Source organism: Salmo salar, chromosome ssa25, assembly GCF_905237065.1.
Source record: "Salmo salar chromosome ssa25, Ssal_v3.1, whole genome shotgun sequence".
Lineage (NCBI taxonomy): Eukaryota > Metazoa > Chordata > Actinopteri > Salmoniformes > Salmonidae > Salmo > Salmo salar.
The window spans coordinates 18,040,136-18,173,403 of record NC_059466.1 but is presented as its reverse complement, the minus strand read 5'-3'; the positions used below and the strand labels follow the sequence as shown (position 1 = coordinate 18,173,403).

At 42.0% G+C, this 133,268-nt stretch overlaps 3 protein-coding genes across 8 annotated transcripts; 2 read left to right on the top strand and 1 right to left on the bottom strand.

The window, feature by feature from the left end:
- Nucleotides 1-11,933: 11,933 nt before the first annotated feature.
- On the bottom strand, nt 11,934-63,104 carry arhgap15 (Rho GTPase activating protein 15). Of its 3 annotated transcripts, XR_006761933.1 has the most exons (14): nt 62,801-63,103; nt 60,920-61,094; nt 57,831-57,896; nt 57,378-57,527; nt 53,957-54,046; nt 43,136-43,234; nt 42,669-42,831; nt 41,352-41,483; nt 39,480-39,578; nt 37,702-37,779; nt 30,850-30,984; nt 23,123-23,228; nt 12,012-12,602; nt 11,934-11,970 (listed from the first exon to the last, which is right to left on the bottom strand). XR_006761933.1 is itself a non-coding variant. In XM_014173506.2 (13 exons), exons 1-13 carry the CDS (start codon nt 62,812-62,814, stop codon nt 12,419-12,421), a joined length of 1,491 nt encoding a protein of 496 aa, XP_014028981.1. In that variant the 5' UTR covers nt 62,815-63,103; the 3' UTR covers nt 11,934-12,418. The 3 variants fall into 3 exon arrangements, 2 of the variants coding, with proteins under 2 accessions (XP_014028981.1, XP_045563359.1); XM_014173506.2 differs by having other exon boundaries at nt 11,934-12,602; XM_045707403.1 differs by lacking the exon at nt 30,850-30,984 and having other exon boundaries at nt 11,934-12,602; nt 62,801-63,104.
- A 3,642-nt stretch (nt 63,105-66,746) lies between these two features.
- On the top strand, nt 66,747-73,352 carry LOC106586332 (protein ADP-ribosylarginine hydrolase). 2 transcript variants are annotated; one of them, XM_014173511.2, is made up of 4 exons: nt 66,747-66,881; nt 67,108-67,461; nt 70,131-70,494; nt 70,982-73,352. In XM_014173511.2, the coding sequence occupies exons 2-4, from the start codon at nt 67,137-67,139 to the stop codon at nt 71,394-71,396; spliced, it is 1,104 nt and encodes a 367-aa protein (XP_014028986.1). In that variant the 5' UTR covers nt 66,747-66,881; nt 67,108-67,136; the 3' UTR covers nt 71,397-73,352. The 2 variants fall into 2 exon arrangements, with proteins under 2 accessions (XP_014028986.1, XP_045563524.1); XM_045707568.1 differs by lacking the exon at nt 66,747-66,881 and having other exon boundaries at nt 66,888-67,461.
- Nucleotides 73,353-87,991: 14,639 nt separating this feature from the next.
- Nucleotides 87,992-93,750, top strand: LOC100194575 (ADP-ribosylarginine hydrolase). 3 transcript variants are annotated; one of them, XM_045707213.1, is made up of 4 exons: nt 87,992-88,209; nt 88,792-89,145; nt 91,828-92,143; nt 92,627-93,750. In XM_045707213.1, the coding sequence occupies exons 2-4, from the start codon at nt 88,821-88,823 to the stop codon at nt 93,039-93,041; spliced, it is 1,056 nt and encodes a 351-aa protein (XP_045563169.1). In that variant the 5' UTR covers nt 87,992-88,209; nt 88,792-88,820; the 3' UTR covers nt 93,042-93,750. The 3 variants fall into 3 exon arrangements, with proteins under 3 accessions (XP_045563169.1, NP_001133133.1, XP_045563168.1); NM_001139661.2 differs by having other exon boundaries at nt 88,060-88,209; nt 91,828-92,191; nt 92,627-93,746; XM_045707212.1 differs by having other exon boundaries at nt 88,061-88,209; nt 88,795-89,145; nt 91,828-92,191.
- The last annotated feature ends 39,518 nt before the right edge of the window (nt 93,751-133,268 follow it).

Genomic DNA, 133,268 nt, shown 5'->3' with positions numbered 1-133,268 from the left:
GTAATTGTTCTGCTGGAGGTGTAAAACACAAAAGGGGACATATTTGCATGTAAGGTCTTGTGAAGGCTGGCTGAATTCTGGCAAAGAGTATGTTATTTTATCTCAGCATGTCTACAGATTCTCCCTTCTCCCTGTTTTTGTTTGCTTGGAAATGTTGATACTGGAAACTTATCAGAAGAAACGGTGTAACCTAGTATTAATAGTGGCTAAGAAACGCATTGCAATTATTTCAAAATCACATTTATTGGTCACATACACATATTTACAGATGCTATTGCAGGTGTAGTGAAATGCTTGTTGGAAGGTTGGTTATCCTCCCGCAATGGATGGAAGAAATGTCAAGTTATGTATCACTAGATTTGATTTATGACAAGATGAAGGGTATGCTGTGCAACTTTCATAAGGTCTGGATGCCTTATATGGAATAAATCAAATCAAATGTTATTGGTCACATACACGTGTTTAGCAGATGTTATTAAGGGTGTAGCGAAATGCTTGTGTTTCTAGCTCCAACAGTGCAGTAATATCTAACAACTACTATCTAACAATTTCACAACATATATACTCAATACACACAAATATAAGTAAATGAATGTAATTAAGATTATATAAATGTATGGACGAGCAATGTCAGAGCGGGATAGACTAAGATACAATAGTATAGAATACAGTATATACATATGAGATGAGTAATGCAAGGTATGTAAACATTATTAAAGTGACTAGTGTTCCATTTATTAAAGTGATTTAAAGTCTATGTATATGGGCAGCAGCCTCTATGTGCTAGTGATGGCTATTTAACAGTCTGATGGCCTTGGGATAGAAGCTGTTTTTCAGTCTCTCGGTCCCAGCTTTGATGCACTTGTTCTGACCTGGCCTTCTGGATGATAGCGGGGTGAACTGATGTAGTGGCTCGGCTGGTTGTTGTCCTGATCTTTTTGGCCTTCCTGTGACATTGGGTGCTGTAGGTGTCCTGAAGGGCAGGTAGTTTGCCCCCGGTAATGCGTTGGGCAGACTGCACTACCCTCTGGAGAGCCCTGCGGTTGCGGGCGGTGCAGTTGCCATACCAAGCGGTGATACAGCCCAATAGGATGCTCTCAATTGTGCATCTGTAAAAGTTTGTGAGGGTTTTAGGTGCCAAGCCAAATTTCTTCAGCCTCCTGAGGTTGAAGAGGCACTGTTGCGCCTTCTTCACCACACTGTCTGTGTGGGTGGACCATTTCAGTTTGTCAGTAATGTGTATGCCGAGGAACTTGAAGCTTTCCACCTCCTCCACTACGGTCCCATCGATTTGGATGGGGGGGTGAGGGTGCTCCCTCTGCTGTTTCCTGAAGTCCACGATCATCTCCTCTGTTTTGTTGACGTTGAGTGAGAGGTTATTTTTCTGGCACCACATTCCCAGAGCCCTCACCTACTCCCTGTAGGCTGTCGCATCATTGTTGGTAATCAAGCCTACTACTGTTGTGTCATCTGCAAACTTGATGATTGAGTTGGACACGTGCTTGGCCATGCAGTCTTGGGTACACAGGGAGTACAGGAGGGGGCTGAGCATGCACCATTGTGGGGCCCCAGTGTTGAGGATCAGCGAAGTGGAGGTGTTGTTTCCTACCTTCACCACCTGGAGGTGGCCCGTCAGGAAGTCCAGGACCCAGTTGCACAGGCCGGGGTTCAGACCCAAGGCCTCAAGCTTAATGATGAGCTTGGAGGGTACTATGGTGTTGAATGCTGAGCTATAATCAATGAAAAGCATTCTTACATACAAATTTCTCTTGTCCAGTGGGATGTTGATTGCGTCGTCTGTGGATCTATTGGGGCGGTAAGCAAATTGAAGTGGGTCTAGGTTGACAGATAAGGTAGAGGTGACATGATCCTTGACTAGTCTCTCAAAGCACTTCATGATGACAGAAGTGAGTGCTACGGGGCAATAGTCATTTAGTTCAGTTACCTTTGCTTTCTTGGGTACAGGAACAATGGTGGCCATCTTGAAGCATGTGGGGACAGCGGACTGGGATGGGGAGAGATTGAATATGTCCGTAAACACACCAACTAGCTGGTCTGCGCATGCTCTGAGGACGCGGCGAGGGATGCTGTCTGGGCCGGCAGCCTTGTGAGGGTTAACACACTTCAATGTCTTTGTCAAGTCGGCCATGGAGAAGGAGAGCCCCAGTCCTTGGTAGCGGGCCGCCAACCCACTCTGTTTTATCATGACACAAGGCGAGACCCAGATGCAGACACAGGAGGCTGATGGTTGGAGTTTAAGATCTTTAATAATCCAAAAAGGAGTAGCGTTGGATAGTCCTTAGCACAGGTACTTCCTGTTTGAGTTTCTGCCTATAGGAGGGAGGAGCAAAATAGAGTCGTGGTCAGATTTTCCGGAGGAGATTGGGGGAGGGCCTTATATGCATCCTGGAAGTTGGAGTAACAGAGGTTGAGTGTTTTACCAGCGTGAGCACTACAGTTGATATGTTGATAGAACTTTGGCAGCCTTTTCCTCAAGTTTGCTTTGTTAAAATCCCCAGCTACAATAAATGCAGCCTCATGATATGTGGTTTCCAGTTTGTATAAAGTCCAGTGAAGTTCTTTGAGGTCCGTAGTGGTATTGGCTTAAAACTCTTACATCTAGACGTTCCGCTAGCGGAACACCTGCTCCAATATCCAATGATGGGCGTGGCGCGAAATACAAATTCCTCTAAAATCCGAAAACTTCCATTTTTCAAACATATGACTATTTTACAGCATTTTAAAGACAAGACTCTCGTTAATCTAACCACACTGTCCGATTTCAAAAAGGCTTTACAACGAAAGCAAAACATTAGATTATGTCAGCAGAGTACCCAGCCAGAAATAATCAGACACCCATTTTTCAAGCTAGCATATAATGTCACAAAAAACAAAACCACAGCTAAATGCAGCACTAACCTTTGATGATCTTCATCAGATGACAACCCTAGGACATTATGTTATACAATGCATGCATGTTTTGTTCAATCAAGTTCATATTTATATCAAAAACCAGCTTTTTTACATTAGCATGTGACGTTCAGAACTAGCATACCCCCCGCAAACATCCGGTGAATTTACTAAATTACTCACGATAAACGTTCACAAAAAACATAACAGTTATTTTAAGAATTATAGATACAGAACTCCTCTATGCACTCGATATGTCCGATTTTTAAAATAGCTTTTCGGTGAAAGCACATTTTGCAATATTCTCAGTAGATAGCCCAGCCATCACGGCTAGCCATTTAGACACCGACCAAGTTTAGCCCTGATCAAACTCCGATTTACTATTACAAAAGTTTCATTACCTTTGTTGTCTTCGTCAGAATGCATTCCCAGGACTGCTACTTCAATAACAAATGTTGGTTTGGTCCAAAATAATCCATCATTATATCCAAATTGCGGCGTTTTGTTCGTGCGTTCCAAGACACTATCCGAAATGGTAAATCAGGGTCGCGAGCATGGCGCAATTCGTGACAAAAGATTTCTAAATATTCCATTACCGTACTTCGAAGCATGTCAACCGCTGTTTAAAATCCATTTTTATGCCATTTTTCTCGTAAAAAAGCAATAATATTCCGACCGGGAATCTGCGTTTAGCTAAACAGAGGAAAGAAAACAAAGCTTTCGGTCGACGCGGGAACGAGCCTGAGTCTCACAGTACTGTAACCAGCCACTATCCAAACGCGCTACTTTGTTTCAGCCAGAGCCTGCAAAGCCACGATTCAGCATTTTGCCGCCTTCTGAGAGTCCATGTGAGCCGTAGAAAGTGTCACGTAAGAGCAGAGATCCCCTGTAATAGATAGAGATAATCAACAAGGCCAAGAAATGGTCAGACAGGGTACTTCCTGTACAGAATCTTCTCAGGTTTTGGCCTGCCAAATGAGTTCTGTTATACTCACAGACACCATTCAAACAGTTTTAGAAACTTTGGAGTGTTTTCTATCCAAAGCTAATAATTATATGCATATTCTAGTTTCTGGGCAGGAGTACTAATCAGATTAAATCGGGTACGTTTTTTATCCGTCCGTGAAAATACTGCCCCCTAGCCATAACAGGTTAAGGGGGGATGTACATGGCCGTGACTATAACCGAAGAAAATTCTCTTGGGAGATAATACGGTCGGCATTTGATTGTGAGGTATTCTAGGTTGGGTGAACAAAAGGACTTGAGTTCCTGTATGTTATCACAATTACACCATGAGTCGTTAATCATGAAACATACACCCCCGCCCGTCTTCTTCCCGGAGAGATATTTATTCCTGTCTACTCGATGAACTGAGAACCCAATTGGCTGGAACGACTCAGACATTATTTATTTAAATTTTTTAATTTTTAATTTCGCCTTTATTTAACCAGGTAAGCTAGTTGAGAACGAGTTCTCATTTACAACTGCGACCTGGCCAAGATAAAGCAAAGCAGTGCGACAGACATAACAACACAGAGTTACATGGAATAAACAAGCGTACAGTCAATAACACAATAGTGTAACTAGTCGGGCGGGCGGGTGCGGGCAGCGAACGGTTGAAAAGCATGCATTTGGTTTTGCTAGCGTTTAAGAGCAGTTGGAGGCCACGGAAGGAGTGTTAAATGGCATTGAAGCTCGTCTGGAGGTTAGTTAACACAGTGTCCAAAGAAGGGCCAGATGTATACAGAATGGTGTCGTCTGCGTAGAGGTGGATCAGGGAATCACCCGCAGCAAGAGCGACATCGTTGATATATACAGAGAAAAGAGTCGGTCCGAGAACTGAACCCTGTAGTACCCCCATAGAGACTGCCAGAGGGCCGGACAACAGGCCCTCCAATTTTACACACTGAACTCTATCTGCAAAGTAGTTGGTGAACCAGGTGAGGCAGTCATTTGAGAAACCAAGGCTATTGAGTCTGCCGATAAGAATATGGTGATTGACAGAGTCGAAAGCCTTGGCCAGGTCGATGAAGACGGCTGCACAGTACTGTCTTTTATCACTGGCGGTAATGATATCGTTTAGTACCTTGAGCGTGGCTGAGGTGCACCCGTGACCAGCTCGGAAACCGGATTGCACAGCGGAGAAGGTACGGTAGGATTCGAAATGGTCAGTGATCTGTTTATTAACTTGGCTTTCGAAGACTTTAGATAGGCAGGGCAGGATGGATATAGGTCTGTAACAGTTTGGGTCTAGAGAAATGAAAGAGAGGTTGAACAGACTGGTAATAGAGGTTGCAACAATGGCGGCGGATAATTTTAGAAAGAGAGGGTCCAGATTGTCTAGCCCAGCTGATATGTACGGGTCCAGGTTTTGCAGCTCTTTCAGAACATCTGCGATCTGGATTTGGGTGAAGGAGAAGCTGGGGAGGCTCGGGCAAGTAGCTGCGAGGGGTGCGAAGCTGTTGGTCGGGGTTGGAGTAGCCAGGAGGAAAGCATGGCCAGCTGTAGAGAAATGCTTATTGAAATTCTCAATTATCATGGATTTATCGGTGGTGACCGTGTCGCCTAGCCTCAGTGCAGTCGGCAGCTGGGATGAGGTGCTCTTGTTCTCCATGGACTTTACAGTGTCCCAAAACTTTTTGGAGTTGGAGCTACAGGATGCAAATTTCTGTTTGAAAAAGCTAGCCTTTGATTTCCTGACTGACTGTGTGTATTGGTTCCTGACTTCCCTGAACAGTTGCATATCGCGGGGACTATTCGATGCTCTTGCAGTCCGCCACAGGATGTTTTTGTGCTGGTCAAGGGCAGTCAGGTCTGGAGTGAACCAAAGGCTATATCTGTTCTTAGTTCTGTCACGATTCTCTAAAGCAGAACCCAGAAGCCGACCAGGACAAGGTGAGTAAAATGAAGTTGAGTATTTATTTACAGAGTCAAGGTGGAAGCAGAATAATCCAGGAGACGGAGCGGCAGCGGAGGTGAGTTGATGAGAGTGAATAGGCAGAGCCAATGATGTCACAGAAGCCACCAATGACCAGGTAGGGGGGGTGAATGTTCCGGGAGAATGACTGTAGACAGAGTAAATGGAGGTGAGAAACCGGTAAAAAGTACAGAACCACAAAACTAACTCTAGTGACTTGAGGCTGATACGGTGACAAAACATACTGTTCATTGCTAACGATCCGGCAGGGAATGGATGTCAGGTCAGAGCTTATAAAGTGAAGAGGTGATGATCAGGACCAGGTGTGCAGATAGCTGATGAGATGCAAGTGCGTGTAATCGAGAAATCTCCCGCCTAGCTCCGTCGCCTGGCAACCAGACAGGGTGCGTTCAGGAACCTCAGGAAACAGACTCCAAAACAGAAAACAGTCAGCTCAGGCAGAAAACAGACTCAGGAAGCGGGATTCATGACAAGTTCTACATTTTTTGAAAGGGGCATGCTTATTTAAGATGGAGAGGAAATTACTTTTAAAGAATGACCAGGCATCCTCAACTGACGGGATGAGGTCAATATCCTTCCAGGATACCTGGGCCAGGTCCATTAGAAAGGCCTGCTCGCAGAAGTGTTTTAGGGAGCGTTTGACAGTGATGAGGGGTCGTCGTTTGACCGCGGACCCATAGCGGATGCAGGCAATGAGGCAGTGATCGCTGAGATCCTGATTGAAAACAGCAGAGGTGTATTTGCAGGGCAAGTTGGTCAGGATAATATCTATGAGGGTGCTCATGTTTACGGATTTAGGGTTGTACCTGGTGGTTTCCTTGATAATTTGTTTGAGATTGAGGGCATCTAGCTTAGATTGTAGGACTGCTGGGGTGTTAAGCAAATCCCAGTGTAGGTCACCTAACAGAACGAACTCTGAAGATAGATGGGGGGCAATCAATTCACATATGGTGTCCAGGGCACAGCTGGGAGCTGAGGGGGGCCTATAACAGGCGGCAACAGTGAGAGACTTATTTCTGGAGAGATTCATTTTTAAAATTAGAATCTCGAACTGTTTGGGCATAGACCTGGAAAGTATGACAGAACTTTGCAAGCTATCTCTGCATGCGATTGCAACTCCTCCCCCTTTGGCAGTTCTATCTTGATGGAAAATGTTGTAGTTGGGTATGGAAATCTCAGAATTTTTGGTGGTCTTTCTAAGCCAGGATTCAGACACGGCAAGGACATCGGGGTTGGCATCGGGGTATATCCCGAGAGAGCCATGTTTCCGTGAAACGGAGTATGTTACAATCCCTGATGTCTAGCTGGAAAGAAGCCCTTGCCCTGAGCTCGTCAACATTATCCAGAGACTGAACATTTGTGAGTAATATACTCGGAAGCGGTGGGTGGTGTGCGCGCCTCCTAAATTGGACTAGAAGACCACTCCGAGCACCTCTCCTCCGCAGGCATTGTTTTGGGTCGGCTTCTGGAATCAGTTCAATCGCCTTGGGGAGTGCAAACAAATGATCTGCTTCAATTCAGTATGACAAAAGGAGTCTGTATTGAAAACATTTCCACATCAGGGGAGATACCTATTTAGGCAATACCTAGCTGCTCGGCTACTCAGTCCTGGCCCTGGGGGTCTGCCTACTGTTGGTTGACACTCTGGCCCTGGCCTAACACACCTGAAACCAATAATGAGTGTTTCACTAAGATCCTAAAGCTGAGAGGGGTGTGTTGGGTTGGGGCGCTGCAGGGACGTGGACCCCTAGGGACAGGACGGGGTGATCCAGCTATATTGTGCAAGTAAAAACAGCTCTACAGTACTGTTAGGCCTGTGATATGAATTATATGGAGTGTGTACAGTTTCTGTGTGTTAATGTGTAGGTGTATGTGTGTTTTATTTCCAAACCTTTCCTTGAGACATTAAAAAAATGGGAAGGAAGTTGTGTTGGGCAGAGTTGAGTTATTGACTAGCCTGGTGGGGGTTGGGCGTGCAGGGGGCTCTGGCTGGCTGGGCGGTCTGGCTGAAATTTTATATAGAGGATGTCTGAATAAAGACAATCAAAAGTCTTTGTAGTTTTTAAAGAGTTGTTCCTTTGTTAGTATATTGGTTAAAGGTGCAACACAATAATGATCATTGATCTAGTTCAATCTTATCAATCACTTAAACATATTTAATAATGATCTCTTACCTAGCTTGATGACTGGACAGATTGTGTAGAAATGCAGGAAATTAGCTTTAGATGCAGGTTAGACCAGGTTAGGTCCCCCCCCCACTTCTAAAACCAAAGTTGCATTCCTGAACAGATGCATATCTGTATTCTAATACATTAGGGCCTAATGAATTTATTCCAATTGATTGATTTCCTTATAAGAACTGTAAAAGGGAAAATCTTTGAAATTGTTGCATATTGCCAGTAGAAACAGTGTCATAAGATAAAGTGCTACCCAGTTAACTGTATAGTAGCCTACATACAACACTAGTTCTCATCATGCTATGTTGCTGCATTTTTTCCTAGAACACGATAAAGGGAAAAGAAAATGCATAAATTCACAGCGACAAACTTGAAGTGGCATCTTCATTTACCACATCTGTAAACTGAATTTAGCAAATCAAGCCTTAACCCAAGCGGAGGCCTATCAGAGGACTTCTGAGACTGTCACAGAAACACGGGGAGATATTTAAAAATGCAACACTTGAGGAAAGAAAATACATTTTTAAATAAAGGCCAGCTTCAATTTTCCATGAGGCTTCTGATGAGCCCAGTCTCAGGAGAGGCAGCATTAAAGGTACAGTAATTAGCAGAGCCCGGCTAGCTCTGATTAGTCCACATTAGCTTTTTACCGTTGCCATATGGGCCATTTAATTTCTCTGTGACGGTGTTCCCTGATAGAAAATGTTTAAAGGGGGAGGAATGGAGAAAGGAGTTTGTCCTCAAGTGACACAGTCATATGCTATCAATATGCTGCCATGTTCTTTTGGAGCTGGGGTTGTGTTTTAATAGGCCTGGTGGTTAGAACGTGGCATGCGTTTCACAGGGACACTGTATTGTTATGCCTCCATTTCTTCTTTTTGAAGGATTTTAATATATTTTTTTACTAAAGAAGGCAGACGTCCGTTGCCATGAAGCTCTTCCAAAAAGGAACAAAGGGGGGCTATTTCCAAAACAGAGTGGTCGACAGTTATTATATGAAATCACCACACATAGAGAGGCTTGGCTGGGAGAAGGAAAACAAACCGGCCACATTCCCCCTGTACTGTAGCCTACTCTGACTCACATCTCGGTTATGGAGTTGGACAGAGGGGTCCCAAGCTGAACGTAGTGTCATATGGCAGCATTGTCATTCTTCTGTAACCTCTCCCTTATTCACAGACCACTCAGCAGTTAACCCTGCTCCTATTATTTATACTGCCCTATTTACATTACATATTTATGTTGCCAATTACTTTAAGCATATCCTTCCTACTCTCCGTCCAACACTTCGACAACCCCTTTTAACAAAACAAGCAAATGGATGAAACATTCCCATGCAGCAAAAACTCGGTTTCTTGGATCCAAGACCGCATTCATGTTTTTTGTCAAAAGTTGTGTAGAGAGTGAAATGTGGCGCTGAAATCATTGGTGGCCTGCCGGGCTCGTTTGGTCTTCGAAAGTGTCTCTGCGTGCCAGGAGGGAGGTCACCCAAAGCTGGAACTCGTTCTGTCTTTTATTCTCCGTGGAGATTTAGTGAAACACAACCACAAAGCTAGTTTAAGTATGTCACTCTCCCATCGTTCTCCCAGTTCTCTGCCAAGGCATGAGACATCTGATTTAGAGAATAATGAAATGCAGAAAAATGGCTTTCCCATAATTAGACTTTCTCTTATCTCTGCTGAGCTCTGTAGAAAAAAATTGCACATTCCATAATGGCATAGTCTTTGCATTGGCTTTTAAAAAGTGTATAAACAGAAACTTCTGTTAGGGGGTATGAAAGCAGTTGGCTGATTTGAAACTGATGTGAATGCTGTCGTACAGTACCACACAGCTACAATTGTATCTCTGGATTATTTGTACACTCAATCCATATGGAGATATGCTGACTGAGAAACGCTTTCTGACAGTATTTACACAAATCACGTTTCTCCTCAACAAATACAATAGTTGGTTGGTAGCCTACCAGAAGATGCAGTGATCTTGATTTAACTTGGAACATTTTGATTGGACGTGTGTTTGTCATACTAGACAGGGCTCCTGTTGCTGTAGCCTTATCTCTACATGCTCTTCCTCAAATAAGCTCTACAGGGAACTGATTAGTACATCCACAACGGATCTTCTACCCAGCTCTATAGTGCTGTTGAGGAGTATGAAAGCATGGCACCTTATTGCCTTTCAAACGACTCTCAACCTACTGGGAGTAAGACTAATTAATTATTTGATACAGGTTCTTTTGACATACTTTGACTTTGAAAGTGGCTTTAAAGTGGCAGCTTCAGAGTGAAGCTCTTTGGACTGGTAGTCTATGATACTATATGCTACAGATGCTGTAAGTGGTTGGTGCTTGAGGGTGTCTGGACCATCCTAAATTACATAGATCCATTAGTCCTCCTGGTATAATGATATTGATTTAGGACATGTTCTAGGACATCTGTTGTCATTGGTGCAGTATTGCAGAGTTGTCATCATACTGATATTTAGACATCGTAAAATGGATGACCACATTGACAAAAATGTATCTACACAGTCTATAACTTTCTTGGGGTTTCTGCATCCACAATGTAGACAAACTATTTTCCTTGAGGGCAAGTCTGCAGTGTTGGTAAACCTGCGACTCCTGCTGTATCTTAAAAGACAAGGGACTCCTATTACAGCCGAAAATACAAAAAAAGCACACAGCGCAACAAAGCTTTGCTCCCAGAGAGCAAATGGTCAGAGCAGACAGGGAGTGTGTTTCATGTGGTCTCTAGTCATATAAGTAGGAGTAGAGCAGCTGTGATCTGATAGTGATGGAGAACACCTTGTCTGAGTGACACTGCCCTGGCCACTAGTGACCAGCAGAGGGTGCTGATTCACCCCACCCTCCCTCTGGTCTGACGTAGAGCAATGAAGAAGTGGTGCTGCTGACCAGCTTTGGATCAGTCTGGATAAATCAAAGCAAACATATTGACAAAAGGCCTAAACAAAGTATTTTCCTAGATTAAAGCTTTTTCCCGATCTTCATCAAACATTCAGGAATTAGATTCACTCTTGAATTAAATGATCTGAAACAGATAGGTTTGTGTATATCAAACAGGACTTGCAGACTAACCGATACGGACAATATCCAGGATAGAGGTCAATACACCCACTAATAATCTGTGATTCTCTTGTCATGAATCTCTCAGGTGTTTCAGATCCCTGTAACTTCTTACAGTATACAGTGCTGTACAGAAAGTGATGTGAGAATAGAATAAGGGGTTCACTGTGTACAGTATTGGACATGATGGCAACTTTAAAAGTGACACATTTAAATGGCATTACATAAGTCTAGATTAGGGAGCCTGTTTTAATTGCGGCCGTGCTTTGAGGAGCAGGGCTGTGTAATAGGAGCTGACAGACATATGATATGAGTCCTGTGATCACTTATTAGACTATAAAGGCTGTGGCTGCTCCTCTCTGCTCTGCTCGCCCTCCCATTCATTTACACTGTGATTGACTGTTTTATTTCGGGGACAGCTCCATTAGTTATATTTCGATGAGTGGTCGTTCGTCAGAGAAAATTATTAAAAGTAATCATCTCATCCGGGTTGTCTCACTCACTCACTCTCACACACTCTCTCTCTCACACACTCTCTCTCTCTCACTCACACACACACACACACACACACACACACACACACACACACACACACACACACACACACACACACACACACACACACACACACACACACACACACACACACACACACACACTTTCTGTGTGTAGGTAGGTTCCTCTGATCACCCAGTGTTCATGTTCCATCATTGTATATGTTTGTTTAACCCCTAAAACAGACATTTGCAATTGGAGGAGGAAGGGAGACTTTTTCCAATGTGCTTGTGGTTTCATACAATGCATATGAAGAAAAAAAAACCCTCAGTGCTCGTATTCAAAGGATTATTTTTAATTTCCAAGTGTGTCTGAGACAGTCCCATTTGCATAGAGCCTGTCTCAGACACACTTGAGGATGATGCTCATTCACAGACTTGAATAAAGACAGATTTGAATGCATCACACTGGCACACACAGATAACTTAACATAGTATCATTACTTTTGTCAATACTTCTTTCATGATACTGTAGCTATGCAGTATAAGGCAATGGAAGAGCCAGACCACAAAATAAGCGATTTACTAGTATGCATTCACTATAGCACAATTCAGAAATCACAGTTTGGGTTCTCGGTTCAAGAAGTGTAACTAACGATATAGTAAAATATAAATGCTATTAAAACTTTAAGATAAGGTGTAAATCCTCACTATTAATAATATATTACAGTAATACTAGCAACTAACTCCAAGCTTTAGGCACAACAGGTCCTCTTGTCTGTTCATGAATCCATCCATTGCTGTAGATAAAATGTCCTTATCACTTCTTCTCCAGGCCGAAGATCTCTGGGCTCTCAATGAGGATGAACTCCACTATCTGGTTCTGATAAACCATGTTGACCGCCATGTTCCCACAGTCCAGCTCAGGCCACATGAGTGTCGGGCCAAACACGATGCTGATGCCTTGTGTCGACATCAGGTTTTTCCGTGAACACGTCAGAATCCTGCAGAGAGATAATGGTTAAATTATCTGGGAAAATAAGAGAGAGCTTGGATTTAGATGGTTGAGATGGAAACAATGGGATATTAACTCATGAGTCACGAAACAAGGTTTTTCAAGTCAACATCAATGATCATCACAAAAACAGACATCTCATTGCCACCGGAAAATGGTGGATCATTTCTGCACACATTCAGTAGATTTGTTAGCAAGGCTGATTTTTACCCTTGAATGGCCCCTGTTGAAAACATCTCTTATTTCAGTATTGGTAACTCTGTATATAATTTGTGCACCCAGCTTTGTGTATTCAAAGATCCAGGTTCAGCCACAACTAAACCTCTCACTTCATGCCACACATTCAGCACCGGCAGTCAACTGCGGAACATCTATTGACTAGAGGTCGACCGATTATGGTTTTCAACGCCGATACCGATTAATCGGGTGATTTTTTATTTATTTGTAATAATGACAATTACAACAATACTGAATGAACACTTATTTTAACTTAATATAATATATCAATAAAATCAATTGAGCCTTAAATAAATAATGAAACATGTTCAATTTGGTTTAAACAATGCAAAAACAAAGTGTTGGAGAAGAAAGTAAAAGTGCAATATGTGCCATGTAAGAAAGCTAACGTTTAAGTTCCTTGCTCAGAACATGAGAACATATGAAAGCTGGTGGTTCCTTTTAACATGAGTCTTCAATATTCCCAGGTAAGAAGTTTTAGGTTGTAGTTATTATAGGAATTGTAGGACTATTTCTCTCTATACGATTTGTATTTCATATACCTTTGACTATTGGATGTTCTTATAGGCACTTTAGTATTGCCAGTGTAACAGTATAGCTTCCGTCCCTCTCCTCGCTCCTACCTGGGCTCGAACCAGGAACACATCGACAACAGCCACCCTCGAAGCAGCGTTACCCATGCAGAGCAAGAGGAACAACTACTCCAAGTCTCAGAGCGAGTGACATTTCAAACGCTATTAGTGCGCACCACGCTAACTAGCTAGCCATTTCACATCGGTTACACCAGCCTAATCTTGGGAGTTGATAGGCTTGAAGTCATAAACAGCGCAATGCTTGAAGCATTGCGAAGAGCTGCTGGCAAAATGCACGAAAGTGCTGTTTGAATGAATGCTTATGAGCGTGCTGCTGCCTACCACCGCTCAGTCAGACTGCTCTATCAAATCATAGACTTAATTATAATATAATAAACACACAGAAATACGAGCCTTAGGTCATTAACCCCTCTTGGGTAGGGGGCAGTATTTTCACGTCCGGATAAAAAACGTACCCGATTTAATCTGGTTATTACTCCTGGCCAGAAACTAGAATATGCATATAATTGTTTGATTTGGATAGAAAACACCCTAAAGTTTCTAAAACTGTTTGAATGGTGTCTGTGAGTATAACAGAACTCATATGGCAGGCCAAAACCTGAGAAGATTCTATACAGGAAGTGCCCTCTCTGACCATTTCTTGGCCTTCTATAGCCTCTTTATCGAAAACAGAGGATCTCTGCTGTAACGTGACATTTTCTAAGGCTCCCATAGGCTCTCAGAAGGCGCCAGAATGGGGAATGATGACTCTGCAGTCCCTGGCTGAAAAACAGTAGCGCATTTGGAAAGTGGTCGATCTGAGAACAATGACACGGGTGCGCGCGTGCACGTGAAGACACCATTTTCTTCTTTCAGTCTTTGAACGAAAACAACGTCTCCCGGTCGGAATATTATCACTATTTTACGAGAAAAATCGCATAAAAATAGATTTTAAACAGCGTTTGACATGCTTCGAAGTACGGTAATGGAATATTTTGAATTTTTTTGTCACGACATGCGTCCGCGCGTCACCGTTCGGATAGGGACCTGAACGCACGGACAAAACAGAGGATATTTGAACATAACTATGTATTATTTTGAACCAAAACAACATGTGGTTGAAAATACTGCCCCCTAGCCATAACAGGTTAATCTAACCACATTGTCCGATTTCAAAAAGGCTTTACAGCGAAAGCAAAACATTAGATTATGTCAGGAGAGTACTTTGCCAAAAATAATCACAGAGCCATTTTCAAAGCAAGCATATATGTCACAAAAACCAAAACCACAGCTAAAAGCAGCACTAAACTTTGATGATCTTTATCAGATGACACTCGTAGGACATTATGTTACACAATACATGCATGTTTTGTTCAATCAAGTTCATATTTATATCAAAAACCATCTTTTTACATTAGCATGTGTTGTTCAGAACTAGCATACCCACCGAAAACTTCCGGTGAATTTACTAAATTACTCACGATAAACATTGACAAAATACATAACAATTATTTTAAGAATTATAGATACAGAACTCCTTTATGCAAACGCTATGTCAGATTTTAAAATAGCTTTTCGGCGAAAGCACATTTTGCTAAATTCTGAGTACATAGCTCGGCCATCACAGGCTAGCTAATTTGACACCCACCAAGTTTGGGGCAACCTAAACTCAGAATTACTATTACAAAAATTGGATTACCTTTGCTGTTCTTCGTCAGAATGCACTCCCAGGAATCCTACTTCAACAACAAATGTTGTTTTGGTTCCAAATAATCTATAGTTATATTCAAATAGCTCCGTTTTGTTCGTGCGTTCAGGTCACTATCCGAAGGGTGACGCGCGAGCGCATTTCATGACAAAACATTTGAAAATATTCCATTACCGTACTTAGAAGCATGTCAAATGCTGTTTAAAATCAATTTTTATGCTATTTTTCTCGTAAAATAGCGAAAAAAATATTCCAATCGGGCAACGTTGTATTCATTCAAAGGCTGAAAGAAGAAAAAAATGGAGTAGTCTCGTGAATGCGCATCTCAGTCTCACTGTCCCCAGGCTGACCACTCACAAACTCTGCTGCTGTTCTTTGCCCAGAGACAGCAGACACCCCATTCTACTTTCTGGCGGATTTATAGAGCCAATGGAAGCCTTAGAAAGTGTCACGTTACAGCACAGATGCTGTATTTTCGATAGAGATGCAACAGAAGGACAACAAATTGTCAGACAGGGCACTTCCTGTATGGAATCTTCAGACACCATTCAAACCGTTTTAGAAACTTTAGAGTGTTTTCTATCCATATCTACTAATTATATGCATATTCTCGTTTCTGGGCAAGAGTAGTAACCAGTTTAAATCGGGTACGTTTTTTATCCGGCCATGCAAATACTGCCCCCTAGCCCCAACAGGTTAAATCATCCCCCGTTTGGCGAAGTTGGCTGTCTTTGTTAGGAAGAAATAGTCTTCACACAGTTCGCAACGAGCCAGGCGGCCCAAACTGCTGCATATACCCTGACTCTGTTGCAAGAGGTGACACATTTTCCCTAGTTAAAAGAAATTCATGTTAGCAGGCAATATTAACTAAATATGCAGGTTTAAAAATATATACTTGTGTATTGATTTTAAGAAAGACATTGATGTTTATGGTTAGGTACACGTTGGAGCAATGACAGTCCTTTTTGCGAATGCGCACCGCATCGATTATATGCAACGCAGGACAGGCTAGATAAACTAGTAATATCATCAACCATGTGTAGTTAACTAGTGATTATGATTGATTGATTGATTGTTTTTTATAAGATAAGTTTAATGCTAGCTAGCAACTTACCTTGGCTTCTTACTGCATTCGCTTAACAGGCAATGTAAAGCAGGTGGTTAGACCATTGGACTAGTTAACCGTAAGGTTGCAAGATTGAATCCCCGAGCTGACAAGGTAAAAATCGGTCGTTCTGCCCCTGAACAAGGCAGTTAACCCACCGTTCCTAGGCTGTCATTGAAAATAAGAATGTGTTCTTAACTGACTTGCCTAGTTAGATAAAGGTGTACATTTAAAAAAAAAAAAAAAGATCGGCAAATCGGTGTCCAAAAATACCGATTACCGATTGTTATGAAAACTTGAAATCGTCCCTAATTAATCGGCCATTCCGATTAATCGGTCGACCTCTACTATTGAATCTAATGTATCTGAATAGGGAAAGTTATTAAATAAATCTGGATGGAGTTTCAGTGTAGAGAGGAGGTCTGGAGAAGGTTTGGGGACTGGATAAAACGGGGGCAGGAAATTAAGAAGCACATGCAACTCTTGTACATTACATACATGCTGTACGATTCTATGCCGCAGTGAGGAAACTGTAGATGATATTCTCTACTGTACGATCTGCAGTGACCTGCTTTTGTTTCACTGTACAGATTTCCTCGCCTTCTTCCTTAGCCATAATCCATTAGATATATATTCCATTATCTTGACATGAGCAGTATGCTATGCAGGGTGTATATGAGGACTCAGTGGTTGTACTTTCTGGAGAAAGCACAGAGAACGTGATACAGGGAGGCTTTTTGAGAAGTATTCTTCCTGAGCTGAGGCTTGGCTGTGGGACAAAGACCCAGGCAGGCCCAAGCAGTGGGACCCACTCCGCTCCAGTCTCTACTCCCTCTGTGGAGGAGGCTGCTGCCCACAGGCCTCTGGGCCCATTATGGAGTGAGGCCTGGAACGGGATGGAAGGGCTGTGGTGTGGGGCGCATCTCCAAGCTGTCAGTGGGATCTTGACGGAGCGTTCTGAGGTGGGATGGGGTCCCTCCGTGCCCAAAACGGATCCACACAGGGCCTCTCAGCAGATAATTGCATCCAAAAGGTATTGTCAGGGTGCCAGGCTTAGGCACTGCAGCGCTGCGGCATCTGAAGCTGGTCTTTTGGAAAGCCCTAAGTGATGTTATCTATGGCTTACATGTCATAAAACAAAAAGCAAAATAAAACAACAGTCTGCATATTTTTTCCATTGCCTAAATGTAGTGCACATGTATAGTAAGAAAACACACTAAAAAAGTTCAATTTTATTTCTTTACCTTTTTCCCTTTTTCCCCAAAGTATGGAGTTAGTATTCTTTGTGACAACTACTATAATAGTTAAGTCAACATTTTATTTATTTATTTCACCTTTATTTAACCAGGTAGGCAAGTTGAGAACAAGTTCTCATTTACAATTGCGACCTGGCCAAGATAAAGCAAAGCAGTTTGACACATACAACAACACAGAGTTACACATGGAGTAAAACAAACATACAGTCAATAATACAGTAGAAAAATAAGTCTATATACAAAGTGAGCAAATGAGGTGAATTAAGGGAGGTAAAGGCAAAAAAGGCCATGGTGGCGAAGTAAATACAACATAGCAAGTAAAACACTGGAATAGTAGATTTGCAGTGGAAGAAAGTGCAAAGTAGAAATAGAAATAATGGGGTGCAAAGGAGCAAAATAAATAAATAAATACAGTAGGGGAAGAGGTTGTTGTTTGGGCTAAATTATAGATGGGCTATGTACAGGTGCAGTAAGCTGCTCTGACAGCTGGTGCTTAAAGCTAGTGAGGGAGATAAGTGTTTCCAGTTTTAGAGATTTTTGTAGTTCGTTCCAGTCATTGGCAGCAGAGAACTGGAAGGAGAGGCGGCCGAAGGAGGAATTGGCTTTGGGGGTGACCAGAGAGATATACCTGCTGGAGCGCATGCTACAGGAGGGTGCTCTTATGGTGACCAGCGAGCTGAGATAAGGGGGAACTTTACCTAGCAGGGTCTTGTAGATGACCTGGAGCCAGTGGGTTTGGCGACGAGTATGAAGCAAGGGCCAGCCAACGAGAGCGTACAGGTTGCAGTGGTGGGTAGTATATGGGGCTTTGGTGACAAAACGGATGGCACTGTGATAGACTGCATCCAATTTATTGAGTAGGGTATTGGAGGCTATTTTGTAAATGACATCGCCGAAGTCGAGGATCGGTAGGATGGTCAGTTTTACCAGGGTATGTTTGGCGGCATGAGTGAAAGGTGCTTTGTTGCAAAATAGGAAGCCAATTTTTTATTTAACTTTGGATTGGAGATGTTTGATGTGAGTCTGGAAGGAGAGTTTACAGTCTAACCAGACACCTAGGTATTTGTAGTTGTCCACATATTCTAAGTCAGAACCGTCCAGAGTAGTGATGCTGGACGGGCGGGCAGGTGCAGGCAGCGATCGGTTGAAGAGCATGCATTTAGTTTTACTTGTATTTAAGAGCAGTTGGAGGCCACGGAAGGAGAGTTGTATGGCATTGAAGCTCGTCTGGAGGGTAGTTAACACAGTGTCCAAAGAAGGGCCAGAAGTATACAGAATGGTGTCGTCTGCGTAGAGGTGGATCAGAGACTCACCAGCAGCAAGAGCGACATCATTGATGTATACAGAGAAAAGAGTCAGCCCAAGAATTGAACCCTGTGGCACCCCCATAGAGACTGCCAGAGGCCCGGACAACAGGCCCTCCTTAACGTCTAGCTGATGTTAAGGCAGATATACAGGTATGCAAGAGCTCAATCAGGATAGACATCTAAGATGGACTGACACTCATATTAGGGATAGTCCGTCTAAACAGTTGATTTCAGTGCTACAGTATATGTCAATAAAACACGTGTCTGGAAAGGTCACGATCAGGCTGTATCTCTCACCAATGGAAATATGCCTCTAAATCGTTAATCATGTGGGATGGTCAACATCTTGCTCTGCCACATGTCATTATAATATCGACCCGGCGTGTTCATGCCATGCATATTTCTCAAGCTCATTACTAAGAGAAAGGCATGATGATGATCCAACCTGACATAATCATTATGAATAATTATCCTCATCTCACTTTAAGCCAAAAAATAATATTTTCCATAAAATATGCTATCATGCTACAGTGTCAGAGCGAATCTGTATCAATGTACTGTGGTAATTTATGTATAGTAATAATGCAATAGTGCTAGCTTTAGCAATACCAATGTAGCTAGTACTGAACAGTGTCTCCCTGTGCCATAATGCTAGTAAGGCACAGAACACTGGTGTCTTGGAAGGAACTATATTGTTAAAAGAGTGCCATAATTGATTCCAGACGAGAGCACTTACGTTCACAGGTGGGAGTGTAATTGCAGGAAGTGAAATTCACTGCCACCTATTTATCGGTGCTAGCAAAGCAGAATTAGAGATTTACTGTCACCGCATGCATGTGCTGTAAGAGTCTGGTAAAATATATATTTTAGGGGATGACTGGGAAAACAAAGTTTACTGAACGCACGTACTTGAGGTGGACAATATGATGTGCAAGTGCTTTTTATTTTATTTTTGACTTTCTAAATACAGTTGTACTCACCTGATGAATAGAGTTTCTATCCATGCATTTGCCATTACTGTAGGTCTGTGTCTTTGCATGCATGTATGTCCATGTGACTAAGTGTTTAGGAGTGTGTCTTGGAGTGAAACCTGATTAAAATGTGTACACGCTATAATTTCCTATTTATGTCTGCAATTAACCTCAGCCCTGTGCCTGTGTACAGTATATCACTGTTCTCTGCCTGTCTGACCATCAGCGTTTTAACTTAATTAGAACACTGCGATGATCTAAGGGTCTGGATTACCATGCCTAATGGTTCACTAATGATTTCAAATAAGGCGACTCAATTATTAAAGTAATTCCACTGTATATTATTATTATTCATTATTAAAGTAATTCCACTGTATATTCACAGAAGGAATACATCACCTTACTCAGTTCTCAGGATCATTCTGCCTCGGCACAATGGAGACTTGTATAACTTAGTGTAGACTAGCTATTCCTCATCTCCTCTTCCTCTGACTACAACGGCTACAACCTCTAACACTAGCTATACTTACAGGAAACAAAATCACACTTCAAATACTTAACACCCAAACTTGCAAGTAATGACTAGTCACCAACACCCTGGCACAGTGTTTCCAAAAAGCCATGGTGGCATACACAGCTCATATCAGCAATGTCCATCCTACCCTACCCAGAGAGCTGACCAGAGGGGACTCGTGATTTGATCTGACGAATCATTGATGTCTCCTACATGAGCTGACGTGCACGGCCCAAGATGCCAATGGTAATTAATTAGCATCTAGTTTCTCCAGGCGGGGCATGACAGAAAATGAGAGCTGGACCATGATGGGGTCCCCTCCTTCTTCTCCACCTCCTCCTCCTCCTCCCCTCCTTCCCTCCTCCTCGCCTGGAAGGCTCCTCCTAATTGGGTCAGGATCACTGACTCCTTCAGGATCATGGGACAGATAATAAATTGAGGTGGGGATGGGAAGAGAGAGAGGAAGGGGCAGGGAGCCGGAGGAGGTGGGGTGAGGAGGAGAGGGGATGGGGGGGTGCTCTAAAGCTCGAAGGTTGAAACTATAAGTGTCAGTCTCGTAAAGTGAACAGACAGCGCCCCATTTGATCTGAACTAAAAATACCCCATGGGACCAAACATTTGAGTTGAAGTGTTGAAAAGTTTCCAAGAAGCAAACATCTTCTTGGTGCACTATGGTTAAACAACACTGCATTGTATCATGGCAGTTGAGAGCCAATCATAACAGCTGTCCTAGACAGACCTATGTCATCCATTCTGGTTCAGCAGCACCCATTGATTTTGATTCCTCTCCTAGCCTCGGCTATGGCTACCTATCACACCTATAGAGGTTTGTTTTCCACTCTGTAGTAAGGTCAGCGGGAATTGAAAGCCCATGGATTTATTTTTAAAGCCCTTGTGGTAAATGGTACCATGAACAGCAGTGACAAAAACACTTACAAAAAGGAGAATAAATAGAATGGCTAAGTGAAGGTACACTTCAGAGAATCTGGTTTCCTTGACCACATCATCACAATGCAAGTACACAGCTCGATATTGAAGCCAGACCCTATGGATTGGGGGAAAAGGAACACTGGTTCCACACAGGCAGAGAATGAAGCCACAACAAAGCAGTCAGAAAACTTCATAGACTCCTACATTACTGAAGGCACAGCCAACCCAGCCAGGACCGAAATAAAACCGCTCAGTGAAGCCTGGGATCATAAACCACTCTTCCTTCTGGAATAAAAGTTGTTTAATATGGGAGGCAGGGACACACATTCACACACTCTGTAATCTCATTTGATATCCTCGATAAGGCAACATGCACCACTGATAAGCGTTTGTCAGCGTAAACTTCGTACTCTCATTCTTTACCTCTAATTGTCTTTATAAGATTTCCTCAGTGTTCCCCCTCTTTTTGCTCTCTGGCAATCTCTGAGAATGTTTTATACACTGTGCCTGTGTGCCCTCCAATGCTGCTATGCTCTTCTCTTTGGAGGAAAAAAGGCAAATAATAAATAAAAAAAATCACACATGATCCCAATTTACTGTGGTCTGGTGTGAAATTTAGATTAGGCAAACGCATCTAGCCTATGAGAAATAAAGAGTGGAACTGGAAGTGAACGCGGTATGGAGCGAGACAGAGAGCGAGAAAGAGCGAGAGAGAAATAAGTGAATTAGAGCTAAACCACATCAATAGGTAAGGGTGTGGTAGCCAAAGTCCTGGATCTGGTCCCTAGGGGCCCGTTCTCCTGCCATTCTGTCACATGAGACGTTCTGGCTTGATTATTTGCATGGTGAGAGGGCAGGGAGAAGTCATTTTGTGGTGGGGGCAGACTTGGAGGCACTGCCTGGGATTTACTCTGTCCCCACAATCCCCTCGCAATGAAACCGTGTGAGCAAAACAATGTGTCAGTAACATTACTTCACTCAGTCCATTGATAGTTTTTATGAGGATATTATTCAACATATTCTATTATGCAAAGCTGCATAAAGGAGCTGCAAAGAAGAGCTGAGAAGGACTGAGAAATAGGATAGAAATGCCGCTGTAACCATTCCTTGAACTAGGTGTGTCATTGCTGAAAGAGAGAGAGGGGGAACGAGAGGTAGAGATAGGAAGATAGAGCGAAAGGAGAGAAAAAGAAAGAGCCAGAGGAGGGTGGCAGAAAGAGAGAGAGAAAGAAAGAGAGAGATAAAGAGAGATGTTTTGGGGTTATCTCTGCCGGCAATTCTGCATGGGGATATGAATGGGGGATTTGGACTTATTGAGGGACCTGGCATTCGAAAGCAAACAGACAAACACACACACGTCCTCTGCTGTAGCCAAGGGGTATGTTCCAGTTAGGGAGGGGCTCATCAATCTAAAATGAGTCATTTGGCCTCCTGTGTGGGGTGGTAAATATGGAGAAGGGTAAGATGGATAGAACACCTCTCCTGGGACATGGGTTTAGCCATATGGCCCCTTTAGCCTGTCCAGGACAGCCAGAGTGGACCGGGGCCAGGCAACTTGCACACGCAGGCAGCACTGAGGTCATTTCCCCCTGTCCTGCACACATGGGGCCGGGATGCCACGGTCGGGTGGGGGGAAGGGGGATTGGAGGGTCATACGTAACTTTCTACAGAGCTTGATGTTTTAGTGTGACCTCTGAGTCACCCTTTACTGTACGTTTGACCCTCTGTTGTCACTCTACTTTTTAAAAACACTGGGCTAATAGAAAAAATACTATTTATGAGTTAGTAGTACTACTACTGTAGTACTGTAGCATTCGCCTACCGCATTCTACAATGCATCCGAATTCTGGACATTGAATACAACATGTTCTGGCGGTGCTCCAATGACATTAACAGGCTGTGAACTTACTTCTGCAGGTGTCTGAAGAGTACTCTCATGGTGTCCTGGTTGGGTTTAGGGAGCTGAAGTACTAGCTTCTTTATCGCCTGCACCTTCTGCTTGCCAGCCTTCGTCTCTGTTCAGAAGGAAGATTTGGAGGAATATCGTTAAGTGGCAACACTATAAAGATTGATTATCCAAATGTAGATTTTTGTCTGATTATTCACATTCAATTCAAGAGTAAGTGAGACTTTACTTAGTTTTTTTAATGGATGATCATTATTGTTATTACTGGAAACCATTAGAGCCTTTCTGTTACTGTAACACAACACTTGGCTGACCAATTAGCCATCCCAAGGGAACGTCCTAGTCTCCAAAGGGGAGTCAGATGGGCCCTTACCCATAATGCCTTATATAGATGGCAAACTGTTTGGCGACATTGTGTCTGACCTATGACCCTTAGAAATTGGTAGCATCCATCATGTTGTGCTAGCTGATGGGTAACACTTAAGACCGGACCTCCTCTCCCGATACACATGCCTGCAGTACACTGTTCTGTAATGGGTAAGAGGAATACACCAATGAAATCTCTCAAACAATGTGCATGTCTTCCAATTAGACTTTATTTGATTGTAATCAAACCAAATAGAAACCTAACACTATGGTCAGATGAGTTAGATTATCCCAGGGAGAAAATCCTCGATGATTTAGTCCTCATAGGGGCCAGGCCAGGCGAGGACGTCAATACAACCAGTCCAGGGATCAAGCTCCTTTTCCACCCTGAATTCCACCCCAAAACAACTTCGCGTGTTATTAATCTGAACAGATGTTTGCTTTCTGTATTGCTACTCCATTTAGGAAGAGTTGGGGAAACACATGTGAATGTGTGTGTTTGTGTTGATGTATTTGCTGAAGAGGGAGAGAGTGAAAATGACTTGTAAAATAGTTTTTGTTATAAAACAAGACAAATCCAGTCCTTAATCCCTGATAAATATGACAAGAAACTGCAACACTCAGTAACACATCTATAGTCCAAAAACTGTCCCACCCACTGTGGCACTATAGCCATGCAACACCTCCCATCCATCTGTTGAAACCTGCTACCTGTTTTTTTATATCGACATCCTGCAAAGAGGTGACAATAACCTCATGCTTGCTCTACCCTCCCCGTACTCACTGCTCAGCATCCTTCTCTGACCTCCAGAGGAACCCACAGGTTAGGTTAACACTAATGGCCTAATGGAGTCTACTCAGCTCTGCTTGTTCTCATTACCCCAGGTTGTTAGCAGACAGAGCCGCAGAGCGAGGCGAGGACAATGTTTGGCCCCCTGTCTGTCGTACCGTGGAGGCTCCCCTTGAGCACGGCCAGAGCAGATGTCTGCGTGTACACCGAGCTGGCACAGGCACAGGTGGCAGATGCCCACGTCGGGTGCCAACCCTGCCAGTTGGGCACAGATGGACAAACCCGTTCTGGGAGAGAGAGTAGGGCCCCTGACCTTCTGCTCTAGGTGAGCCTAGCCTGAGCTACGCTCTGCGCCGGCCCGGCAGGATGGAATGTGTGGCAGCTTTCCCTGCCCTGCCTGGCGGACAGGCTGTGACTCTGAACAGAGTTTTCCTGTTTAGTTTTTGTCCTCAGTATTAACTATGACTGGAAGTTATCACTGAGATTATTTGAATTGACTAGAGATGACTCACTCTGAAATAGATCAGGCGATAGATCTGTTAAGTGCAATGCAGAACTGTTTATAAGAGGCACCTGCTGCTACACAACTAATCAATAGTAGGCCTCACCCTAAAATATTTAATCTAGTCTACATTACTGGCACAAAGGACATGATTCATTCATTACTTTGCCGTTGGTGGCTGACATATTGGAGATGCCCCTCAGCTCACCATTGTGGACAGATGGCGAGGACAGTGTCATTAATTTAAAGCAGGCTGAAATGCCCTGTTAGGATTATAGCATCTACATTTGCTGATTCACTCCTATGTACCACACACTGAAACATACAACCTGACCCAAAAGTCACACAGGATCATATAATATGGCACTGGATGAGCAATGAAGCCAGATGAATACGGGTAATACTGCTCTTCACACAAGTACTCTAAACCAGAATATCATTTTCAGCCTTCTTATAAATGAAGCTCTGATTATTTAATTGACTGAGCTGACTTTTGGCAACCATAGCAAGCATAGAACATTAAGTGTGGTACCATTTCCTGGAAGACCCAATTTCCTTTTTTTGCAAATCCAATATTGTTATGAATCTGGCATGGACAGGAGTCAAGCCTCTCAATGATGGGAACCATCTCAAGGGATAGAGCGTACCCCACAGAAGACTAAACGAACATTAGTCATGTCAACTTTAGTCCCGGGCCGCAGCATTATGCAGCTTTCGGGCACCTACAGGGGATTGAGTGATTTATGAGCTGCTATGACAACAGACCATTACAACTCCCCATCCAGGTCTGTATACAACAACACAAACAAACACGGCTGTGCCAATGAAAATCAATACTGTGTATGGGGTGTAACCCATGGAATAGTCCTTTGATCCCAAACAAATATTTAAGAATTGCGGATCTGTATAGATTGGAACAAGAAGGTAAATGCCAAACAAATGCATACAAACTTTTTTTAAACCTGTAAGTCTGTAAGCCTACAAGCATTTCGCTGCACCTTTTATACCTGCTGTAAACTGTGTATGTGACAAATAACATTTGATTTGTTTTGTTTTGAGGTATCAAGTTGGGACAATAAGATTTATGGAATTGTAGACATTTTTGCATTTGTGCAAAGTTACTTTCCTAGTTATTAAACATTCGCAATGTAAATCTTAAAACCCAATGTTAGTAATTTGAGAATGTCAATAGCTGTATATTCATAGAGATTTCTGTGAGAACCAATTACTGTACAATAGCCTCAAGTTTTTCTTCTCTTTTTGATTTCTGATAAGTGTTTCAATCGGTGACACAGTGACTAGATACACATTCAGCATCTAAACCTCTGTGTATATAATCCCATTATAAACGGGGAAATGTATTTTGTTTCAGGAAATCTAGCTGTACAACCTCATCTCCAGGCTTAGTGTACTGCATGGCTCACTAAAGCCCCGTCAAGGCAAATATTAGCAGAAAGCAAATAATCCTGCAGGTTGTGATTAAGATTTTAAATGGATCCCAATTGTGTGCTTTTGGTTAATGAATAACAAAGTCTTGGAGGATGGTGTCTGTAATTTATTAAACATGAAAAGCTCCTTGATGAAATATAGAAACTAGATATTTTTGCATTTCAAACGATTTGCATGGCCAGCTTACTTCGCATGCAAATTTGTTTTAGAGCGTTATAAAAAGAAATGAACTAATAAGTACCATTGAATGCCCCCGTTTCATAAAAAGGTAGTATCTTCAAGTATCTTGATCAAAGGTAAAGCTTAATTATGAGGAATTATTCTTCTCAAACTGAAACATTACCTACCAACTTAAGAAGTCTCAGCACAGTAGCACAGAAGTGCAGAATTTCTAGATCGTTTTTTCAAATTTGTTCAATCTTTAATTGCATATTCATGAGTGCTTTGCACCACATTCCCCGTTACAGAAAATACACAAACATAATTAATACTCATTATGAACACAGGTCGTAAGTTAATAATCCATCTGTGATTATGATGAGTGCTCTGTATGCTCTCAATAAGTCAGAAATAGAAACAAACCAAACAATGTCAAACTAATAAAAACAACTCCTTTGTATGCTACAGGACTTGTTGGGCTCTGGGCTCTCTGCCTTTCTGTGATGTGCGCTTTGTATTTGAGGTAGACTATAGAATGCTATTCTTTCCTACTGTAATGGTGATTTTATCAACTAAACTACACCAGATCATAAATATGTGCAATTATTTACATGTAAATGACGTGTCTCTTTGAAGCTTGAGAAGTGGTGTGTAACCCAAGATGACCTGGAGATAGCGCTGGACTGTACCATTTTCCAAGAAAATATGCATCTGATGAACTGGCCCAATTGTAGTCTGGCCCTTCCTGTAGAATATCACCATTATAACCATTTACAAACGCATTTCAAACAGATACAAACACTATAGAGAAATGTGATTCTCTCTTACGTTTGTCATGTACAGGCATTTTGTCTTCCCTAATCTACAGTATTATCATAAATACTGAACCCACATTGGTAAAGTTATTGCTTAAGTGGGTGAATCAACCAACCCCAACTGAGACACAATAGATTCCCTCGATTCTCTCTGCAGTAATGTTTTTCTGCTGTGTTTCTGTTTCTGTGTCAGTATGGTGAATAAATAAGAGCCATGTATAAAACTGTGCTAGCTAGTTAATGAAGAGAAAGTCCCTGGCTTGGTGGAGATGCGGAGGGAGCAGTATTTAGACTTCTCTCCTCGTCTGTGTGGCCCAGTTACTAACTCACATGACTCCATTTCCATGGTTACTGAGGGCATAGACAAGGACCAAACAACTTGGGAAAATATGCATATTTTTCTAATTAGCATTTTAGAATTAACAGCAGAAGAATTTTAAGGATGCCAGCCAATCTGAAGTTCTGGGAGCCAAAATTTTTAATAAAATCACTTATGTTAAGAGAGTTCAAATCGTTGTAAATATCAACAGTTAAACACACACATGCATGCATACAGATAGCATCCACTGAGCCATGAACATGTGACATCTTAGTTCTTGTAACCAGTGTAAAAATGTCTCAACCCAAGACTCCGCTACTCCCCCGAAACATTTACACTTTTACGGCAACACTATCAATGCCGCCACCATCCTCTACAAAACTATAGAAGCAGTGCTCTAACAAGATCAAACTCAATTCATCAGTGTTTGCATTGATTTGCTTGCGAAACAAAAAGGAGCGTTTGTCTGCGAGACAGGTGGCTGGAGATTCCAGATACCCCTCTCTGATACTGAGGCCCACATGAATAATAGAACGTGGTAAGTTGGTGCCAGGATCACGGCCTGCAAACACAGCTGCTCCTCTCAGCCTTCCAAGAATGAACAGCTCACTTGGAAGGGAGACAGGGAGACAAGGCCTGCATGGACACCACCTGAGGACCTCAGACTGAACAACTAATCAAACCTACGGGGCTGAGAGGGAGGGAGGGGAGGGAGGGAAGGGGGCATCTGTTCATACAAAAGTAGAGAGAAAACAAATGAAACAGGAGACCAGAGAAAGAAAGAAAGAAAGAAAGAAAGAAAGAAAGAAAGAAAGAAAGAAAGAAAGAAAGAAAGAAAGAAAGAAAGAAAGAAAGAAAGAAAGAAAGAAAGAAAGAAAGAAAGAAAGAGAGGGAGGGGGGAGGTGTAGGACTGAAGATATGATGTGTTTGCATTGTGTTTAGGATATTTAGGAGATAACAATATCATGTCTCCATTATCCGTGGCAGAGAAAATCCTTTCATATGATGTGAATGGACTGGACTACATCCAATGCTACACTAACCATCATGTTGTAGTACTTGTAAGTCTCTTTGTCCAATGGGACCCAAGCGCTTGGCCCATGATTCCGGTAACGACACTGCCCATTCGTAACAACACATGCACACTGCCCATGGTTCCAGTAAGCTGCAACACTGTTGGCTCTTGGAACGGTGGTTTCAATTAGAGACCTGGTGATGTGTACTGAAACCTGCCTAATCAGCTCACCTCCCGTCCACACAAGCCACGGACCCATAGGATCTCCCCGTAATGCAACCCCATTACAGGGCCAGCCAGCACGGGCAACGCGACTCTAATGATGACGACCCATCATCTCCATCACCAGGAGACTCTCGCCCTGTCTCAAGGTCCTAAATGGGGCATGAAGTCAAACAACTGTTTACTAATAATGTGTTGGCTACAGATGAGGCCTTGCTCTCATGTTCTGGACAGTTCAACCAGCTCATTATCTTGGACTAGGACTAGGTCGTCTTAAATGACGTGGGCCAGGCGATTGCCATGTGCTGTCTTTTTTTTTCTCAGTATCTTTGCAATGTAAATGAATGGTGTACGTCACCATATGGTCACTAATGCATCTATTTAGCTGCACAACTACATTCACTTAGTGGCGAATCTGTAGTGACTCCACCCCTGGCCGTTTCATCTCTACAGCGGAGCATGGCGTACCAGGTTATCCTAATTACACCTCCTGCTATGAAGGGCTTCCTACACTGCTAATTAGTTGTCTAAACGCTGTCTGAGACTCATCAGCCGTGCACATACTTATCTGATTAACTGGATGTAACCACCTTGAGCGCCAGAGGGGATTCTGGCCTACATTCTGGAGCATGTAAATATTTATTGCCAAATTATAACACCACCTTGGGATTGTTTTCGCAATCTGTTTCCGGGGGCTTCGAGGGTCTCAGAGAGAATATTTGGGTATGGGATGGGACAGCATTGACAACAGCAGGCACTTTTGTACAAATGACACATATAGAACAAATGAAAAAATAAATAAGGGGTAGAAGAAAAAGCATTATTCAATATAATTTCCTTATGTTTCATCCATGGAGCTCAGGAGAGAGCTGATGGCCCCTGTATTCCAACCCTGAGGTGGGGTTACAGGGCCCAGGTAGCATTTCAACACAAGTGCACAACCTTTAACAGTATTGTTTACACAAGGTTAACACTGGCGTCAGTAGGACGGCAGCTAGGGTGGGAGCCGGAACAATGGCATGATGGGGGTTAATTGAGACGTGGGTTGGAGGCGTGTGTGTGTGTGTGTGTGTGTGTGTGTGTGTGTGTGTGTGTGTGTGTGTGTGTGTGTGTGTGTGTGTGTGTGTGTGTGTGTGTGTGTGTGTGTGTGTGTGTGTGTGTGTGTGTGTGTGTGTGTGTGTGTGTGTGTGTGTGTGTGGTGAAGTAGAGTGGAAGTATGTCGACACATGACTCAGTGTCAGATCTGATCTTGTGTTAGCTTCTGTCTGGACTTCCAGCCCTGGCTGCCGTGACCTTTGACCCGTGGAATTCCCCCCACTAACCACCACGGGATGTCAGGGGTGAGAGAGAGAGGTGACCCACCTCACAGTTCTACAGCGACCTCTTTTGACTGGACAGATTGAGAGAGGCAGAGAACTCTGCTACCTTTTTGAGACCACCTGGTGTAAGTGGAGTCAATGATACACTACACTGTACATACTGTGTAGATCTATCTGAATGTTTGAAGAGTTTATTCACCGCCTCCAAATGCAACCTAAAGTTCTAACTCTGAGGTTGTTCTCCTCTGGGCCCATACATACTGTATGTGCCAAGTGACCATGTGGAAATATGGCTATTGATTTCACCCCTGTTGCTTAGCAGAGAGTGGAGTATCAACTTAGCATACTGTACCACGGCTCAATCCTCAGTGGTCTTTCTCTCTCTCAGCCTCTCTGAATGAAAAATCGTTTAGTGTTTAAGTGAGCTGCCTTGAGGACAACGTTTCTAGAGGCAAATAAAAGCGCATGGAGTACAGTATAAACAGGATTAATGCTAACACACCACAGGGCCTGATGCATGTGTTACTATGTAAAACCCAGGAAAGCCTGCCCATTTCACTGGTAGAATAGCAACCGTTACACAGTTCTGACACAAACCATTATTAATCTGCATCTGGAGAATTTCATTGCATTCCATATTTTCAGTCTTCTTGACCTCAAAATGAAAGTGACTGAAATCTGACTGCAAGCGCAAGCTTTGCGAATATGCTTGAATATGCTGACACAAACTAATGTGCTGATGACAACAACAAAAAATCTAGACTGTATACTCACTGATGGCCTCCACAAACAGATCAAATAATGGGAAGGGAAACAGGGGCTCTGGCAGCTCCCGGAAAAACATCTTGAGTGCCCCGGTGACGACGTGGATGTCCTCCCATTGGCTGTCGTCCAGGTTAAACTCCTCCTCTGGGACAACACCAGGAAGAGAGGGGGCAAGAGAGAGAGGGGGAAGAGGGGGAAGATGGGGAGAGAGGTGGGAGTGGGAGACAGAGAAAGAGAGAGAAGGAACAGGAGCAGTGAGAGAGAGAGAGAGAGAGAGAGAGAGAGAGAGAAGGAACAGGAGCAGTGAGAGAGAGAGAGAGAGAGAGAGAGAGAGAGAGAGAGAGAGAGAGAGAGAGAGAGAGAGAAAGAACAGGAGAGGGAATAGAGCGGGAACAACAAAGCTTTAATTGGGAGAATTTGCAAAGGCTAATTACTATGCTAATGTTTACCTGCTAACAGCGGCACTCGCTAACAGGCTCCCAGCTACCCAGAGGTCTGATGAAGCCACATGTGTTGGATTGGGTTTCTGTTCTAGACTGACATATACCCTCTGTTGAAATCAGTTAATTCTGATAGGGCTGAGAATAGAGAAAACCCCTGGTAGTGACAGAGACAGGCCATCAGGTGACGAAGTGATTCAGAGGCACCAGGCTCAATATGCCACAGGAGGGGTGCAGGATGATCCAAAGCCAAGATGACAGGCCTGGAGGTCTGAAGACAGTGGAATGGTACAGCACAAAGTCACATTATGCTGTATGTTGAAACTGGAAATAAGCAATCGTTCGTTTCAGACAACCCTGTTACATGATAATAGGAGTATAGTGCCATAGGAACTTCTGAATAATTTTCATAGAGATAATTATCTTAGAGAGATTTTATCCATGATTTGAAATTAGAGTAATGTATTTGGCATGTCAAGATGATCTTAGATCTTCCCTTCAATCCTTGGCCAACCAAAAACAAAGGCAATGTGTTGGAGAGCCAGAGTCATAGAAAATTACATAAAGCGAGTGGGTATTTCTTATTTTGTTCTGCACAGTTTTAGGTACTCCCTAGAAAAAAGCCCAGACTTTCAATTAGCCAGCCTCTCCAGTGTGTGCACTTGACACATCTGAGCTGATTGCTAATCAGCCCAAGGTTTCCTTGTTTGTACTGAATCCTGGTACAAAAACCCACTCAGGGAAACTGAACCTGCTGCGTTCAATGGTCCTGAAGGACATAGTAGCCTACTACATGGTCAATGTTTTCAACCCACTCTCACTTGAGATTGTACTGTACTGGCTCTATATAACTATGGGGGTTGGGAGCACATTCAGGATAAATGGAATGTGTGGGACAGAATGTAGGCACATGGTGTCATTGTGTCAGAATGCTTGGAATGTGCAAAATGTTGATGATGTCACTCTCCCCTCAATGTCCCGCATCACAAACCACTTCTTTAATCTCTAGGACTGCAGGGCACAGTAACAAATAATGGTGTATCTAAATAAAAAGAAGGTTGCTAGCTACCTCAAGACAGAGAAATACATTCCAGAGTGATAAATTAGGCTAAAGGTCAACCAGTATATTCTTTATTCTCAGAGCCTGGACAACAACAAAAGTTATCTTGTTGGTTTGCTGGAGAAATGCCCCAGGAGTCCCTTACAGGAAACATTGGATAATTCAGATGAAGTACGTAGACGTGTTTCACTGGAGGCCCAGATCTGACTTGAATTCTCATGAGGGATGCTTTATCCTTCCTTTAACTCTGAAAGATCCCATTCTTAAGGTATTCGTCAATCATTTTTTACTTGCCAAAGAATGCCTTGTGATCCGTTACTCATTCATCATCAATGTCTCTACAGTTACTCATAATTAAGCTGTAAAGTAGAGTTACTCAGTAATTACCCAGAATAATCCATGATTATTGAAGATGGCGGCGGAGAGGATGGCTGCTGTTTTATTTGTTCTTAACCAACCGTGCTATTTTGTTCATTTTTTTTGCATTGTTTGTAACTTTTATTGTACATAATGTTGCTGCTACCATCTCTTATGACCGAAAAGAGCTTCTGGACATCAGAACAGCGATTACTCACCTCGATTTGGACAAAGAATGATTCTTAAATAAGTCAGATGGGAAGGATATACTGCAAACACCTGAAAACGCCCTCATCCCGTCATTCGCTGGAAAAAGAAACTGAGATTTTACGGAAAGAGATCGGGGTGCCTTGTGAGGACCAGGCGACGAGTGGCTAATCTGCCGTTGCCATCCGTACTGTTAGCTAACGTTCAATCACTGGAAAATAAATGAGATAAACTGAAAGCACGTATATCCTACTAATGGGACATTAAAAACTGTAATATTTTATGTTTCACCGACTCGTGGCTGAATGATGACATTAATAACATACAGCTGACGGGTTATGCACTATTGGCAGGATAGAACAGCAGCTTCTGGTAAGACACGGGGCGGGGACCTATGTGTATTTGTAAACAACAGCTGGTGCACGATATCTAAGGAAGTCTCAAGGTTTTGCTCGCCTGAGGTAGAGTATCTCATGATTAGCTGTAGACTAGACTATTTACCTAGAGAGTTTTCATCTGTATTTTTTGTAGCTGTCTACATACAGTGGGGCAAAAAAGTATTTAGTCAGCCACCAATTGTGCAAGTTCTCCCACTTAAAAAGATGAGAGAGGCCTGTAATTTTCATCATAGGTACACTTCAACTATGACAGACAAAATGAGAAAATGTATTTATTTGCAAATTATGGTGGAAAATAAGTATTTGGTCAATAACAAAAGTTTATCTCAATACTTTGTTATATACCCTTTGTTGGCAATGACACAGGTCAAACGTTTTCTGTAAGTCTTCACAAGGTTTTCACACACTGTTGCTGGTATTTTGGCCCATTCCTCCATGCAGATCTCCTCTAGAGCAGTGATGTTTTGGGGCTGTCGCTGGGCAACACGGACTTTCAACTCCCTACAAAGATTTTCTATGGGGTTGAGATCTGGAGACTGGCTAGGCCACTCCAGGACCTTGAAATGCTTCTTACGAAGCCACTCCTTCGTTGCCCGGGCGGTGTGTTGGGGATCATTGTCATGCTGAAAGACCCAGCCACGTTTCATCTTCACTGCCCTTGCTGATGGAAGGAGGTTTTCACTCAAAATCTCACGATACATTCATTCTTTCCTTTACACGGATCAGTCGTCCTGGTCCCTTTGCAGAAAAACAGCCCCAAAGCATGATGTTTCCACCCCCATGCTTCACAGTAGGTAGGGTGTTCTTTGGATGCAACTCAGCATTCTTTGTCCTCCAAACACGACGAGTTGAGTTTTTACCAAAAAGTTATATTTTGGTTTCATCTGACCATATGACATTCTCCCAATCCTCTTCTGGATCATCCAAATGCTCTCTAGCAAACTTCAGACGGGCCTGGACATGTACTGGCTTAAGCAGGGGGACACGTCTGGCACTGCAGGATTTGAGTCCCTGGCGGCGTAGTGTGTTACTGATGGTAGGCTTTGTTACTTTGGTCCCAGCTCTCTGCAGGTCATTCACTAGGTCCCCCCGTCTGCTTCTGGGATTTTTGCTCACCGTTCTTGTGATCATTTTGACCCCACGGGGTGAGATCTTGCGTGGAGCCCCAGATCAAGGGAGATTATCAGTGGTCTTGTATGTCTTCCATTTCCTAATAATTGCTCCCACAGTTGATTTCTTCAAACCAAGCTGCTTACCTATTGCAGATTCAGTCTTCCCAGCCTGGTGCAGGTCTACAATTTTGTTTCTGGTGTCCTTTGACAGCTCTTTGGTCTTGGCCATAGTGGAGTTTGGAGTGTGACTGTTTGAGGTTGTGGACAGGTGTCTTTTAAACTGATAAGTTCAAACAGGTGCCATTAATACAGGTAACGAGTGGAGGACAGAGGAGCCTCTGGTCTGTGAGAGCCAGAAATCTTGCTTGTTTGTAGGTGACCAAATACTTATTTTCCACCATAATTTGCAAATAAATTCATTAAAAATCCTACAATGTGATTTTCTGGATTTTTTTTTCTCATTTTGTCTGTCATAGTTGACGTGTACCTATGATGAAAATTACAGGCCTCTCTCATCTTTTTAAGTGGGAGAACTTGCACAATTGGTGGCTGATTAAATACTTTTTTGCCCCACTGTACCACCACAGACCGATGCTGGCACTAAAATCGTACTCAATGAGCTGTATACCGCCATAAGCAAACAGGAAAATGCTCATCCAGAGGCAGTGCTCCTAGTAGCCGGTGACTTTAATGCAGGGACACTTAAATCAGTTTTTCTATCAGCATGTTAAATGTGCAACCAGAGGGAAAAAAAACTCTAGACCACCTTTACTCCACACACAGAGACGCGTACAAAGCTCTACCTCACCCTCCATTTGGCAACTCTGACCCTAATTCTAAAATTCTATCCTGATTCCTGCTTACAAGCTAAAATTAAAGCAGGACGCACCAGTGAATCGGTCTATAAAAAAGAGATCAGATGACGCAGATGCTAAACTACAGAACTGTTTTGCTAGCACAGACTGGAACATGTTCCGGGATTCTTCCGATTGGCATTGAGGAGTGCACCACATCAGTCACTGCCTTCATCAATAAGTGCATCAATGACGTCATCCACACAGTGACTGTACGTACATACCCCAACCAGAAGCCATGGATTACAGGCAACATTCGAACTGAGCTAAAGGGTAGACCTGCTGCTTTCATGGAGTGGGACTCTAACCCGGAAGCTTATAAGAAATCCTGCTATGCCCTCCGACAAACCATCAAACAGGCAAAGCGTCAATACAGGACTAAGATCGAATCGTACTACACCGGCTCCGACGTACAGACTACAAAGGGAAGCACAACAGAGAGCTGCCCAAGTAACACTGAAACATGCATGAGAGCATCAGCTGTTCCGGATGACTGTGTGATCACGCTCTCCGCAGCTGATGTGAGTAAGACCTTTAAACAGGTCAACGTTCACAAGGCCGCAGGGCCAGATGGATTACCAGGATGTGTACTCCGAGCATGCACTGACCAACTGGCAAGTGTCTTCACTGACATTTTCAACCTCTTCCTGTCTGAGTCTGTAATACCAATATGTTTCAAGCAGACCACCATAGTCCCTGTGTCCAAGAACACTAAGGTAACCTGCCTAAATGACTACCGACCCATAGCACTCACGTCTGTAGCCATGAAATGCTTTGAAAGGGTGGTCATGGCTCACATCAACACCATTATCCCAGAAACCCTAGACCCACTCCAATTTGCATACCGCCCCAACAGATCCACAGATGATACAATCTCTATTGCACTCCACACTGCCCTTTCACACCTGGACAAAAGGAACAACTATGTGAGAATGCTATTCATTGACTACAACTCAGCGTTCAACACCATAGTGCCCTCAAAGCTCATCACTAAGCTAAGGACCCTAGGACTAAACACCTCCCTATGCAACTAGATCTTGGACTTCCTGACGGGCCGCCCCCAAGTAGTAAGGGTAGGTAACAACACATCCACCACGCTGATCGTCAACACGGGGTCCCCTCAGGGGTGCGTGCTCAGTCCAGTCCCTTCCTGTACTCCCTGTTCACCCGTGACTGCACTGCCAGGCACGACTCCAACACCATCATTAAGTTTGCCAATGACACAACTGTGGTAGGCCTGATCACCAACAACAATGAGACAGCCTATAGGGAGGAGGTCAGAGACCTGACCGTGTGATGCAAGGACAACAACCTCTCCCTCAACGTGATCAAGACAAAGGAGATGATTGTGGACTACAGGAAAAGGAGGACTGAACTCGCCCCCATTCTCACTGGCAGGGCTGTAGTGGAGCAGGTTGAGAGCTTCAAGTTCCTTGGCGTCCACATCACCAACAAACTAACATGTTCCAAGCACACCAAGACAGTCGTGAACAGGGCACAACAAAGCTATTTCCCCTCAGGAGACTAAAAGATTTGGTATGGGTCCTCAGATTCTCAAAAGTTTTTACAGCTGCACCATCGAGAGCATTCTGACGGGTTTTATCACTGCCTGGGATGGCAACTGCTCGGCCTCTGACTGCAAGGCGCTACAGAGGGTAGTGCGTACGTCCCAGTACATCACCGGGTCCAAGCTTCCTGCCATCCAGGACCTCTATACCAGGCGGTGTCAGAGGAAGGCCCTAAAAATTGTCAAAGACTCCAGCCACCCTAGTCATAGACTGTTCTCTCTGCTACCGCACGGCAAGCTGTACTGGAGCGCCAAGTCTAGGTCCAAGAGGCTTCTAAACAGCTTCTACCCCAAACCATAAGACTCCTGAACATCTGAACATCTAATCAAATGGCTACCCAGACTATTTGCAATGACCCCCTCCCCCCCTTTTACGCTGCTGCTACTCTCTCTGTTATTATCTATGCATAGTCACTTTAATAACTATAACTATATGTACATATTACCTCAATTACCTCAACACTGGTGCCCCCGCACATTGACTGTCTCGGTATCCCCTGTATATAGCCCCGTTATTGTTATTTACAGCTGGTCTTTTATTATTTGCTTTTCTTACTCTTACTTTCTTTGGGTATTTTCTTAAAACTGCATTGTTGGTTAATGGCTTGTAAGTAAGCATTTCACTGTCAATTCTACACCTGTTGTATTCGGCGCATGTAACAAATACAATTTGATTTGATTTCAACAGAACACACTGTCTTAGTTGTTTTCATTGTATCACAAAGAAACCCCCCTAATTGAACCCTATTTGAATCCTGTTGTGTTCATTATATGATATCCAGTAGAAACTGAACTGTATGAAGTCAAGTACTGTTACAAACACTATAACATAGTCAATCACAAGTGAATTAAACGACAGAACATACCTTGGTCAACCAAGAATCGTAACTTCTGGATGGTGGCTAGATTACCACTCACTCTGTAGATGCCATCAGCCTCTAAACCTGGTGGATACAAGTTAGACATTAAATACAAGCAGATTTGACAAAACTACGTTTTGATTTGGACTTATATGACCATAAATGACACATTTAGATACAATTCCTGGGTTTTACAATAGACAATGTGTACATTCATTGCAGTGGAATGGATAGTTGACATCTTGCCTAGATAGGGGCTTGGACTTGGACAACATACGGCTCTATTTCACTGTGACATTTTGAGCATTACTTTGATTATAGAGTCTGACTGCCATTTTCTTTTGCATCCAAGTACAGAAGACCAGCCTGCCAAACCAGCTCAACAGCATTTGATAGATTGTCATGCTTTCATTGTCCATACTCTAAAAACAAGCCATTTAAAAAATATATAAATTAAAAAGTGACCAGCATTTAAATACACAAGGCTGGAGGCTTAAAAGTTGAAACACAGGCTAGGCTACAGATTGTAATGCTAAATATTTGAGTCTCACTGTTGTCAGTGCAAACTAACACTGCCGCTGCATAGAGGTAGCTGGGGCGACACTTTCCTCTGGCCCTTTCTATCAATTGCTCTAATGAATGTCCGTCCACATTCCCGAGCATTTGACAGTGGCACGCTATGTACTGTACTATACCGCTGTCACTGGTGGGGTAACTTAAGGATATGGTTGTCTTGAAAAGTAAAGAAGACGTACGTTTCATTCTTTGCAAGGCGTTCTTGTATAACGTCCTGGCTATTTTCTGCAGCTCAAGTGTTAAGATGTCCAGAGGAATTTCACCCCAGTGTTTGGCCCTTTGTTTACATAGAAAGCAGTCAGAAGTTGTTTGTTTGTTCTTTCCCTGCTGTGTCCAGAGCCCAGCCAATGGCCTCCCAAATGTTGTTTGTGTGTTGTGTGTGTGTGTGTGTGTGTGTGTGTGTGTGTGTGTGTGTGTGTGTGTGTGTGTGTGTGTGTGTGTGTGTGTGTGTGTGTGTGTGTGTGTGCGAGTGAGTGAGTGAGTGCGTGTCTAAAGGTTTATTTTCTAACACACTAAAGTCCATCGTGTATCAAGAAATGCAACAGACCTTTAGATCATAATCATTACAGTTAAAAGACGTTCTTAATCATTATTATTTTCTCAGCGTGTTTATCGGGCCACAGCAATTTTACCCCCAGATAACTAATAGTCCTGAACAAATGTTCAGCCAAAACCACAAACGGAACCCATTACACAAACACATAATTCAGTCTCAATTTCAGCGCGTTATAAACAGTCTGAAGTGGACTCGGAATTGGACGCGGACCAGGAGTGAGTGATTTGGGATGCCGAGGAGCATTTTCCTCAGGGTTCAGCGCCTTTGCCTGGCCAGCTATGTGACGGAGCCTGGGAAACTACTGATCACACACATTGTGTGAGAACACTACGAGTCAATGACCGGGATACACGTCTTATAAAACAGGCACTCTCAACTATAGGTCTTTTCATATTCACTCTCAAATGTCAAAACAGAGGGGGAAGTGTAAACAGTGGTGAAATGCTGAAGCAGCTACTGTAACTGTGTGAGATGAAGCATCACTGAGGTGGACAGGCTGACTCGACAGGGTCAGGGTGTGGAGAAGGGTCAAACTCCCAAATAGAGGAGGACAATACAGTACATACTTCCCACACACATCTTATCCATTGTTGATTTATTTCCCATAAACAAAGTATTAATTAAATATAAAAAAAATTGTAATAGTGCATACCTCTTTTTTCGACGGCCTCCACACACTGCCTGACAAACTTTGGCACAGTGGTCCCTTCCCGCTCGCAAAGTGCCAACAAGTGACATCCAAACACTCGATCTGTGAGGAAAAAAAGACATGATTTGTTCAGTAAAAAATCTATTTCCCAGAACTACTGAACTAGAGACAGTGTAAAAATATAGATATTAGCAGTAATCATCAGATATTGCATTTAATTGCATCAAAAGTCCTCAAACGTGGAATGTGTTGAAATGTCTGTTTTCAGATCTCAGGAATTTTGGTGGAACGGTAAAAGGTCTGTTTAATAAGTCATTCCATTCACGCTTGAAAAATCTCATTAATACTGTCCATTGATCATCATCATCATTATGTGGAGGGATAGGTAATTATTTCATAGCATGAGTAGTAACACTCATCGCTCTTGACTCCTACTGCCCTGCTTTCCTCTGATGGCTGTTTCCAGAACAGTGCTACTAACAGTAGGCTACATGGATTCCACGGCCACATTGGTAAAGGATAAACAATCTAATGTTTAATCACACACTTAGCATTTTATCGCTAACATTTTTTCCCATGAACCCTGAGAATCCCAGGCCGCTTTGCTCCAATCAGAGGAAGAGGGGAGACACATTTTCTTGCCTTATATGAACATTCCCATTGCTTCATTACTCTACTTTTGTCCATTTAAATGTACTGAGGCGTCCCTCATTTAACCTGTCCTTACTGGCAATAAACTCAGGTTCTGTGGTCACTAACTCTGGTCAGTTAATCTCCAGTAGACGCCCTATAGGGCTAGCAAAAGCTAGGGTTAGCAAAGCATACCTCATCAATCATAGACAGGAATTCAAACTGACTGTGCCCAGAGGTACACTTTCTCACTCATCAACTGGCTTATGTTACATTATCGGGACTCTTGAACAGTGCTGTCTCTCTAGCACTGTGCAACATCAAAGATCGCCCTCTCTTGTTTATACACTGGAGGGGAGTGTGCACCAAATACATAAATGACTGCAAGCACGGCACCTTTGCATACAAAATGCACTTCCCAGCGCTCGGCAGATAAGCAAGAGAAAAGACGAGGGAGAGGGGAAGGGGGGCAGAGAAATGGAGCAAAATTACCCCTCCTAAAGGAATTCAAATAACCCTCGCGTTGCATGGATTTAATTTGCATTCTGAAGTACGATAGGAAAGGGGGGGGGACCTGATTTGAGGAAGCACACTCTCTGAAGTGGCTTGCCCACCAGCCCTGCCAAATAGGACAGTCTGGAGGCCACCTGCCCCACTCCTTAATCCAGAAGTATTTCATTTATTCCGTCAATAACGTCCTCTCCCTTTGATCTAGCGTTTGTCCCGTGGACACAACATTAAAGGGTCTCCTTGAAGCTGGGGGAAATTCCAAATACCGTTACCTTCTTCTAAGGATTGCAAATGTGCTTAAATATGCCCTTTAATGGTGTATTTTCCTTCAACCGTGAGCTCAATAAATTAGTTCCCCCTTAGAGGAATGGATTCTGTGGTTGCCGGTTGGATTGGCATGGTTTGTTCAAGTAAAGTGCATTCAGTTTAATTTTATCAATCACTGTTGTTCTGTGACTCCTAATAAATGTGGAAAGACCTTTTTAAATCAGTATAATAACTCATTATCATCACTAGTTATTCTATATTTACAATCAATTATAAAATAAATTGTGACATCTGGGAATATACAGACACAGTTAACTCTCTTTTTTCTTCTTTGAAGGGCTGTCCTAATAGAAAAAGATGACAAAATGTACAACACATTTTGAAAGATTTGTGTTCTTCACAACATGTGAGGCGTGGTGGAAAATAATACACTTATACTGGTACATTTAAAACAGAATACTGTGTTACCTTTGATGATGCCTTTCTCCTGTAGAGTCTTCATAGAAGGCCGTCTTGAGATGAACTTTTTGAGTCTGTTCTTCACCCCATTCTTATCAGCACTGTCCGACATGCTGTAGGTGAGCTTGGAAGACTTGAAAACTTGTCAGGAACACACAGACACACGGTTAAATGGCAACAAGTGAAAGGGAAAGCTAGGGTGTTTAAATGTGTCTTTAGAAAGGCTCAGTAGGCCTATATGCCTTTACAATGTTCAACCAGTAAAGTGGAGGTGGATAGTATGGTTCCCCTCATCTCTCTACCTGACCCTCGCTAATTCCCCCTCTCTCTCTCTCTCTCTCTCGTTAAAGTCCCACTGTTATTTATTAATTAGGCATCCTTCCAGGGGTCTCTCCCATGGCTGTCTTTTTCTATTATTCATTCCAATTGAACTTCTCCATGTCTAGAGGAATTCCCTGCAGTTTTTTAAAGTCCGGGTCCTGCTTGTCATTCTAAAAAAAAACGAACACTGCTCCTCCCAAATGAATCAAATGACCTATTTTGTCTACGGACTAGCTTTGCCATACAAGAAACAAGTTGAATATATTTATTATATTACAGTTGGGTAAGACAGAGTTGCAAAGCAAGTAATATTGTTGTCAGGTGATTGTATATAATTTCCTGAAAACATACAGTAGGACCTACAGTGGAAAAAAAGCTATCCATGTTGCTCTCCAGTTTGTGTAAAGTACTGTCTTTTTCATGGGCATAAATTCACATGAACATAGCCAGAATCATACCCATAATGAAAGGTTCAAGTAGCTGAATAGAAGAGACTGGATCTTGGCCTCTATGTCCCTGGCCCCTAATTAGAGATTTTAATATGCTCATCCAACATCAATATATTCGTCTCGCAGCGCTTAAGGTGATGAGATTGATTTGAACCAATGACAGGGATTAACATAATTGCTACTTGACATACGATGACATAATGTTAATTAGCATGTTCTTGTGTCATGTTCCTACAAGAGCCATAATTGAAATCAACAGTCCCACACACATTTTGGGCATATAAAAAGAAAACACAAAAAGTGCCACTAAAAATCAGGAAAGCTGTCAGACCTTATCACGTTGGTGGGTAAGGGAAATGAGCACACATACATTATGCAAATGTTGAGCAACCGTTTCCCTGGAAAAGTTATGTTTTGAGCAATTAAATCCCTACAGTAGCACAGATAAGAGACAACTTTTAATCAGCATACCTCAGAGTTCCAGATTGTACTAACACGTCACGAAGTGTTTTGATTAGCAACTGTAGTAGAACTATAGATGTTGGAGACAACTTACTGAGTGAGCGTCTGTGTTCAGGTTCCTTTGTGCAGGAGGAATCAGGTGCAGGTTTTGGCAGTGACAGTGTCTTGCTAGGCAACCCATGTCTGGGTAGGTACTCTGTGCTGTTTGCTCTCTGTATGCCAGGCTTGCCAGAGGCCTGTCCTCCAGCTCCTTTAGACTACATCAGAAAGGAGGTTACAACCTTTTAGAGTCCAAGGTAACTGGTTGCATACAGTAACTCATTATTATCTGTCATTATTCAGTGAAGAGATTATCTGCACTACGTGGAACATACAATTATATGTTTGACCTGATACATAGTCAATGATTTATGGAATTGTCTTACTTTCATTTCGAGAAGCATGTTATGACTAAGCAATATTCGGAATGATTTAGTCATAATTTCAATATCCAAAATCATAAACACTTCAGAAATGTTGAACTTCAGATACACCGTCTGAAAGAAACAGGAAACTGCTTACCAAGTTGTCAGCTGTGCTTTTAATAGCATCATGCCATTTACATATTGTGGGGTAATTGTCAGCCTGGAGAAGGAACTCACTGCCAGAGCTGGTTGTTATCTGGAACAGAGAATGTTCAAATTGACCTCAATAAAGGTACAACAACAAACAGGCCTTTACCTAATGCATTCCCGTGAAGCGGGGCATAATACATATCGAATAGCAAAGGTTGGAATTCATAATACCCTAAACTAACAATCAATATTTACATTTTCATATCATTTTAATGACACCTACTGATCCACATGAGTTTGTAAGACTATGCTCACTCCAGCATCAGCAGAATTTGCACTTGATACTCATTCCCTTGGTCTGTTGAGTCTTTTCAGCTATGTGCCTGTTAATGTGTGCTCTCTGTGTTTGACAAGAAGCTCACGTTGTGCAGTGTGTGTGTGTGTGTGTGTGTGTGTGTGTGTGTGTGTGTGTGTGTGTGTGTGTGTGTGTGTGTGTGTGTGTGTGTGTGTGTGCGCCAAAAGAAGAGACAAATGCAGACTGTATTCTCAGAGGGGAAAACATAATTAGTGTGATACTTGTCATCTTAATATCAGGCCTGTTCTGCATCTCTGCAACAGTGTAGTAACAGCATTTGGCGCCGTCAAACAGAATAACTGTACTGTTAGTAAAAGTCTTTGAGAAACCCTGACATCAAGGTCAGCATTGTCAAGTGTGGTTGATATTACAGCTGATTAAATTTTGCTCATGTTTTGTAACAAAAATTGTAAAAATAACATAAAAGGAGACAAAATGGTATTTCATACCATACATAATGAAGAAACGTATTTTCGCATGTTATTAACTTCCTAAATTAGTTAAAATGTTGACAATTGTTCATCATTCATCTATGTGTTAATTCCTTAGAGGAAGTGTTTTTACCGTATGGAGTTTGGGATGTGAGTAACCTTTCCCCCTTCGTATATTAATATCTCTTTAATCCAGCATGAAAAGCCAGACCAGACTGTAATTATTTTTGTCACACGAAACCTTTTAACAAATTCTGAGGAGGAAATTTCATATTTTATCAACAACTATGCTTGCAAAGTCACTTGTAGCCTTGGGGAGTAGCATCTCACATCTTGCTGTCCCAATATTCCACTCATGCAATCATGGTTACCCTACATGGACCTTCAAAGTTTGGGACTATTGTGGAGCTGACTTTTGTGACTTCCTTACAAAGCGTCAGGAGCAGTTAAGCAGCATGCTTTTGTGATGCCAGATAAAAACAGAGAATGGTTAGGGGCACAATCCTTGTCAGAGTGAGTTTGCCATCCCTCCTTTCTTGGGTTACAAGCATCTGAACAAGCATGTTTGCTCTGGAACATTGTTTTTCCTGGAGGCTTCCCCAGGACGTGTCAGTAATAGGCTCTGCAATCACGCTGCAATGTGGGGGACAGGTTACGAGGAGGCTCACTGGTGAATCTGAAAGTGCTCTCAAAACAATCACAAACACACAAACCTTGGGCTCCGAGGATCTATTTTCTGTTCTCTAACATAAAGTATGTGTAGTCAGATACACAAAACATAAAAAATGCATACAGGAACCTGTGTAAAAAAAAATTCAACCATTACCATGTACAGTACTGTATATCCTATAAATAACAACACAGATCGGTTGTGTTGGTATCACCTCTTCTCTCCATGATTAACTGGAACATAATGGACTTGGATAGGTTGTTTTATAACCCAAGTTAGATGTATTTGCATGAATTTTGCATTAGTTACAGTCTGTTCCTCTTATAAATGTTAGATGGTGGACACACTGAACTCCCTCTCTATTCCCACAGGGGACTGATCTAGCTACCTTCAACTGGGATGACTGTATGCATTGATGTTTCATTTTGCCATTCACAGCCCTTCATAATTGTATAATTTGGCAGAAATGATTTACGCCAGTATGTCAGAGCTCTAGAATCATAGTACGAGTTGATTTGAAGTATGAGTAAAGCAACCTTTCACGTACATTATTAATATCAATGGGAGATTTGCAAAGATTTATAAGTTATGTGCCTGGATGTCAACTTCAAATCATAAGCCTAAAATCCTAGGCCTTGAAAGAGGAAACCAATATTAGTGACTGTTTATTAACTGGTCCCTGCAACTTGGAATCTCTGTTGAAATCCAATGTGTCCATATCATGGTGAAGCTAGCCTACAATCCTCTTCATATTGGGGTTTAAGACTCAGGATTTATCATGTAGTCCATGGGATCCTCATACAGAAAAGCATCCTGAACATTACGTCCTTTCTCTTCTCCTGTCATCTTGGAAACAGAACCCTATTGAAATGTCTGGCTTACACCAAAGTATATCTGACTTCCTGATAAGGCAGACTCTTCCCTCTGAAGTTTAATCAAAAATTGAGAGCAAACTGCTTAAAAAATATATATTTTTTTAGGAGCATCTTAAAGATGCATTTAAGATTATCTGAAGCAGCGCAGAGAAATGACAGCGGACGCTTGGTGTCTATTCATTCAGTTAATCAAAAATGGAGATAAGCTCCTTCAACTAAATATGGCCCTACCCAGTCTCCATGTTCACATGTCAACTGTCCTAATCTGAGCCAGCACAAAGGTACAGTGTGTAGGGCACCGCCTCTCAGGCTCATATTGAGCTGTAGGTTCGTTGGGATGACGCAAACTCCTTAATATGCCATGATATTAATCCTGACGTGCACAGGCCTCTTGAACTAAGAGTTGGTGATTTTAATTAGCATGGTCATTTTATTCTCAGGCAAATGTTTGCTGGAGATGCTAATGTATGTGAAAGCAGATAGATCCCCCAAAGGCCCTTCATATCAACATGCTAGCTATAGTCCAAATGGAACACTACAGACAATGTAGGAGGTGCAAGCTAATGCAACACTCACATCCAGGTCTCCACAGTCAAACAAAACAATAGGCAAACATATGAATTAATAAAGAAGGACAATGGGAAATCAAAATGTAATTAAATAGTTTATACCACTGATTAACATTGTTCTTTATAACCAACAGACCAATAGTTGGTAATTCATAGACTGTTATGAAATGTGAGGTATTATAGTAGATAATCAGCTTTGACAATGCAATGGAAATGCATTGTAAAATGACTGCATATAAAGGGTATGACTTGACTTCTATTCAGGGAATATATTCAGCTCATTGCCACTATATAAAAACAAAAGTCAAAAGTTTTATGTTTATTTTTAAGAAGTGAAATTCAGTTATAGTAACCAGTGCAAAGTAGTGTTTTGCTTTTAGAAATGAAAAAGAATATGAAATAAATCAATTTTTTTCATCACATTTCTTAATAAAGAGGGTGTTGAATTTCTGGGCTTTATTTTGACTGGATCCATTAATATTTAAATATGCACAGCGGAGCAGAGAGGAGAGTGCCATTTGTGCCTTTACATTTGCATGTGGCTCTTAAATTAAACATTAATTGTGGTTCTTCATAAAGGAACAATGCAATGTTGAAGCATTCTACTTTGCCAAGTTAATTATTTCCAATTTGCAACAAAATATCTGTAGATGTGTCAAAACTGCGATGATAATCACAGAAAGAAAAGTTCTTAGAATAACAGTGGAAACAGTGTGAAATTAAAGAGTATCTAAGTGTTGGATGCTTTTTATTTAGGTCTGACCTGAGCAGAATGTTAATCCTGCAATGTACTGCTGAGTTATCTTAGGCCAAGGCAACAGTTGTCATAAGAATGTTCTATCATTTGCAGAAAATGTAATAAATCTCCACAATTTATAACCCACAAATTGCTCACTGCTCTTCTCTTTGCTCCATGACCTGAACTCATCCCAGATGCTCAATCTTGGTGGCTCACATTTCTCCACATAAGAAAGGTATAACATTTAATACTGTGTGATGCATGTCTGGCTAGAATTAAGTCATGTGGTTTAACTGAAGTTCATTTCTAAGTTGTAATCTCCAAGGCAATCTGCTGTTGGGGGTTTAAATCCTTCCACCGTACTGGCGATTAACATACTATATACTTTCACTGTTTCTCTGAAGAACCAAATTAATGCCCACTTCAATGTAAGCAGCTTTGAGGAAGAAGGGCCACACCACAAATACCTTTTCTACGCTCTGGGACTACCAGAGAGAGACTGTCATTTTAACGGATTAAGTCCTCATCTCAAGTCTCCGGAGACCCACTTCAGAGGGAGCATTACGAAGGTAACTTACAACTACGCAATCAACGTAACGCAATGATGATGCAATTTAATAAACTATTATGTTTTCCACTTGTTTCCCTTCTTTGAATAAGAACACTGTGTTCCAGTGACAGAATGGATAAAAGCCTTTTTAAAACAAAGGGTGGGGGGGGGGGTTGCGTGCGAGAAAGGACCAGCTGAGAGAATGACATGGGGAACCTGACTACGTCTTGTAGGGGTCAGGCCTTAGATGACGGCTAGTGTTTCACAAGGTGACATTCTGTGTTAATCTGGGACTATTGCCAGCTGCCTTGCGACTCCGTTGTCATAAAGTATCTGTGTTTAAGGGTTACAGGGAAGAATCTTTCAAACGCTGTCATTGTTTTTTTGTTTTTTTTACATGGTTTGTGGAGAAAGAGACAAGATATAAAAATCACAGTGCCACTTTACTTCACAGCTTAGAATAAATGTGTAATAACTTAGTAACAAAGTGGTGCTGTAACTACCCTTATTCCGAGCTGGGATTAATGTGCTATCCATATGTATAAAAATACAACGTATGATGGTACTCTTACCAGACCACAGAGTGACAAACGGACAGGCGTTCCTCTCATAACAAACAAAACACATTACCATTATGTGAATAGATTGATATACAATAATCTTACGACCCCATTTGAAGCCCTAAGATTTTGCCATCCTCCTGGGCCAATTAGCCATAACACTTATCACAAAGTCACTCCGAAGCATATCAATCCGTGCGCATGGCCGTGAGGTACAGTGTGAAACGCCAGTTGTGATAACACTGTTAAAGAGCTCTAGACTCCCGCAGCTCTGACACCACGGAGACATGCATCGCTACAATATGGTGCATGTCTTAGTGGTGCGGTCTCTACCCTCCAGCCAGAAGGACAAGAAATGACAAGACAACAAGAGGGAGGTGGATGAAGGAATAGCAGGGGAGAATGAAATGCAAGGATATGCTCATTATATAAAATGTGATTGCTCAAAATCAAACAAAATGTGGTATTATTCATTCATTGATCTGGATATTGCTATTATGGTCCAACTAACCTTTCCATTAACATTCTAGTATAGGCTGTATTTTAAATAAACTAAGCTACTTGTTGTTGGCCGATGCCTACTGTCATCAACACTATGGAAGTTAGGAGTTTCTTTTTGGGTGTAGCCCTTTCCTGCAGTCAAATGACCAAATCACCATCTAGTGGGTTCATGGGTGGAATGTTATTAATATTTTTCATCATTTCATAACTAATAAACATGAAAACCAAAAAATACGCAGAAAATACGGTGTTTCTATGTGAAACGGTTTTGTTATATTTCAGTCTTCTGTGATGTACATAAAGTTTAATATTTGGATAAACTCCAAATTAAATACATTCAACTCTATATCTGACATGGTACAGGTGTCTTCTTTTTTCCCCCATAACTATCTCTGTGAGGTATATACTTTTGTTTCAAAGTAGATTTGTTTAAGACTACCAAGAAACACTCTGTGTGACCCTGATTTAGCCCACAGCAGTAAAAGGTTAACCGCAGGTCAATCTCCTAGACCTCACCAAAGTAGTGTTGGCTAGTACAAGCACAGTCTGTGTCTGTGAGAGGCTACCTCTATTTGTGTGTGATGTGATGTGGGATCCATTTTGGGAGCGAGCCACTCCTATTCACAATCGTAATCACGGCTGGTCATCAAGAAGCAATCAGGCACCGTGAGCTTTAAGACAGATGGCATTAAAGTAGTCAGGTCAGCAGCTTTGGACGATTACATCCTGGGATCAGGGGACCAGTAGGCACTGGATAAATCCTACTCCTACTGTACAAACTATAACCTGCTCTGACTATCTACTGTACTGATCTTTCAGTTGCTTTCAATAGTAAATACATTCATTTACATCGATCTGGTCCAGCTTTTTTTATTTACTCCACTCAAGATACAGCTCCTACACTTCAGGGCCTGACTGATGCATAATGATGTGGAGGTGTTTAGTATTTCTGTGTTGGTGTAACAAGGGCCAAGCCAGTTGTAAAAGTCAATGCCTTTCAACTGACTGAACTTTAGAAAGGTTGAGGCTCATACAGAAATCCGAAGATCAAAAACTGTGCTAACCTCAATGAACTTCTTCCGAAAAAATTAGGATGACATCCTGCCAGTTTAATTCACCTTTAACACTCAGAAGGACGCTTCCTGAAGTGATTACGGGTCTTTCGCAAGAATATTAAACTTTCCTGTTGATTAGTCAAGACAAAGCAATGTTTTTAGAGTGGTGGCAGGTTAAAGCTCCTCCACTAAAATGGACTCATTATTTTCTAGCCCTGGGCTCTATTTCATCATCTTAGTTGTTTCTGTCTTCTCTCCATGGTTGTTGTTGAAGTCTGTTTTTCCACATCGTGACTATGAGAACGATGTTTGTCAGAGCAGAGAGGGTACAGGGGGCTCACAGCGAGAGTCGCCCAAAACTCCAAAGAATCAATTAGTGATGAGAGAAGGATGCTGGTGTTGACGTCTCTGTAGCAGCGGCCAGTGGTTAAAACCAGACGCCTTTGACACTACACTACTTTTTGTCTCTCTTTCTTCTGGTGGAGTTGATGCAATTTGGACTTTTCTGCTCCTTTTGTTATTTGCTTTTAACTCACTCAAGCCAGACTCAAACACTTAAATATGCAGAAAGGCATGAAAAATGCATGACCACTTATTCAAAGTTGTGCTCCTTTTCATTTGTTGAGCTATGTCAGAGATATTTCTAGTTTTATTAGCCTCGTGGGATAGTTTTTGAGCCGTTAGTCCTTTTCAAACAGACTATCTGCTTTCATCAATGCTGATAATAGTTTTTTTTTTAAACTAATAATGTTGAAATTCTTATGAATTGCTTTTGGTTATAAAGACAGTGTGCCAGGTATTTCCATTCAGTCTTCTGAAACAGACATTTTGACATATTATTTTTAGTATATTATTTGGGGGGTGCTTATATTTGTCCTGTTAAACACAAGTTTGTAATGGAAATGTGTTTTTTGCATATCCCAACCCTCTGAAACCCCCAAAGGGAGTAGGGTCACAGTCACCATTGAACAGCACCGCTGAGGCAATTAGGGTTAAGTGCCTTGCTCAGCTACAGATTTTTTTATATACATTTATTATCTTGTCAGCTCCGGTCCTCGAACCAGCAACCTTTCAGTTACTGGCCCAACACTCTAACCTCAAGGCTACCTGCCACCCCTGGTATGACAGCTCAATATAGGTAGACTGCAGTTTGGAATACAGAGTTCTGCTCATTGTGTCTGACTTTGATCGGACAATGTTAGCCTTATATAGCCTTATATATGGTCTGGTTTATGGTTCCCCAAGCTAAAGTATGTCCTCTCCTCATGTCCCTTTTCTGCATCATGTCCCCTCCTACCTCTATGCTTCTTTAAATGTTTTTTTTTATCGCAGTACAAATAGTGAAGTTTAAACAATCTCTGTTCTTCAGTGAACCTTTTTGTATGTTTATACAATCTTATGTATCATAAGGCAGCTGTGTGACGAACAATGACATATCTCATATCTCATATTGCAGTCAAAAATGTGTATTTCCTGTCAATCCTCATGCGATGTTTAACCTGAGACTGATACAGACGCAGAAGTGACTTACTCTCAGCCTCAAAACAACCACATCACAATTGACCACAGTTTTCTCTGGTTTCTAACTATGTTTGTGTATGCATTCTTTCCGTGAGCATGGCACAAGATATGGGGGTCCCTCAGGTGTCAAAGGAATCCAAATACAAAGACCAGAGCTCCCTCCTTGTTTCTGCAAGGTTACGTTTCACTTTGTCAACCCTGGCTGTGTAACTGATAGCCTGATAAAAAATGTAGCAGACATGAACCTTGCATTTTTTTAAGAATTTCATATGTAGAGACCAAGTGAAGGTTAATCACAGTGTCTCGCTAAGCTGAAGTGTGGAGTAACCTTGAAAGAAAACAAAGTCCCTCCTTCCTTAAGCTCCTGGTAGGGCAATACTGAATCATGAAGAACAATGTCAATCTATTCATAAACACAAATTATGATATTGGTGAGTGAAGAGATAACGGGAAGGGTGAGTAACAGACTTGTGTCAAGTCTAAAAAGAAGCCTGCAGCTGAATAAATACTGTGGGTGACAATGGCCTCAGTTAACACCCTCCTCCCATTCCCATCCTCTTTCCCCTGCTTGTGGAATATGGAAGACCTTTGTGTCACCAACCTTGTCACTCCTCCACAACGACAAAAAGAAAGAAAAAAAGTGAATAAATAAACTGTGTAGATGAATAACATGAACACCTATTTCTGAACCATTTCCATCAACAACATTTTCTAACACTTTTACTATTCCTTCAGCTGCCCTCGAGCCAAACCAGAGCTCTCTTCTAACCATGTTAATCCCCTTGCAGGACCCCCATAAAGTGATTGAACCACTTCCTCAGTCGATCACACATTCACTAAACTTTCAACTACATAGATAAGAAAAACATACTTTTTTTTCAGGCGGGCATTGCCTTAATGAGTCAGTTTCAGCTCTCCTCTATCATTTTACCCATGACTTCCTCTAGAAAGAGCAGGTTGGCTGCTTCCTGCCTGCCAAGCAGCCATGTCGCTGATCTGAAAAGCTACTGTGGGGAAAAACAGCTGGTGAGCACTGAGGTCTTAGAAAGTCAACGCTGACTGACTGAGAGGCACATTTCTCAGGGTCATGACCCATGATCTTTGGCTGGGTAGCCTGTTAATGACAACACTGTCCAGGGAGGACGCTTCCTTACTGGAATGTTCACAGAGAATGATAGTGATAGAGAGCTGAGTGGAAAATAAGGTTTGATTGCAGAATTTATTGAACTGAGGCTCCTTGTCATATTTGGACATTGGATTTGAAGCGCATTCAATCGATATATCTTGTGCATTTGAAATGTTGGATTTGGAAGAAATACGCTGAAATACACTGAGTGTACAAAACATTAGGAACACCTGATATTTTCATGACATAGACCGCTCAGGGGAATCCAGGTGAAAGCTATGATCCCTTACTGATGTCACCTGTTAAATCCACTTCAATCAGTGTAGATGGAGGGGAGGAGACAGGATAAAGAAGGATTTTTAAACCTTGAGACAATTGAGACATGGTCATTGTGTATGTGTGCCATTCAGAGGGGGAATGGGCAAGACAAAATATTTAAGTGCCTTTAAATGGAGCATGGTAGTAGGTGCCAAGCACATCGGTTTGTGTCAAGAACTGTAATGCTGCTGGGTTTTTCACACTCAACAGTATCCCGTGTGTATCAAGAATGGTCCACCACCCAAAGGACATCTAGCCAACTTGACACAACTGTGGGAAGCATGGGATTCAACATGGGCCAGCATCCCTGTCGAACACTTTGGACACCTTGTAGAGAGTCCATGGCCCAACGAATTGAGGCTGTTCTGAGGGCAAAAAGATGTGCAACTTAATATTAGGAAGGTGTTCCTAATGTTTTGTACATTCAGTGTATATACTGATGCCATCAATGAAGGTTTAAAGTTGAGAGTCACATTTATGTCTGCAACCACTGGGTACTTTGCAGGAAATTTTAATTACTCCATATCAAATCTAGTGAATGGCCTTTTGAGATCACCATTTGCAATAGTGCCAAACTCATCAAGTCAGTAAACCGGCCCTTAGTTTACATGGTTCAATAGAGCAATTATGTTGTCATCGTCCTTGAATTATCTTAGAAATTGGGATCTATCTGGAAGTCAGAGATATGGGGAGCGGAGATACTGTATAAGCGGGCGAACAAAACAAAAATGTCTATTATATTTTTGTAATCGTATCTACCCATCTGACAGGCATATCTTTGTGAGGTATTTCTTCGATTATTGTATAAATCAGTCTCTGGAATGGTGCGAAATTAAAAGTAACTTTCCGTACTAATTTTATCTGTAATCCTAGTGTTGATTGACAATGTTGTCAGAACTCAGAATAGCTTTGCGTCGGCATTACACACACTTTTCTGTCCACAGCACTTGGATTATTTAAGATTATGGTGTAATTCCCATTTTAATCTTCACTGCATTAAGATTTTGAGGCTGAAATACTGTGCGGAAGAGTAGCGACCGGCAGCGATGAAGTGTCTTAAGCGTCTGATGAGATCGTGAAATCTGCTCTCATCCTCTTCCTTTTCTCCCGCTTATCACAGCATTTTTTTTCTCATGAAAACTTGTGCTGCCACCGCCAATGAATTGATCATCAGTTTGCTTTGCTGGCTTAAGCTTTTACCAAAGAGTATCTTGAAAAGGCAATAAGAAGATAGTACTGTGAAGTTCAAAGGTCTAATTCCCTAAACTAAAGGCCATTGGGTCTGAGGAGACAAGATGTTGGCTTAACATCACCTTCAAGTGCAATCTGACTCAATTGAAATATCTTCTCTGAACAGGTGGTTGAAGCAACGAAAAATAATTTATGAAAATTGATCAAATATTTTAAGTTGAGTCTATTATATACTGAAATTATCAAGGAAAGAGTGCATCCGAGAACATCCCATCATCAACAACTAAAACAGACAATTTGCAGGCTGCTTAGTCTTGTTGTGAACTTACTTGATCCTTGTCTTTACGCAGAAACAAAATGGCCGTACCTGAACCACGTTCTTCCGGCTGGACCTCTCTGTTGTCCATTCAACCACGGCCCCACAGAGATCCACCCCATCAGGGCTGCATCCAGGTTTCTACAGACATATAAGAGGCAGAGTGGAGAGGTGTTTAGTGAATAAAGGTTACTATACTGAACAAAAATATAAACACAACATGTGAAGTGTTGGTCCCATGTTTCATGAGCTGAAATAAAAGATCCCACCAAAATCTTATTTCTCTCAAATTTTGTGATCAAATTTCTTTAGTTAGTGAGCATTTCTCCTTTGCCAAGATAATCCAACCACCTGATCATTACACAGGTGCACTTTGTGCTGGGGACAATAAAATGGCACTCTAAAATGTGCAGTTTTGTCACACAACACAATGCCACAGATGTCTCAAGTTTTGAGGGAGCTTGCAAATGGCATGCTGACTGCAGGAATGTCCTCCAGAGCTCTTTCCAGAGAATTGAATGCTCATTTCTCTGCCATAAGCCAAAAGTCGTTTTAGAGAATTGAGCAGTACGTCCAACCGGCCTCACAACTGCAAACTAAGTGTAACCACGCCAGCCCAGGACCTCCACATCTGGCTTCTTCACCTGCGGGATCATCTGAGACCAGCTACCCGGACATCTGATGAAACTGTGGGTTTGGAAAACTGAACAATTTCTGCACAAACTGTCAGAAACCGCCTCAGGGAAGCTCAGCTGCTGCGTGCTCATCGTCCTCACCAGGGTCTTGACCTGAATGCTGTTCGGCGTTGTAACCAACTTCAGTGGCCAAAGACTCACCTTCGATGGCCACTGGCATGCTGGAGAAGTGTGCTCTTCAGAGGAATCACGTTTTCAACTGGCAGATGGCGTGTATGGCGTCGTGTGGGCGAGCGGTTTGCTGATGTCAACGTTGTGAACAGAGTGCCCCATGGTGGCAGTGGGGTTATGGTATGGGCAGGCATAAGTTACAGACAACAAAAACAATTACATGTCAATTTGATTGCACAGAGATACCGTGATGAGTTCCTGAGGCCCATTGTTGTGTCATTCATCCGCCGCCATCACCTCATGTTTCAGCATGATAATGCACAGCCCCATGTCGCAAGGATCTGTACACAATTCCTGGAAGCTGAAAATGTTCCATGTCGACCATGGCCTGCATACTCACCAGACATGTCAACCATTGAGCAAATTTGGGATGCTCTGGATCGACGTGTACGACAGCATGTTCCAGTTCCCACCCATACTCAGCAACTTCACACAGCCATTAAAGAGGAATGGGACAACATTACACAGGCCATAATCAACAGCCTGATCAACTCTATGCGAAGGAGATGTGTCGCACTGCATGAGGCAAATGGTGGTCACACCAGATACTGACTAGTTTTCTGATCCCGCCCCTACCTTTTTTTAAGGTATCTGTGACCAAAAGATGCATATCTGTATTCCCAGTCATGAGAAATCCACAGATTAGGGCCTTATGAATTTATTTCAACTGACTTATTTCATTTTATGAACTGTAACTTCTTTGAAATTGTTGTGTGTTGTGTTCATTGTAGTTTCACTGCTGTGTTTGTGAATGGGACTCCTAAATGTATCATAGTTGTGCAGTAAATATCAAAATCAATGTTTAATGAGGGACGCTTTCTCTATAATGGACAGATATTTGATATAAATCACGATAAATAAACAAAAGGAAGTGCTCTACCCAAATATCAGATTTTACCCTTTTGCTATAGCACTTTTTCATATTCATTACGCTGTAAACTGAGAAATGTACATGTGCTGTAATTCTCTATCATTCAAACCTTTAATATCTTATTCATATCCTCTATGGAATTAAAGAAGCGGTGTGTAACCGTATCAAAATAAGAACGGTATAATTTTCAGACAAAGAGAATGTGATTTAGAAAATGTAGCTTTTTTAAAGAAGAACTAATCAGTGTTAAAGGCATAGGAACTCATTTAGATATAATTTCCCTTTATTGTGGTCTCAGACGAGGGAAATCATGGGTAAATTATAGTGAGATGCTGTAGAAAATTAAGATGATAAGGACATTCTACAACAGTATTACAATGTAGTATCACAATACATTGTAAACACCATAAATCAGAATCAAATCAAGCCATCTTGGGCCTTGATTTGCTCACTGAGATCCCACATGCCCAGCCTGGAATAAACTGAACCTTGACGACTCAATTAACTACCTTGGCTGACAGGTACACTATTGGATAAATTAGGTGATATTTGATTTATAGTACCTGCCTCAGACAGAGTAAACTACATGTGTTTAAGTTGGATGATGTATAATACTGCCCATTCTTGTTTCTACTAAATAAATAACTCCCCTTACAGAATGATGTACACATTGCAGGTGTATATTTAGACCCAAACCTAAATACTGCCCACAGCGACCAAATGATAACACAAGAGATTAATAAGCTGTTTATTCTACTCTGAAACAAAGATAAACTAAATTATCAAATGAACACACACACACACACAAACCACCACCACCACCCCAAACACACACAACCACCCTCCACTGTACCAACTATTTCCATCGGAAAGGGGGGGAGATATGTCAATCTATGTGGAAGTGGAAATGTCTCTCTCGCCCATAATGAACTATTGGACGGGGAGAGTCTGACAGACCGTTGCCCTGGTGGGGCTCAGTAAGGGAGAGGGCTTTGATTAAGTCCTTGGAGCTTCATTAAAAAGCATGGCAAGCTCATTTTAGAGACTCCCCCCAACCACCCCTTCTCTCGCTCTCTCTCTGCCAGTCACCAGTTTCTCTCTGTCTCGCTCCACCTCTCCCTCTCCCTCTCCCTCTCCATCTCTCTCTCTCTCTCTCAGAACCACATCAGGGCAGGGTGGATTAAAGTCACATCCTATACACACATAGACAGACACACATGCACACACACACACACACACACACACACAAACACAAACACACACACACACACATATGCAGTCCACTTCACAAGGGGGTAAACAGTTCCTCAGTGCTTTTTGATGGGGTGAGCTCCAGTCCTTGGGATCAAAGCCAAAGTTAATTTGCCAGTTTGAGAAATCAGAAAATGAAAAGAAAACGCTTCATTTCTGGCATCAAATTAAAATGCACATAGCGTGTGTTCACTCAACATTTGCACTCATAATGCTAATAGGCAATCCCTCAGAAGGTTGATTTGAGGCTGTAATTGAACACTGCCCCCTCGTATTCAGCAGGTTACCAACCTATTGATGTCACTTTTTTACTTTACTGAACTGTCACTTTTTACTTTACTGTGTGTGTGTGTGTGTGTGTGTGTGTGTGTGTGTGTGTGTGTGTGTGTGTGTGTGTGTGTGTGTGTGTGTGTGTGTGTGTGTGTGTGTGTGTGTGTGTGTGTGTGTGTGTGTGTGTGTGTGTGTGTGTGTTGTAAAAACCTACCAAATTCGTCAGGGCTTCTTGCTTGCTCTCTTTATAAAACAGAAGTTTATCAGTCTCCAGGACTACCCAAGTTGAAGCCCAGTTCTTCCTCAGTTTTTTCCCTCCATCTGATATTTTGGCTTTATTCAAATATTCACCTTTCAAAACAACCTGAAATGCATGATGTAACATTTAGCCTATAACATATATTAAATCAATGAAATATTAAAATAAAACACATGCTATTTTATCAATATAAACAAAATAAATATACCTATTTTAATAAGTAAAATAGGCCTGCTGAGTTAAAAGCATAGAAACATATTTATAGTGAATAATACTTAAAAGTTAGACTTATAGAAATAGTCTAATAGCCAATAGCAACCACATAGCAACAAAGTATAATAAACCAAAAACATTCCTTCACATATGTTGCCATACAAACAGTTATTTATGATGACCTGTCATACTCACAAGAGTCTCTGCAGCTCCAGCTCCACCAATGTTATGCTGAGACTGGTTCCTCCGGTGCCGAGAGATCTACAGAAACAGAAAAGCAGAAAAATATATTGAAGAGGAGCCGATTTCCCTGACTGTTTCAAATCAGAGCTGTTGCTTGATTGTGGCCATATTGTCTTAGCTAGTAAAATCGGTTCAGTGAAATTAAAGGCGTACAGGTACTGCTAAGAGTCCATGTATTCCATGCAGTAAAGATTATGCAATATACTGCATACAGAGTATGGTTACGTGTGAATGTATCATCAATGTACTAACATATACAACGTCTATATCATACAAGACTATACAGTCTCTGATAGGAATGTGTATGGAAACACAGTGGGGTTAATGAGATGAGACCTCGCATTGTGACAACAGATTAACAACGCACACAACCCGGTGCTAACCAAAATCAGACCATGAGAATTCAGATTAATATCACAGCAATGTAAACACTCATTCCAAAAGATAAACATGGACACAAATACAGCAAGATTATTGATAGTGTCATTTGACAAATCCATTCTCAACTGCATGTATTTCAGTATTGTAGTAATAGAGAAGCAGCAAAAGCAGTACTAGGTATAGCTATAGTAAAGGTAGCTTAGAAGAGGTTGAGGTTATACATAGTTGAACAAGAGTTCTGCGATATCCACACCCTTTACTATGGAAACACAGCTCACAGAATGTATCGTTTGGTAGTCAGTTTTATCCTTCAGCACAGTGCTGGCCTGCCCTCTACTGTTCAAAGGATAGGCCTACCCCGGCACGCCGAACCCCTAGAGAGTCCTATATTCATTATGATTGGGTCCTGCTATATTCTCTCATTAATCACAGTGTAAGAGGGTGGAGCTGGTACAGCTGGTTTTAACACACTTACTTCCATACATTGGAGGAGGTCAAGAAAGCATTTCTCTGCTCTCTGGTAACATATCTAATACATGGGAGTAAACAAATAACGTTTATTTTGATGTCTGTTAGATGAGACCCTTTGTGTAATGAATGTACTGAAATGAAAAGAACATCTGAAATACGAACAACATTCTGGAACACTGATGCAATGTTAAAGCAACACTAACGTTCCGTGTTCCGTGTTCTGTGTTCTGAGTTGTGTTTGTTCCGAGTTGTTAATGACCATGTTTGTAGTCCGTAGGAACTGGTTCATTATCTCCAGTAGCCTTTGCATCGCTGTCCTCTGGACAAACTGTATTATTGCAGTATAAGACGTCTCACAAACAAGTATCATCTGCATAATTAGCAAACAAGCAACCCAACAAAAGCCCAGACGTGGCCTCACGGCAGTGATCATCTGAATAATTCAGTTTGCTGTCAATTACTAATAAACCCTATGAAGGTTTACAATACAACTGTGTATGTTAAGCAATCTAAACTGACGGATTGAAGGTCAATGGCCTGTTGTAAACACATCTAATACTATTTTGTATCTGAAATTTTGCAGATGAACATTCCAGCCAACAGACAGATGTATTGTATGATACGATGCATGAACCATGCTAAACAGAGGTGTCAGCCAGCCCCTCCACCAGCTTATGAAAAATATTAAATGGTTGGGGTTATGTCCAGGTCATTGTCAACATGGTAGCTACATTATTCCAATATGCAACACCAGATTGCTCATTTTGTAAATGCATCATCTGTTTTATCTTTACCCTGATTTTCCCACAGGGAAGTGCTCAGAGTCAAACAGAGATCAGCTCAATTAAGCTAATGATAATCACCTAATGCGCGACAACAGTTTATAAACAATATAATCATAATTACTGGAATTTATATAAGCACAGTTCACCAAATGGCTAACAATATTCAATAAGCCTCTAAAATCTGTATATCCGGCTGATAGGTGTGTGTGTACGCCTACACTGAGTGTACAAACATAAGGAACACCTCATCTTTCCATGACATAGACTGACCAGGTGACTGCCTTGGTCTGGATGTATGATCCATTACTGATGTCATCTGTTTAATCCACTTCAATCAGTGTAGATGAAGGGGAGGAGACAGGTTAAAGAAGGATTTTTAAGCCTTGAGTCAATTGAGAGATGGATTGTGAGACAATTGTGTATGTGTGCCATTCAGAGGGTGAAAGGGCAAGACAAAATATTTAAATGCCTTTGAACGGGTTATGGTAGTAGGTGTCAGACGCACCAGTTTGAGTGAGTCAACTGTCAAGAACTGCAACGCTGCTGGATTTTTTCACGCTCAACAGTTTCCCTTGTGTATCAAGAATGCTCCACCACCCAAAGAACATCCAGACCAAGGCAGGCCGGTGGTCGAAAACAGATCATTGACGAAAGAGGACAAAGGAGGCTGACACAAAATGTGCAGAGCAACAGATGAACTGCAGTTAGTCAACTGACAGTCCAGTACAACATTGGTGTCCAAAGAACCATAAAATAATGCACAACTCGTTTGAACTTAACACAAATGGGGTATGGCAGCCGACGACCTTACAAAGTTCCACTTCTTTTAGCAACAAAACAAAAAACTGCGGTTGCAGTGGGCTAAGGAACGAAAACACTGGACACTGGAGAATGTGAAAAACATTGCCTGACCTGATGAATCCTGGTTCCTGCTGTTTCACGCTGATGGGAGGACTAGGGTATGCAGATAACCACATGAGTACAAGCATCTAACATGCTGTGTGTCAACATTGCAGGCTGATGTAGGTGCTGGGATGGCACACATTGGGCTTCTTGATGAAAGTGGAGCAACGTTTGAATGCCACAGGCTATCTAAACATCATTGCCAATCAAGTGTATCCCTTCATGACAACAGTATATTTTTAAAAGAGGATAATGACCCTAGGATAGGACTGTCCAGGAATATCAATCCAATTGAGCATCTGTGGGATGAGATGGAATGAGCTATTTGGAGTAGAGATCCACTACCAGCCAACTTGACACAACTATGGGAATCATTGGAGTCTTTCAGTACCTTGGAGAGTCCATGCACCTACAAATTGAGGCTGTTCTGAGGGCTAAAAGGTGTACAACTCAAGATTAGGAATGTGTTCCTAATGTTTTGTACACTCAGTGTATACTCACAGGTTTGGGAGGCAGGTCAGGATCCTGCAGGACCATGGACTTGGTTTGACTCAGGCGTTCCCCGCTGCTCTGAGAGCTCTTGATGCGCATCTGGACTGTACCTTGTGCTGCTCCGGTCAACTGGTGGGGCAGAATCAGAGGTGGCTGTTTCCCTACATTCTGAAGATTGGTGATTCTGGTCAAAAGGAGATGAAAACATAAGTGGATGTTAAGATCAGAATATTGATGAAAAAAAACAAGTATTATCCAATTGATAAGATTTCTTATAAATCAATGGATGTAAAATAACCTACATACTGAAGAAGGCTATTAAGTCAAAATGTCTGTGTATGCTATCCTGATGCAGTAAAAAAACAATACCTTTTTGAAAATGAAGTATGCTTCATGCAACATCTTTTTGAGGGCCCAAACAAACTTTTGGGAAAGCATGATGGTCCTCCTTTGATTCAAATATTGATAAATAATAAGTAGTATCCAACTGATAAGATTTCTAATAATTAAATGGATGTAGAACACTTCATGGAATGCCGTTAAAAGTGCTGTTTTTGCTTTTGGTGTCACATCCTGACCAGTAAAAGGGGTTATTTGTCATTGTAGTTTGGTCAGGGTGTGGCAGGGGGTGTTTGTTTTGTGTGTTTCGGTGTTTTTGGTTTATGTTCTATGTTATCTATTTCTATGTGTTTATCTAGCTTTTCTATTTCTATGTGAGTTTTGGCAATGACCTCCAATTAGAGGCAGCTGGTGGTTGTTGTCTGGAGGCCATATTTAGTTGTGTTTGTTTTCACTTGTGTTTTCTTTAATAAAATAAGAAGATGAGCACTTTACCCGCTGCGTTTTGGTCCACTCCTTACGACGTCTATGACATTTGGGAGTGCATTAATTCTTTAGGTTTAGCTGTGACGTTCAGGAGATGAGGAACATTTAGGGGCAGACGCTACTAGAAGTCGGGTCTAAGCTTGAGGACTTTAACTTTCCTTCCTGTAATGGTTGCCTCATCAAAGCATTGCAAAACATCCCTCTTGCTGTAATGTGTCTTTCGATGAGCAGGAAAAAACTCAGTCTGCTTATTTAAGGATTCTCACAAATCTACCCACTGACAAAAATCTATGTTAAATCTAAACAATGATCATGTAAATACTAAGGCACATCCAGCCAATGTCATAAAATATTTTGGTGTTTTTTTTTTCTTTTCTTTTTTACCAAATGTGTGTTATATACTGATGTTTATTTGAAAAGTTGCACAGTGTCTCACAACAGGAAGCAAATCTAAAACTCCCTCCCCAAAAAACAGATTCAGAAATCATCCAAAGTACTTAATGTTTGCATAGAGCCTAACATCTCTTCTTCTTACTGATTACCACATTAAGAATGCAGTAAATAATGATGGCCATGTGATACAAATCGTCATATTTCTGGTAAAGACTTGTGCAGAAATGTCAATTGACAGACAGGATAATGAATGCAGTTTCAAAAAGTTCAAAAAGTTACCTTAGCAATGTAAAAAAAAGAGACATACAAATTCTCTATATTTTTTGAATTCACACTTGTTCAACAGCAAATCTACGGTATCCTGTGGCATCTAGCATGTCCTGTTTTAACTGCACGTAGACAGGGCATTCATAAACAACATCTACCATGTTATAATGATTCTGGACTATAATGCTAAAAAATAACGGATATTCCTCACGTGTCAACAACTTTCCACCTATCAGCCAAGTCCAGTAAAGACACAGGCCACTGACACCATTGCCCAGGTGTTACATCTCTTTAAGTCACCAATGGCCCCCACTAAACCCCAAATACTCTTAAAAGCAAGGAAACAGCAATGACAGCATCTTTCAATTTTCAAACCCAAACCCACTAGAATGGTGTCTTTCTTACCTCGTCCCCGCCATGCCTCTATCAAATCAATCTGCCACAGATCACAAAAAGAGAGAAAGAGTGCAAGTCTTCCTTTTAGAGGAAGTAGGTTTCATCACGTGTTGTAGTCAAACCATGTCTTTCACTGCTGCTCTACAGTTGATGTGAACATCTGTTATATGTCGCAGGCTCAGGTCCCCACTTCCTGAAGGGTGCTACTTGCACAGAAATAGTCTGACTGAAACTTGCTTTAATTTCAAAAGTGAATACACATTACTAACGCATGTACAGTAGATGTGAGATCTGACCATCACACAATCTGAGAACAGGGTCGATCAGAATTATCTCCCTCCAGTAGCAGAGAGTTGGTGTACGAGACAACAACTTGTGTGGTTTTCCGCTTCTCCTTTTTGGCCTGTTTTTAGTAACAGCTTGTTTCAAACATCTCCCTTGCCCAAAGTGTAGTTTGAAAGTTAGTTGTGCATGCCTTGTGGTAAGTTTCACTGCAGTTAATGTTGTCCTAACTTAAATTCTATTTGGTTACAGGGATTTTTATAGTTTGCATCAATAAAAAAAGTGATCATATGAAGCAGATGCTAAACTACAGGACTGTTTTGCTATCACAGACTGGAACATGTTCTGGGATTATTCCGATGGCATTTAGGAGTACACCACATCAGTCACTGGCTTTATCAATAAGTGCATCGAGGACGTCGTCCCCACAGTGACATACATACCCCAACCAGAAGCCATGGATTACAGGCAACATTCGCACTGAGCTAAAGGGTAGAGCTGCCGCTTTCAAGGTGGTGCGGGACTCTAACCCGGAAACTTACAAGAAATCCTGCTATGCCATGCGATGAACCATCAACCAGGCAAAGATCAAAACAGGGCTAATATTGAATCATACTACACTGGCTCTGACGCTCGTCTTATGTGGCAGGGCTTGCAAACTATTACAGACTACAAAGGGAAGCACATCCGCAAGCTGCCCAGTGACACGAGCCTACCAGACGAGCTAAATCACTTCTATGCTTGCTTCGAGGCAAGCAACACTGAGGCATGCATGAGAGCATCAACTGTTCCAGACGACTGTGTGATCACGCTCTCCGTAGCCGACGTGAGTAAGACCTTTAAACCGGTCCACATACACAAAGCTGCGGGGCCAGAAGGATTACTTAATCCTATCCCAGGTATTCCTTAAAGAGGTGGGGTTTCAGGTGTCTCCGGAAGGTGGTGATTGACTCCGCTGTTCTCCCGTCGTGAGGGAGCTTGTTCCACCATTGGGGTGCCAGAGCAGCGAACAGTTTTGACTGGGCTGAGCGGGAACTGTGCTTCCGCAGAGGTAGGGAGGCGAGCAGGCCAGAGGTGGATGAACGCAGTGCCCTTCTTTGGGTGTAGGGACTGATCAGAGCCTGAAGGTACGGTGCCGTTCCCCTCACGGCTCCGTAGGCAAGCACCATGGTCTTGTAGCAGATGCGAGCTTCAACTGGAAGCCAGTGGAGTGTGAGGAGGAGCAGGGTGACGGGAGAGAACTTGGGAAGGTTGAACACCAGATGGGCTGCGGCGTTCTGGATGAGTTGTAGGGGTTTGATGGCACAGGCAGGGAGCCCCGCCAATAGCGAGTTGCAGTAATCCAGACGAGAGATGACAAGTGCCTGGATTAGGACCTGCGCCGCTTCCTGTGTGAGGCAGGGTCGTACTCCCCCTCCGGTACTCCCTGTTCACCCACGACTGCATGGCCAGGCACGACTCCAACACCATCATTAAGTTTGCAGACGACACACCAGTGGTAGGCCTGATCACCGACAACGACGAGACAGCCTATAGGGAAGCGGTCAGAGACCTGGCCGGGTGGTGCCAGAATAACAACCTATCCCTCAACGTAACCAAGACTAAGGAGATGATTGTGGACTACAGGAAAAGGAGGACCGAGCACAACCCCATTCTCATCGACGGGGCTGTAGTGGAGCAGGTTGAGAGCTTTAAGTTCCTTGGTGTCCACATCAACAACAAACTAGAATGGTCCAAGCACACCAAGACAGTCGTGAAGAAGGTACGACAAAGCCTATTCCCCCTCAGGAAACTAAAAAGATTTGGCATGGGTCCTCAGATTCTCAAAACGTTCTACAGCTGCAACATCGAGAGCATCCTGACTGGTTGCATCACTGCCTGGTACGGCAATTGCTCGGCTACTGACTGCAGGGCACTACAGAGGGTAGTGCGAACGGCCCAGTACATCACTGGGGCTAAGCTGCCTGCCATCCAGGACCTCTACACCAGGCGGTGTCAGAGGAAGGCCCTAAAAATTGTCAAAGACCCCAGTCACCCCAGTCATAGACTGTTCTCTCCTACCGCACGGCAAGCGGTATCGGAGTGCCAAGTGTAGGACAAAAAGGCTTCTCAACAGTTTTTACCCCCAAGCCATAAGACTCCTGAACAGGTAATCAAATGGCTACCCGGACTATTTGCATTGTGTGCCCACCCGACCCCTCTTTCTACGCTGCTGCTACTCTCTGTTTATCTTATATGCATAGTCACTTTAACTATACATTCATGTACATATTACCTCAATTGGGTCGACCAACCAGTGCTCCAGCACATTGGCTAACCGGGCTATCTGCATTGTGTCCCACCCAGCACCCGCCAACCCCTCTTTTTACACTACTGCTACTCTCTGTTCATCATATATGCATAGTCACTTTAACCATATCTACATGTACATACTACCTCAATCAGCCTGACTAACCGGTGTCTGTATGTAGCCTCACTACTTTTAAAGCCTTGCTACTGTATATAGCCTGTCTTTTTACTGTTGTTTTATTTCTTTACCTACCTATTGTTCACCTAATACCTTTTTTGCACTATTGGTTAGAGCCTGTAAGTAAGCATTTCACTGTAAGGTCTACACCTGTGTATTCGGCGCATGTGACAAATACACTTTGATTTGATTCGATTTGTTTTTGCAAGGGACCAGCATACTTCCATTACCAAAATGTAGATATACACTGAGTGCACAAAACATTAAGAACACCTTCCTAATATTGAGTTTCACCCTGCTCTTTTGTCTTGCTCATTCACCCTCTGAATGGCAGGCACACACAATCCATCTCTCAATTGACTCAAGGCTTAAAAATACTTCTTTAACCTATCTCCCCCCTTCATCTAAACTGATTGAAGTGAATTTAACAGGTGACATCAATAAGGGATCATAGCTTTCACCTGGATTCACCTGGTCAGTCTATGTCACGGAAAGAGCAGGTGTCCTTAATGTTTTGTACACTCAGTTCACAATATGAATGGTATACACTTTATATCAAGATATATACCATAAGATTTAAAACTAATGTTGTAACATTATCAATAAGCTCCAAAACAATTGTTTGTTGATGACATTGGTTGAACCAAGATTTTACATCATTTTGGGGTTTTCCTGTGGTCTGGGGGAATTAACCCAAAGAAGGTGGATAAATAAAGATGTCTTACTGAGGTTGTTAACAATTGAAAATAATGTGTCACAGTTTCAGTCTGCTTAAGCAAGGGCTGGCTCTCCCATGGATACCAATAGGATAGCAGCTGGGTTTGGTCTGCTTAGTTCATTGACTGTATGAACCAGAAAAAATGAACGTGTAGAATGTCTCTCTTCTTCATCCTTCTCGGATTGACCTTAACAACACTCCTGAGAGATGATGTCAGCTTGGTTCTTTACAGTGAGGACACGCTGTCAGTTTAATTTGAATGTACAATTCAAAATGTGGTCTTCATGGGCGCCATCCTTGGTCAAACTTTAACATAATAACCTATAAATGTTTTAAACGGCATAACGTTTTAGAATAGACCATGAGGAAAGTGTACAATAGTCAATAAACTATGAATTTCCCATTTACTTCCAGAAGATGGGGCAATTGCAACTTCACATTCACAATCCCATTGGCCCTAATCCAGGAAGTGTTTTTCAAAACTCATTGTTGCCTTTTATGGAGCTGAAAGGGGGTGGAGACTGCAAAAGGGGAAGTACAGAATTACAGGAAGAGAAAGACAGAGGGAAACCGACACTCAAGTTCTGCCTATATAAGTCTATCAGATCAACCACCAGCACAAGGTATCAATTTACTGCACTAGCTCGATTTGTATTGTGTACATTCGATAATTCTACACAATACATCTCATATCTCTGTGATGTTTGTCTTTGATCATTGATGGTTCAGTGACTCTCATTATGGTTGACAGCCTCATATCTCGTCTCAACAGCTTTTTTCTGTATTTTATATTAATTGACATTCAATGTCACATTCAATTAGTCAATGATCCAATGGAATCTCTTACAGAAGTAATTGAACACCAACCAGATCTCGCCATGTCAGACACGGTCCCCCTTGAACAGAGGTACAAGGCCAGCATGGTCCTAAGTGGAGTAGGAGATGCCCTGGGCTACAACCATGGTATCTGGGAATTTGAAACGGATGGCATGTTAATACATGAGGAAGTTCAGAAGAGAGGAGGTCTAGAGAAGCTGGATGCCATAGACTTCCCTGTTAGTGATGACACCGTCATGCACCTGGCTACAGCTGATGCTCTGGTCAAGGTAGGGGAGGGGGAAGGGGCGTCCCTCCCTGTGCTGTATCGAGCCCTGGTGGAGAAGTACATTGTAAGCATGACAGACATGGGTGGAAGAGCAGCAGGTATGTAACAGTTTATATTCCTTTATGAGGTGTGTCATGTTGTGTTAACATGAGTTGCAAATGGCAATATTTCTGCACACTTGGGCATAGTACACTTAACTTAGATATAAAGTCCCCTATATAGGGGACTTGCATGGTTCTGACTGACATTTACACTAAAAATCAATCTGTGACCACCGTAGATCGAAACGGCTTGCATTGAGCAATAGCCCTGGTTCCCACGTACACAGTAGTATTTTTTATGAGCCTGTGTGTCGTATGATGTGAAATCTGAAACCACTTTAAGCTGGGATGTCCCTTCTACCATTTAATTCGCTCTTTCGACTGTCCATCAACTCCTGGCTGAACCCTACCTCACATCTAAAGCACATGCCTGTGATCGTTACATGATAGCACAGCAGGAGAGTGTGGTTTCATTATGGTAGCACATTCAGAGAATTTATAGCCATTCATCTAAAAGAATCACTTTCCTATTGTCATAGACAGACAATATTAGTATGAGATGAAAGGTGCGTTCCTAACGAGTTCTGGAAGCCAATCTAGAGCTCTGTGAGACGTTCACAGATGGGGGAAGATGTTTTGATCAAGAGAGACCTTTAGAAAACCTGCACATACAAATATTTTAGCATTTACATTTTTTGTCATTTTGCAGACACTCTTTTCCAGAGCAACTTACAGTAGAGTGCAGATATTTTCATAGTGTTTTTCATACTGCTCCCCTGTGGGAAACTAATTGCAAGCACCATGCTCTACCAACTGAACCACATGTATTTTACAGTTATAATGAAGTTGAAATCTTATAGTCATTTTATAATTTACAGTTTTGTTGAATAGGAAATACAGTTGTAGTCAGAAGTTTACATACACCTTAGCAAAATATATTTAAACTCAGTTTTTCACAATTCCTGACATTTAATCCTAGTAAAAAACCCTGTTTTACATCAGGTAGGATCACCACTTTATATTAAGAATGTGAAATGTCAGAATAATAGTAGAGTGATTTATTTCAGCTTTTATTTATTTTATCACATTCCCAGTGGGTCAGAAGTTACATACACTCAATTAGTATTTGGTAGCATTGCCTTTAAATTGTTTAACTTGGGTCAAACGTTTCGGGTAGCCTTCCATAAGCTTCCCATAATAAGTTGTGTGAATTTTGGCCCATTCCTCCTGACAGAGCTGGTGTAACTGAGTCAGGTTTGTAGGCCTCCTTGCACGCACACTCTTTTTCAGTTCTGCCCACACATTTTCTATAGGACTGAGGTCAGGGCTTTGTGATGGCCACTCCAATACCATGACTTTGTTGTCCTTAAGCCATTTTGCCACAACTTAGGAGGTATGCTTGGGGTCATTGTCCATTTGGAAGACACATTTCTACCAAGCTTTAACTTCCTGACTGATGTCTTGAGATGTTGCTTCAATATATCCACATAATTTTCCTCCCTCATGATGCCATCTATTTTGTGAAGTGCACCAGTCCTTCCTGCAGCAAGCACCCTCACAACATGATGCTGCCACCCCCGTGCTTCACGGTAAAGATGGTGTTCTATTTTTGTTTCATCAGACCAGAGGACATTTCTCCAAGTTCATCTTTGTCCCCATGTGCAGTTGCAAACCGTAGTCTGGCTTTTTTTATGCCGATTTTAGAGCTGTGGCTTCTTCCTTGCTGAGTGGCCTTTCAAGTTGTGTCGATATAGGACTCGTTTTACTGTGGATATAGATACTTTTGTGCCTGTTTACTCCAGCATCTTCACAAGGTCTTTTGCTGTTGTTCTGGGTTTAATTTGCACTTTTCGCACCAAAGTACGTTCATCTCCAGGAGACAGAACGCGTCTCCTTCCTGAGCGGTATGACGGCTGCGTGGTCCCATGGTGTTTATACTTGCGTACTATTGATTGTCCAGATGAACGTGGTACCTTCAGGCATTTGGATATTGCTCCCAAGGACGAACCAGACTTGTGGAGGTCTACAATTTTTTTCTGAGGTCTTGGCTGATTTCTTTTGATTTTCCAATGATGTCAAGCAAAGAGGCACTGAGTTTGAAAGTAGGACTTGAAATACATCCACAGTTACAATTCCAATTGACTCTAATGATGTCAATTAGCCTGTCAGAAGCTTCTAAAGCCATGACATCATTTTCTGGAATTTTCTAAGCTGTTTTAAAGGCACAGTCAACGTAGTGTATATGAACTTCTGACCCACTGGAATTGTGATACAGTGAATTATAAGTGAAATAATCTGTCTGTAAATAATTGTTGTAAAAATTACTTGTGTCATGCACAAAGCAGATGTCCTAACCAACTTGCCAAAACTATAGTTTGTTAACAAGAAATTTGTGGAGTGGTTGAAAAACGAGTTTTAATGACTCCAACCTAAGTGTATGTAAACTTCTGACTTCAACTGTACATCATATAAATATTTCATACTTTCATGTTTTTTATCATATTTGTACTGTGCAGTTGAGTGTATGTCCTCAAAAGTGACAGCAATTTATAACAATTTTTACCAGAAAGGTGATATTTTACCATTTATTGGATTATGCAGCATTACTAGTTAGTGATTATGGCCCTATCATCAAAAATAATGACTTTTGGGGATTTCGTAGATTACATTTAAACCCACATGTTGATCTTTATTCAATAATTTTACTCTCTCTGTCTCCGCTGTAGGCATCACCTGCATCGACAGCGTTGCAAGGCACAGACAGAGAACTGACAAGGACATTAAGATTCCCTTCAACAAGAGGGGCGGAGGGTGTGGGGCAGCCATGAGGGCCATGTGTATCGGCCTGCGCTTCCCTGACCCTGAGCAGGAGCACCTGCTGATAGCAGTAAGTGTGGAGAGTGGACGTCTGACCCACCACCACCCCACAGGCTACCTGGGAGCCCTGGCTGCAGCCCTGTTCACGGCCTACGCAGTGAGGGGCACCATGCCCGTGGAGGCCTGGGGACACAGACTCATGGAGGTCCTGGACAAAGCCAAGGAGTACGTCAGGCGTTCAGGCAATTGTGTGGAGCTGAACATGGAGCACTGGTGAGGCCTTTGTTGTGGTTGGCTGCAGAGGAGGCTGGTGGGCGGACTGGAACGGTGTCAATCATATGGTTTCCATGTCTTTGATATGTTTGATACCACTCCATTCCAACCATTATAGTAAGCCTGTACTCCTATATCTCTGCCCAACAGCCTCCTTTGTTTGACTGTATGCATGTCACACTTCACACAATGTTCTTGCGCTGCAGGAAGTGCAGATGAGCTTCATGGTTTATGTAAATTCACAGAGAACTGCACTAACACCCAGTTATATTAACAGTATTCCACTTTTTATATATCCTCATTTTACCAGCTGATAGCCTAATCACCGATCACGTAACATTATTGGCTAAACGATAAATTCCTGTTGTTGCGGAATTATTTTGCTGCGACAATACATGCCAAATTAAATTCCTACATCTATGCCTGTGTTTACAAAGTAGAATGATGTGTAAGTTTCATCTGCTTCTGACTAATCTCATTTTTCCAGGGCCTACTTTGGAATTCAGTGGAAATCCTATTTAGAAAAGAGAGGCATTCTGGATGGAAAGAGCAAACCTCAGTTCCCAGAGTCCTACGGAGTGAAGGAGAGGGAGAGTTTCTATAGGGCGGTGAGCTTCAATGGTATGGGTGGCGCCAGTGGGCATGATGCTCCCATGATAGCTTACGATGCCCTCCTGAGGGCAGGCGACTCCTGGGTTGAGCTGGCCAATCATGCCTTCTTCCACGGCGGGGACAGCGACTCCACGGCTGTGATCGCTGCTGCCTGGTGGGGCGCACTGTTCGGCTTCAGAGGGGTGCCAGAGATCAACTACCAGAGGCTTGAGTACCGTGACAGGCTATCCAAACTAGGGCAACGGCTATACGAGCTCAGGGGAAAACCTCTTGGAACTGAGAAAGAATGATGTAAATTAAACCAATAGATGGTTAAAGGTGAAATTCATTACATATCCTGCAGATGATCAGTAATTTCTCCTTTTTTAACACTAATTTTGCATCCCTTGGTTTTTTATTACATATTTTTAAAGAATATGACTGGATATGGAAAGATTTATAGAGTATTTATGATCTCAAACTGCAGTCTACCTACTGACTAGGAGATGGAGCCATACGCAGCTGCAGAATTTGCTCTATAATCACAAACGTTTTCTTTAATGGCAACGGAAAATGTTTAATTTCTAGCCTATAATCAATCCTTCACTAACATACTTTACTGCTACAGTTGTTGTGCTATTATTGTAGCACATTAGCGACGGCAGAGTGTAAAAACGGATTGCTTTACTTCAGATTAGATTGACATTATTGTGTACATCTTCAAAATGAAGACTACAAGTACGGTGGAGACCAGAGGGTGGCAATGTAACTTAACAAATCACTCTTGAAACTCCCTCCTCTCTCTCTCTTTCTCTCTCCATCTCTCTCTCAATTCAATTTCAATATAAGGTCTTTATTGGCATGGAAAACATATGTTTACATTGCCAAAGCAAGTGAAATAGATAATAAACAATTAAAATGAACAGTTAACATTACACTCACAAAAGTTCAGATGTCATATTATGTCTATATACAGTGTTGCAACGATGTGCAACTAGTTAAAGTACAAAAGGGAAAATAAATAAATCATATTTACAATGGTGTTTGTTCTCCCTCTCTCTCTCTTTTTCTTTGTCTTTCTCTCTCTCGCTCTCTCTCTCCCGCCGCCCTCCCTCCCTCCCAGAAAAACCTGCTGTTCTCTTTTCTGAAGCTTGGTTTTCCAGTGATGCCTGTTTAACAGTGTGGCTTCTATCCCATACCAGCTTGTTATATGAAAGTGGTTGCAACCATCACTGTAGAAAATTATGAACAATTTAAAAGTGTCTGGCTCAGTCTTTGATATCCTTAAAGTAATTTTTCCTATCTGCTGATAAGTTAAGATAGGGCAATTCCACTCTAGATTGTTCTGGTAGTTCTCACATAGGAACTTCATTGGATATTTACAGAGGAGTGGCCATTTAAGGCCCTTTTTAGACCTATTCATGCCTCCTGCAAGACCCTATGATCTGTGAACTGTACATGATACAGACACATCTTGTGTCATTATACTCCATATAGTGTTCCCTCAAATATGGAGTACTGTATGTCTAGATTCTGAAATACAAATGTTCACATTCATTTATTCAATATAAAAAATATGAGTATCTCAAAACGACCCTTTTTGATTTAGCTTATTTTTAGACATATTGTTTGTAATGTAACATTTCCAGAGTGGGCTCTCTGGTACTTTTAATGAAATTACCCATTGTTTACGTTATAGGTCATTATCCAATTACAGCCCCCCTTTAGGATTTCACATTCACCAAGTCACCAGCAGAGGGAGTTCTCTTTAAATCCATTTTCCTATTCACTGTGTTGGTGCTGGTCGTAAAATTGACCACACCTTCACTCTGGAAATGTGAAGTACTTGCTGAGTAAGTTGTTCCAAACAGTATGGTCTTAAAATGAACGGTAACATTTTACTTGACACCTAGCATCATAACACGTCATGACATGGTCATAATCATGTCATATTATATTGGTATTTTTGGTATTTTATTAGGATTCCCATTAGCTGTTGCAAAAGCTACTCTTCCCGGGGTCCACACAAAACATGAAACATGACATAATACAGAACATTAAAAGACAAGAACAGCTCAAGGACAGAACTACATAATTTAAAAACAGCCTACATATCAATACATACACACAAACTATCTAGGTCAAATAGGGGAGAGGCGTTGTGGCGCTGAGGTGTTGCTTTAATTGTTTTTGGAAACCAGGTTTGCTGTTTATTTGAGCAATATGAGATGGAAGGAAGTTCCATGCAATAAAGGCTCTATATAACACTTGATGCTTTCTTGAATTTGTTTTGGATTTGGGGACTGTGAAAAGACCCCAGATGGCATGTCTGGTGGGGTACAGTTAAATTCAGAAGTTTACATACACTTAGGTTGGAGTCATTAAAACTTGTTTTTCAACCACTCCACACATTTCTTGTTAACAAACTATAGTTTTGGCAAGTCGGTTAGGCCATCTACTTTGTGCATGACACAAGTCATTTTTCCAGCGAATGTTTACAGACAGATTATTTCACTTATTCCAGTGAGTCAGAAGTTCATATACACTAAGTTGACTGCCTTTAAACAGCTTGGAAAATCCCAGAAATTGATTTCATGGCTTTAGAAGCTTCTGATAGGCTATCAAAAGAAATCAGCCAAAACCTCAGAAAAAAATTGTAGACCTCAACAAGTCTGGTTCATCCTTGGGAGCAATTTCCAAACACTTGAAGGTACCACGTTCATCTGTACAAACAATAGTACACAAGTATAAACACCATGGGACCACGCAGCCGTCATACTGCTCAGGAAGGAGACACTTTCTGTCTCCTAGAAATTAACATACATTAGTGCGAAAAGTGCAAATCAATCCCAGAACAACAGCAAAGGACCTTGTGAAGATGCTGGAGGATACAGGTACAAAAGTATCTATATCCACAGTAAAACGCGTCCTATATCGACATAACCTGAAAGGCCACTCAGCAAGGAAGAAGCCACTGCTCCAAAACCTCCATAAAAAAACAGACTACGGTTTGCAACTGCACATGGGGACAAAGATCGTACTTTTTGGAGAAATGTCAGTCAGGAAGTTAAAGCTTGTTTGCAAATGAGTCTTCCAAATGGGCAATGACCCCAAGCATACTTCCAAAGTTGTGGCAAAATGGCTTAAGGACAACAAAGTCAAGGGATTGGAGTGGCCATCACAAAGCTCTGACCTCAATCCTATAGAAAATGTGTCGGCAGAACTGAAAAAGTGTGTGTGCGCAAGGAGGCCTATAAACCTGACTCAGGTACACCAGCTCATCAGGAGGAATGGGCCAAAATTCACCCAACTTATTGTGGGAAGCTTGTGGAAGGCTACCCGACACGTTTGACCCAAGTTAAACAATTTAAAGGCAATGCTACCAAATACTAATTGAGTGTATGTAAACTTCTGACCCACTGGGAATGTGATGAAAGACATAAAAGCTGAAATAAATCATTCTCTCTACTATTATTCTGACATTTTACATTCTTAAAATAAAGTGGTGATCCTAACTGACATAAGACAGGGAATTTTTACTTGGATTAAATGTCAGGAATTGTGAAAAATTGAGTTTAAATGTATTTGGCTAAGGTGTATGTAAACTTCCGACTTCAACTGTGTGTTTGTCAGAGCTGTGTGTAAGTTGACTATGCAAACAATTTGGGATTTCCAACACATTGTTTCTTATGAAAATATATCATATATATATCATAAGAGCTGACATGTCATAACCTGCATAATATGGTCATAACACTGTCATGACCAATATATTTACCATATCTTTACAGCTGTTGTGACATAAATTCTTGTATTTTCTAGCTGGTTATGACACCTACTTTTAAGAGTGTCACACCCACCTTTATTCAAATGTGTTTTTTCCCTGCCAAGAAGTTTCCTTTCAATTGAAAGTTTGTTTCTTAAATCTTTTGTTGTAGTAATTACATTTTTAGTCATATTTTTTTTCCATCATGTTTTAAATAATTTGTAGAAAATACACTTTGACACTGTCAAGAAGCATTATGACCATCCTGTGTCACTTTACTTGGACTAAGAAAATACACTGAGTATACAAAACATTAAGAATGTCCATGTACGTCATAATTATTCCAGTTATTCCAGGTGAAAGCTGTGATTCCTTATTGATGTGACTTGTTAAATCCACTTCTGACAGGTTAAAGAAGGATTTTTTAAGTCTTGACACAATTGAGACATTGATTGTGTATGTGTCATTCAGAGGGTGAATGGGCAAAACAAAAGATGTATGTGCCTGTGAATGGGGTATGGTAGTAGGTGCCAGGTGTAACCGGTGCTGTACTGCACCACTGTAACTCTGCGTTGTGTGTGGTTGATTGAGACTATAGACATGGACTTTGGAGATCAGGTAGTTTTAATTAAGCAGAATTCACTCTCTGCATCCTTCATCTGCATCCAAAAGAAAATAAAACATTTGTAGAGCACATATGTTCTGCGAATCGTCGCTGTCAAGGTGTGGGTGTAGCTGGTGCATTGGAAGTCAGGCGCAGGAGAGCAGAGATGAGTGGACAAGGCACTTTACTGAGGCAATATATGAATAGAACGCAACCGCGTCACAAAAACAAATGCCCTCAGAACAAGTGAGGTAGCACTAAGTACAAAATAACAAAGTACAAAGTACAGGCTGTCAAAAGGCACGGGTGTAAAATATAACCTGGCGCAAACCAGCCGGAAGAGTGCCAACAATTACACACACAGACATGGGGGGAACAGAGGGTTAAATACATGACAAGTAATCAGGGCAATGTAAACCAGGTGTGTGGGAAAACAAGACAAAACAAATGGAAAATGAAAAGTGGATCTGCGATGCTAGAAGACCGGTGACGCCGAACGCCGCCCGAACAAGGAGAGGAACCGACTTCGGCGGAAGTCGTGACAGTCGCCTCTTTCTCTCATAGTGCATCAAAATGATTTTCGAAAACAAAATTAGTACAGCCTCTCCTTATTATGCATCAACACATAACATATATTTTACATAGATAAAACCACATACCTGCATCCAAAAGAAAATAAAACATTTGCAGAGCACATATGTTCTGCGAATCGTCGGCTCTTTCTACAACAGATGTACAATACAAGGGACTGGGATCATTCGAGGAGCTAGCCATCGTTCACACATACAATAGCCTGCTAATACCTTAGCTAGCTATTAACCACATGTTGAATTCAAAATGTTGATATCATCCTAAAAAGTACAATTACATCTTAACAATACCATCCACTTATAAGTAACCTCTAAATATACAACATTATTCATGAACAAAACACTGTGTGTATGACTTTGTGCTTAAAAGAATCAAACATTTCTGAAGACGTCAGAAAAAGAGTGCCTACCTCTCATAGTGCACCAAAATGATTTGAGCACGAGCACGCAGGGCAAAACGTAAGTACACACTCCCCTACTCCCAGGATGCAGGTGTGCATAATAACAAATCAACATGACATTTTAATATATGAACCTGGTGAAATTCACACAGTACTTTAACAACTGTTACACAGGCATACTGGTTTCTGTCAAGAACTGCAACGCTGCTTGTTTTTTCACGATCAACAGTTTCCCCTGTGTATCAAGAATGGTCCAGCACCCAAAGGACATCCAGCTAACTTCATACAACTGTGGGAAGCATTGTATCAAGTCAACATGGGCCAAGTCAACATGTACATTATTGTCTTGTTTGAGAAACAGACGCATCACAGAGGGGAGGATTGGTAAACCCTCCATCAGGGTGATGTTTGACATTCACAGCAAAAGGAGGACTACAATTTAGTTGATTTCATGACGGATTCATTATGACATGTCCTTGTTCTTTTTTATTTTCTTTTTTTACAGATCAACAGCTGATCTTGAGTCCTACCACAACCATTTTCTGATGTACGCCAGCCAGCATTTTTCCTTTTCACCACCAGTCTGAGGCCAGAACACTGCTGGCAGCACTAGATTACAACTTCCACAAGGACAGACCAGCCTGGCAGAATGCAGATGGAACCAAGTTGTAAGTCCCCACTCTATTTGAAGTTGATAGGTTAGAGGAGGAAGTTTTGAACAACAGAACTTTTCAAGTCTGCCCCACCCACATGTTCGCACTCACACATTGGCCAAACACAGTGTCTTTTAAATTAATATTTCCTGAATCGCTTACATCTTCTCTCCTTGCCTCCTTTTCAAAACCTATTGGAGAAGAGGGTCTGAGGAGAGTGACCCTGGACCTTCTTCTACCATACGATTGAGAAGTAGGCAAGGATGTGGGATGCAAGAACATTTTTGTCATTTCATATAAAAAGGAATTTCTAAGTGTATTTACAATGTGATACACATTTTTTTTCACACTTTCAAACACTACATTTATATTTTCCAACGGGACTATACATTTGGGTGAGGTTTATTTCTCACCTGAGTAGCCTCGTTTCACTGCCAAAAATAAAATTAAACCATCTAGTGTTCAGTGAAATAACAACACAATGTCAAATACAGGTAGCCTAGTCAAATAATTAACATCCAATCACATTAATCGTTACTCTCTCGTGGGAATTCCACTAACGGTCCATATGTAGCCAAACGTAGCTGCTGCTCATTCCGTTTGCTCGAAAATTGATAAATGGTTAAAAAGAGTAAGGCCCGCGTCCACAGAGACACATACCAGCTCCAATAGTAGTACTGCTACTACCAGCAGTACTACACCTGCACCTGTCAACGACACAAGTTGTTCTGCTTCCACGAGCACATCCAATGCTAGCATCAGTAATTCTACATTTGTTGTTATCCCAGCTAGCATGGACACTGACAGTTGTGAATCTATTGCAGCTGAAGAGCTACTGCCCCTATAACCGGGAAAGCACCGAACATCAGACAGGGACGGTGGATCATCAAAGAGGCGCAAATATGATGAGAACTACATTGATTTGGGGTTCACTTATATTGGGAGTAGTGCCTTTCCTCAGCCACAGTGTGTTATATGTGCAAAAGTACTATCTCACAACTCGATGAAACCTTCACTCTTGAGCAGACATTTAGAAACAAAACATGGCAATTTGAAAAATAAGCCACAGGAGTTTTTTGAGCGAGAATTAAGACGACTTTCGAGTAGTAAGACATGTATAAAAGCAACAGATACCATTAATAAGAAGGGGCTAGAAGCATCTTATATGATGAGCTACCGAACGGCTAGGACAGTCAAGCCCCATACTATTGTGTAGGACTTAATTCTTCCTGCTGCCGCTAATATGGCTGGGACAATGCTGGTGGAAAAGGCCAAGAACCTATACAGACAATGTCTTCATCAAACAACACTGTTTCACAACGTATCAGTGACATGGCAGAAGATGTTTTGAAACAATTACTGCTTCCCATACAAGCCAGTGAATTCTATGAGTTACAGCTGATGAGTCAACAGACGTTGCGGGCCTGGCACAGCTCCTTGTATATGTCCGTTATGTTTATGGGGGTCAATTAAGGAAGACATCCTCTTCTGCAAACCACTGGAAAACAGGACAACAGGAGAGAATATTGTTTAAGTACTGGACAGCTTTGTGACTTCACATGGACTTTGGTGGTCAAGATGTGTTGGTATCTGTACTAATGGCGCAACAGCCATGACAGGGAGACATAGTGGAGTGGTAACGGGCGTACAAGCAGTTTCTCCAAGACGCTACTTGGGTACACTGCAGAATCCACCGAGAGGCTCTTGCTGCCAAGGGAATGACTGACAGCTTGAAAGATGTTTTGGATACTACAGTGAAAATGGTTAACTTTGTTAAAGAAAGGCCCCTGAACTCTTGTGTATTTTCTGCACCATGCAATGATATGGGCAGCGACCTTGTAACGCTTTTACAACATACAGAAGTGCGCTGGTTATCAAGGGGCAAAGTATTGACATGTTTTTTTTATTTACATTTTTTTAATTGAAAGACGAGCTTAAAGTTTTCTTTACTGACCATCATTTTCACTTGTCTGACCGCTTGCATGATGACGCTTGCATGATGACGTTTCTCACACGACTGGCCTATCTGGGTGAAGTTTTTTCTTCCCTGAATGATCTGAATCTAGGATTACATGGACACTCCGCAACTATATTCAATGTGCGGGACAAAATTGAGGCTATGATTAAGAAATTGGAGCTCTTCTCTGTCTGCCTTAACAAGGGCAACACACAGGTCTTTCCATCATTGTATGATTTTTTTGTGTGCAAATGAACTCAAGCTTACGGACAATGTCAAACGTGACATAGCGAAGCACCTGAGTGAGTTGGGTGTGCAATTACGCAGGTACTTTCCCGAAACGGATGACACAAACAACTGGATTCGTTTTCCCTTTTGTGCCCTGCCTCCAGTCCACTTACCGATATCTGAACAAGAGAGCCTCATTGAAATTTCAACAAGCGATTCTGTGAAAATGTAATTTAATCAGAAGCCACTGCCAGATTTCTGGATTGGCCTGCACTCAGAGTATCCTGCCTTGGCAAATCGCGCTGTTAATACACTGTTTCCCTTTGCAACCACGTACCTATGTGAGAGTGGATTCTCGGCCCTCACTAGCATGAAAACTAAATACAGCTACAGACTGTGTGTGGAAAATGATTTAAGACTGAGACTCTCTCCAATACAACCCAACATTGCAGAGTTATGTGCATCCTTTCAAGCACACCCTTCTCATTAACCTGTGGTGAGTTATTCACAATTTTTGATGAACAAATTAGGTTTTATATGTAAGATGGTTAAATAAAAACCAGAATTATTGATGATTATTATGTTATTATTTGTGCCCTGGTCCTATAAGAGCTCTTTGTCACTTCCAACGAGCTGGGTTGTGACAAACTCACACTCATTCTTATGTTTAATAAATGTATCGTATAGTGTGTATGTGGCAGGCTTACAATGATGGCAAAAACCAACATTTGAGATTGCGCTGACCCTGGTGCTGTATGAAGCTAAAGGTTGAATGTTTGAAGGGTTATGGGACTATAAAAAGTTTGGGAACCACTGCTCTAAACCATTGAGGGAGGTGATGCACAACCTTATTTGTTCTGTTGTGCTCAGATTGCAAGATCTGTGACCTTACTAATTGTCCTTGAAAGTAAATTTTTTAAATATTTTATAACACAATGTATACTGTCAAATTATGTTGGTTTATAGATATAGAAGACTGTATAAAAAATGCTAAATATTGGAGTGTCTACTCACTAAAGACTAGTAAGACATATGGACACATTCCAGATCCCCAATACAAGATTTTGAGGAAGTGGTTGGAATCTGGTGGTGGGATGCCAAGGAGAAGAACACGAAGACCCTAGAAGACTTGGACTCCTATTCCCTAGTCCTCCACCAACAACTGAGGACCTTGTGCAATCACAAGTGAGAAGAGGCCTAGGAAAGTAAAAAACTGAAGGCAGGAATATCAGGTAGAATTGCATCAGACCTCAGAGTGAGTAAAACAAACCCTGTAGGAGATGATACCAATGCAGTCAATTAATAGTTGTCTTTTTATAATTTCACGGTATCAATATACGAAACCTCCACATTCCTCATTCTTTCCCTCCCCCCTAGCGTTGGGTGAACTTCGAGACGATGCAGGAGCTCCAGAAACCTCCTCCAGCTCAGCAACCCTGTGAGAAACCCAGGTAACGACCCACATACATACAAACCACTTTACACCAAGCACATTACAATCACAGAATTTGAAAGAAGCTGTTTCATTGACTTTTTGCACAACAGAAGACTTTGCCCCTCACAGTAACAATTATATTTTTTCTGAATAACCTGTTGGAATACATCTCAAGATTGACATTAAATGCCCTGATGAATCAAGGCCCCTGCTGCTGGACCTCTTTAAAGACCCCTCTGAAGCCTTCACTATTAAGCAACTAGGGCAGTGGTACTCATTGCACTGCGTAGCCCGCAGGCTCGCTGTGATTTTCTTATTTTCCATTCATAATTCATAACAATGATACAATTTAAATTCAATGTGTTTAATGCAGGCCTGAATCACTTCATTGAATATATCTACTGTTCCCTGGACGCAGATAGATGGCAGTATAGGGCCTCCCGAGTGTCGCAGTAGTCTAAGGCACTGAATCGCGGTGCTAGCTGTGCCACTAGAGATTCTGGGTTTGAGTCCAGGCTCTGTCACAGCCGGCCACGACCGGGAGACTCATGGGGCGGAGCACAATTGACCCAGCATCGTCCGGGTTAGGGGATGGTTTGGCTGGCAGGGATGTCCTTGTCCCATCGTGCACTAGCGACTCCTGTGGCGGGCCGGGTGCAGTGGACGCTGACACGGTCGCCAGGTGTATGGTGTTTCCTCTGACACATTGGTGCGGCTGGTTTCCGGGTTAAGTGGGCATTGTGTCAAGAAGCAGTGTGGCTTGATGTTTCGGAGGACGCACGGCTCTCGAACATAGCCTCTCCCGAGTCCGTATGGGAGTTGCAGCGATGAGACAAGACTGTAACTACCAATTGGATACCACGAAATTGGGGAAAAAAGGGGTAAAAAAAAATGAAAATGAGGGGGAAGAGCTATGAATGACCAACCAGAGAACCAGGAAAATCAGGAAGATAGCGGCAGGGAAATGAGCTAGTTAACGTAGCTAACATGCCTCCGGTGGCTAAGAGAAGGATACGGTCGGTTCAAGAAGAAGACAGAAAGTTCCAAGAGAAATGGACAGACATTAATTTTTTTGTACTCCATGATGGGACTAGCTCACTTGGTCTTATTTGCCAGAAGGCAGTCAATTGTTTTAAATGAGCAAATTTTGAGCGACATTTCCAGTCACACCAAAATCAAAACCATGCCCACTTTGACAAAACATATCCGCCACACAGCAACCTCAGAAACAACAAAATAGGGCAACTCAAAGGACAGCTCTTCAGTTTCTTGGCAATTTCTCTCATGAAATAGCCTTCATTTCTCAGAACAAGAATAGACTGACAAGTTTCAGAAGAAAGTGCTTTGTGTCTGGCCATTTTGAGTCTGTAATTGAACCCACAAATGCTGATGCTCCAGATGCTCAACTAGTCTAAAGAAGGCCAGTTTTATTGCTTCTTTAATCAGTACAACAGTTTTCAGCTGTGCTAACATAATTACAAAAGGGTTTTCTAATGATGAATTAGCCTTTTAAAATTATAAACTTGGATTAGCTAACACAACGTGCCATTAGAACACAGGAGTGATGGTTGCTGATAATGGGCGGCCAGCAGAGATAGGTGGGATGGGCTGAGGGAAGCTGAGGGTTGGGATGTGGAATTGGAGACAAGTGGGAGAAGAGTTGCTGGGCGGGGGAAAGAATGACGGTCAAAGAAAAGTCACCAAAAAAAGTCAAAATAAACATGACAAAAAGTATGTTTGAATGACACTCAGGGGCAGCGTTGTTACAGCTAATGCCAGTTTGCCTGAGGCTGATGCTGTGCAGGTGTTTGTACACATGCATATACACACACTCTCATTCAAATGCACACATGTGCACATACACACACTTAAATAGTGCCATACATGCACTCAAACATATTCAGTTGGCCTTGCTGTTATGATTTTTGTTGCCCTTTATGTCTTTTGTTTGTTGCATTGTTGTATTCTGTTTTCTTTTGTCTTTCTCTTTTTTGTCTTTTGTTCATTTACTTGGTTGTTGATCCATTTGAGGGGTCTCAGATGGTTAAAGGATATCTCTTGGGGAACTGTGGGGGGATCTTGGAGGGCTGGTGGCCTGGCAGTTCTGAGCTTGGGCCGGTGGCTGATGGATCACTGGTTCGGGCAGGGCATTGACCCTGGTTGCTTCTGTGTGTCGCTCTGGATGGGAGAATGTTAGATGACTAATGTGATGTAGTTGTTGAGCGTCTTCACTGCAAGTATATTGTATGTTTTAAATATTAAAAACAAAACAAATAAATACAAATAATGCCTTCACAGACGCAGAGATTGTCAAAGAATGTTTTTAGGCCTCAGCCGAAATATTGTATGCTGATTTCACAAACAAGGAAGCTATTTTAAAGCAAATTAAGGGACTTGACCATAACAAGACGCATAGAGGACGTCGGCGAGGACATCGGTAAGCAACTGATTACTGACATATCCGTGGCGCAGTGTTTTAGTATTGCCCAATTATGTGTTTGTGTCCGCTTCCCTCAATCTCTCCAAGATGGCGTAGCAGTCAGAGGTGTGTTTGTCTTGTCCCGTGTAAATAGTCATTTTCCAAAAAATGTTCGTATATATTTTATTCTAACTTTCCATCTACGGATTGAGTATACTTTCCTGCAAACCGCCTCACCCAATGTGGTAGGGATCTGCTATTTTTATACTTTAGAACCGGAACCCCCATCAGAAGCTAGCCAGCTTACTAGCTAGTAGTCAGTTAGCCACTGCTAGCGGTCTTCACCATTAACTCGGACACCAGCCAGCTTCCGCTCGGTCAATACCTGCCAGTCTGCACAGCGCGATATCAACCCACAGCATATCGGACAGCTTTTTCTCTACCACATCACCGGATTCCTGCCGCAAGCTCTGGACCATAACTAGCTGCAATCGAGTGGCTACTGCTAGCTAACGCCTCTGTCCCGAAGCAAGCACCAGTTAGCCTTGAGCTAGCCCCGAGCTAGCCGAAGAGGTCCTTCAGCCAATTCTTGGGCTACAATACCTCTTTTGCCAATTGGCCTGGACCCTTTATTGCCGACTCGGAGACCCGCCAATCCATCACCACTGGTCTGCCGACATAATCGTCCGAGGTGGTTTCAACAGGCTTTTCCGTTGCGACATCGCCAAAGAACCATCTACTAGCCCCGGCCCGATAGCTTTCTGAATCGCCTTATCTCCAGCTCGCCTAGCGTAGTAGCGACTACCGAACGGCTCCCTGACTCACCTATTGCTGCTCTTTGGACCCTATGATCACTCGGCTACACATACCTCTCCCTAATGCCTTGTCTACTGCTGTTTATGTTAGTTATTATAGTTTTTTTCACTGTAGAGCCCACAGCCCCGTCCAACATGCCTTAGATAGCTCTTTTGTCCCACCCCCAAACACATGCGGAGACCTCACCTGGCTTAAATGGTGCCTCCAGAGACACAATCGCTCTCATCATCACTCAATGCCTAGGTTTACCTCCACTGTACTCACATGCTATCATACCCTTGTCTGTACATTATGCTCTGAATCTATTCTACCACACCCAGAAATCTGCTCCTTTTATTCTCTGTTCCCAACACACTAGATGACCAGTTTTTATAGCTTTTAGCCATACCCTTATCCTACTCCTCCTCTGGTGATGTAGAGATTAACGCAGGCCCTGTAGCCCCCAGTTCTACACCTATTCCCCAGGTGCTCTCATTTGTTGACTTCTGTAACCGTAAAAGCCTTGCTTTCATGCATGTTAACATCAGAAGCCTCCTCCCTAAGTTCGTTTTATTCACTGCTTTAGCACACTCCGCCAACCCTGATGTCCTAGCCGTATCTGGCTTAGGAATTCCACCAAAAATTCTGAAATTTACATCCCCAACTACAACAGTTTCCGAAAAGATAGAACTGCCAAGGGGGGCGGAGTTGCAATCTACTGCAGAGATGTTCTGACATACTATCCAGGTCTGTACCCCAAAATTTCGAGCTTCTACTTTTAAAAATCCACCTTTCCAGAAATAAGTCTCTCACCGTTGCCACTTGTTATATACCCCCCTCAGCCCCCAGCTGTGCCCTGGACACCATATGTGAATTGATTGCCCCCCATCTATCTTCAGAGTTCGTACTGTTAGGTGACCTGGGATATGCTTAACACCCCAGCCATCCTACAATCTAAGCTAGATGCCCTCAATCTCACACAAATTATCAAGGAACCTACCAGGTACAACCCTAAATCCATAACAATGGGCACCCTCATAGATATCATCCTGACCAACTTGCCCTCTAAATATACCTCTGCTGTCTTCAACCAGGATCTCAGCAATCACTGCCTCATTGCCTGCGTCCATAATGGGTCCGCAGTCAAACGACCACCCCTCATCACTGTCAAACGCTCCCTAAAACACTTCAGTGAGCAGGCCTTTCTAATCGACCTGGCCCGGGTATCCTGGAAGGATATTGACCTCATCCCATCAGTAGAGGATGCCTGGTTGCTCTTTAAAAGTGCTTTCCTCACCATCTTAAATAAGCATGCCCCATTCAAAAAATGTTAAACTAAGAACCGATATAGCCCTTGGTTTCTCTAGACCTGACTGCCCTTGACAAGCACAAAAACTTCCTGTGGCATACTGCATTAGCATCGAATAGCCCCCGCGATGTGCAACTTTTCAGGGAAGTCAGGACCCAATATACACAGCCAGTTAGGAAAACTAAGGCTAGCTTTTTCAAACAGAAATTTGCATCCTGTAGCACTAATTCCAAAACTTTTTGGGACACTGAAAAGTCCACAGAGAATAAGAGCACCTCATCCCAGCTGCCCACTGCACTGAGGCTAGGAAACAATATCACCAATCTACGATAATCTATAAATTCAAGAAGCATTTTTCCACGGCTGGCCATGCTTTCCACCTGGCTAACCCTACCCCGGCCAACAGCTCTGTACCACCCGCAGAAACTTGGTTTCTCAAATGACTGCCTCGCCTGGTTCACCAACTACTTCTCAGAGTTCAGTGTGTCAAATCGGTGGGCCTGTTGTCCGGACCTCTGGCAGTCTCTATGGGGGTGCCACAGTGTTCAATTCTCGGGCCGAGTCTTTTCTCTGTATACATCAACTTGCACACTCATCTTCTGCACATCTATCACTCCAGTGTTTAATTGCTATATTGTAATTATTTCGCCACTCTGGCCTATTTATTGCCTTACCTCCCTTATCCTACCTCATTTGCACACACTGTATATAGACTTTTTCTATTGTATTATGGACTTTATGTTTGTTTATTCCATTTGTAACTGTGTTGTTGTTTGTGTTGCACTGCTTTGCTGTATCTTGGCCAGGTCACAGTTGTAAATGAGAACTTGTTCTCAACTAGCCTACCTGGTTAAATAAAGGGGGCATATAAGCAGTCAATGAAAGCTCTTGCAATATTCAATGATTACATTTCTCAGGTTATACTGTAGGCTACATAAGCACCGCCGAGTCAGAACAGTAGGTGAAATTAATAGGGGTAAATATACCACATTTTTAGGGTGAGGCACATGGGCTACTAACATCTTACTACACAACTAGTATTACTTTCTTAGCTACAGTATACTTATCTCCCTGGTATATTACATAATTTATGCAGCAGCATACAATACATTTTTGGACTTACCTTGTTGTGCTGTGCTCACTTGAACAGGATGGTGGCACGGCAGTCCTTTGTGGCCAAATTTTGTCATCAAAGTCTGGCATTCTCTGGATTTATGGTGCTTTCAAAACAACTGGAGGTCAAATTTACAATTCCGAGTTGGATGACCGTTCAAAATTTATTTTCCCAGCCGGAGCTGTTTATTCCCGACTTCCCAGTTGTCTTGAACTCACTGGGGTCAAGTTTTCGCAGTTCCCGAGTTAACAGTTGTTTTGAGCGCGGCACAAATCATGCTTCATTGTCAGCAAGGCCAATGTTGAATGTTTATCATTTTAAACTTGGAAAAGAGACCCTTAATCCCAGATTTGGGAAAACACAGCCACTGTCACTTCCAAACCACTCGTTGAATTTGCGATTTCCAACTTTTTGTGTAAAATTTATGTCCAATGAGCACTGATACGTTTTATCTATAATTTCTCTTCATATGACAAGGATTAAAAAGGATTGTCGACTTCATTCATGATGATGAATGCTAGCTAAGATTTTGAAAGTATGCTGTTGACATGATCAGTCCAATCAAAGCTACTGTACATATAACGTGATTTGAAGTAATTTTATCTGTGGCCAATGACCTTGAGCATTCTTGGATGGGCACTTCTAATGTAACTCTATGGCAGCACCCCAAATGGTTAGAATTTTCGAGGTCTCCTTATAGCCTTTGCTTTGACGTAGTGTCCCCATGAGTGACAGAACACAGAGCCAATCACGGCGCAACACTCCGTATTTTCTGCTGGCTTCCCCCACCACCACAGAAAGCACTGAGCTAGGCTGAAACACCTGCATTTTGGAGCTGCCTTACTCAAGAAAACAAATAAAGAGACCATGTTTGTGTGCGGCTTTATTAACTCAATGATATATATATATATATAATTTTTAATTGTTTAAATTTCATTTTTTTTTTTTTTTTTTTTACATTGTTTGCAAACTGATATATGACTCATTAATGCCAAATAGCATGCAAAACAGGCAACCCCCCACCCCACCCAAAACAATTATAATACATTTTCAAAGCCCCACCTGACCTGAAAGATGGGTCGCCACTGCTCAGTGTACAATATGAATGGTTTACACTTTATATAGATATATAGCGTAAATTGTAAACTAATTTGGTAACATTATCAATAAGCTCCAAAACAATTTTTTATTGATGACATTGGTTGAACCAGGATTTTACATAATCTTGGGGTTTTCCTGTGGTCTGGGGGAATTCACCCAAAGATGGAGGATAAATAAATACGTCTTACTGAGATCGTTCACAATTGATTTTTTTCGGTCCGCTTAAGGGTGGCTCTCCTATAAACACCAATGCGATAGCAGCTGGGTTTGGTCTGCTTAGTTCAATGACTGTGAAGCAGAAAAAAATAACGAGTAGAATGTCTCTCTTCTTCATCGTTATCTGATTCACCGTAACGGCACTCCTGAGGGACGCTGTCAGTTAGGTTTTTCACAGTGAGGACACACTCAGTTTAATCAACAGTTAACTATTTCGTTGTACAATTCAAAGTGTGTATCCTTGGTCAAACTTTAACATTAACAATAACCTATAAACGTTTTATGCGGCATAAAGTGGATAATAGACGTGAGGATAGTGTACAACTTACTTCCAGCAGATGGGGCAATTGCAAATTCACAATCCGAATGTCCATTTCCCAGGAAGTGTTTGTCATGGCTCGTCGTGGTTGAAATGTTTACTTGTATGGAGCTGGGAGGGATTGGATTCCGCACAATCGAAACTGAACATTCCGAGGATGGGAACCGAACATCAAGTTCTGCCTATATAAATCTATAAGATCAACCACCAGCACAAGGTATCAATTTACTGCACTAGCTCGACTTGTATTGTGTACATTCGATAATTCTACACAATACATTCATATCTCTACATTCTGTGACGTTTGTCTTTGATGGTTCAGTGACTCCCATTATGGTTGACAGCATCATATCTCGGGTGGGTATAATTTGTGGAACGTTCCAACAGGAATCTATTCCAAAAACTTCGGAAATAACAAGGTTGCCAAAAAACAACGCATACAAAGTTGTATAGCGGCAGAATAAGATACCGGGTAGGGAGTGGTCTATTTCATTGCGTTTTATACTCATCACGTTTATTCCGAAAAATGTCTGTCCTCACTCTGGTTGCCTATGGACAAACATTAAGAATAAGCTACGTGGTGAGTTAATGCCTATTTGGCAGCTAGTTAACTAGGTTTGTATGCGTTGTTGGTTGGCAACCTTTTACTTTACGTTTTTTGGAACAGATTCCTGTTGAAACGTTCCACAAATTATACCCACCCTCATATCTCGTCTCAATAGCTTTTTTCTGTATTTTATATTAATTGACATTCAATGTCACATTCAATTAGTCAATGATCCAATGGAATCTCTTACAGAAGTAATTGAACACCAACCAGATCTCGCCATGTCAGACACGGTCCCCCTTGAACAGAGGTACAAGGCCAGCATGGTCCTAAGTGGAGTAGGAGATGCCCTGGGCTACAACCATGGTATCTGGGAATTTGAAAAGGATGGCATGTTAATACATGAGGAAGTTCAGAAGAGAGGAGGTCTAGAGAAGCTGGATGCCATAGACTTCCCTGTTAGCGATGACACCGTCATGCACCTGGCTACAGCTGATGCTCTGGTCAAGGTAGGGGAGGGGGAAGGGGCGTCCCTCCCTGTGCTGTATGGAGCCCTGGTGGAGAAGTACATTGTAAGCATGACAGACATGGGTGGAAGAGCAGCAGGTATGTAACAGTTTATATTCCTTTATGAGGTGTGTCATGTTGTGTTAACATGAGTTGCAAATGGCAATATTTCTGCACAGTACACTTAACTTAGATATAAAGTCCCCTATATAGGGGACTTGCATGGTTCTGACTGACATTTACACTAAAAATCAATCTGTGACCACCGTAGATCGAAACGGCTTGCATTGAGCAATAGCCCTGGTTCCCACGTACACAGTAGTATTTTTTATGAGCCTGTGTGTCGTATGATGTGAAATCTGAAACCACTTTAAGCTGGGATGTCCCTTCTACCATTTAATTCGCTCTTTCGACTGTCCATCAACTCCTGGCTGACAGGTAAAGCACATCGTTACATCATAGCACAGCAGGAGAGTGTGGTTTCATCATGGTAGCACATTCAGAGAATTTATAGCCATTCATCTAAAAGAATCACTTTCCTATTGTCATAGACAGACAATATTAGCATGAGATGAAAGGTGCGCTCCTAACGAGTTCTGGAAGCCAATCTAGAGCTCTGTGAGACGTTCACAGATGGGGGAAGATGTTTTGATCAAGAGAGACCTTTAGAAAACCTGCACATACAAATATTTTTGCATTTACATTTTTGGTCATTTAGCAGACACTCTTATCCAGAGCAACTTACAGTAGAGTGCAGATATTTTCATATTTTGTTATTTTTTCCATACTGCTCCCCTGTGGGAAACTAATTGCAAGCACCATGCTCTACCAACTGAACCACATGTATTTTACAGTTATAATGAAGTTGAAATCATATAGTCATTTTATAATTTACAGTTTTGTTGAATAGGAAATACAGTTGTAGTCAGAAGTTTACATACACCTTAGCGAAATACATTTAAACTCAGTTTTTCACAATTCCTGACATTTAATCCTAGTAGGTTAGGATCACCACTTTATTTTAAGAATGTGAAATGTCAGAATAATAGTTGAGTGATTTATTTCAGCTTTTATTTCTTTTATCACATTCCCAGTGGGTCAGAAGTTACATACACGCAATTAGTATTTGGTAGCATTGCCTTTAAATTGTTTAACTTGGGTCAAACGTTTCGTGTAGCCTTCCACAAGCTTCCCACAATAAGTTGTGTGAATATTGGCCCATTCCTCCTGACAGAGCTGTGTAACTGAGTCAGGTTTGTAGGCCTCCTTGCTCGCACACTCCTTTTCAGTTCTGCCCACACATTTTCTATAGGAATGAGGTCAGGGCTTTGTGATGGCCACTCCAATACTATGACTTGGTTGTCCTTAAGCCATTTTGCCACAACTTTGGAGGTATGCTTGGGGTCATTGTCCATTTGGAAGACCCATTTTGACCTAGCTTTAACTTCCTGACTGATGTCTTGAGATGTTGCTTCAATATATCCACATAATTTTCCTTCCTCATGATGCCATCTATTTTGTGAAGTGCACCAGTCCCTCCTGCAGCAAGCACCCTCACAACATGATGCTGCCACCCCCGTGCTTCACGGTTAAGATGTTCTTCGGCTTGCAAGTGTCCCCCTTTTTCCTCCAAACATAACGATTGTCATTATGGCCAAACGGTTCTATTTTTGTTTCATCTGACCAGAGGACATTTCTCCAAAAAGTACAATCTTTGTCCCCATGTGCAGTTGCAAACCATAGTCTGGCTTTTTTATGGCGGTTTTAGAGCTGTGGCTTCTTCCTTGCTGAGCGGTCTTTCAAGTTATGTCGATATAGGACTTGTTTTACTGTGGATATAGATACTTTTGTGCCTGTTTACTCCAGCATCTTCACAAGGTCCTTTGCTGCTGTTCTGGGTTTGATTTGCACTTTTCGCACCAAAGTATGTTCATCTCTAGGAGACAGAACGCGTCTCCTTCCTGAGCGGTATGACGGCTGCGTGGTCCCATGGTGTTTATACTTGCGTACTATTGTTTGTACAGATGAACGTGGTACCTTCAGACATTTGGAAATTGCTCCCAAGGATGAACCAGACTTGTGGAGGTCTACAATTTTTTTTCTGGGGTCTTGGCTGATTTCTTTTGCTTTTTCCAAGCAAAGAGGCACTGAGTTTGAAGGTAGTCCTTGAAATACATCCACAGTTACAATTCCAATTGACTCTAATGATGTCAATTAGCCTGTCAGAAGCTTCTAAAGCCATGACAACATTTTCTGGAATTTTCTAAGCTGTTTAAAGGCACAGTCAAAGTAGTGTATATGAACTTCTGACCCACTGGAATTGGGATACAGTGAATTATAAGTGAAATAATCTGTCTGTAAATAATTGTTGGAAAAATTACTTGTGTCATGCACAAAGCAGCTGTCCTAACCAACTTGCCAAAACTATAGTTTGTTAACAAGAAATTTGTGGAGTGGTTGAAAAACGAGTTTTAATGACTCCAACCTAAGTGTATGTAAACTTCTGATTTCAACTGACATCATATAAATATTTCATACTTTCATGTTTTTTATCATATTTGTACTGTGCAGTTGAGTGTATGTCCTCAAAAGTGACAGCAATTTATAACAATTTTTACCAGAAAGGTGAGATTTTACCATTTATTGGAGTATGCAGCATTACTAGTTAGTGATTATGGCCCTATCATCAAAAATAATGACTTTTGGGGATTTCGTAGATTACATTTAAACCCACATGTTGATCTTTATTCAATAATTATACTCTCTCTGTCTCCGCTGTAGGCATCACCTGCATGAACAGCGTTGCAAGGCACAGACAGAGAACTGACAAAGACATTAAGATTCCCTTCAACAAGAGGGGCGGAGGGTGTGGGGCAGCCATGAGGGCCATGTGTATCGGCCTGCGCTTCCCTGACCCTGAGCAGGAGCACCTGCTGATAGCAGTAAGTGTGGAGAGTGGACGTCTGACCCACCACCACCCCACAGGCTACCTGGGAGCCCTGGCTGCAGCCCTGTTCACGGCCTACGCAGTGAGGGGCACCCTGCCCGTGGAGGCCTGGGGACACAGACTCATGGAGGTCCTGGACAAAGCCAAGGAGTACGTCAGGCATTCAGGCAATTGTGTGGAGCTGAACATGGAGCACTGGTGAGGCCTTTGTTGTGGTTGGCTGCAGAGGAGGCTGGTGGGCGGACTGGAACGGTGTCAATCACATGGGTTCCATGTCTTTGATATGTTTGATACCACTCCATTCCAACCATTATAGTAAGCCTGTACTCCTATATCTCTGCCCAACAGCCTCCTTTGTTTGATTGTATGCATGTCACACTTCACACAATGTTATATAATATAACAACCCAGTTATATTAACAGTATTCCACTTTTTATGTATCCTCATTTTACCAGCTGATAGCCTAATCACCGATCACGTAACATTATTGGCTAAACGATAAATTCCTGTTGTTGCGGAATTATTTTGCTGCGACAATACATGCCAAATTAAATTCCTACATCTATGCCTGGGTTTACAAAGTACAATGATGTGTAAGTTTCATCTGCTTCTGACCAATCTCATTTTTCCAGGGCCTACTTTGGAATTCAGTGGAAATCCTATTTAGAAAAGAGAGGCATTCTGGATGGAAAGAGCAAACCTCAGTTCCCAGAGTCCTACGGAGTAAAGGAGAGGGAGAGTTTCTATAGGGCGGTGAGCTTCAAGGGTTGTGGTGGTGCCAGTGGGCATGATGCTCCCATGATAGCTTACGATGCCCTCCTGAGGGCAGGCGACTCCTGGGTTGAGCTGGCCAATCATGCCTTCTTCCATGGCGGGGACAGCGACTCCACGGCCGTGATCGCTGCTGCCTGGTGGGGCGCACTGTTCGGCTTCAGAGGGGTGCCAGAGATCAACTACCAGAGGCTTGAGTACCGTGACAGGCTATCCAAACTAGGGCAACGGCTATACAAGCTCAGAGGAAAACCTCTTGGAACTGAGAAAGAGTGATGTAAATTAAACCAATAGATGGTTAAAGGTGAAATTCATTACATATCCTGCAGATCTGTAATTTCAGCTACTTAAACTTTTTTGACACTAATTTTGCATCCCTTGGTTTTTTTTGCTTATTTTTAAAGATTATGACTGGATCTGGAAAGATTTATAGCATATTTATGATCTCAAACTGCAGTCTACCTATTGACTAGGAGATGGAGCCAGAATGTTCTGTATAATAACAAACATTTTCTGTAATGGCAATATTTTTTACTAATTTCCAGCCTATAATCTAGTCTTCACTAACATACATTGATGCTACAGTTGTTGTGCTATTATTGTACCATTTTAGCTATGGCAGAGTGTAAAAACGGAAATGTTTTACTTCTGATTAGCCTGATGTTAAACGAACACTAAATGAATTCTACAAGTACAGTGGTGACCAGAGGGTGGCAGTGTAACTTAACAAATCACTCTTGAAACTCTCTTTGCTGTCTCACTCTCTCAATTAATTACATTTCAATTTAAGGTCTTTATTGGCATGGAAAGCAAGTGAAATAGATAATTAACAAAAGTGAAATAATAACAAATTAACATTACAAATGTTCCAAAAGAATAACGACATTTTAAATGTCATTTTAAATGTCTATATACAGTGTTGTAATGATGTGCAAATAGTTAAAGTACAAAAGGGAAAATAAATAAACATGGGTTGTATTTACAATGATGTTTGTTTTTCACTGGTTGCCCTTTTCTTGTGGCAACTAGATTGTTCTCACAAAGGAACTTCTTTGGGAGGAAGGATGTTTAATTGGCCATTTTAGGCCCTTTTTAGATCTATTAAGACCCTATGATCTGTGAGCTGTACATGATACAGACACATATTGGTGCCATTATACTCCATATAGTGTTCCCTCAAATATGGCGTACTGTATGTCTAGATTCTGAAATACAAATGTTCACATTAATTTATTCAATATAAAAATATGAGTATCTCAAAACTATCCTTTTTGATTTAGCTTATTTTTAGACATATTGTTTGTAATGTAATATTTCCAGAGTGGGCTCTGGTACTTTTAATGAAATTACCCATTGTTTACATTATAAGTCATTAACCAATTACATCCCCCCTTTAGGATTTCACATTCACCAAGTCGCCAGCAGAGGGAGTTCTCTTTGAATCCATTTTCCTATTCACTGTGTTGGTGCTGATCGTAAAATTGACCACACCTTCAATTAGCATAGAGCCCACTCTGGAAAGGTGATTGTTCCAAACAATATGGTCTTAAAATGAACACTAACACTTTACTTGACACTTAGTATCATACTGTCATGACCCATATATTTACAGCTGTTGTGACATATATTGCATGATTTTATAGCTGGTTATGACACCTACATAAGTGTCAAACCCACAGTGATTTAAATGTTTTATTTCCCTGCCAAGAAGTTTGCTTTCGTTTGAAAGTTTGTTTCGGAAATCCTTTGTTGTACTCAGTACATTTTTTTCCAAAAAAAAAAATCTCATTTTAAATTACTTGTAGAAAATACACTTTGATACTGTCAAGAAGCATTATGACCATCCTGTGTCACTTTACGTGACTAAGAAAATACACTGAGTATACGAAACATTAAGAATGTCCATGACATAGACTGACCAGGTGAATCCAGGTGAAAGCTATGATTCCTTATTGATGTGACATTTATGTCTTGAGACAATTGAGACATGGATTGTGTATGTGTCATTCAGAGGGTGAATAGGCAAAACAAAAGATTTCAGTGCCTGTGAATGGTGTGTGGTAGTAGGTGCCAGGCGCACTGGTTTCTGTCAAGAACTGCAACGCTGCTTGTTTTTTCTCACTCAACAGTTTCCCCGTGTGTATCAAGAATGGTCCAGCACCCAAAGGACATCCAACTAACTTCATACAACTGTTGGAAGCATTGTATCAAGTCAACATGGGCCAAGTCAACATGCACATTAGTGTCTAGCTTGAGAAACAGACGCCTCACAAGTCGTCAACTGGCAGCTTCATTAAATAGTACCCGCAAAACACCAGTCTCAACGTCAACAGTGAAGAGGTGACTCCGGGATGCTGGCCTTCTAGGCAGAGATGCAAAGAAAAAGCCATATCTCAGACTGGCCAATAAAAGAAAAGATTAAGATGTGCAAAAGAACACAGACACTGGACAGAGGATCTCTGCCTAGAAGGCCAGCATCCCGGAGTCACCTCGTCACTGTTGACGTTGAGACTGGTGTTTTGCGGGTACTATTTAATGAAGCTGCCAGTTGATGACTTGTGAGGCGTCTGAAAGGCCACTTGTTGAGTGGCCTTTCATGTTATGTCGATATAGGACTCGTTTTGCAGTGGATATAGATACTTTTGTACCTGTTTCCTCCAGCATCTTCACAAGGTCCTTTTGCTGTTGTTCTGGGATTGATTTGCACTTCTTGCACCGAAGTACGTTCATCTCTAGGAGACAGAACGCGTCTCCTTCCTGAGCGGTATGACGGCTGCGTGGTCCCATGGTGTTTATACTTGCGTACTCTTGTTTATACAGATGAACATGGTACCTTCAGGCATTTGGAAATTGCTCCCAAGGAAGAACCAGAGTTGTGGAAGTCTCCAAAAAAATGTCGGAGGTCTTGGCTGATTGCTTGACATCATGGGAAAATCAAAAGCAAAGAGTCACTGAGTTTGAAGGTAGGCCTTGAAATACATTCACAGGTAGACCTCCAATTGACTCAAATGATGTCAATTAGCCTATCAGAAGCTTCTAAAGCCATGATATCATTTTCTGGAATTTTCCAAGCTGTTTAAAGGCACAGTCAACTAAACTGTAATTGCGATACAGTGAATTATCATTGAAATAATCTGTCTGTAAACAATTGTTGGAAAAATGACTTGTGTCATGCACAAAGTAGATGTTCTAACCGACTTGCCAAAACTATAGTTTAACAAGAAATTTGTGGAGTGGTTGAGAAACGAGTTTTAATGACTCCAACCTAAGTTTATGTAAACTTCCAACTTCAACTGTAAGTGTATTTGCAGTGTATTGTAACCCATCCAATCTCCTTTCTCTAAACCATTGAGGGAAGTAATGCACAACCTTATTTGTTCTGTTGAACTCAGATTGCAAGATCTGTGACCTTACTAATTGTCCTCGAAAGTAATTTTGTATTTATTTTATAACAATGCATACTCTCAAATGATGTTGGTTTTTGCTATAGAAGACTGTATAAAAAAAAACAGCAAAACATTGGAGTGTCTACTCACTAGAGACAAAGAAGACATATGGATACATTCCGGACCTCCAATACAAGATTTTGAGGAAGCGGTTGGAATCTGGTGGAGGGATGCCAAGGAGAAGAACCCTAACGCCCAAAGACTTGGACTCCTAACCCCTATTCCTCCACCAACAACTGAGGAACTTGTGCAATCACAAGTGAGAAGAGTGCTAGGTAAGTAAAAAACTGAAGGCAGGAATATCAGGTAGAATTACATCAGACCTCAGAGTGAGTTACAACAAACTCTGTAGGAGATGATACCAATGCAGTCAATTAATAGTTGTCTTTTTATAATTTCATAGTATCGCAGTGGAGGCTCCTCGGAGGAGGAAGGAGAGGACCATCCTCCTCAGTGAAATTTCATAAAAATAGTGAAACACAAAAAAAGTTATCCTTTTTAGATTAAACTATACTAAATATATTAATATGTTACCAAATAATTGATTAAAACACACTGTTTTGCAATGAAGGTCAAGAGTAACTTCAACAGCACTCTCTGGTAGCACATGTTGTAGCCAGAGAACAGCTAGCTTCTGTTCTCCTCTGTGTCCATTGACTTCATTACAAAACCTAGGAGGCTCGTAGGCCTCACCCCCTTCCATAGACCTACAGTCATGGCCAAAAGTTTTGAGAATGACACAAATATTAATTTTCACAAAGTCTGCTGCCTCAGTTTGTATGATGGCAATTTGCATATACTCCAGAATGTTATGAAGAAATGAAAACATCACTGCATTTCAGCCCTGCCACAAAAGGACCAGCTGACATCATGTCAGTGATTATCTCGTTAACACAGGTGTGAGTGTTGACAAGGCTGGAGATCACTCTGTCATGCTGATTGAGTCCGAATAACAGACTGGAATCTTCAAAAGGAGGGTGGTGCTTGGAATCATTGTTCTTTCTCTGTCAACCATGGTTACCTGCAAGGAAACGTGCCGTCATCATTGCTTTTCACAAAAAGGGCTTCACAGGCAAGGATATTGCTGCCAGTAAGATTGCACCTAAATAAACCATTTATCGGATCATCAAGAACTTCAAGGAGAGAGGTTCAATTGTTGTGAAGAAGGCTTCAGGGCGCCCAAGAAAGTCCAGCAAGCGCCAGGACCATCTCCTAAAGTTGATTCAGCTGCGGGATCGGTGCACCACCAGAACAGAACTTGCTCAGGAATGGCTGCAGGCAGGTGTGAGTGCATCTGCACGCACAGTGAGGCGAAGACTTTTGGAGGATGGCCTGGTGTCAAGAAGGGCAGCAAAGAAGCCACTTCTCTCCAGGAAAAACATCAGGGACAGACTGATATTCTGCAAAAGGTACAGAGATTGGACTGCTGAGGACTGGGGTAAAGTCATTTTCTCTGATGAATCCCCTTTCCGATTGTTTAGGGCATCTGGAAAAAAAGCTTGTCCGGAGAAGACAAGCTGAGTGCTACCATCAGTCCTGTGTCATGCCAACAGTAAAGCATCCTGAGACCATTCATGTGTGGGGTTGCTTCTCAGCCAAGGAAGTGGGCTCACTCACAATTTTGCCTAAGAACACAGCCATGAATAAAGAAAGGTACCAACACATCCTCCGAGAGCAACTTCTCCCAACCATCCAGGAACAGTTTGGTGATGAAAAATGCCTTTCCCAGCATGATGGAGCACCTTGCCATAAGGCAAAAGTGATAACTAAGTGGCTCGGGGAACAAAACATTGATATTTTGGGTCCATGGCCAGGAAACTCCCCAGACCTTAATCCCATTGAGAACTTGTGGTCAATTCTTAAGAGGCGGGTGGACAAACAAAAACCCACAAATTCTGACAAACTCCAAGCATTGATTATGCAAGAATGGGCTGCCATCAGTCAGGATGTGGCCCAGAAGTGAATTGACAGCATGCCAGGGCGGATTGCAGAGGTCTTGAAAAAGAAGGGTCAGCACTGCAAATATTGACTCTGCATTAACTTCATGTAATTGTCAATAAAAGCCTTTGACACTTATGAAATGCTTGTTATTATACATCAGTATTCCATAGTAACATCTGACAAAAATATCTAAAGACACTGAAGCAGCAAACTTTGTGGAAATTAATATTTGTGTCATTCTCAAAACTTTTGGCCACGACCTCCAACCAGTAAAAGCTTTTGCAGTATGAGCTGACATGTTGTCCATACAATCATATGATTAGAATCAGAGAATGATGTATTGGGGTTGTGCCGCAGAGCATTATGGAGGAGGTTATATATGTTGAGAAGCTTGGTGAGTTGGTGACATTATTGCATAAAGATTGAAAAGTCATAGTTGAGCAATTTTGGGATATTCAATTCAAGTTCATTTCTTCAAAATACAGGAAACGGAGGTGGTAGATTATAATTTGTTTTCTTAGTTTTATAACTTTGTGGGTGTCCAGTTAGCCAATTCATTTCAATTAACTAACTAGCTAGCAGCTCAAGTGTGCAGTTTTCGACGCCAAAGCTACTGAAAATGTTGACTTTTTGTTGAAGAACCCATTTCATTCTCTGGGGTGCGCGGAAAAGGTGCAAATTAAAACCGAGGGTCGACCTCTGCCTGAAATCAGTTTCGTGAACAAGGATGAAAGGTGAGGGCGTTCAATACCAATTGGTATCTAAAGTATAGCTGGTTAACAGGGAGGCTTTCATCAAGCCGCTTGTATTGCTGGCCAAGCCTGCTTTTTGGAAAGTCTGAGCCTTGGGCGAAAGGGGGAGTACAGTGACCTGAAGAACATCGATCATTCAGCTAAACAGAAAAACAAAAGCAGGGAGCATATAAATGCCCACATCAGATTCAAGCTTCTGGGAACAAGTCACATCGATCATGACGAAGGTCTGCGTATTCAAAATGCGCAACACAACGAGAAAGTAAGAAGAAACAGGGATGTTCTCAAGCGGCTTATCAACACCACTGCGTTTTTGGGCATGCAAGAATTGGCTTTTAAAAGGACACAACGAGAGGGAAAGTTTCGCTAACAAGGGCAACTACAATGAGCTTGCAGTGGTAATTGCGCGTTACGATGTTTTACTTGCTGAACATATGGAACTTTCGACTGTCTTTTCTGGGATGTTGAAATCAATTCAGAATGATTTAACCTGTTGGGGCTAGGGGGCAGTATTTGCACGGCCGGATAAAAATCGTACCCGATTTAATCTGGTTACTACTCCTGCCCAGTAACTAGAATATGCATATAATTATTGGCTTTGGATAGAAAACACCCTAAAGTTTCTAAAACTGTTTGAATGGTGTCTGTGAGTATAACAGAACTCATTTGGCAGGCCAAAACCTGAGAACATTCCTTACAGGAAGTGGCCTGTCTGACCATTTCTTGCCCTCCTTGATCATCTCTAACAAATACAGGGGATCTCTGGCATGACGTGACACTTCCTACGGCTCCCATGGGCTCTCAGAAGGCGGGAAAAAGCTGAACGATGTAATTCCATCCCCAGGCTGAAACACATTAGCGCGTTTGGCAAGTGCTCTATCAGAGGGCCATTAGACTGAGGCTCGTGCATGAGGGGATAGCATGCTTTTACTTTCACTCTCTTTGTAATAAAAAACGATTTCCCGGTTGGAATATTATCGCTTTTTTACGAGAAAAATGGCATAAAAATTGATTTTAAACAGCGGTTGACATGCTTCGAAGTACGGTAATGGAATATTTAGAATTTTTTGGTCACGAAATGCGCCATGCTCGTCACCCTTATTTACCCTTTCGGATAGTGTCTTGAACGCACAAACAAAACGCCGCTATTTGGATATAACAATGGATTATTTTGGACCAAACCAATATTTGTTATTGAAGTAGAAGTCCTGGGAGTGCATTCTGACGAAGAACAGCAAAGGTAATAACATTTTTCTTATAGTAAATCTGACTTTGGTGAGTGCTAAACTTGCTGGGTGTCTAAATAGCTAGTCCTGTGATGCCGGGCTATCTACTTAGAATATTGCAAAATGTGCTTTCACCGAAAAGCTATTTTAAAATCGGACATATCGAGTGCATAGAGGAGTTTGTATCTATAATTCTTTAAATAATTGTTATGTTTTTTGTGAACGTTTATCGTGAGTAATTTAGTAAATTCACCGGCAGTGTTCGGTGGGAATGCTAGTCACAAGCTAGTCACATGCTAATGTAAAAAGCTGGTTTTTGATATAAATATGAACTTGATTGAACAAAACATGCATGTATTGTATAACATAATGTCCTAGGGTTGTCATCTGATGAAGATCATCAAAGGTTAATGCTGCATTTAGCTGTGGTTTGGGTTTATGTGACATTATATGCTAGCTTGAAAAATGGGTGTCTGATTATTTCTGGCTGGGTACTCTGCTGACATAATCTAATGTTTTGCTTTCGTTGTAAAGCCTTTTTGAAATCGGACAGTGTGGTTAGATTAACGAGAGTCTTGTCTTTTAAAATGGTGTAAAATAGTCATATGTTTGAAAAATTGAAGTTTTTGCATTTTTGAGGTTTTTGAATAACGCGCCATGGGATTACACTGGCTGTTGAGTAGGTGGGACGCTTGCATCCCACCTAGCCCATAGAGGTTAAAGCTTCCATCGCATCATCCATTAAAAGTTAGATTAAAGAGAGAGGTTGGCGCAGCGCATGTTTTCCGTGTGCGCTCAAGTAAGCTTTCCACTTTACACCTGTATTTATTTATTTAGCAAAGATGATAACACAATCACTCCGGACAGACCCAAGCAAAAACTAATTCCATAAATGTTGCAGTAGCCTACGCTACACCAAAACATGTGAGATCTGACATGCTGTATGGGATGGAAACGAGACAATGTTTCATTCTGATCAACTGTAGTCTACAAATAAGAGCAGCTGCATACAGCCTATGTGCCCTGCCCATTTGGTCAGGGTAAACTAATTGGTAACGTTATGTATTTATAGTTCATTTGTGTGTCAGGATAAAATGTGAACGTGTTCAAATTTGGTTTATATTCAAAATTGGGCTGGCTAGGCTGTCTATATGTTTTCAAACAACATAATAGTGATGACAGCAGATTTTTTTATGAAGCCTAAAGTTGCATAGGCGTGCATAAAGCAAGCTCAGCCCTGTGAGTTCTATTGTCTATCAGTTTTCTCGATGTCTGGGTAGAGGAAATCCCCCCCCCTTAATCTAGTCTAAATATAATTAATACGGACAAGTAACAGGTTGTTGCAGTTTGACAGGGATTTCATCCCCCAGGGCAAGGAGTATTTTTCAGGAGATTTTTAAAACCATGTGACCTGATCGGGGCGGCAGGTAGCCTAGTGGTTACAGCGTTGGACCAGTAACCGAAAAGTTGCTAGATTGAATCCCCGAGCTGACAAGGTAAAAATCTGTCATTCTGACCCTGAACAAGGCAGTTCACTGTTCCTAGGCAGTCATTGTAAATAAGAATTTGTTCTTAACTGACTTGCCTAGTTTTTAGGAAAAACTGGTCCCATCATAGCCCTTATAAAACCTTTTTTTTAACTGATTAAGCACTGTCATACCTTATAGGATCTAGAGTTTTCCTGGTTAGGTTAACAGATAAGGAAAACCTCCGGGCCCCAGAGGGTAAACATTGCCCCACCACTCTGAGACCTATGGTGCCACCAGTCTGCTTGGTGTTGTCAGTTATCGTCAGGTATGTGGATTTATTCAGGAACTTTTCTTGGGCTACTTTGATGTGTCAAGTGTGCGAGATGCGCAGTCTGTGTTTTACTTTGTGAATTTTGAGATGTGTGAGTTTAACTTCATGGAGAAACTTGTAGTTCAAACCTACAATGTCGCTGCTGTAATGGAATGTATCTACTATTTGTATTTCCAGCTAAGTCCCCTCCTGTTCCCTGATTTAAGAGGTGATGACTACTCCACTACCATGTCAACTCTCTCCTGACATGAACTGAAGCCACATCTCATGTGTCCACTCATCCACTGGCACGTTGAATGTTTCCTCTCCAAGCACTGAGTGCCCCTCTTCATTTTCTCTCATTACTGTATGTCGAGTCAATTACATACACAAACACAATCACATTATTACACATCAATGATTTTACTCCTTGCTTGGACTAACTCATTCTTAGCTCTTTTGTCTAACTGTGTAGTGTGTTACTGTTTTGTCTTCCCAGTCAAATCCTGTCCTGCACTGAAGTCAAGCCTCTGAACACCTCAACTCATGCCTCATACCCTCATTCAATCACTGCTGTGATCCCTTCCCAACAATGTGTAAGTAGCCCCCTCATTCCCATTCCCCATAATATTGTACTATAAATGTCTCTATTAAATTCTTTAGGTTAAAATAATTCGTCTTTGATGATTTTTTTAAACACACTTTGTTGTCTCAGTGCGTTCCACGCCTATGCCATGAGTCTCCCATCCTCAAAGGTCACCAGTTTCCACTGCGGTATCGATATACTAAACCTCCACATTCCTCATTCTTTCCCTCCCTTCTAGCGTTGGGTGAACCTCGAGACCATGCAGGAGCTCCAGAAACCTCCTACAGCTCAGCAACCCTGTGAGACACCCAGGTAACGACCCACATGCATTCAAACCGCTTTACACCAAATACATTACAATCACAGAATTTGAAAGAAGCAGTTTCATTTACTTTTTGCACTACAGAATTCTACAGGGCCCCTGGTTCTCCCTCTACCCCTGCCTCTTGCCCTGCTAGTCGGACTGCCATCAACATTGTCCAACGCAACCAGTGCATACAATGAATGACGTTAGCAAGATGTTAGATGTCCTGCTATGTGAAATACTTTCTTACATACATTGGCTATTATAAAACAATTTCACAAGGTTGGAACTATTGCAGCTAGCACAGAAACTTGACAAATTGCACAACTGTTGTTGTAAGATGCCAAGAAAAATGGGGATATCTCCTTTAAATCACCCAGAAAATATACCTCTGTTGATATCCCATACATTATCAAACATTTCACAAGTTTTCCAGATGCTGACTGTTAACTCTTGGTCTGTAGCAGCTTCCCAGCAGAATAGGCTTCGGGTAGGGCAGATGAACCTGTAGCCATATTACTTCAACAATATTTAACATGAGATCCTCTCTAAGCTTTATAGGAATGTGGTTCTGAATATAAACGGTAACACCTCCACCTTTTGGCATTTCTGTATTTTCTGTAGATGTTATAACCATGTATTGCTTCCACCGTATCATCAAAGGTATTATCTAAGTGAGTTTCAGAGATTGTCAGAATTTTAATGTAATCAGTTACCAGCAAATTATTGATTTCATGAACCTTGTTTCTTAAACTACACATATTAACATGGGTTTATTTTTAGCACTTTTTTAGCACCCATGAGAAGCAGGATAGCGTACGCCCGCTGCTCCCTGCGATAGGTCCAGACCTCCCACAGCAGGCAGTGCCCTGTCAGATCCAGAGCGAGGGAAAGGAGCCGAACTCGACGATGAAACCGCTGCTGGAGTCAGCGTAGTTGGAGTCAGCGTAGTTGGAGTCACCGTAGTTGGAGTCAGCGCCCATGTCCCAGACACAGGCAATCCCAGCAATGAAGGCGTATGTAGATCAGGCACCAGTGCAGTGACACTATTCCTTATGTCAATCTGCTCCGAACCTCTCGCAGTCACTCCCGTCAGCTTAGCAGCAGGCCGCTGCGTTCGGTTTCCACGACTTGTGACATGGGACCAGCGTTGATTGGAAGAATCTTCTTGCTGTTCTCCATCTACTTCACTACAAGATGTAAGAGACGGAGACGACTTCTTTGGCAGGCAAGTTCAAGGTAGCACAGGCCATTCTGATAGGGACGGATGACAAAGCGAGGAAACATCCATCAGGCCCGAGCAGCATCCATTAACGGGAGTTGAGAATGAGAAAGTTCCAGTTTGCGTTTTCCCCATATGTTTGTGCAGATTTAAGGTTTGCTTGCTAAGCATAGCCACCTCATTCCTGTAATCCTCCACTAGCAAACAATTTCCGCATTGGAATTATGGATTGTCGATATTTTCCCAGACGAGAGTAATAAACACAGCTTCTACAGCGCTGGAAACGTTCGTTAGCTATTCCAGGCAAAGTGGGCTCCATTGCAACCTATCTAACCGGCTAGTTGGTAGCAGGTGTTGACACAAAAACCTATGAGCAAAATAAAAAGGAGGTATCCGAGTTTGAGACTTATGCCATGTTCATATATCTGAGTGAGAGTAGATAAGTGTGTCACCAAGACTCTGTTGGAGAAAGTTGTGTCTCTGCTCAGAGTGTGATGAAGTGTGTTGATGGGTTATGAAGTGTTATGACAAGTTATGTCAGCTGTTATGACATGGTTACCAAATGAACAAAATCAGAAAGGGTAGTTTTGAGAATATTTTTTATGTTGATTAAATGAATGTGCATTTGTTTTATTTCACAATCAAGACATACTCCATATTTTAGAGCACACTGTAAGGAGTATAATGACACCAAGATGTTGTCTGTATCATGTACGTTTCACAGATCATAGGGTCTTACAGCAGGCATGTACACAGGCATGTATGTGAGAATTGCCAGAACAATCAGAGATACCAAAAATATTTTCCCCTCCCGCTGGCGTGGAATCGCCCAATAGGCTGTCTTAGAAAAATGAGAACCATTGTCAAGGTGTTAGTCTTATCTTTGAAAAACTGGATAGACAACATGAGAAATGTTCCACCGCTTTTCATGTCAACAATATACGCCAGACCGTTATGGGTTTTTACAGGGGAGTTTGAAATTGAATCTGACAGGCACCCTCTGCAGTTCCATGGAACAAAAACACACGTTCCTAGCTTGCATGTTCTACACACACACACAGACAGGAGACTTGCACCTCAACTCAGAACAGAGAGGAAAGGAGCACCCTCCTCAAAGCAAATATTAGCAGGTTTATTTCACGGAGCTAGAGTTGTAAATGTAATATTTTTATTGACATTGCAGACTTAGGATTATAAGGATGTGGAATGTGTCACAGTCACCTGTTGTTGATGGTATTCAGGTGAACAATTAAGAGAAAGGTCAAGTGGTCAACTTCTGCAAGTAGCAACAAGCTTTCCAGGACAAGCTGTCCGCAACTGCTGGGGAAGAAGCAGTCCACTGCATACAGTTTAACATTCACCATCAGTGAAGAGTAAAATAGTTATAAGTAGTGCAACTACTGGTCTCAGTCATTTAGACCAAAAACTATTCTATTCACTTGATTTGCCTAATGTGATGTCACTAAATGATATGTGTCAGCAGTGTGAAATTCCGTCCTCACCAGTGGAGCTCATGACTAACCTCACTGAACCTGTAGGTAGATTGCTGTCTTAGCGCTGAAGGAAATCATTATTCAAACATGGAAAACTGTCAGTGAGGAGGTAGCGAGGAGCCATGTCTGTCAAGAGCAACACGTGTTGCTTAGAGCTCTTCCCCTTGAGGTGTTGGATCTTACACAACACTGCACTACCAGTCTTTATCAGTCACCACAGCGCCAGGCCCACCGTTAGCCATTACATTCCTCACTGGAGTATGTCATACTGCCTGATTACTCTGTCAAACTTTTATCTCTCTAATCAATAAAGTCACAGTTTGGATTACAGTATATCTAACAAGAACTAGGTCATAACATTTACATTTGAGGCAATGGAGACTGAATAAGTGTTCTTTCTCTTCATATGTAGCAATAGCTGGTAACAGGAATACAAGTTGATCAGAAGGCCTATAGTTGCAGGCTTCAAAAGACGTGATGTGAGAGAATGGCAAGGAGGCAGAGAGGAAATGATTGCCACCATATAATTTCTTTCATGACATTTGCAATCTCCGCTCTCCAACAAAAAAGTAATTGCATGTCCCAGATCGACATTAACCAGAGGGAAAATATATGGGAGCGTAGAATGATTCAGTATATATTGTAATGTTTCCATAATATCAAGTTACTAACTAAACATGCTGTACCGTATAGTTATGCGTTTTATTTTTGGCATGGAGTATGTCACCCTATGTCTAGTATTTTACTCCATTAGAAACAACAAATATGTTTTTTTGGTTGCTTTAAAAACAGTCAGATAAGAAATAACGTCACGCCACAGAATGAAATAAGCCAGTTATTGATACAGTACAAGCCAGAGAACATTGGGCTTATCCTTATCTGTGTAGAACTAGCAACATAATCAGTGTTTCACTGTGTATCAATGTGAAACCAAAAGAAGCCAAAAAAATACAAACTGACGTCAAACTATTTCAAGGAACTTGGGGTTTTTAGAGTTGTGTGGTCAGCTTTTCAGACTTTTTCCTAAAAGTGAAAGAAAAGGCAATTAATGAACACAAGCATTGCTATTGCCATGGTTTATCAGAAGAATAAAAAACATGGTTCCAACTTATTATGAAAAGTGAAGCAGTTGGGCTGACTAACATCTAATGTGATTGATGTGGGGAGTTAGTCACCATAGAACACATCACCTCTTGATAATTTCAACAGATAATGTAACTAGTAAGACATCATCACATATCTACCACCCCCAGTTAACCCACCATCTCTGCGTTACAGTACAGTGCAATGCTGGCAACATTGTGACCCATGAGCAATGTAAACATGTCATTAATATTTTATTGGGGTATTGATTTGAGGTCTCGAGGTGGGGGAGCAGGTTAGCCTCTGTAGCAGCTCAGCTGAAATTATTTGTGGTTTTTTCATGTCCAGGAACTCCTAGGAAGGGACACAAACACTATCACACCTTACATGCTCAGGTTTGGGATGGCTCTTCCTTTCCTCGTCCTCCTGAAGCAAAAATGAGACGGAAGCATAGCAATTATATTAGCACAGCAATTATATTAGCACAGCTGAAAACTGTTGTTCTAATTAAAGAAGCAATAAACCTGGCCTTTAGACTAGTTGAGTATCTGGAGCATCAGCATTTGTGGGTTCGATTACAGGATCAAAATGGCCAGGAACAAAGAACTTTCTTCTGAAACTCGTCAGTCTATTCTGGTTCTGAGAAATGAAGGCTATTCCATGCGAGAAATTACCAAGAAACTGAAGATCTCGTACAACGCTGTATACTACTCCCTTCACAGAACAGCACAAACTGGCTCTAACCAGAATAGAAAGAGGAGTGGGAGGCCCCGGTGCACAACTGAGCAAGAGGACAAGTACATTAGAGTGTCTAGTTTGAGAAACAAACGTTTCACAAGTCCTCAACTGGCAGCTTCATTAAATAGTACCCGCAAAACACCAGTCTCAACGTCAACAGTGAAGAGGCGAAAATGCCATATCTCAGACTGGCCAATAAAAAGAAAAGATTTAGATGGGAAAAATAACACACTGGACAGAGGAACTCTGCCTAGAAGGCAGGCATCCCGGATTTGCCTATTCACTGTTGACGTTGAGATTGGTGTTTTTGGCCTGAATGCAAAGTGTCACGTCTAGATGAAACCTGGCATCATCCCTACGGTGAAGCATGGTGGTGGCATCATCATGCTGTGGGGATGTTTTTCATCGGCAGGTACTGGGAGACTAGTCAGGATTGTACAAACTCCAAAAAGGTCTGGGACACTGTAAAGTCCATGGAGATTAAGAGCACCTCCTCCCAGCTGCCCACTGCACTGAGGCTAGGAAACATTGTCACCACCGATAAATACACGATAATTGAGAATTTCAATAAGAATTTTTCTATGGCTGGCCATGCTTTCCACCTGGCTACCCCTACCTTAGTCAAAAGCCCTGCACCCCCCACAGCAACTTGCCCAAACCTCCCCCATTTATCCTTCACCCAAATCCAGATAGCTGATGTTCTGAAAGAGTTGCAAATTCTGGACCCTTACAAATCAGCTGGGCTAGACAATCTGGACCCTCTCTATCTAAAATTATCTGCCGCAATTGTTGCAACCCCTATTATTAGCCTGTTCAACCTTTCTTTCGTATCGTCTGAGATTCCCGAAGATTGGAAAGCTGCCACGGTCATCCCCCTCTTCAAAGGGGGAGACACTCTAGACCCAAATTGTTACTGACCTATATCTATCCTACCCTGCCTGTCTAAGGTCTTCGAAAGCCAAGTTAACCTGTTGGGGGTAGGGGGCAGTATTGACACGGCCGGATAAAAAACGTACCCGAATTTAATCTGGTTAATACTCCTGCCCAGTAACTAGAATATGCATATAATTATTGGCTTTGGATAGAAAACACCCTAAAGTTTCTAAAACTGTTTGAATGGTGTCTGTGAGTATAACAGAACTCATATGGCAGGCAAAAACCTGAGAAGATTCCTTACAGGAAGTGCCCTCTCTGACAAGATCTTGTTCTTCTTGTCTCTGTTTATTGAAGACTGAGGATCTTTGCTGTAACGTGACACTTCCTACGGCTCCCATAGACTCTCAGAGCCCGGGAAAAAGCTGAATGATATCGAGGCAGCCCCAGGCTGAAACACATTTGCGCTTTTGGCAAGTGGCCGATCAATGGGCTTAGGCGTGTGCACGAGTCGACCCCATGCTTTATTTTCTTTCGTCTTTTTACCTAAACGCAGATTCCCGGTCGGAATATTATCGCTTTTTTACGAGAAAAATGGCATAAAAATTGATTTTAAACAGCGGTTGACATGCTTCGAAGTACGGTAATGGAATATTTAGAATTTTTTTTGTCGCGAAATGCGTCGTGCTCGTCACCCTTCTTTACCCTTTCGGATAGTGTCTTGAACGCACGAACAAAACGCCGCTGTTTGGATATAACTATGGATTATTTGGGACCAAACCAACATTTGTTATTGAAGTAGAAGTCCTGGGAGTGCATTCTGACGAAGAACACCAAAGGTAATAACATTTTTCTTATAGTAAATCTGACTTTGGTGAGTGCTAAACTTGCTGGGTGTCTAAATAGCTAGCCCTGTGATGCCGGGCTATCTACTTAGAATATTGCAAAATGTGCTTTCACCGAAAAGCTATTTTAAAATCGGACATATCGAGTGCATAGAGGAGTTCTGTATCTATAATTCTTAAAATAATTGTTATGCTTTTTGTGAACGTTTATCGTGAGTAATTTAGTAAATTTTTTAGTAAATTTACCGGAAGTTTGAGGGGGGTATGCTAGTTCTGAACGTCACATGCTAATGTAAAAAGCAGTTTTTTTTATATAAATATGAACTTGATTGAACAAAACATGCATGTATTGTATAACATAATGTCCTAGGTGTGTCATCTGATGAAGATCATCAAAGGTTAGTGCTGCATTTAGCTGTCTTCTGGGTTTTTGTGACATATGCTAGCTTGAAAAATGGGTGTCTGATTATTTCTGGCTGGGTACTCTGCTGACATAATCTAATGTTTTGTTTTCATTGTAAAGCCTTTTTGAAATCGGACAGTGTGGTTAGATTAACGAGAGTCTTGTCTTTAAAATGGTGTAAAATGGTGTAAAATAGTCATATGTTTGAGAAATTGAAGTAATAGCATTTCTAAGGTATTTGAATAACACGCCACAGGATTCCACTGGCTGTTACGTAGGTGGGACGATTTCGTCCCGCCGACCCTAGAGAGGTTAACAAACAGATCACTGACCATTTCGAATCCCACCGTACCTTCTCCGCAATGCAATCTGGTTTCCGAGCTAGTCATGGGTGCACTTCAGCCATGCTCAAGGTTCTAAACGGTATCATAACCACCATCGATAAAAGACAATACTGTGCAGCCATATTCATCGACCTGGCCAAGGCTTTCAACTCTGTCAATCACCACATTCTTATCGGCAGACTCAACAGCCTTGGTTTTTCAAATTACTGCCTCGCCTGGTTCACCAACTACTTCTCAGACAGAGTTCAGTGTGTCAAATCGGAGGGCCTGTTGTCCGGACCTCTGGCTGTCTCTATGGGGTGCCACAGGGTTCAATTCTCGGGCCGACTCTTTTCTCTGTGTACATCAATGATGTCGCTCTTGCTGCTGGTGATTCTCTGATCCACCTCTACGCAGACGACACCATTCTGTATACTTCTGGCCCTTCTTTGGACGCTGTGTTAACTAACCTCCAGACAAGCTTCAATGCCATACAACTCTCCTTCCGTGGCCTCCAACTGCTCTTAAATGCAAGTAAAACTAAATCAAATGTATTTATAAAGCCCTTCTTACATCAGCTGATATCTCAAAGTGCTGTACAGAAACCCAGCCTAAAACCCCAAACAGCAAGCAATGCAGGTGTAGAAGCACGGTGGCTAGGAAAAACTCCCTAGAACGGTCAGAACCTAGGAAGAAACCTAGAGAGGAACCAGGCTATGAGGGGTGGCCAGTCCTCTTCTGGCTGTACCGGGTGGAGATTATAACAGAACATGGCCAAGATGTTCAAATGTTCATAGATGACCAACATGGTCAAATAATAATAATCACAGTGGTTGTCAAGGGTGCAACTGGTCAGTACCTCCGGAGTAAATGTCAGTTGGCTTTTCATAGCCGATCATTCAGAGTATCTCTACCGCTACTGCTGTCTCTAGAGAGTTGGAAACAGCAGGTCTGGGACAGGTAGAACGTCCGGTGAACAGGTCAGGGTTCCATAGCCGCAGGCAGAACAGTTGAAACTGGAGCAGCAGCACAGCCAGGTGGACATCAAGGAGTCATCAGGCCAGGTTGTCCTGAGGCATGGGCTGAGAGAGAGAGAGAGAGAGAGAGAGAGAGAGAGAGAGAGAGAGAGAGAGAGAGAGAGAGAGAGAGAGAGAGAGAGAGAGAGAGAGAGAGAGAGAGAGAGAGAGAGAGAGAGAGAGAGAGAGAGAGAGAGAGAGAGAGAGAGAGAGAGAGAGAGAGAGAGAGAGAGAGAGAGAGAGAGAGAGAGAGAGAGAGAGAGAGAGAGAGAGAGAGAGAGAGAGAGAGAGAGAGAGAGAGAGAGAGAGAGAGAGAGAGAGAGAGAGAGAGAGAGAGAGAGAGAGAGAGAGAGAGAGAGAGAGAGAGAGAGAGAGAGAGAGAGAGAGAGAGAGAGAGAGAGAGAGAGAGAGACGGTTCTGACTTAGAATATGTGGACAATTACAAATACCTAGGTGTCTGGTTAGACTGTAAACTCTCCTTCCAGACTCGCATCAAGCATCTCCAATCCAAAATTAAATCTAGAATCGGCTTCCTATTTCACAACAAAGCATCCTTCACTCATACTGCCAAACATACCCTTGTAAAACTGACTATCCTACCGATCCTTGACTTCGGCGAGGTCATTTACAAAATAGCCTCCAACACTCTACTCAGCAAATTGGATGCAGTCTATCACAGTACCATCCGTTTTGTCACCAAAGCCCCATATACTACCCACCACTTCAGATCCGTCGCCAAACCCACTGGCTCCAGGTCATCTATAAGTCTTTGCTAGGTAAAGCCCCGCCTTATTCCAGCTCACTGGTCACCATAGCAGTACCCACCCGTAGCACGCGCTCCAGCAGGTATATTTCACTGGTCACCCCCAAAGCCAATTCCTCCTTTGGCCGCCTTTCCTTCCAGTTCTCTGCTGCCAATTACTGGAACGAATTGCAAAAATCACTGAAGATGGAGACTCATATCTCCCTCACTAACTTTAAGCATCAGCTGTCAGAGCAGCTCACAGATCATGCACCTGTACATAGCCCATCTGTAAATAGCCCATCCAATTACCTCATTCCCATATTGTTATTTTAATTTTTTTGCTACTTTGCACCCCAGTATCTCTACTTGCACGTTCGTTTTCTGCACATCTATCACTCCAGTGTTTAATTGCTAAACCGATAAATCCACGATAATTGAGAACTTCAATAAGAATTCTTCTATGGCTGGCCATGCTTTCCACCTGGCTACCCCTACCTCAGTCAACAACCCTGCACCCCCCGCTACCAAAACCTGCGGGCTCTCCTTCACTGCAGCCAACATGAGTAAAACATTTAAACGTGTTAACCCTTGCAAGGCTGCAGGCCCAGACGGCAGCTGGCTGGTGTGTTTACAGACATATTCAATCAATCTTTATCCCAGTCTGCTGTCCCCATATGTTTCAAGAGGGCCACCATTGTTCCTGTTCCCAAGAAAGCTAAGGTAACTGAGCTAAATGACTACCGCCCCGTAGCACTCATTTCCATCATCATGAAGTGCTTTGAGAGACTAGTCAAGGACCATATCACCTCCACCCTACCTGACACCCTAGACCCACTCCAATTTGCTTAGCGACCCAATAGGTCCACAGACGACGCAATCGCCATCACACTGCACACTGCCCTAACCCATCTGGACAAGAGAAATAGCTATGTAAGAATGCTGTTCATCGATTACAGCTCAGCATTTAACACCATAGTACCCTCCAAACTCATCATTAAGCTCGAGACCCTGGGTCTCGACCCCACCCTGTGCAACTGGGTCCTGGACTTCCTGACGGGCCGCCCCCAGGTGGTGAGGGTAGGTAACAACATCTCCACCCCGCTGATCCTCAACACTGGGTCCCCACAAGGGTGCGTTCTCAGCCCTCTCCTGTACTCCCTGTTCACCAACGACTGCGTGGCCATGCACGCCTCCAACTCAATCATCAAGTTTGCAGACGACACTACAGTGGTAGGCTTGATTACCAACAACGACGAGACGGCCTACAGGGAGGAGGTGAGGGCCCTCGGAGTGTGGTGTCAGGAAAATAACCTCGCACTCAATGTCAACAAAACAAAAGAGATGATTGTGGACTTCAGGAAACAGCAGAGGGAGCATCCCCCTATCTATATTGACGGGACAGTAGTGGAGAGGGTGGAGAGTTTTAAGTTCCTCGGCGTACACATCACGACAAACTGAAATGGTCCACCCACACAGACAGTGTGGTGAAGAAGGCGCAGTAGCGCCTCTTCAACCTCAGGAGGCTGAAGAAATTCGGCTTGTCACCAAAAACACTCACAAACTTTTACAGATGCACAATCGAGAGGATCCTGTCGGGCTGTATCACCGCCGGGTACGGCAGCTGCTCCGCCCATAACCGGAAGGCTCTCCAGAGGGTAGTGAGGTCTGCACAACGCATCACCGGGTGCAAACTACCTGCCCTCCAGGACACCTACACCACCCGATGTCACAGGAAGGCCAGAAAGATCATCAAGGACAGCAACCATCCGAGCCACTGCCTGTTCACCCCGCTAACATCCAGAAGGCGAGGTCAGTACAGGTGCATTAAAGCTGGGACCGAGAGACTGAAAAACAGCTTCTATCTCAAGGCCATCACACTGTTAAACAGCCATCACTAACATTGAGTGGCTGCTGCTAACATACTGACTCAACTCAAGCTACTTTAATAATGGGGAAATTGATGTAATCAATTTATCACTTGCCACTTTATATTATTTATATTAGATAATGTTTACATACCTACATTATTCATCTCATATGTATATACTGTACGCCATACCATATACTGCATCTTGCCATCTTGATGTAATTAGATGTATCACTAGCCACTTTAAACAATGCCACTTAATATAATTTTTTTCATAACCTACATTACTCATCTCATATGTATATACCGTACTCTATACCATCTACTGCATCTTGCCATCCTGATGTAATGTATCACTAGCCACCTTAAACAATGCTGCTTTATATGTTTTCATACCCTGCAATACTCATCTCATATGTATATACTGTACTCCATACCATCTATTACATCTTGCCTATGACGTTCGGCCATCACTCATTTATATATTTTTATGTACATATTCGTATTCATTCCTTTACACTTGTGTGTACAAGGTAGTTGTTGTGGAATTGGTAGATTACTTGTTAGATATTACTGCATAGTCGGAACTAGAAGCACAAGCATTCCGCTACACTTGCATTAATACCTGCTAACCATGTGTATGTGACAAATACATTTGATTTGATTCGATTTTTAAATTGTAATTGCTTCGCCACTGGCCTATTTATTGCCTTACCTCCCCTAATCTTACCTCATTTGCACACACTGTATATAGATTTTTTCTATTGTGTTATTGACTGTACGTTTGTTAATTCCATGTGTAACTCTGTGTTGTTGTTTGTGTCGCACTGCTTTGCTTTATCTTGGCCAGGTTGCAGTTGTAAATGAGAACTTGTTCTCAACTGGCCTACCTGGTTAAATAAAGGTGAAATAAATAAAAAACAACATAAAAAAAGGATTGAGGGAAAGATGTACGGAGCAAAGTACTGAAATATCCTTGATGTAAACCTGCTCCAGAGCACTCAGGACCTCAGACTGGGGCGAAGGTTCACCTTCCAACAGGATAACGACCCTAAGCACACAGCCAAGACAATGCAGGAGTGGGTTTGGGCAAGTCTCTGAATGTCATTGAGTGGCCCAGCGCGAGCCCGGACTTGAACCTGATCGAACATCTCTGGAGAGACCTGAAAATAGCTGTGCAGTGACACTCCCCATCCAACATGACAGAGCTTGAGAGGATCTGCAGAGAAGAATGGGAGAAACTCCCCAAATACAGGTGTGCCAAGCTTATTGCATCATACTCAAGAAGACTCGAGTCTGTAATCACTGCCAAAGGTGCATCAACAGAGTAAAGGGTCTGAATACTTATGTCAATTTTGTATTTCCTTTATTTATTATTTATAAATGTGCAAAAATGTCATTATGGGGTATTGTGTGTAGATTGATGAGGGAAAAAACAATTTAATCAATTTTAGAATAAGGCTGTAACGTAAGAAAATGTGAAAAAAATCAGGTGGTCTGAATGCACTTTATGCACTTTATCCACTTAGATGAAACTTTATGCTTACAATGTTCTACTATGAATTCAATTGGCTGTTTTTCCTTTAGCAATGCACTTCTGAAGTCTGCTAATATTTGGTTTAGTGGCCTTTGTCCAACCCCATAAAATGCCTATTACTTCTGAACTATGTCACCTGAAAGCTTATCCATTGTTAATTCTGGCCCAGTAAAGGTAATGTTTTCCAGAGGAACCGCCATTATCCCCTTTCAATTTATTTGCAGACTTTTGTCCATCCTTAAACCTCTGCAAAAACACCAGTCCCCCTCCCCTCCTCAGAGTCACAGGCACAAGATTTGAAGTGACAGGTTATGGAGGTGGAATTAAAGCTAATCACCTCCTCAAGAACAGTTTAAAGCAAGAGGGACTGCATGGAGGAAAGGATTATAATTTTGGTCAGCCACTGAGAAGTACAGAAGCACAGGCTGAACTCCCTGTGGATACAGAGACATGCAAACAGAGCTTTAAAAAGTCTCTCATCGATTCCATTTGTCAGAACCTATTGTGGTGTCTCATCCTGATGGTTAACTGGAAAAGTCACCAAATATGAAACTTCTACATTACAGTATATCAGGGGTCTGCTCTGTGAGCTTCTTTGTGAGCTTCTTTCTCTTTTCTAGCTTCAGGCTACTTTACCTTAACACTCACTGTGATCCTCGTACCCCTTTTTTTCTTTCCCACTCTCTGGTTGCTGAACCAGATAGGACTGAGCCAACAGGTGGCCTCTCCTAAATCCTTGTCCTGGAGAGTCGATAGGCTAGAGTCTATCCATTCCTGAGTGACCATCCCACACATTGTCTGGAAGACATCAGCTTGACGTTAAAACGTCAGTCACCTATACTCATCCTGAACAATGGATTAAAGTGAGTTTAAATAAATTAATATCTGCCTTTTCTGTTGAGTGCTCCAACTCCTTCATACCTCAAATTACTCATTTTGGAAGTTTTTCTTGATAAGCCCTTTTCAGTTGAGTCTTGGTTTTCCCATGGGCATGGACTGGCATGAAAGAATGACAGTCCTTACAAAAATGAATTTGTTGCGGCAAACTTCCAAGTTTGTGGCAAATTTGCTGCAATCTAAATAGTGTGCCACAAAATGTTGCCAGAAGATTGCAAATGTTTGCCACTAGTGGTAAAGCTGAAGCAAACCTGAAGCAACAATAGAGGGCTTGCAGTTGATGTATGATGCCTCCTGGTGGCCATGTTGGAAGACCACCTCATTAATTGTTCTGACAAAAACAGCCGAGTGGCTACCCCAAACTGCATGACAACAATGCCTAGAACTAGTTGATTCATCCCCACTGTCATTTTTCTGTGGAGTATTTGGCTGCTCTAACAAGGCAATGAAGACAACGTGAAAAAATATGTTTACAGATTCCCTGCAATCATGAAACACCATTTGTGATAGCAATGACGTGAGACTCAAGAACTGTCAGAAAGCGAAGAAACCTTTTTGCCCATCAGAACCTGAACCCAGATAGCTGTCGGTACAGGGTCTGCTATGATCATTTCATCACTGGTAAGTCAAGTCTGATCGATTTTGAGTTTAGTTTAGCTGTTATGCTAACCAGGTGTTAACAACAACACTTCAGTAAGTTAGTCAAAATTAGCAAGCTAAAATCAGCAAAAAAAGAAATGTCCTCTCACTGTCAACTGCATTTATTTTCAGCAAACTTAACATGTGTAATTATTTGTATGAACATAAGATTCAACAACTGAGACATAAACTGAACAAATTCCACAGACATGTGACTAACAGAAATTGTATAATGTGTCCCTGAACAAAGGGGGGGTCAAAATCAAAAGTAAAAGTCAGTATCTGGTGTGGCCACCAGCTGCATTAAGTACTGCAGTGCATCTCCTCCTCATTGACTGCACCAGATTTGATTGTTCTTGCTGTGAGATGTTACCCCACTCTTCCACCAAGTTCCCGGACATTTCGGGGGGAATGGCCCTAGCCCTCACCCTCCAATCCAACAGGCCCCAGACGTGCTCAATGGGATTGAAATCCGGGCTCTTCGCTGGCCATGGCAAAACACTGACATTCCTGTCTTGCAGCAAATCACGCACAGAACGAGCAGTATGGCTGGTGGCATTGTCATGCTGGATGGTAATGTCAGGATGAGCCTGCAGGAAGGGTACCACATGAGGGAGGAGGATGTCTTCCCTGTAATGCACATCATTGATGCTGTGACACACCGCCCCAGACCATGACGGACCCTCCACCTCCAAATCGATCCCGCTCCAGAGTACAAGCCTCGGTGTAACGCTCATTCCTTCGACGATAAACGCGAATCCGACCATCACCCTGGGTGAGACAAAACCGCGACTCATCAGTGAAGGGCACAGTGTTTTTAGTTTTATTTCACCTTTATTTAACCAGGTAGGCAAGTTGAGAACAAGTTCTCATTTACAATTGCGACCTGGCCAAGATAAAGCAAAGCAGTTCGACACATACAACACAGAGTTACACATGGAGTAAAACAAACATACAGTCAATAATACAGTAGAAAAATAAGTCTATATACAATGTAAGCAAATGAGGTGAGATACGGGGGGTAAAGGCAAAAAAAGGCCATGGTGGCGAAGTAAATACAATATAGCAAGTAAAACACTGGAATGGTAGATTTGCAGTGGAAGAAAGTGCATAGTAGAAATAGAAATAATGGGGTGCAAAGGAGCAAAATAAATAAATACAGTAGGGGAAGTGGTTGTTGTTTGGGCTAATTTATAGATGGGCTATGTACAGGTGCAGTAATCTGTGAGCTGCTCTGACAGCTGGTGCGGGAGATAAGTGTTTCCAGTTTCAGAGATTTTTGTAGTTCGTTCCAGTCATTGGCAGCAGAGAACTGGAAGGAGAGGCGGCCGAAGGAGGAATTGGCTTTGGGGGTGACCAGAGAGCTATACCTTCTGGAGCGTGTGCTACAGGTGGGTGCTGCTATGGTGACCAGCGAGCTGAGATAAGGGGGGACTTTACCTAGCAGGGTCTTGTAGATGACCTGGAGCATGAAGCGAGGGCCAGCCAACGAGAGCGTACAGGTCGCAGTGGTGGGTAGTATATGGGGCTTTCGTGCCAAAACGGATGGCACTGTGATAGACTGCATCCAATTTATTGAGTAGGGTTTTGGAGGCTATTTTGTAAATGACATCGCCGAAGTCGAGGATCGGTAGGATGGTCAGTTTTACAAGGGTATGTTTGGCAGCATGAGTGAAGGATGCTATGTTGCCAAATAGGAAGCCATTTCTAGATTTAACTTTGGATTGGAGATGTTTGATGTGAGTCTGGAAGGAGAGTTTACAGTCTAACCAGACACCTAGGTATTTGTAGTTGTCCACATATTCTAAGTAAGAACCGTCCAGAGTAGTGATGCTGGACGGGCGGGCAGGTGCAGGCAGCGATCGGTTGAAGAGCATGCATTTAGTTTTACTTGTATTTAAGAGCAGTTGGAGGCCACGGAAGGAGAGTTGTATGGCATTGAAGCTCGTCTGGTGTATACAGGGTGTATACAGGGACATCAGCTGTTTTCACCACTGACTATGAGTTGGGTAACGTAAAAGGAACTGAACTGTTTGCATTAGATACAGGTAAAGACATTACTAAACCGTACTATGTGTATGTAAGGGTAGATGATGTGAGACTCAAAATGGAAGTGTATACAGGTGCAGCAGTTTCTGTGATATCAGAGAGGTTGTACAACCGCAGGTTCAAAAAGGTGAAATTGAGACCTGCAAACTGTGTTAAAAAGGTACAGTAAAGAGTCACTAGCTCTAATAGAGAAAATCTCAGTCAAGGTCAAGTGTAATGGGAGCACTAAAACTTTATACTTGCTGGTGGTCAAGAGAAATGGTCCTGCGGTGTTGGGTAGAGACTGGATCAGTCAGTTAATGCTAGACTGGCCACGTGTACACAGAGTAACAGCTGTAGCGACAGTAGAAGGCTTGTGTGAAAAATATTCCTCTGTTTCAGCCAGAGCTGGGAATGCTAAACTGTACAGTATCACAGCCAAGATACATGTACTGTACCTAAGTTCTGCAAGCCTCGCCCAGTGCCATATGCACTTAGAGAAGCTGTTGAAAAACATCTAATCAAGTTGGAGTCAAAAGGGGTCCTTACTCCAATTAACTACAGAGAACGGTTGTGTGTGTATACCAAAAACAGACAATAATGGAAGAATATGTGAAGATTACGAGGTAACTATCAATCAGTGGCTGGAAGTAGATCAACATCCGTACCCAAACACACAGGACTTGTTCACAAAGCTGACGGGGTGAAAAGTTCACAACGCTGGATTTGTCATAAGCATACCAACAAGTAGAGTTAGAGGAGAGATCTAAGCCCTATCTCACCTTGAATACACATATGGGGTTGTTTAAGGTCAACAGGCTTCCTTGTGGTGTTGCCTGTGCTCCAGCTATTTTTCAGAAAATATGGGTCAGATCCTACAAGGAATAGATGGGGTACATTAGAAATCTTGAAGAAGTGCTAAAAAAACAAAGTCTGCCATCTGAAGGTTAAAAGAGAAAAATGTTATTTCTTCCACAACAGCGTAGCCTATCTAGGTCAAGCTCCCATTCCTACAAACACCACCGACCTCAGGTCTTTTCCGTTGTTACTTAACTATTATGGCAAATTCATTCCAAATCTGTCTACCATAATTAAGCCTATGACCGCTCTACTGCAGAAAGATGTAAAATGGGATTGGTCACAGAAAATCTACTTACTAGCCAGGTGTTAGTTCACCACAACCCGGAGCTACCGCTCATACTAGCCTGTGTTGCTTCACCGGTAGTTTTAGGTGCAGTGATTTCCCCCAAACGAAGGATGGTTCTGAGAAACCTATAGCATTTGCCTCTAGGATGCTTACCAAAACAGAAAGGAACTATTCTCAAATAGAGAAAGAAGTACTAGGATTGGTGTTTGGAGTTATGAAATTTCATGAGTATCTGTACTGTAGGAAATTTACCTTGCTGACAGACCTTAAGCTTCTTCTTACGATTATTGGTCCTAAGGCAGGTGTCCCAACACTTGGAGCAGCTAGAATGCAATGATGGTCTTTGATTTTATCAGCTTACACATATGAGATACAGTACAAACTGTCAGAACAGCATGGCAATGCAGACGTGTTGTCTAGACTCCCACTAAGTGATTGTAGGGGTCCTACACCAAATCCAGTGTATAGACTGTCATATATAGACGACTTGCCAATCACGGCTAAAGGTATATCAATTCAAACTGAGAAGAAAAAAAATTGTTAAGCCGTATGTATTGTCAGGCTGGCCAAACCATGTACCAGACAAAGTCTTTAAACCTTATTTCAAAAGAAAGTTTGGACTTACCGTTGAGGATGACTATATTCTTTGGGGTTACAGGCTGGTGGTTCCACAAAGCCTGCAAAGCAGACTATTGGCAGAACTACATGAGAGACATTGGGGTATAGTTAAGATAAAATCCTTAGCTAGAAGTCTTTGATGAAAATATTGAAACTGAAGTCACTGTGACTTATGCAAGCAGCAGCGTAGCATGCCTGCAAAAGTTCCAGTACATACAGTACATGGAAATGGGCATCAGGTCCATGGGAGAGAATTCACTTAGACTTTGCAGAAGACCACAAGCAAATCTTCTTGGATATTATGGATGTGTGATGGAAAATGTTATGTTTCTGCTTTTCTAATAACCAATTTCTGTGTTCATGCAGTATGCCCAGAACCTTGTTTTGAGAACGAAAGGATTTTTCAGTTTCAAGGTCTCAGCTTGAAGAGAAAAAGCCTCGTGAGGTATTGGTCTGCCACATGCATGAACCAGTACTGGTTGGTCACATGCATGAACCAAACGTTAATTATGAATAATGAATAAGCTGAATCAAGCAAATAAAACTTGTCTGTGTAAGCAGTATATAAGAGAACTAACGGGATTGCACCCGTGGAGCTCCTAACAGACGTACTATGGTGCATCAAGTTTGTTGGAACCTCTCAAGGTTGCTGTTAATAAACCATAATTTATGTAAGATTGACTGCGAGTGTCTCGTGTTGAATTCCACAACATATGCTTATGCTAGATGGCCAGAAATTGTACACATGCAGAGTACTACTTCAACTAAAGCTGTTGAGGTACTCAGACATCTGTTTACTTCCAATGGTCTGCCCCAGGAAGTAACCACAGATAATGGCCCACAATTCACTTCCTGTGAAATGAAAACATTTTAAAAATGTAATGGTATCAAGCATACCATGTCACCTGCATATCATCCAGCTTCAAATGGGTTAGCTGAAAGGCTAGTGCAAAAGCATAAGAAGTCACTAGCTAAGAAGAGAGCAGTAGGTGGTATGATGTTACAGTATTGTGCTTCTAACGTCCTATGTGGCCACCGCAACACACCACATACTAGTACACATAAAACGCCAGCAAAGCATTCGTACGCGACTGTCCCTGGTCAAACCACAGTTCTTGCCGAGTGTACAGACTAAGGGGTCACGAGTCAACAGTGACAAACCACAGAAGGTCAGATTCTTCTCTGTTGATCAAGAGGTCTTGGTAAAGAATTACAGGGGAGGAGAACAATGGTTGAATGGTGTGATAACTAAGGTCCTGGGTCCAGTCACATACATGGTTAATGTTGAGGGTAACTATGTGAAAAGACATGTGAATCAGATGTTGAACACCAAGCCAAGGAGCCAAGTTGATGCTTTTGCACAGGGAGATGCTTATTTTTATGTAGGAGAATCTTGGGACTATGATGTTGATGACATTGATATGGATATTGAGATGGACAATGCGATCAATGTGCCTTAGAGCACAGCTGCTGAAGTAGTTGAGGTGCCTCCACCACAGCCTCAGAATGTTGTTCTGAGAACCCGTCCTGTCCGTAACAAACGCCCACCACAGAGGCTGGACTTGTAAAAGGACGACTGGAAAAGACTGTTTACAAAAACATGTTTGAGAGATGAGCAATATATTATTATGCACATCTGGTTAAAATGGTATGCAGGTGTTCAGTGTGTGATAATGGAAATATGTATCTGATTGGATGTGCATAGCTGAATTGGCAGGCCCTCATTGGTTGTTGGCCAGTCTATTCAAGTGTGCTACCTTTGAGCGTGTGCAGATGGACTCAGCTGTCATGTTGGAAATAAACCATCTTTGTGATGTTAATGCTTTATACTGTTGAGTTTCTCTTTGCAAGAACTAAAAAGAACCCACTTCCTTTATCTGGGGATGAACTACAAATAATTTCAAAGTGTACAAGTAAGTTAACTCAGAAATGTAAAGGTTCGACATTTTAGTAACAAGTAGACAATACCAGAGGTGGCCAACCTCACTCCACTAATCCCTGATCTACGGGGGGAGCAGACTTCTGTTCCAGCCAGCAATAGCACACTTGATTATTAACTAATTAAGTTTGATACATTGAATCAGGTGTATTAGTGCTGGGCTGGAACAGAAGCACGCAGACCCAGCAAGGTTGGCCTGCTCCAGTTGTAATAGGTTTATACATTGTGTGTGACTTTAAAACTTTGTTAACAACATGCGTTAACATAGGTACACATATAATCCATGGTATACAAGGATGTACCCTTATTCTCTTGGGATATTCATTGGGACCTCTTCATCTGCAGACAGGGTTTTACAGCTCTCTGTATCTGAGGACAGAAAACATCACAAAAGAAACATGCTGCATTATACTCAAATTAGACAGCACTGAATATTATGTTGCTATTTCTCTCTGTCCTCAGTTTTTGTCGCTAGGGACTGGAACTGGAGAATATTTTCATAATGACCTCCCAAAAAGGTACAGTACCTGCCCTATCCAGAGTAGCCTACTCCCCCTTATCTGACAGCTGGAACTGCTAGCTAATCCTTTCACCCTTTTCGATGGCTGTTAGCTACAAATGCATTTTGATAAATACACCAAGATAGCTAATATGAAATTAGCAAACTGGTGATATTTAATTCACTCAGGGGCGCAACTTTGGTTTTAGAAGTTGCACCCCTGAGTGAATAGATGCCCACATCAACTGGGCATCTGAAGATCATTTCCTGCATTTCTACTAAGGCTGTCCCCGACAAGAATAGTATTTTCTTTCGACGAAACAATTGGTCGAAATGTTAAAATGTGTATTTTTTCCGTAGACACAGTAGCCCTAGGTGTTTTAATAAAATCAACTATATGTACTGATGCTTTAAGCATGATGCTATAATTAAGACACACAAATGACTCAGGAGGAAGCCAGAGATCAAGATAGCCTCAACAGAAGAAGAAAAACTCTTCCCGACCCTACTTCTCCTGCTGCTGCTGGCCGTCGTAGAATTACGCTCCTGAAGTTGCTGGTAATAGGCTACTGGCTACACCAGTGGTCTGCAATCATTTCCATTTGGAGTGCTAATTTATCCTACCATTTCTACTGATCTTCGTGCCAGTTATGATTTTCAAATGCACATTTTCGTAGAACAGTTTCATGTAATTTATAATAGTCTTTGTATCTCAAAATCATTGTTTGTGGTTAATCTACATTCTAAATCTAAATGACAATTATACAAATCTAAAAGTGACTTTTATTGCCATTGCCAACTATATAAAAATAGCCTACATGAAGCCAACACATAAAACATTGTACGAATAAATATCCTATAAATAAATATCCTATGAATCACATTTGCTACGCATGACCTGTCTGCAACGAACCTTGAAACATTGTATCAACTATTAACTGGGTTGCTTTTAAGGAACTGGCGCTAGCAAACTAGAAACATTGCATAAAATATTCTGGGCCCTCAGAGTTTCCTGCGCCAGTAAGCTCGGGACAGACACAGCTGTAGGCTATTTGTGCAAGGGATTAGAAGTAATCAGATATTTTATGATGTTTCCAATGGATCAGAGCATTACATTTTTCACTTTCCTGCCGAGTGGCTATAAAAAGGAGGGAGCTTCTTTGAGAAACTATTGTCTTTCTCAATTGATTTTAAACTGAACAAAAATATAAACGCAACATGGAAAGTGTTGGTCCCATGTTTCATGAGCTGAAATAAAATATCCCTGAAATGTTCCATACACACAAAATAGTTATTTATCCAACATTTTGTGCACAAATTTGTTTACATCTTTGTTAGTGAGCATTTCTCCTTTGCCAAGATAATCCATCCACCTGACAGGTGTAGCATATCAAGAAGCTGATTAAACAGCATGATCATTACACAGGTCCACCTTGTGCTGGGCACAATAAAACGGCACTCTAAAATGTGCAGTTTTGTCACACAACACAATGCTACAGATGTCTCAAGTTTTTAGGGAGCATGCAATTGGCATGCTCACTTCGGAATGTCCACCAGAGCTGTTGCCAGATAATTGAATGTTAATTACTCTACCATAATGTTGTTTTAGAGAATTTGGCAGTACGTTTAACTGGCCTCACAACCGCAGACCACGTGTAACCATGCCAGCCCAGGACCTCCACATCCAGCTTCTTCACCTGCAGAGTCGTATGAGAAAAACAAATTCTGATTGGCTGGGCCTGGCTTCCCATGGCTGCGCCCCTGTGCAGTCATATGAAATCTGTAGATTAGGGCCTAATGAATTTGTTTCAAGTGACTGATTCCTTTATATGAACTATAACTCAGTAAAATCATTGAAATTGTTGCAAGTTGTGTTTATATTTTTGTTCAGTATAAAAACAGAAATGGTTTACTTGCTGTTTGAGGTGATGAGAAATGACTTTGAGAAGCTCCACAGCTCATTAGTGGTGGTGAAATATTATCAGACAACCCCAAATGGGAACATTTATAGGCCTACATTTGTGCAAAGGCCAGGTAGACTAGTCAAATCAAATCAAATGTATTTATATAGCCCTTCTTACATCAGCTGATATCCCAAAGTGCTGTACAGAAACCCAGCCTAAAACCCCAAACAGCAAGCAATGCAGGTGTAGAAGCACATCCTACTTCTATGTGTGTGCCTGCAGCTAACAGTTTGAATATCTCCCCGAAGTGGTAGTGTTAAATATACACTTACAGTGCATTCAAAAAGTATTCAGACCTCTTGACTGAATATCAATTTAAATACTTATTCAAACCCTTTACTCAGTACTTTGTTGAAGCACCTTTGGCAGCGATTACAGCCTTCAGTCTTCTTGGGTATGACACAATAAGCTTGACACACCTGTATTTGGGGAGTTGCTCCCAATCTTCTCTGCAGATCCTCTCAAGCTCTGTCATGTTGGATGGGGAGCGTCACTGCACAGCTATTTTCAGGTCTCTCCAGAGATGTTCAGTCTGGCTCTGGCTGGGCCACTCAGGACATTCAGAGACATGTCCTGAAGCCACTCCTGCGTTGTCTTGGCTGTGTGCTTAGGGTTATTGTCCTGTTGGAAGGTGAACCTTCGCCCCAGTCTGAGGTCCTGAGCACTCTGGAGCAGGTTTTCATCAATGATCTCTCTGTACTTTACTCTGTTCATCTTTACCTTGATCCTGACTAGTCTCCCAGTTCCTGCTGTTGAAAAATATCCCCACAGCATGATGCTGCCACTACAATGCTCCACTGTAGGGTTGGTGCCAGGATTCCTCCAGACATGACGCTTGGCATTCAGGCCAAAGAGTTCCTGGTCTGAGAGTCCTTTAGGTTCCTTTTGGCAAATGCCAAGTGGGCTGTCACGTGCCTACCATCTGGCCACTCTGCCATAATGGCCTGATTGGTGGAGCGCTGCAGAGATGGTTGACCTTCTGGAAGGTTCTCCTATCTCCACAGAGGAACTCTGGACCTCTGTGGTCCAGAGTGACCAATGGGTTCTTGGTTACCTCCCTGACCAAGGCCCTTCTCCCCCGATTGCTCAGTTTGGCCGGGCGGCCAGCTCTAGGAAGAGTCTTGGTGGTTCCAAACTTCTTCCATTTAAGAATGATGGAGGCCACTGTGTTCTTGGGGACCTTCAATGCTGCAGAAATGTTTTGGTACCCTTCCCCAGATCTGTGCCTCGACACAATCCTGCCTCAGAGTTCTATGGACAATTCCTTCGACCTCATGGCTTGGTTTTCGCTCTGACATGCACGTCAACTGTGGAACCTAATACAGACAGGTGTGTGCCTTTCCAAATCATGTCCAATCAATCGAATTTACCACAGGTGGACTCCTATCAACTTGTAGAAATATTTCAAGGATGATCAATGGAAACAGGATGCACCTGAGCTCAATTTCGAGTCTCATAGCAAAGGGTCTGAATTTTTATGTAAATGAAGTATTTATGTTTTTACGCTTTGGCATTATGGGGAATTGTGTGTGGATTGATGAGAGAAATCTTTTATTTCATCCATTTTAGAATATGGCTGTAACGTAACAAAATGTGTAAAAAGTCAAGGCGTCTGAATACTTTCTGAATGCACTCTATATTAAAGGAAAACCATGGAGGACAACAATGATAATGTTGTGAACAAACAAACTTTGATTCCAAAATATGGACATTTATAGAATCTATCACAGGACAATTTTTTTTTGTAAGTGTAATAATATACGCCAGATAGGCCTATAAAGGCCATATTTTACTTTTTTATTCGTTATTTTATTTAACTAGGCAAGTCAGTGAAAAGGTCAACTCAGCGGCTAACGGGTGGGTTTGGCTTAGGAAAAACGGGGTAATCTGTTACAAAGTTGCCTTGATATTGCTATGTTTCTCACGTAAACTGGCATTCTATATATTTTTCAGCAAAACAATTGATTCAAACTAATCAACTAATTATGGTCGTCAATCTAGACTGGGGACTTTATTATTATGAGGCAGTTGTGTACTAGTTGTCTATTCTTCCTGACTTAGGTGTATAAGGCTTGGGTGGAAGAAAAGCAACATAACATTTAGTGGTAACACTTTATTTGAAACCTAGCATCATAACCATGTCATAATATGTCATAGCAGCTTAAATAACGTGTCATAACCTGTCATAATATGGTAATAACCCTTTCATGACACACATATATGTCAAGATTTTATGACTGGTTATGACACTTACATAAGAGTGCCAAAGCCCACAAAACTTAACACACAAGGCAAATCATTCCATTCTAGTTGTAAACAGTAAACAGTTCATCCACCTCTGGCCTGCTCGCCTCCCTACCTCTGAGGAAGCACAGTTCCCGCTCAGCCCAGTCAAAACTGTTCGCTGCTCTGGCACCCCAATGGTGGAACAAGCTCCCTCACGACGCCAGGACAGCGGAGTCAATCACCACCTTCCGGAGACACCTGAAACCCCACCTCTTTAAGGAATACCTAGGATAGGATAAAGTAATCCTTCTACCCCCCCCCTTAAAAGATTTAGATGCACTATTGTAAAGTGGTTGTTCCACTGGATATCATAAGGTGAATCCACCAATTTGTAAGTCGCTCTGGATAAGAGCGTCTGCTAAATGACTTAAATGTAAATGTATGTTATATAACATTTCTTAAAATTGTCAATTTTATTACCATTGTTATAGTACACACATTGATGTCAAACATGTGCCTAGCCCAATGCTCTGTTGCTGATGACTGGGATCAATGCCGGACAAAACATCCTCTTATGACTGAGGGCTCCTGAGTTGCGCAGCGGTCTAAGGCACTGCATCTCAGTGCAAGAGGCGTCACTACAGTCCCTTATTGGAATCCAGGCTGAATCACATCTGTCCGTGATTGGCAGTCCCATAGGGCGATGCACAATTGGTTTGGCCGGGGTAGGCCATCGTTATAAATAAGCATTTGTTCTTAAAATGCCAAAATATATGTTTTCCGTGATTGTTTTCAGTATCCTCATTTTATTTTGTGTTTTCTGATTGGTTTAGTGCATACATTCAACAAGCTTTGGACGAAGGACTTCCACAGAGCTGCCTTCTCCAAAGTTCACTCAAAAGGCAATAGTTCTGAACTGGGTTTAATTGAGTTTTTGTTGTTTTAATAATTTTTTATTTTAATGATCTTTTAAACTTCCATTGTTTGAAAGCTAATACTCAGTTATCACTTGAAACATGTCTGTAAATTCTATAGTTTCCCCTTTAAACATTCTAAGGTTAACATCCCCATAGTATTCACATGTCTCTCAAATAAATGTTGTAGCTACATAAAAAGATTAATTAAACAATTTATTTGGGAAATATCCAGTCTTTTCTCTGTTCTTTATTAGCATGCTGATGATTTCAAGTTGTATTTGATTTATTTGTAACTGTTACATCAAGACATGGAATACATGTTGTTTAGTATATTTAGTACATTTAGTTTTCTCTGTGAGAAGCAGTCCATTTAGAGTTATATGTGTTTTTTGTTTTTCAATGTTATTAACACACAGTAACCAAAAACCTTATAGAATTTGCATATTTATACTGAGTTTGCAGAAAATTTGCAGCAAACAGTAAAATGTTCGCTACAAGTTTCCCAGAATTGTTTGCCAGAAGTTTACAAATCGGCGTAAATTTGTGGCAACAATTTGCCGCACAATTTAGTTGCATGAGAAAGTTCTTGTGACAAATTGGCCAAAGATTTTCCACAACTGTTTGCAAGAAGCCTGTTTTTTTTTTCAGTAAGGGAGATGTACAAGATAACCATTAAGGATGAGGATGGGAAATTATAAAACAGTACATTTGGATCCTGGATGCTGATTTGTTGATAGCCCTTAGTTATTCACAATATAACGCAAAATGCCATGATGTCATAATGCCATAATTACATTTCAAGTATCAATGTGCATCCACTGTCCCGCAGCCCAGACAGGCATTCCTAAACTTCCTCTCCCTCGGAAAAAGCGTCTAGACATTATTTCCCCATGCTTCTTGCCTAGCATTTGGTTTGGTGCAGCGGTGGTTAATATAAGCCTCGCAGTGTGTCTATCCGAAATATGCAACATGTTGCATTTTTTGGGGGATCTCAACCATGCCATACATATGAACGTGACGAGACTGACAGCTTCCTTATCCAGGCAAATTCATTGATCAGGATAATTATAAAGGAGATATCCATTGGCAGGTAAAACAAATGAAAATGCGGTCTGCCAGTTGAGTACCGGGGACATAAACCAACAGTTGAGGACAACATGCGAGCAAACAACAAGTTATATAAAATAAGCTAATGGTTGTCAAACACACTGATCAGGAAGTCAACAGAACACCTCTAAACTTTCCTGAACTAGCCGACCATCTAGGCTCCTAGTTGCTTTAACGCGTGTTGTTAGGCACTTAAAGGTTGAGTTGTAATTGATGGCTGTACCTTTTGTACTGTGTCATGTGAGGACAGAGAGGAGTATCATGTTTAGTGGGGCTATCTGTAAATGTCAACTCCAGGCCCTTTGAAAAATGTTCTCCTCTAGGAGGGTTGGTGTTGTGACCTTGGCCTCGACAAGGCTTAGATCAAAACCCAGATAATATGTTTAAAATCTTCAGGGGAATTTCTTTCTAGATTGAACATTCAGATAAACAGATGTACAGTTTCTTACACAGGTAGACAGTGAAACAACTACATGAAATACATGATTCTTGCACCTGCATAATATTTGGCTTCATGCTAGTAGTGATGGCAGATTCCATATAGACCTACCTATAATATCAATGTTTTTAAACAGCAAGGTCATCGAGGATTGTTTTTGTTTACAATGATTTCTACTTTTAAGCAAACTTGAAGTCCAAAAAACATATATGATAGTAGTTTACAACCGATACGTCTTAAAGAATAGACATTCTTATTTCTTTATTTAGCTATTTTTTTGTGTGATAAAAATGAGTGCCTCCATTGTCTCACTCCCTTTCTGTCAGAGCCAGCCAGCTAAAGATGCTTTGAAGCGTGAATGTTAGCTGGGCCGTCAAAAACAGCAGGCCATGCCAATTATAATCCACCCTGCTGGGGCGGGGAGGAACTTCAAGACACCTCTGTACACGCTAGCTACACACCCAGCTTACTCAAACCCAACCCAGGTCTCAGAGTTTAGTCTCTTTCTCTTCCTGAGAGCCGTCAGTTAAAGTGCGGCCCAGTCGTAAGTCATTTACAGCAGGCTAGCTACCTCTCTCAATTTGGGGATCGGGAAGGTCTAGAACCCTCTGTACACTTCGTACGAGCATCACGTTAGCAGTTTTCCAGAACATTAATATCATTGTCCTTCACTAACAAATCAGAGTTTGTGAGTACACCACATGACTGAGAGAATAAAAAAAAAATGGAAACCTATGACTGCAGTATCTCAAAATACAGCTTTCATTGGCCAAGAACTGCAACGTTTCAGACCTAGAGTATATTTAATAAGTGAACATGGTTTTAGTACAGTGCATCACATTATGTAAGAGGGGCATGTCTTTCCATTTGGTCAACTTTGGCAGAAAGGCCTGACTGTACCCATTCCATTCCAAAGGAGAATTCCCATAACTTAGAACAACACAAGAGTGCCTGATTAAGAGATGTTGAGTGACTCGCACAACACAGAAAAATACATTTTGTGTTTTCAGTCTTGGGTATCCGGAGATCTTGTCTGCCATGATTGGGTCAGAGCTTAGTCTGAAAGGGAAATGTTAGGGAAGAGGGATGTTTTCAGAGCTATCAAGTCTAACATGAGACTTCCTCTTGAAGCATTTCCCAAACGTTAAGCTGAGCTCATGAATACACAGCTCAGTTCCAAATATTGTAATGTATGTATGTCGAAATTTCAAATACTTATTTCAAATACTTTTTCAAATACCTGGGTATACGCATGGGAGTGTATTTGAGTCAGTTTATTATAATTTTTCAAATACCTTCCAAATACATTAAAATGTTCAATTACTTGTCTTTTCAAGTAAAACATATCTGAATACTTTTAAATGTATGTGAAAGTAATTAAGATGTTTGAAATTTGAGCCCAGGTCTGATGTATGTACAGCATTTAAGTGGTGATTATACTACACTGCGGATACTGACACATGCAGGGAAATCATAACAAGCTGTGAAATTATTAAAGACTCAAACTATGTGGCAATGTGTGTCACCAAAACATGGAACTGTTCAAGAACAGTATATGATCAATAATGTCAGCTAGACAGCTATTCTAAAATATATTCTGTTTTTACTGTCATTTTGGTTCCAATCTCCTCCCATAAATTATCTGGCCAGTTTAAATTCCATTTGTCTTCCCATAATTCCAAGCTCATGAAGTGTGTTACCAATTATCAACATCCAATTACAGCACATCGTTTACACAAATACATTTTATTGGTCACCCACAGGAAACAATTTGCTCTTTTTATTGACCCTATCCACACTGTCTTCCTCTCTCCTCTGTCCTCTCTCTCCCTCTCCCCACACATACACGATCCAGCATCCACGTGTGTTATTTTCTGAAATGAAATGTAGGTCAGAAATAGAGAGAAAGTTAGTGCTTGCTGTCGCCCCTGAGTGTTAGCTCGTCAGACAAAGCAGGGGAACAACACTGGCATAAATATGCCATCTCTCTAATCTCACACATAGGCAGGGAGTGCATCTCTTACACAGAGACATGATGAGAGAGAGGAGGGCTCACAGAAGGAAGAGAGGAGATAAACTGGGGAGAATAAAGAGATGCAAAAGCTTGGGAGCTGTAGGTAAGTTTTTGTGCTTGGGAATCATCACACACTTGTGCAGATGTTCTTTATAGCATACCATTATTCAGTGAAAAGCAGTCAAACCCGCCAGCCAGAATTACAGAAGGAAAACAACAACTTCCACTTCTTCAGATTAGCATGGATTTAAAGTGAAGCATCTCTTGACTCCAGCACTTCTTCAATCTCAAAACAAAAACAAAGTATTTATATCACTGTGACAAAGCTCAGGTGGCAATGCCCCAGTATTCTCCATTACATTTTCTGCTCCAGTTCCACCTCTCCCCCACAGGGCATAAACAACCCTGGCAACAAGCGGTGGTGTAGAAAGGGGACTGGATGGCTGCCTCCGTGACTCGACAGCGAGCGGCTCATCCCATTGGCTAACTACTACGCCCAATGAAGTGCATTGAGACTGGTGAACGCTCGCGAACAATGAAATCCTCCGCATTCTACAAACCTTCATAGGGCTTCATCCAAATGTGCAGGGGCATATCATGTCCAAAGGGGATTCCCACTGCTTTCAGCTTATCACCGCAACAGGATAACGAGTGGGTGTGCTGAGCTGGGCTGAGCAGCCCCCAAATCGCTGCATATAACTAATTGACCTACTGTCCTTTGATGACCTAGTGACCTCATGCACTCCCTATGTACATGTGAGTCTACTTAACATCCTTTAGCATTGTGAGCACTTCTTTCTACCTCCCACACTTGAGCTTAATCCTTTGAACACCTACTTTCCTTTTTGAATTTGCTGCTTCTCCAAAACATTCAGAAAGCCAGTTTGATGCATTCTTTGTGAAGCCTGGATGTAGGCCATGTGCTCCATCCTTTCATTTCCCTGCCTCAAATACACACAATGTGGCTTGGCAGGGAGACTAGCCTCCTGGAGCAGCAAGCACCCTTTGATCACTGAGAGAGAGAGAGAGAGAGAGAGAGAGAGAGAGAGAGAGAGAGAGAGAGAGAGAGAGAGAGAGAGAGAGAGAGAGCGAGAGAGAGAGAGAGAGAGAGAGAGAGAGAGAGAGAGAGAGAGAGAGAGAGAGAGAGAGAGAGAGAGAGAGAGAGAGAGAGAGAGAGAGAGAGAGAGAGAGAGAGAGAGAGAGAGAGAGGGGAGCCCCCACGTTCCAATTGGACTCACTGCACATCAGAAAGACAGGTCTCTCTCCAAGCAGAACCAGGCAATCCTGAAGGAGGAGAGAAAAAAACACACCCAGACATCACATCAGGACCTAAAAGTAGGAGAAAGATGAGGATAGGAAATGAGGGAGAGAGAGATGGAGACTAGAGCGATGGATAGAGAGCGAGAGATGGAGAGAGAGAGACATGGAGAGCTTGAGAGAGAGAGAGATGGAGTAATGGCGAAATGGAGAGAGAGATGTCATAATTACAGTTTAACTAGTCTCTAGCATGAACTCGGAGGGAGGGACTCTCCTCTGTCACTGTGGGTGTAGAATGTAGAGGGTGGGGACTGTCCTATCAGCAGGAAAGACATAATTCCATTACAGCCACCACAGACAAGGCTCTACATGTCAACGTGTAATCATGAACTGCAGTGAGGAGAATGAGGTGGGTAGAGTGTGAGCTGGGACCAGAGGGGCTTCTACGGTTTTGAAGTAGTCCCCTTTGGCACACTGTGGAGTCGTACAAACAGACTCATCAGAAAAGCAGTCCAACCAGGTATCAAAGAACCTGCAAAAACTGCTTAGAAATGAAAGCGAGTGATAACAAAGCGTTGAAACATGTCATATAAACGTTTGAATAATTTAGTTTCATGGAAACTTGTTGTAGGA

What these genes read in the sequence shown, in the direction of transcription:
- arhgap15 (XM_014173506.2), bottom strand. An exon ending in AAGAAGCCCTGACGAATTTG is followed by an intron (nt 54,047 to 57,377) that starts GTAGGTTTTTAC and finishes ATATGTCTGTAG; the next exon opens with AAACCTGGATGCAGCCCTGA. An exon ending in GGAGAAAGGCATCATCAAAG is followed by an intron (nt 39,579 to 41,351) that starts GTAACACAGTAT and finishes TTTTCCTCACAG; the next exon opens with ATCGAGTGTTTGGATGTCAC.
- LOC106586332 (XM_045707568.1), top strand. Translation starts at nt 66,999, where the DNA reads ATGGTTGACAGCCTCATATCTCGTCTCAACAGCTTTTTTCTGTATTTT. An exon ending in CATGGGTGGAAGAGCAGCAG is followed by an intron (nt 67,462 to 70,130) that starts GTATGTAACAGT and finishes TCTCCGCTGTAG; the next exon opens with GCATCACCTGCATCGACAGC. An exon ending in GAGCTGAACATGGAGCACTG is followed by an intron (nt 70,495 to 70,981) that starts GTGAGGCCTTTG and finishes TCATTTTTCCAG; the next exon opens with GGCCTACTTTGGAATTCAGT.
- LOC100194575 (XM_045707212.1), top strand. Translation starts at nt 88,821, where the DNA reads ATGTCAGACACGGTCCCCCTTGAACAGAGGTACAAGGCCAGCATGGTC. An exon ending in CATGGGTGGAAGAGCAGCAG is followed by an intron (nt 89,146 to 91,827) that starts GTATGTAACAGT and finishes TCTCCGCTGTAG; the next exon opens with GCATCACCTGCATGAACAGC. An exon ending in GAGCTGAACATGGAGCACTG is followed by an intron (nt 92,192 to 92,626) that starts GTGAGGCCTTTG and finishes TCATTTTTCCAG; the next exon opens with GGCCTACTTTGGAATTCAGT.